The 144179-nt window shown below is 31.8% G+C and overlaps 8 protein-coding genes and 3 pseudogenes across 17 annotated transcripts; 5 read left to right on the top strand and 6 right to left on the bottom strand.

The window, feature by feature from the left end:
- Window positions 1-1758: 1758 nt before the first annotated feature.
- Window positions 1759-6264, bottom strand: LOC111996374 (pheophytinase, chloroplastic-like; annotated as a pseudogene).
- A 334-nt stretch (window positions 6265-6598) lies between these two features.
- Window positions 6599-10912, top strand: LOC136070830 (G-type lectin S-receptor-like serine/threonine-protein kinase LECRK1). Its single transcript, XM_065781303.1, has 2 exons — window positions 6599-6729; window positions 9953-10912. The coding sequence occupies exon 2, from the start codon at window positions 10247-10249 to the stop codon at window positions 10910-10912; it is 666 nt and encodes a 221-aa protein (XP_065637375.1). The 5' UTR covers window positions 6599-6729; window positions 9953-10246.
- Window positions 10913-18537: 7625 nt separating this feature from the next.
- Window positions 18538-20130, top strand: LOC112016774 (G-type lectin S-receptor-like serine/threonine-protein kinase SD2-5; annotated as a pseudogene).
- A 1547-nt stretch (window positions 20131-21677) lies between these two features.
- On the top strand, window positions 21678-24511 carry LOC112016772 (G-type lectin S-receptor-like serine/threonine-protein kinase SD2-5). Its single transcript, XM_024049262.2, has one exon. The coding sequence runs from the start codon at window positions 21770-21772 to the stop codon at window positions 24290-24292; it is 2523 nt and encodes an 840-aa protein (XP_023905030.2). The 5' UTR covers window positions 21678-21769; the 3' UTR covers window positions 24293-24511.
- Window positions 24512-27949: 3438 nt separating this feature from the next.
- LOC111995845 (G-type lectin S-receptor-like serine/threonine-protein kinase SD2-5) lies at window positions 27950-29422 on the top strand (annotated as a pseudogene).
- Window positions 29423-51071: 21649 nt separating this feature from the next.
- Window positions 51072-56230, bottom strand: LOC111995856 (uncharacterized). The gene is given in 9 exon segments (XM_024027803.2): window positions 51072-51362; window positions 51365-51385; window positions 51388-51507; window positions 51510-51603; window positions 51690-51759; window positions 51837-52014; window positions 52136-52229; window positions 52335-52446; window positions 55794-56230. Coding segments are annotated over 9 exon segments (1155 nt in total). The 5' UTR covers window positions 56192-56230; the 3' UTR covers window positions 51072-51294.
- A 3150-nt stretch (window positions 56231-59380) lies between these two features.
- On the top strand, window positions 59381-61563 carry LOC111995867 (uncharacterized). Its single transcript, XM_024027813.2, has 3 exons — window positions 59381-59632; window positions 59792-59868; window positions 60938-61563. Exons 1-3 carry the CDS (start codon window positions 59489-59491, stop codon window positions 61512-61514), a joined length of 798 nt encoding a protein of 265 aa, XP_023883581.1. The 5' UTR covers window positions 59381-59488; the 3' UTR covers window positions 61515-61563.
- A 19683-nt stretch (window positions 61564-81246) lies between these two features.
- On the bottom strand, window positions 81247-98287 carry LOC112008844 (acid phosphatase 1). The gene is made up of 4 exons (XM_065781291.1): window positions 98114-98287; window positions 83177-83373; window positions 82098-82307; window positions 81247-81764 (listed from the first exon to the last, which is right to left on the bottom strand). Exons 1-4 carry the CDS (start codon window positions 98285-98287, stop codon window positions 81587-81589), a joined length of 759 nt encoding a protein of 252 aa, XP_065637363.1. The 3' UTR covers window positions 81247-81586.
- A 5870-nt stretch (window positions 98288-104157) lies between these two features.
- On the bottom strand, window positions 104158-109025 carry LOC112036488 (uncharacterized). Of its 10 annotated transcripts, none has more exons than XR_010631877.1 (11): window positions 108895-109023; window positions 108583-108626; window positions 107388-107544; window positions 107204-107298; window positions 105987-106111; window positions 105802-105883; window positions 105564-105661; window positions 105328-105485; window positions 105101-105212; window positions 104680-105003; window positions 104158-104535 (listed from the first exon to the last, which is right to left on the bottom strand). XR_010631877.1 is itself a non-coding variant. In XM_065780831.1 (9 exons), exons 7-9 carry the CDS (start codon window positions 105609-105611, stop codon window positions 104452-104454), a joined length of 456 nt encoding a protein of 151 aa, XP_065636903.1. In that variant the 5' UTR covers window positions 105612-105661; window positions 105802-105883; window positions 105987-106111; window positions 107204-107298; window positions 107388-107544; window positions 108583-108626; window positions 108895-109020; the 3' UTR covers window positions 104158-104451. The 10 variants fall into 10 exon arrangements, 6 of the variants coding, with proteins under 6 accessions (XP_065636903.1, XP_065636896.1, XP_065636899.1 ...); XR_010631876.1 differs by having other exon boundaries at window positions 105564-105711; window positions 108895-109022; XR_010631878.1 differs by lacking the exon at window positions 105328-105485 and having other exon boundaries at window positions 105564-105711; window positions 108895-109025.
- Window positions 109026-118087: 9062 nt separating this feature from the next.
- Window positions 118088-123268, bottom strand: LOC112036509 (uncharacterized). Its single transcript, XM_065780818.1, has 7 exons — window positions 123135-123268; window positions 122823-122866; window positions 121660-121811; window positions 121474-121570; window positions 119533-119680; window positions 118649-118972; window positions 118088-118504 (listed from the first exon to the last, which is right to left on the bottom strand). The coding sequence occupies exons 2-7, from the start codon at window positions 122855-122857 to the stop codon at window positions 118463-118465; spliced, it is 798 nt and encodes a 265-aa protein (XP_065636890.1). The 5' UTR covers window positions 122858-122866; window positions 123135-123268; the 3' UTR covers window positions 118088-118462.
- Window positions 123269-139305: 16037 nt separating this feature from the next.
- LOC112036458 (anthocyanin 5-aromatic acyltransferase) lies at window positions 139306-140682 on the bottom strand. Its single transcript, XM_024069249.2, has one exon. It carries the CDS (start codon window positions 140680-140682, stop codon window positions 139306-139308), a length of 1377 nt encoding a protein of 458 aa, XP_023925017.2.
- Window positions 140683-144179: the final 3497 nt, after the last annotated feature.

The following is a 144179-nucleotide window of genomic DNA, read 5'->3' as shown; positions in this document are numbered from 1 at the left end:
TGAAATTTTTTATTAAAAAAAAAAAATTGAAAAAAAAAGAGGATAAAAGAAACAAATACATCGTGATGAAGTAAAAAAAAGTAAATAAATAAATGGGGTGAGTTTTGTAGATTGGAGGAGTTTTAAAACTAACAAAAAAGTAATTCTATTTTGTAGGAAGATAGTGAGTAGAAGTAAGAATTTAAATCAACATAAAAGTAGGAGTTTATTAGAAGCAGGAAGGCATTTCAATGTAAAAGTAAGAATTTATTATTTTTTTCAATTTACTATTTTTACCCCATTTTTAAGTTTTAGGTAGGGGTATTTTTGATAGTAAAAAAAGCAGTAACTAACTTTCTTTTTCCAATTTACTATTTTAACCTTATTTTTAAGTTGTTGGTTAATTAATTTAGGGGTATTTTTGACAGGAAAAAAAGTAATAACTAACTTTCTGAACCCTCTTAATATATTCAGATAATAATAATAATAATAATAATAAAGAAAAAAAAAATCTATTCATGAGTAAAAGGAGTCAAAATATATTATTGTGAATAAAGAAATGACATTTGCTTATAACTAATATTTCTCAAATAACAATATTTATTTTCTTTTCATCAGGATATGAATTATTAGCTGTCAACTATATACACATGAAAAATAACACGAACAAATAGATGGACGCAATAAAATGTAAATGACATGTACGAGCAAGACCCAATAAAACGACATGTTGTTCTTATATGAAACGACCAGCTGCATTTCTAAACCAAAAACAACAATTCACATGAAAAAGGAATAGCGTGCGGGAACAAAAATTAACCGTTTTGTAGTACTTGTAACTTAATTCGAAACCGCGGCGACATGTAGTTCTAAACTAGTAAGAGATATATTAGTCTAAGCTAAAAATAGCAGTTTGCTTGGAGCCGGAAACATCATGCAGGAACAAGTAACACAACGTATTTTTGAACTAAAAAAAACCGAATATTGCAAAACCCAAGTTGTTTTTCTTTTTTCTTTTTAACTATTTTGATGGGTGAGTTTGGCCCCAAGGAAGATTTGAAAAGTGATCTATGCTTTATCAGGGATGTTCTCCAGCCAAGTTGATTGAAGAAAATGTAAGGAGACCATCTAATTACATCAATTCTTTGACCTTTCAAGCAGCAAAAGTTATTCTTTTCTTTAGAAAATGGTCATTTGTGCATATTTGCCTATCACAAAGTTGTTAAGAAGCATTTTCCAGCTTTTGTCTCACATGATTACACATCCCAAATCTATGGCATTGCTTTTTAGAGCTACATGTTCAGGAATGTGGCCTAATAAGGAAATCAGGAGAAAAATACATTAGTAAGATAATGCTAAGGGCTGGATTTACTATAGCTTGCGAATAGTTAGGTAGAAGAGCTAGAAACTCTGCCCCTAATAAGAAATCCTACTATGCAGGACAGTTATTGTCTGTCTGGAAACTTGATTTTCTGCAATTGACTGGGATTGAAGATGTGGGGATAAGTCGCAGGCCCAAATGGAAGTGATTATAAAAAATTATGAACTGTATCAAGAATCTGTAATGAGGTTACCCACCAAGGACATCGAGGTTTATAGCTCCAAAGCACAAACTAATGTCAATTTTTCTTACAAGAAAACTGCCACCAAGACAAGTAATAGCCAAGAAGAATGTCAATTCAGTGCACATCACGGTAAAATTTCATTCTATATATAATATGGATAAATTTGTGCAAGCACTGGTGTCAAACATCTGAGAAAGATAAAACATCTCCAAGCTGAGGATAATCATTTTGAATTGCTTTTCTCCTTTTCAACCTTCCAGAAAGTTTCAAGTAATGAATCAGAAATAAAAATATGCAAAATTTGGTTACAATATGTAGCATATACATTATGAACATTATGATATTCTAAATCGATTGATTGACAAGAGATGACGTGCTTGTCAGAAATCCAGATAAAAATTATAACAAATAGAAGTGGCTCATCAGCAACAATTCTCTCATGAAGCAGGAAGTTGAGCCAACCAGGGAAGCAGCTTTTCATGGACTAAGTCAGGTCTGTCATCATGGGGACAATGTCCTACCCCTTCTAGTACAAAGAGGCTTACATTTGTTAGTTCAGAAGGTAGTGAAGAGAAGTATTTTCCAACAGGTCCATCAAGAGGAGTAAATGGGTCTTGATCTCCCCATAAAAGAAGCACAGGTAGGGAAATTCTAGGCATTAATTGCACCGGGTTTGGCCCTGGCGGGCCTGTCACAATAGAAACAAAAGCATCTAGTGCCCCGGCATCATTTGTTGGTTCCATAATGATCTGCATTTTTCAGATCACAACATGAAGTCTGAGCATTTACTAATTTTTAAGGAGCCAGAAATGCATGAAGAGGAGAATAGTAATACCTCTACTAGTTCTTCATCCACAGATTCCTTATTTCCATAAACAGACAACAAAATGTTCCTCAAGTTATCTCTGCATGAGGGACATAACATTTTTGGATTCGTTCCTCTTGGATTTCCAAATATTGTGACTGAAACTAAATATGGTACCTCTTTCTAACACGCTCAAAGATTGCTGAAGCAATTCCCCGTTGCCTCAACAAAAAATCAACCAACAAAAGCAAAGGTAATAATAGCTTGATTCTCCAATCATCAACAACTGCCTTATTGTTCATACCACCAGCACAATTTAGAAGTACAAGCCCTCGAACTAGGCTTCTACTAGATTCTGGTTGGAAAAGATAAAATATAAATACGGCAAACCACATATATATAAAGGCCAAACAGGAGTAATTATTCTCTTTGTTAAAAATGCGGGGTCTTTCTTCTGACACAAAAATATGGCTTACCTGAGGCAGCAATTACGCAGGCAAGACTTCCAACAGAGTTGCCTATCAGCACAGTTGGCTTCTGAACAATTTCATCCAAGAAGTCCAATATCAACTGTTTTCAGTGAGTTAAAGGTTAAGAGGGTAAAGTTGCAATGCTGAAGGATTGATGAAAAAAATATAGGATAGAATCCTAGTTCAAGCTTCAAAATAAGCATACCTGAGCCCATTTTTCCATGGTATATGAAAATCCTGATGGTTTATCAGAAGCACCAAAGCCGAGAAGGTCAATGGCATATAATGTGAAATTCTGTGCTAGTGTCCCAATATTCCTGAAGGAACCTCAAAGTAGTGAAAAATATTATCTCAAGTACTTATACAGTTTTACTGCATGGATCCACACAGTGAGTAAAGAACTTATTAATAAAAAAGCAATAACCCTCTGTGATCTAATGAGCATCAGATGACTAGGTTGTGCTTCAAAAGGATTGCAGGACAAGTTAAGCTTATCCGCTAAATGAATAAAAAAATTCTGATAATTTGACATGACAAATTGCATATGCATCTAAAAGAGTAGGGAAAATTTTTGTCTAAGAGCCACTAGAAATGAGTGTGTGTGTGTGTGTGTGTGTGTGTGTCAGTGTGTCAGTGTGTGATACGTTTTTGAGTGCAGGGTGGCAAAGAATATGGAAGAGGAGCATCACACACAACTTTCAGAAATGCCAGAACTTAGTAAAAGGGATTTCAGAATGGATGTAGTGCATTTTAGCCTGACAACATTATCTGCAGAGTTTGACCAATAAAAACCAGAATTTCACATCTATAAATTACATTTTATGAATAGGACATCAAAATTTGCAACTGAAGCAAAGATTTGCTCAGAAACTAGTGTTAATCAAGAGGTAAGTTAGATCATTACTTGCTTACTAGTAAAAGGGCAGGTCATTACTTAATAAGGAAAACAAATTTCATGAAATTGGTCTGAGAAGCATAAGAATAAAATTGAAAATATCTTATTTATCTAGTACTATCACAGTCCATATTACATGTAACTCAAGGATGCCTCAGTAACTAGTTTTGACTATATAAATGGCCATATAATTTGATTGTGATGGTCTCAAAAAATTCAACAAGATAACTTCATGTCACCAATGAAAGCAAATTGGTTCCAGCGTGATGCATCTTTACTTCAAGAATTAATACTTTTTAGGAGGATCATGTAAGAAGGATCAAACATCACTGCAGTGTACTATCACTTATTGCTGTTTTGAGTTCTTATCACAGCCTTGGCTTATCAAGAGTTAATCAACTAAATTCAGTTGGAGAGTTTGTTATCAGATTAGTTGTTGATTAGTGCATAGGCCATTGTCCATTGCTTGTATAAATATGAAGTGTAAACTATAAGATAGAAGAATGATAAATGCATATTTAGTTATTCCTATTTTTAATTGCACCTAGTTTCTTTGTATAATCTTCTTTCTTCCTCCTGATTACAAGAACTTTTACAAAGCCTGGACCACATAAGAACTTTTACAATTCGCAGTCTACCTGATAGAGGATCAGACTCCAAATCTTAAGCTAGAGTAAAGAGATTCAGACAGTACATGACAAAAGCAGAACCTGAACCAAGAAGAGACAAATAGGCCTGATTGTTCCTACCGAAATAGAGAAAGAGGGACCCGGCACTAATTAGATCCCAAAAACAAATAACCAGGCTTTGATTCCAAGATCTAAATGGTATAATAATGAAGAATGTTGTAATAAAAATTCTGACCAAATAAAATTAATAAAACTATTCTATTTTATATCATCATTAAATCATAGTTATTAGATAATGACCAACGAACCCCATAAACCAGCTATTTTTTTTTTAGTTATTAAACCAAATAAGCATTTGAAAATTTTGAACAGGAGAAAACTGATCAAAGCACTAGCTTTTCAAAAAATAAATAAAGAAAAGAATTCAAATGCCAATTGCTTGAACTGGTTTTCTGAAATTTTATGACTTGTCAAAAATGATTTGAACTTGTAGTTGTAAGCTCAAGTTCAAATCATCAAATGCACTGCTATTGAGCTATGGAGCATTTTAGTTAAAATATCATATTCTTTTAATACTTGTCCTGTTGTCCATTACCTTATAAATATGTTTGCAACTGGTTTCTAATTCATCTCTGTACTTTTAATTGTAAGAACATTATCTCAAACTTTAACATAATAGTCCCATGACATCATTCTATATAAAAAACCAAGTCTTCCCATCAATGTTTGGTACGAATCTGATAGTTATGCATTAAACTGTAATAGAAGTTGTCAAATTTGGACTCAACCCCAAATCAAGTCAAAACTCAAAAGGCAGAATGGTTTTTGAGTTATTGGTTTTTTTTTTTTTTTCCATATTGTTTAGTATTTGGGTCAGAATTATGCATATATTTGATACATGGATACTTTATGCTGTTCAACCCTTTTTAATTTGTTTAAATTTAATATATTAGACTATAATTATCACCCAAAAAAACGACTTGCATAAAAGAACGACATACAGAAAGTGGAAAGAGACAAGAGACATGCTGATGGGATTATAATCTGGTGGTTGATTGGCAATGTTAGTAGCACAACATTTAGCTACCATATCTAATTTTAATTATGTTGTATATTTATCTAATTTCCAATATAAAAAATAAAATAAAATAAAAACCTTGTTTTTCAATGTTTCAATTTTTGAATTAAACAATATCAAAACTTTTCATCTTGGGATTCACTATGATCTAAGGAGTATAACAGCAAGAAGGGAAAATTTATTCAATACTGCTGAGCAATCTTCCTTTATTTTTTTTGTGGTTGTTGTGTGCATGATAGCATGTGTGGCTAAAAGGTGGACACTTATAGATAGGGAAATGGATAAGAAGTTGAATGGCAAATAACAGTATTTTTAGTGAACACTGACCACAAAGAAAGATGACCCAAATCAATGATAATATCTAGGAGTTGAATGCTACGGTGGAAGTGGAGTTGAACGAAGTTAAAAAGACTAACCTGCGCCAGTGTGGAATGGAAGCACCAAAGCCATGAACAAGAAGAAGAGGGGCTTGTTGTCATTATTATTAGAATTTGAGGATTGAGAAACAAAGTAAGCGATGGAATACTGGCCCTTCCATTCCCACTTTTTGCACCTCTCTTTTAACTCTTTCACCTCCAAAACTCCACCACCAGAAGTAGCTGTGGCTGTTGTTGTTGTTGTTGTAGCACTTGTAGTATTGCTGCTACTAGTACAGTTGGAGATTATGCTAATACTATTACGATGATGATGATGATGATGATATTTGTGACCAAGGAAGACCCTTGCCAAGCTTCTCTTTTTTTGAGTTTTGTGCTGAAATTGCAAACGAACTAGCCCAACTGAATGGGAAAGGGGAGCCGTTACTCCAACTCCCATTCTTTCTTTCTCTAATTCGCTTTTCCCATTCCGAGCAGATGAGGGTTCAATCTATATCTATATATATCTAAAAACTAAAGCGTAGCATTTATTGTTGTTACGCTCCAGTTGAGCCACATCATCGCCATGTCACAAAGTTTTTATTTTCCTTTTTTTTTTTTTTTGGGTTTCCACTTCATATATTTTCTTTAATCAATCCCATTCTCTCTCTCAACTCATCATCTTCCCATCAAACAAACGGCTAATGTTTATACTATTAATGAATTTCTTATTGAATCCAAATTCCCTTAAATTCAGCAATCAATCATTCTCTCTCTTTGACTTATCATCTCCTTATCAAAAAAACGGCTTCTTTCCCCCATCGAAACATTCAATTGCCTCTCTTTGGATTTAAAACCCACTGATTTAATTTTTTTATATATAGGTTTTGAATTGCTTACTTTCCACCCATCAATCACCAAATTACAACTAGAATTAGAAGGTCCATTTGAGGTCAGTTTTTCTTTCTCTTCCCTTGAACTTCTTTCTCTTTTGCGGCAATTTTTTTGTGATTTGTATTGGATTTTCTTTTCTAGGGTTGTAAATACCATGTTTCTTTTTTTTTCCTAATTTTCAATTGATAGTCTATCTCTTTGGATTCATGTTTACAATTTTTCCTTACATTATTATGTTTTACCCATTAAAATTGTTAGTGTCTAAAGAATTGGAATGCTTTTTATTGATGTAGTACATGATTATTTGCCTCCCATTTTTTTATTTTATTTTCTGAATAGCTTTGTTATTTTTAAATTAAATACTACATAAATTCTTGCTACTTTTCTTTTAATCTCATCTAAATCTATGCTAATTTTTAACTTCTTAGGATAACTTGGACTAGGAAACAAAATATTATGATTAATAGGTATGGACCAAATGTTGTTCCTCTTTTTCTTTGTATTTGGGATTATAACTTAGTTTAATATGGTTATTTTCATTAATTTTTTGACATATTACAATGTAAAGGTTTGCATTGGATTTTCTTTTCCAGGGTTGTAAATACCATTTTTTTTTCAATTGATATTCTATTTCTTTGTATTCATATTTACAATTTTTTTACATAATTTTGTTTTACCCATTAAAATTGTTTGTGTTTAAAGAATTAGAATGCGTTTTATTGATTTAGTACATGATCATTTGCCTCTCATTTATTTATTTTATTTTCTGAAGAGCTTTGTAATTTTTTAAATTAAATACCACATAAATCCTTGCTAATTTTCTTTTAATCTCATCTAAATTGATGCTAATTTATAACTTCTTAGGACACCTTGGAAGAGGAAACAAATTTTATGATCGATAGGTATTGACCGTACAGTGTTCCTCTTTTTCTTTGTATTTGGGTACCATTTATCTTCTCAAAAAAAAAAATTCTTACAATTTATAACTATTGCATCCATTTTATAATTGTGGACATGCATGCAATATTGCTTTATGTTTCCATGGTAATACTAATGTCCATTACTTTAAAATTTAAAAAAAAAATCTCTCAATTGAAGCATATACCTCGACGTGATCTCATTCTTATGAAATCCTGCAACTTAATTCAAATCATGCTAACCAATATATATATATATATATAAATAGAATGATTTTGTATAGTCCAACATGAATTAAATCATATTACCTTAGTAATTAGCTTAATTAAGCTTATCTAATTCTCAAGAAAAAAAAAAAAAAAAAAAAACCTTAAACTTATATCTTATATCTTATTGTTCGATTTGGCTATGATATGTTGCACTTTAATTCATCATACTCCTTAAATATTCAAAAATATAATAGAAATAATATAAGAAATAAAATAGATAAATACAACAGGAAATCAACTAGGCATTTCTTTTGTACTACAAATTTCACTATTATAATTCTTAAATAATATGTACTTAAATATTCACTATTAGATCTTTTAGAAATACAATCAATTTTTTTTGCCTTCCTATATATTTCTTCGATCTAATTGAAAAAAAAAATCCATAAAATTCTCATTTATGAAGGAAATAGTTTTCTATGATAAAAATTTTTGGGAAAAAAATAATGAATATAGAAAGTTTTCAATTTTTCATAAACCTATATGGTTGCCCAAAAGTCCTCTATTCAGACTTACTATTATGTTACTACATTGGATTTGATGAGTTCTTTTAAAAAGAAAATATTATATATATATATATATATATAACATTAACTATGCAACTTACCAGTTATAAATACATTTTTCAATTACCAAAACATACAAAGTCTCTTCCTCTTTCCCAACCTTTCCCCTCCCTCAACACTTATGTATCGTATATACATTTTTCCCTTCCACTACACACATGCAGGCACACACACACACACCCACATTTTATATTTATATTTTTTCTCTTTTAATCTCTCTTAAAACCAATAAGTATAGTATTTGTGATGGAATTTTTTTTTAATTATCACTAGATATTTGTGATATCTTTTAATCTCTCTTTTATTATCACTAAAAATTAGAAATTGTGTTTGGCTTCATTTTGCTAGGTCCTTTTTCATGATCATTGGTTTATATGTTGTGAGTTGGGTTAAAGTGGCAGAACTAGGAGAGATCAAACAAGATACAGTTGCACCATGAATATTTTAGAAAGCAAGAGTATTATTATACAAAAACAAATATGGACATATGTAAACAATTATTCTGTGATTATGCTTGCTTTCCCCCCTACCCCTTTTATGCTATTTATTGATTGATTAAGATCAACTACACATTTTTATTTTTTGCAGAAACAATCAACTACACATTTAGCTTCCTTAGTTGTTCACATTTTTGAAATTGTATGGAAAGGAATAATAGAAATCAATATATGTTTTGGAGAGAAATTTTTTTGTAATAGTTGATTCTCATACATGAGTTTAATGATTATCAAAATAGAAACTATTATAATTTTGTTTAATAGTTCTTATGTGATAAAATGGAAACAAAGTTTGGATAAATTGCTCAGTAATTTCTCCAAAAATGCAAAATAATGTTAGCTTTCATATGAAACCAACAAGATTCATTTTCATGTTCTAATAAAAATTATACATTTTCCAGTTTTTAATTGTGTTGTGTTTTGATACATATCTCACACTATTCTAACGTATTACAAAATGTTTTGTTATATATAATAATTGAAAGTAAAATGCAACATGTTTCTTTGCTAAAAAAAACACACACACACACACACACAAAATCAAGATAAAGACTTCTTTACTTACATAAAATTTATTATATATATTACAATGTAATCACATTATTGTGAGATGAGTTTGGGACTATCACTTATAAATCTCAACTATTATTCTCATTCTTTACTTAACAAAAAATAATATGACATCAAAATTATCCCGCGCATTGCGCGGGTCTGCGACTAGTAATAATAATAATTTAGACAAATTGTGATTAGTGTAAAAACACTTCACATGGTACCATCACTGATATAATGTTTATTTAACAACCTCTTAGTTTGACAATTATGAAAAGTGTTGTGACATTTATGGTGTCACTGGACTTACTGTAAAACTTTGCAAAAATAAACCAAAAGTGCCAAGGAATTTTACATATAGCTCCTTATAAAATGATTTCATCTTATGTGGATTCTCACATCACTTAACAATGGCTCTAAGGATTTTTGTTCCTTGTGTTCTAATAGTATTTTCAAATTTCTATGGCTTACATGGCCAGATATCTCCTAACACAAGCATAAATTCTGGCATCACTGCTGGATCCAACGATTCTTTGCTGTCCCTCAATGGTGATTTTGCATTTGGATTTTATGCTCTCCAAAACGGCCTCTACCTTGTTGGGGTTTGGTTTGATGGAATTCCAGAGAAAACACTAGTTTGGTCAGCCAACCGTGACAGTCCAGCAGAACAAGGATCAAAAATCAAACTGACTATTGCCGGAGATTTTATTATCGCATACGCTAATGGCAGTATTCTACAAATATATAGTGGATATGATACAAGTTTAGGCACCATGCAAAATGATGGTAACTTTGTCTTAAGAGATGGCAGTTCAAGAATCGTTTGGCAGAGCTTTGATTCGCCAACAAACACACTCTTACCAGGGCAAGTTCTAGTCCAAAGCCAAAAGCTCTATTCCAATGCAAAAGGGAGTTCAAATTCAAATTACTCAACCGGGGATTTCATGCTGGAAATGCAATTTGATGGAAACTTGGTGCTCTCTGCCTATCATTTTGCTGACCCAGGTTATTGGACCACACAAACCTTTGCAGCCAATGTGAGACTAGTCTTTCATAAGAGTGCTTCCTTGTATCTTGTCAATGGTACTGAGGATGAAATTTACTCTATAACAAAGAACCTTTCAAGCCTAGTTGAAGACTACTATCATCGAGTAACAGTTGAAGATGGTGGCAATTTCCAACAATATATTTACCATAAAAGAAATGGCAGTGGATGGAAAAGGGTGTGGAGAGTCAATGATGACCCTTGCTTCGTGAATTCTGTATGCGGCATATATGCTATGTGCACTTCTCCAGATAATGAAACAGTGAGCTGTAGTTGCTTGCCAGGCTATCTGCAGGTAGATCCAAGAGATGTATCAAAAGGATGCTACCAGGAAAACATGGTGAATTATTGCGCAGACCCTTCAATGAGGAATTTTAGCACAATGGTAATATAAAGATTATTTCCATTATTTGGATTTATTTATTTATTTATTTATATAATAGTAATAGTGATAGATAAATACCCATCCTATTAAGAGTCTATTTTTAAACAGTTAATTGATATTTTAAAATGTCAATAAGAAAAAAATTTGAGGCATCCCTAGACTAGTCTTTTGAAGAAACCTTTGTTCCATCCAAGGCTTTCTAAGTTGTAGGCTATAGGCTAAAGGAAGTCCTAATACACTAATTTGCAATAAGTTTTTTCCCATAGGATTTGTTTGTATAATTCCTTAAGTGCAGTACAATAAATTTCTAAATTAAATTTAGGCACATAATTGTATTGAATTTAACTTTTTTTGGAAAAAAATATCACTGTTTGTGTTTAATTGTCAATATAACTAGCGTTTGAATTGTAATAGTTGATTCTCATACATGAGTTTAGTGATTATCAAAATAGAAACTATTATAATTTTTTTTTAATAGTTCTTATGTGATAAAATGGAAACAAAGTTTGGATAAATTGCTCAGTAATTTCTCCAAAAATGCAAAATAATGTTAGCTTTCATATGAAACCAACAAGATTCATTTTCATGTTCTAATAAAAATTATACATTTTCCAGTTTTTATTTGTGTTGTGTTTTGATACATTCTCACACTATTCTAACGTATTACAAAATATTTTGTTATATATAATAATTGAAAGTAAAGTGCAACATGTTTCTTTGCTAAAAAAAATACACACACACACACACACACACAAAATCAAGATAAAGACTTCTTTACTTACATAAAATTTATTATATATATTACAATGTAATCACATTATTGTGAGATGAGTTTGGGACCATTACTTATAAATCTCAACTATTATTCTCATTCTTTACTTAACAAAAAAAAAATATGACATCAAAATTATCCCGCGCATTGCGCGGGTCTGCTACTAGTATTACTAAAAGCTGAAGCGTAGCATTTATTGTTGCTACACTCCAGTTAAGCCACATCAGCGCCACATCATCATTTATTTTCTTATTTTATTTTTTTATTTTTAGATTTACCGGTTGACATTTATTAAGCATCTCCTTAAATTTGGATGTTATTCTTATCTTCAACTTTATCATGTGTCCCTCCATTAACCAAGACACTTCAAATGCCGCTATTATATGAAATTTTGACAATCACCAATATGTTACAACCTCCTCACATCCTTTATTTGTTGTAACTTCTTTTATTTATTGGGTATGATATGACAATTCTATACACACACACACACACAAATTTCAGTCATCATCATTTATTTTCTTATTTTATTTTTTATTTTTAGATTTACCGGTTGACATTTATTGAGCATTTCCTTAAATTCGAATGTTACTCTAATCTTCAACTTTATCATGTGTCCCTCCATTAACCAAGACTCTTCAAATGACACTACTATATGGAATTCTGATAGTCACCAATAGGTTACAACCTCCTCACATCCTTTATTTGTTGTAACTTCTTCCATTTATTGGATATGATATGACAATTCTACACACACACACACACACAAATTTCAGCCAAGTGGTTTCATAAATTTCAACCACGTCAACATTTAAAAACACTAAACATAGTGACTTTTCAGGATTTTACGTTTTTAACTAACCATTTAATTCAATACTTTTTAAATACACCTTTTAAGAATTAACTATAAACAGGTGCCTTTTCGTTTGGTTGTTGATGTGAAACATTTTGATTTCTAAATTCTACAAATAATATCACACAACTAAAAAAAAAAAATGCAAACTAACACAACATTTTGCCTGGCTCTGGATAGTTTCAATTTTTACAAGTTTCATAGCAGTTCTTCTTTCCAAAAAAACCACAAACACTTCTCTCCTCCCTATCTTTGTATGTACTTCTCCTTTTCTCTACCTCCCACTGTACTTTATTTCCTACAATAATAATTTTGAGACTTTAATTTCATCAAAGTTTTGCTCATTTTGCAGAAATCCTTAGAATCAAGCAAATTGTCAAAGCAATCCCAAAAACCAAAGGCAAGATCCCTTCTCTCATTTTATAATTTAGTAATCTAATTTTACATATCTTAAACCCAAACCAATAGATACAATGAATGGATAGAATTGCTTTTAGCCTTCTTACCCTTCTGATTCTTTGAATGACAAAAAAGGTTTTTCTAATTCATCTTACACGCATGTGAAGGATATGGGAGAGTAAGCAGTTGACGAGGAAAACAAAGAGTCAAAGTTGAAGTTTCTGCTCTTTCTGAACTTCGAAGTCCTCAGTCTCCACTCCACTCTCTTCCACAACAACGATATTGCTCAAAACATCAACTCCTTCAAGATGGTCACTCTCTTTCTCTCTCTTCGACTAATTCCATTTTAGTACGAATGGCATCAAATATCTGTGAATCGTTTTAACTTTTATTTAGTTTTACTAATTCATGAATGTGTGAATTGCTTTTAGTTTGAGTATTGTTGGTTTCAAAAGCAAATTTGGATTATAAGAGTCTATTATAAACCTAAGAATTTTTTAAATTGACTGGGTTTGTTAGTTCGTTTACTCATTAATTTTTTAATGTAATTCCTTACTATGATTTCATAGCCGATAAAGCACATCTCAGGGTCCCTAAAAATTGAAACTTCTATTGCAGTTCTTGTGAATTAAATCTGAGTTTTTGGAAAAAAAAGTTTGATTTCTTGACTGAATATTACTTAGTATTGGATTTGCATTTTAAATTTTTGTATGGTAGTTGTTTTTATAGGTTGGTAGAATGGCAAGCGAGTCTGTGAAACCGAAATAGAGTCATTATAGAGGGGACTACACCTTTGGATTTCACAAAGCATGGGTGTGTGCCATTTAATATGAGGATTCTCTTCGGTTCCTTTTATTTTTCTTTTTGTTCATTAGCCCACCATAAAGCTTAAATAAAATACAAATTATTGATATTGAACCATACTTTTATTTTGTTGTTTTGTTGTGATTGTTTAATACCTAGAACATGCTGCTTCTTTTTTGACTACTATCCCATTTGGTTATACAAGTTGAACATCTGATATCTATGTTTTGAATATATTATATAGATACAGATCAGTGGAGATAAAAGAAGATATCATATCTTTTTTATGTTTTGCTGATATAATGCATGCATATTCTTCAAAAAATTAGGTTCCATTCTTCTCTTTACAAGCCATGACCTACCAGTTTAAAGCCTTTGTTGTGTATTATTGTGATTAACTCAAGTGAGCAATGATGAAATAAAGACATTATGGTTGTTGATTGTAACATCTATTTATTTTCCTTTTCAAGTGTTATGGAAACTAAGAATTAGTTTTGCCAATGAAGCTTACAATTGTTTACCATAAACAATCCATCTTGGCAAAGCTAATAACTTCCAAGTAATAAGGTCTAGCTATGATTGCTATTGGACTCACATTGAATTCTCTTGATCAACCTGTTCTTTTTAATTATGCATGGAATAACAAAAACAATAGAACTTATACATTGATTGTTTAATCTATTGAGTTTTTGTATGCTTTTTGGTCAGAACTTAGTTTACTTTTACCTTTTCTAAATGCATCAATATATGCACGACTTCTGGAATGTTTATTGCTTTATCCTAGAATTTGTTCTAGGTTATTTAGCTTGGATATGACTTTTTATTTCTATATTGCATTTTGATTTACTAGATATGCCTGTTGTGGGGAAATAACTTTTGAAAAGATATAAATAGAGAGAAATTCCCGTGTCATCGATGATGGAACTTATATTGCAATTGATATTTTTTGAAGGTAAAGATTGCAACATCTATGTTATTTAACAAAAATAAAAAAAAATAAAAAAAAAAAGATTATAATATCTTCGATTTGAATTTATAAAAAACCTGTGGCTATTCATTCCATTATTGGTACTTTATTCTTAGTCTTTTTACTTTCATAGATGTGGTGTTTACAAATTATTTGATTCCAAAAAAATTTGTCACTGACAAACATTTAATAATTAGTAGTTAATGACCGTTAGCTTATTTGGTTATTTGCATATGTACAACTTTGAACAATTTTTAAGACTCTCACTTACAACTGTACTTCTATCAACTTTCAACAAATAAATTTTCTCAATTAAATTCATTAAAACCATTGTTCAAATTTTCCTTATATGTTTGTATGGTGTTTTCTATCAAAAGGCACTCGGATTTTGAAAAAGGTTTCAAATTGCTGGTTTTTAGTGAGTGAATAGTTTTGTATTACTAAAATAATTTAATTTTCTATTTAATTATAGATTTTTTTTGGAGGTTTGTTCAATGAATTGTATTTCTTCCTAATGTATTATATAATATTATATATTGTGGTACATGTTATATACTCAGGAGCTTTTCCGTGCATTGCACGGGTTAACGACTAGTTGTTTTAAATTTTGGGAGTGTACCCAAACTTTGATAACTCCACCAGGGTGAATTTTTCTTTGTATATAGGATCAGCAAAGTATTGTGACTAATGAGTATTGAGGCATATCAGTTGCACCTCATCCGGCCATACCCTCAGGGGGCGTTTGGTTTGATTGATGCTACATTACATTGTGATGTTAGATTATAGAAATATTGCATTACTATATTTGGTTCACTAGATTCATTACTAATATATCATTGCTTTGTTATTGCAATTTTTACAATGAATTTCCAAAAATTTCCATCTAAAACTTAAAGTAACTACATAAGATTTTATTTTTAAAACAAAATAATTGAACAGAATTTTATTTCACTTTCCTCTTCTTTCTCACCAACCAAACACCCCAATATCCATAAGAAATTAAATAAATTTCTCACTTTCTTGCAATTTCTCACAAACCAAACAATACAAAGCAACTAAACAACATTCTATTTTACTTGCCACTTCGGCTTCAGGGTTTTTAAGCTAGATGCCAAATTTACTTAAGAATAAGGTATTAAGTAAATGTCGAGAAGATGAATTTTCTAGTTTCCAAATTGTTGTAGCAGCATTGAACGCCAGTATGACAATCGCCAATTTCCTTTTCACTAGTAACATATATGTCACTTGATTTATTTGATGTTGCTAGATATCTGTATACGGCATACATTTGAAGGTAATACTCAAATTTGAAATATATGAGTTACTGAATAAATCTCTAATTTACTATAATTTTTTCTTTTTTCAATTAGAATCATTAGTTAAATATATTTAACTTTCACAATTTGAGTAAATATTCAAAATCATTGTCAAAAGCTGCCGTTTTTCGTTATCAGTTGTTTACTTCACTAGGCTCAAATTCATCTGGTATTGAGCTTAGGATGACAGTGATGTTCTTTTTGTGCCTTTGGTTTTGATGGGGCAGTAAAAATATAGATATATAGATTATTCTCATGAAATTCGTACAATGAGGACTAGAGCTCTCTCAGACTACTCATCCTCTTATTGGTACAATTACATTTCAAAATCAAACCTTTACATCAGGAGGTAGGAGGACAAACTCAAGACTACAGGTAGCCAATATGCTGTAGTCTTCACGTCAGAATTCGTATACAAGACTAATGAAACAGAGAGGTTCATGTATGTGCATGGAGCCGCTAGCAAGTCCGTGTGAAAGGGGCATAGCGTGTCTCCTAGGGCCTAGGCCATGAAGTAATTTCACAGAAGCTTCACTCTGGCACAAACGTGTCAAAGTCACCAAGTCCGTGTGCGGCGGACACAATCTTAAAGTGCCCCGACCATGAAGTAATTTGACTGCCTTTACCCCGAGTCTTCCTCTTGCACAAACGCGTGGAGCCAGCAGGTCCGTGTGAGAGGGGCACAATGTGTGCTAGAGAAAATTATTGGATGCTCCCAGAGAGCACGGAAATGTGGTGCTATTTCCCCTCACATTGTTGGTAGATCCTACTATGAATTTAGCAAAATTTATCATGAAAGTGAGAAGGGGGAAAACCAAATTACTGTGCTCTGAAAACATCTAATAATTCTAAATAATATGAAATAATTGCATCTCAATAAACTAGATTCACAATTAATTTCTTCTTTATTCTACATCAATTACAATCTCTCAAATTTGTAATTATAGAAGAAATTGATTTCAACCAACTAGTCTTTCTCCGTTAGATTGTATGTTCTTATTATATTATTTATGCTTATAAAATTTCAAGAAGTTCAAAAATCAATTGCTATGTCATCAAACAAATATTAAAATTTCAAATTTTTGTGATTTAAAATTGTGTATAAAATTAAAGTAAGTGCATTGATTGAATAGTAAATAATATTCGATTTGAACAAAATTTAATATGCATTTTAAGAACATAAGGAACATGAAATTCAACGGTTAGATTTTCAAAATTTACACCCAAAAAAGAGATATATGAGAAGTTTGAAGAGTTTTTCTCTAAATTAGTTTGGAGAGAAACTTTGTTCATCTGAGACTACTCATCAGCTGTACGATTAATTACAATTCAACTATTTCATCTAGATCAGAGGCAGGAGATACTCAAGACTAGCAAGTAGTCCTTTTCCTTTTCCATAGTGACTAGTAAGTAGTCCTCCTCTTTATTTATTAATATTTTTTTTAATAATAATAAGACAAGTAAGTAGTCTTGAGTAGTTAATATGCCTTAGTGTCACCGCCTGAGGTGATGGTTTACCATTGTTTTTTGCCAAATGTTTTCGTGGGTTCGTACTAGATCTTGGATTCTACTTCTACAATGAGAAACCCTAACGGAGTATTGGTGAAACATTGGCTTAGTGCTCATTGATGCCTTGGTAGTGCTTGGGTAACTATGGTTCACTAAATCCAACAGATAAAATGCTATTATTGTCATGTGTAGGTAGGAAAAATATAGTTTGAAATTTAAATTAAATGTTCTATTTTTCAGGTCAAATTGTTTGATTATTACATTTTTTTCAAAGTGATATTTCTCATTGTTGTCATAGTCCATCATCATCATTATTATTATTATTTTATTGTCAATGCTCTTCTCTTTTAACACACACACACACACACATATATATATATAGAACTTAGGATAACTAGTAACCTCTTACTTTAGGGTTATAGAAAATTGTTGTAAAATTTATTACACCTTGACAAAAGATTTTACTTGAAATGTATTAGAAACAATTATTGTTTATTTTCTTTATTTATTTATTTTTTGATGCATTGGAAGTTTTATTTGTAGATACTAATTAATTTAATCTTGATTCTTTGTATAATTCTTATTATTAATGGACAAAATGTTTATTGTTCTTACTTTGGCCATCCTAAAATAAAATCTGGGTTCCGTTCCATTCTCGACAGTACCCTAATTAAATTGGTTTTAGCCTTTCCAAAATTGCATGGTTTATTAATTGTTAGTGAAAGGTTGGGCGCTATGGATGGGAAGCTCGACATAGTCAAAAGATGAAGGAAGGATGACTAGTTATAAAAAGAAAAGGAAAATTTTTTAAAAAGAGAGAGAAAAAAAAAGTAATAAAAATGTAGAAAAACTGTGAAAATCCGATTGCAAGCGAAAAGTTGGCTAACAAAATAGAAAATATAAAATTTAACCAGAAAGTTTATGAATGGAAGCTTGTCTTTCTTCACAGTTGATGATAAATTATTTGGGCCTAATAAATTTCTCATTCCTTCAGCATTATCATCATGGTAGTACATGAGATTTGAGTCTGATAGACACTTGAGAGTGTATGAATGGAAACAAAAGAGTTTAGAGTGGAAGGAAGTGGCTGATCTTCTCACGGCAGATATTGGTAACTGTGGTTACCCTACGGTTTGCGACGGTTATAGTATTTGCTCGAACGGCAAGTGTAGTTGTCCTGAACCCAAAGATGATAGAAGATATTTTAAGCAAATCAATGACAGTCGGCCTGAACGTGGGTGCTCCTTAGTTACTCCCTTATCTTGTGAAGCTTCCATAAATCAGTACTTTTTAGAGCTCACGAACATCACCTCGGTAACTTTTAGACAAGACCTTGTAGTTGATTCAGAGAGTTGTAAACAAGAATGCATAAAAAATTGTTTGTGCAAAGCTGCTATTTTCTAGAAGTACACTTGGAGTTCCTAGGTTGGGGACTGCTACTTATCATTCCAGAATTTTTCACTGAAGCACGCGGAGGTGAAAGATAGTTATACGAGTACAGCATACATTAAGGTGCAGACTGTCCCACCAGAGCAGAAAAACCATGGAAAGAAAATAAAGATTCTAATGAGGCTGAGGAGTATTATTAGATCATGTACTGGGAATGCCCACAAGATACTCTTTTGCAGATTTGCAAGCAATGACAGAAAATTTCAAGAAAAACATCGGTGGAGGTGGATTTGGCACAGTTTTTGAAGGGACTCTAATTGATGGCACTATAGTTGCTGTGAAGCGTCTACATGGCTTCAATCAAATCAAGAAGTCATTTCTAGCTGAGGTTGAGACAATTGGCAGCATTCATCATTTCAACTTGGCAAGATTGATTGGATTTTGTGCTCAAAGCTCTCATCGACATCTTGTTTACCCGTACATGTCTAATGCGTCTTGGGATAAATGGATTTTCCACAAAATCGACGGGTTTACTCTGGATTGGCATAAGAGAAAGAAGATCATTCTAGACATAGCAAAGGGACTCACTTATCTCCATGAAGATTGCAGTAAAAAAATTGCTCACTTAGATGTCAAACCTAAGAATATCCTCTTAGATGAGAATTTTAATGCAAAAGTTGCCAATTTTGGTTTGTCTAAACTCATTGATTGAGACCAGAGCCAAGTTGTAACAACCATGAGAGGAACTTTTGGCTATTTGGCTCCAGAATGGTTGAGCTCAATAATAACGGAGAAAGTAGATGTCTATAGTTTTGGAGTTGTGCTATTGGAAATTAATATTGTGTGGACGGAAACATTTTGATCGTTCTCAGTTGGAGGAAGCAATGCATTTTCTAGGATTTTTCAAGGAAAAGTTACAAAAGAAGCAACTATTGGATTTGGTTGATAAATACAGTGAAGATATGCAAATTACATGGAGCAGAAGTTGTGGATATGATGAGGGTTGTTGCTTGGTGTTTGCAAAGTGATTTTACAAAGAGACCTTCCATGTCAGTGGTTGTTAAGGTTTTAGAGGGTGTTGTGGATGTTGAAGAAAACCTAGATTATAATTTCTGCAATCCACCTATTCCAAACCCAAGAGCAAGAGTCATGTATAATGAAGTAAATGTTGGTAGTGCCACTGCTTTATTGGATTCAGTTTTATCAGGACCACGGTGACTATTGGCAAAAACATTTATCTTTGTTGCATGATGAGTGAGCTAATCTGTTTTGGAATAAATTAATTTGTTCCAGTAGTGATTGAATTTCCTAGTTTCCAAATTGTGGGAGCAGGTTTGAACCCAAGTATGGCAATCGGCCCTGACTACTCTTATCTTTGATATATTTGTCACTTAATTTATATGATTTTGCAACAAATATGTGTACGACATACATTTGAAGGTGATAGATTAAATCTTTCATTTGCCATAATATATTTTTATTTTTATGAATCTTTAGTTAAGTATGTCTGACTTTCGCGAGTTCAGTTAATATTCACAACCTTTCTCAAACTCTGCAGTTGTTCGTTATCACTTACTTACTTATCACCATGCTCAAATTCTTCTGGTGTATGAGCCTAGAACGATAATGATGTTCTTTCAAGTCTTTGGTTTAGATGGGGCAAGAAAAGTAATTGGATTAGGTCGTTGGTCAGAGTCCTCGGACACGGTCAAACCCTCATTGTGTTCCTCTTGCGTAGCAGGACTGTGTATCGTGTGAGAGGGCCGCAACGTGTCCCCTAGGCCAGAAAGTTAAGTAGTTTCACACCCAAGTCTCCCTCTTGCACAAAGGTGTGGAAGTCAGCAAGTCCATGCGCAAAGGGCACAATTATGGTGCCCCTGACCGTGAAATAATTTCACCCAGCTCTTTCCCTCTATCTCCAAAATAAACTGGTCAAACTGCATACACAGGAATTCTAGATTACATGACTATGCAAGGTCAAGTATATACGTTACTTCCCGCGTCTTCCCCTATCAATACATCTCTTTAAAAATAATAAAAATGGTCGGCTAAATGGGTGTTTTTAAAAAAATTGTTAATTAGCTATTTTAAAAATGTTTTGATTTTATTTTTATAGAAAATATAGAAAGCTTTAATAAACATTGGTTACTTTTTTTTTCATAATAATTTCTAAAAATACTTTCTAAATTAATGCTTTTAGAAATCAATTCTTCTTTAAAAAAAAAAAGTAATAATAATAATAAAATCAATTAGTATCATTTTAAGCTTTTAAGGTTGACCTGATCTTTTGTAAGTTTCTTGACGCAAAACGTGGTTAAATCTTTCTTTACTTATATATATATATATATATTTTTTTTTTTTGTTACAGTAGTTGTGTTTTGTACATCTATATGTCAAACCTATTTTCTTTTTCCCCTCTCTAACATTGCATAGTGAAATAATGGAGATAAATGAAAGTATGAAAAAAATATTTAATCAGTAAAAAATGACATACTATCTAATGTTTTTTTAATTGAAATCATGATTTTAGTTAAAAAAATGTATGCATGGTGTACATTAGTATTTATCATTAAAGTAATGAGAAATATTATATCCACAATATTTTCACAATAAATTCTAAATAACAATTTGTTACAGGTTTTTATTAGTAAAATAAAAAATTAATTTTAATTGTAAGTTCAACATGATAGCGATTCCACCAAAAAACAAAAAACTTAATATCAACATGATATCGATGTGAAACTTAGCACATACATCAGCAACAACCCACACACGTCCAGATCTGGAGTACGAGAGTCATCCCCTCCCCATTTCTTTATCTACTTTACCTTCCTTCTAGCACCGTGTGTTACAGACAATGGGTATAAGCTGGGTTTGGTGTGGTGTTCTTCTTTACCTTGTTCTTTTTCTAATACCTTTTCCCAACTTAGTGACAGCTCTGCCTCAGGGTTATCTTAAAGCAAGCCCCTCTACTTCATGGACCAACAGTCTCTCTGCTCCCGATTCTGTCAAGTTCAGAGACGGGTCAACAGTAAGAATCATCCTTACCAGTGGATCCTCTGGCCTAGTATTTGCTTGTGGCTTCTTCTGTAATCAAACCTGCAAGGATTATCTCTTTGCCATTTTTTTTCTGTATATTGACAAAGTTGGCATGGGCAAAGTTCGCGAGGATGTTGGTCCGCGGGTTGTATGGTCTGCTAACCAAAAGAATCCAGTCAGCATTAACGCGACTTTGCAGCTCAGTTCAGAAAGAGGGTTGGTATTGCAGGATGCCAACGGAACTATAGCTTGGTCAACAAACAGCAGCAGCAAATCTGTGGCTGGCATAAACATGACTGAGGCAGGCAACCTCATACTCTTGGATGAAAATGACGCAGCAAGTTGGCAGTCTTTTGATCACCCAACCGACTCACTGGTTGCTAGGCAAACTTTGGACGCAGGGCAGAATCTCACTAGTGAAGGAGGATTATTTGCACTCTCTGTCACTGGTGAAGAGATGTTATTTTCCTTCAATTCTAATCCTCCAATAACCTATTACTCAGGTTCTTCTTCTATTGATCTCAGGGATGACTTCAACACGTCAGCTTCTTTAGAAGTTTATTATAATGGATTAAGTTTATATCCGTATATATATGATGGATCATATTTCTACCCTCAATTGCAGAGTTTGCAGTATGTCAGATTAGGGGCTGATGGACATTTGAGAAGGTATGCGTGGCAAAAACAGAGTTCAGAATGGAAGGAAGATGATATTCTCAAAGAATATCTTGATTACTGCGATTACCCAATGGCATGTGGCAATTATGGTATTTGTAGAAACGCCCAGTGTAGTTGCCCTGTTCCTAAATCAATAAATGGGACAACCTATTTCAAGCTAACCAATGGCACTCTGCCTGACCGTGGGTGCTCCCTAGTTACTCCTTTGTCTTGTGATGCTTCCCAAAATCAATTCCTTTTAGCTTGCCAGAACGTAACTTACTTTAGTTATATTAGAGAGCTCCAATTTACAGATTTAGAGGGTTGTAAGAAGGCATGCTTAAAAGTTTGTTCGTGCAAAGCTGCTATTTTACATTCCTATAGTCAGAATCACTTTTTAGGGGATTGTCATTTACTATCGGGAATTTTATCACTGAAGAGCGGTAACAGAAACAGTAGTGGTGATCTTATTCTTGCCGCTTCCATGTACATCAAAGTGCAGAATCTCCCAAGGGCAATTCCTTCCCGGCGGGGAAAGAAAAGAAATCGGTTTGTAATAATATTGGGATCCAGCCTTGCATCTTTTTTTGGTCTGTTTCTTTTAATTGGAATCTTAGTTCTTTTATTTAGGAAGAATAATGATTCTGACGAAGCTGAGGAGTATTATTTAGATTATGTACCAGGAATGCCCACAAGATATTCATTTGAGGATTTGCAAGCCATGACAAAGAATTTCAGTAAGAAGCTCGGTGGAGGTGGGTTTGGCACAGTTTTTGAAGGGTCTCTAATTGACTGCACTAAAATTGCTGTGAAGCATCTTAATGGTATTAATCAAATCAAGAAATCATTTTTAGCTGAGGTCGAGACAATTGGCAGTATTCATCATTTCAACTTGGTAAGATTGATAGGGTTTTGTGCTCAAAGATCTCATAGACTTCTTGTTTATGAGTACATGTCTAATGGGTCTTTGGATAAATGGATTTTCCACAAAAATCATGAGTTTAATTTGGATTGGCATAGGAGGAAGAAGATCATTCTTGACATAGCAAAGGGACTCACCTATCTCCATGAAGATTGCGATAAAAAGATTGCTCATTTAGATGTAAAACCTGAAAATATTCTCCTAGACGAGAATTTTAATGCAAAAGTTGCTGATTTTGGTTTGTCTAAATTGATTGATCGTGACCAGAGTCAAGTTGTAACAATCATGAGAGGAACTCCTGGCTATTTGGCTCCAGAATGGTTGAGCTTAGTAATTACAGAGAAAGTAGATGTTTATAGCTTTGGAGTAGTGTTGTTGGAAATATTGTGTGGACGGAGACATTTTGATCGTTCTCAGCCTGAGGAAGCAATGCATTTGCAAGGACTTTTCATGGAAAAGTTACAGAAGAAGCAGTTGTTGGACCTGGTTGATAAGTACTGTGAAGATATGCAATTACATGGAGCAGAAGTTGTGGATATGATGAGGGTTGCTGCTTGGTGTTTGCAAAGTGATTATTCAAAGAGGCCTTCCATGTCAATGGTTGTTAAGGTCTTGGAGGGTGTCATGGATGTTGAAGAGAACATTGATTATAACTTCTGCAATCCACCTATTCCAAACACAAGAGCAAGAGTCATGCCTCCAGAAGTAAATGTTGATGGTGCCACTACTTTATTGGATTCAGTACTATCAGGACCACGGTGACAATTGACAAGAACTTTTATTTTTTTTTCGCATGAAGAATGAGGTAATCTCAGTTCTATAATAAGTTCCTTCCCGTAATGATTGAATTTTTTAGTTTTCCAAATTGTTGTAGCAGCTTTGAACTCCTACCTGGCAGTCGCCAGTACTTCTCAATCTGTAACATGTTTGTCACTCAATTTATTTGATGTTGCTAGATACCATATATATATTTGATGGTGATATTTATGATTATTGAATAAATCTCTCATTTACTATAATTTGTTTATTTTTTAATTTAAATTTAAATTTAAATAATCATTAGTGAAGTATATCTAACGTTAGCAAGTTCTGTAGTTTTTCGTTATCAGTTTTTAACTTCACCTGGCTCAAATTCATCTGGTTTGGATGAGCATAGGATGATAGAGGTGTTCTTTTTGAGACTTTGGTTTGGATAGGGGCAAAAAAAATCTAGAATTTGTTTACATTCCACCGTTCATGTAAGATTTACAATGAAAACTAAACAAATGGGCACAATTATGTACAATTTACATAAACATTAGATGTTAACCAATAATTTTCCTTTCATAAAATTCATACAGTGAGGATAGAGGACCAGTCCTCTCTCAGACTACCCATACTCTGGGTAAAATTACATTTCAAAATCAAATTTTTTCATGAGGAGGCCGGAGGTCAAACTCAAGACTAGTAAGTAGGCAATATGGTGTAGTCCTCACGTCAGAATTTGTATACAAGACTAATGAAGCAGAGAGGATCACGTTTAATACCTCATTCCCTTGCAGTTTCCCTCCTGCACAAACGTGTGGACTGGTCTTAGAGCCAGGTAGACCGTGTGAGAGGGGCATAAAATCTCATTGGATCTTCCCCTTTATTTCTTAAATAAACTGGTCAAACTTTAGACACAACGGAATCCTATATTATATGACTATGCAAGGTCAAGTACATATACATTATACATTCTTTACTTTCCCTTAGTTATATAGCTTCTTCCACTATCAACACGTGCCATTGGAAATCATTGTACCTTTGAAGTTTAACTTACTCTCTATTACGTAAGTTTGAATTGACACAAAACCATGGTATGATGGCATCGTCTTCAAATCAATGGGATGAAATTAACTACTATATATGTAGATAGAAAAAAAAAATTAAATGAATAAATATTTCCTTGCGGGAAACTGAGGAAGTATATTCAAATTGAATCTATTAGGTATAATTGTGTAAGCCTTACTATTTGGATTGTTCTTACTTCTTATACGCAGATTTATCTGTCTATTTGGCATTTAAACTCTACTAATTTGTTCAATATACAACATCTCTTTTCCTCATTTTTTTTTCGTATTCTGTAGAATAGCTCTTTTTACAGTAACCTGCGGAAGGAGGTACTTGGTGACCTTTTAACGGTTTAACCTCATATTAGCAGAGGACAAAAGGCACTAATTAATCTTGCTAGAATATGAGCCTCTGTCACTGTGCTTGCATTAATACGAGACACCATGCTTAATCACCTATTAAATGTCAAATCAACATAGAGAGTAGCCGCACCTATTTAAAAAGCATTAGACACTTGCAAGGTGACATTAAATTTTTACATATTTCATCAACATATTAAACTGTGTCTAATGTCTATGTAATTGTTCTTATGTAGGTACAACATCACTTCAGTAAATTTCTAAGTTTTTGTTGTATATTTTAACAATTTACTTCTTTACACAGATTTCAGCTACTTGCTTTGTTACGCAATCTTGCATATAAGTTGAGATGTCCCACAGCTTTTGTGAAGGAAAACGCATTAGTATACATACTAGTCTCCGTTTGAGATGACTCGCACACATTATTTTGCTAATATAAAAATTGTCTACATAAAACCTTATCTTCAAAATTAGCCCCATCAAACTACCTTTAGCAAGACTGCTGATGAGCACTGACTTGTTCAAACTTCAAACTTGGGGGAGATGTTTGAGCATCAATCAAAGATACCTCTTTTATGGAACACTTCTGTAGAAGCCTAGAACCTCCAACCTCAACAAAAGTCTTTTAATCAATCATAACATTTATGTTTTATTATTACACTATTCTTAGGCGCACAATATATGACTTTTTCTACAACATAATGCATACTTTTTCTTTGGGACTTCCTAATAATGCATACAACCAGTCGCCTGTCTTCAAATTATTATGTCCAATATATATATATATATATATATATATATATATTTTAAGTATACATTAGGAGACCTTATTTTATCTTAATGAAGTTCAATATTTAACCTGAATAATGTTAGAGACAAAATTGTTCATATTTACATTTTTTCTACAACCATTGTCATGATCTGATGTGATTGGAACAAAATCACTTTATTGGGTTCTATTTTATGAAAAACAAGGTACAAAATGTTGTGCACCTGACTTATCTTTGTAGCATTATTTCATTCCAATTGACATTGGACAGTGGACTCTTGTGATATCTTTATCTTGAGCTCATTTGCTCTCCTTCAGCATCATCTCGCATCATAGATAGCAATGGTTGTCAGCTTAAATCTTCACATCCTTTGTCTTCTGCTTTCTTCTTCGCTTCTAATCAATGCCCAGATTGTTGAGATTCCAGTTGCCAATCTATCCACATGGATCAATAGCCCATTAGACAGCCCGAATACTTCAAATTGGGATGGTCTGAGGACCGTCCTTCTTAGGGGAAGCTTTGGACCTCGCTTTGTCTATGGCTTCCTCTGTCAATTCCGGAATGGTACTTGCTTTTTTACTGTCTCTATATTCCAAACCCGCACAGGTGTCAACCCTCCTTTCATAGAATCCTTAGAAGCAGTGTGGACTGCAAAAAGGAACACACCTGTCAAAATTAATGCAACACTGCAACTCTCTCAAGAAGGAGACTTGATCCTAAGAGATGCTGATGGCACTTATGTTTAGTCTACAAATACAACCAGTATGTCCGTTTTAGGTTTAAACTTAACTGAGGAGGGAAACCTCGTGCTCTTTAGCAGAAACAATGCTGTGGTCTGGCAGTCTTTTGATCATCCGACAGATTCTTTACTTCCAGGGCAGAGGATGGTGTCTGGCCAGAAACTAATAGCAACAGAATCAGCATGGAATTTGACTGAAGGTTTGTTATCTCTTGCTTATAAAAATGAAGGTTTGGTTGCCTATGTTGATTCCAATACCCCCCCCCTCCCCAAAAAAAATTTATTATCAATCCTTGAGTATTGTAAACAGTGCTATATATATGAATGGTAGTTTTTCAGAGTTTAATTTTGCTCCCGTATCTTCAGCTCAATTCATAAGGTTTGATTCTGATGGGCATTTGGGGGTTTATGAGTAGGGAGGGTCAAGTTGGAAACAGGTTTCTGAACTACTTCTTTATTTAGGAGCATGTGGCTATCCATTTGTTTGTGGAAATTATGGTATATGTTCAAATGGGCAGTGCAGTTGTCCTGGAGCAGATGATACAACAAATTTGTTCAGACAAGTCGGTGGTAGGCAACCCAATCTTGGGTGTACAGCAATAACACCCATTTCTTGCAATTCTTCTGAGTCTCAGAGCTTTCTCGAGGTCATGGACCTCTATTACTTTTCTTACAGATTCAGCATTGACATTAACAATACAGATATGGAGACTTGCAAACAGGCCTGTTTGAAGAACTGTTCAGGCAAACTCGCTCTATTTCAATATAAATCGAATGCATCAAGTGGTGATTGCGTTTTATTGTCTGATGTGTTTTCGACCATCAACAATGAACAAATGTATTATTACTATAACACTTCTGCATTATTTAAAGTGCAGAACACTACACAGGATTCCTCAACCATTTCTCCCAAAAATAGAACAAATCAACTTGCAATCATAATGGGATCAACTCTAGGAGCTGTCTTTGGTGTCTCACTGACAGTCGGCATCTTCTTCTTTCTTCGATTTACAAAGGATTACAAAGAAATTGAGGAAGATTATCTTGACCAACTACTGGGGATGCCTACTAGATACTCTTATGAGGACTTGAAAAGTGCAACCAATAATTTTAGCAGCAAGCTGGGGGAAGGAGGATTTGGTGCAGTCTTTCAAGGGACCCTACCAAGTGGCATAAAAGTAGCTGTGAAATGTCTTACTGGTTTTGGTCAAGAGAAGAAGTCATTTTTTTGCAGAAGTTGAGTCCATAGGCAGCATTCATCATGTCCATTTGGTAAGATTAATTGGATTCTGTGCTGAAACATCGCACAGGCTATTAGTTTATGAGTACATGTGCAATGGATCCCTAGATAAATGGATCTTCTACAGAGACCAAAAGCCTCCTCTTGATTGGCAAACCAGAAGGAACATTGTCCTCAACGTAGCCAAGGCACTATCTTCATGAAGAATGCAGGCAGAAGATAATTCACTTAGATATCAAGCCCCAAAACATCCTTTTAGATGAAAATTTCAATGCAAATGTTTCAGATTTTGGGCTGTCAAAGTTAATTGAGAGGGACCAGAGCCAAGTTGTAACAACCATGCAAGGAACACCAGGCTATATGGCTCCTGAGTGATGAATTCAGGAATCACTGAAAAGGTAGAAGTGTATAGCTTTGGTGTTGTGGTCATGGAAGTATGCTATGGGCAAAAAAACATGGACTTATCTCAGCCAGAGGAGGATATGCACTTATTACCTTTTCAAGATAAAAGCAGAGGAAGGACAACTTTTGGATATGGTTGATAAGTCTAGTGAGGATATGCAGTTATATGGAGCAGAGGTAGTGAATATGTTAAGGGTCACCGCCTGGTGTCTGCAAAGTCATTTTATTAGGAGGCCTTCTATGTCAGTAGTTGTTAAGGTATTGGAAGGTGTGATGCATGTGGAAGATAACTTGGATTATAACTTTTCAAGTCCACCAGCATTGAGAGAAAAAACAGCAACTGTTCATAATGAGGGGGCAGTTGAGGCTGCAACTCCATTACTACCAGAGGAATTATCAGGACCGAGATGCAAAGGGGTTCTATAAGTAATTCATGAATGACTTATGTAATTCTGGATGTAATTGTGATTGTGCCGGTATGCCTTTTTCTTTGTTTGGGCTGATTTATTTTTCTTTATTTTTTGTTTTCTTCTTTTTGTTTTTCAAACTACAAATTATCCTCTTATATGATCATTTCACCTTCATCATGTTCATCAATGGATGGGTTTTCTTTCTTCTTTCTAGTTAAATATCAGTTATCTATATTCCAGATGCTACTTGGTTCAATAGTCAAGGCACATGCTACAAACTATGCATAAGACATGACAAAATAAATAAGTTCAAATTCTATAAGGGAACTGAACATACAATTCAGGGTGGAAATTTTCATTGCATTTCAAAATTGCGCCATAAAGTCTGTTGAAGTAGAAAGTAGCAATATGTCAATAACTCAGAAAAGTTCAATAATCACGTGTGATTGCAGAAAAGTGAGAAGATCATACTTGAGGTCAACAAGGTGATATACTAAAGGCGGGAGTCTGCACTTGGTGTTAAAACCAAATGGTCACTTTGAATTGTAGCAGCCTAAAGACGCTATTTTTCCTTACTTTCTATGACATTGAGTCTCCTAGTAGTGGGCATGCGGATTCACATCAGGTGCAATACCTAATCAATGGCTGAGATTGAAAGTTAAAAAAATAACTTTCAATCTCAACAATTAAATAAAATATATTAAAAAAGAGTAAAAAAATTAAAAAAGTAAAAAAAAAAAAATTGTGAGGGAAGTGAAGGTATTGCACCTGATGTGAATCCTGGGCATGCAGTTTATTCCTTGACTTGTCACATTCTAACATAATTAATGCCATGTCATTGTTGCCATAATTCCATAAAATTATCAGGGATATTTTGTTTGAAATCAAGTGCGCGCCTATAACCAAGTTCTCTATGGGGTTAACAACTCCAGTATGGCTACGCTTGGTTCTTATGCCACACTAATTTCTTGATGTTAAAACTTAAAACCAATCAACTAATTCTAGTCGCCTAATAATCAGCTTCCAAAATCTTTATCAGCCCGACTGATTTTATTGATTTACTCAGCATCATTATTTTCATAACCAATAAATATTCATTTCTAAAAGGATAATAATTTCTAAAATTAATATATTTTCAAATAGGCAAATTTTCCATATGCACCTAAAAATTATATAAAAAAAATCATAAAAAAATAACTCATCTTTCTCTCAAATTTTAAAAATATAATTTTTTTAGAAAATAAAATTTTATGAATAAAATATCTCTTAAAATATCTTTTAGTTTCATTTTAATGTTACAATTCACAACTAAATTTATGAATATATAGGCTTTGTTATTCTTTCTTTTTCTTTGTTTCTGTTTTTTTTTTTTTTTACTAGATAGAAATTCTACTATATCCTAATCTAAGTGTATATGTATGTGAAAGTCCTTCTTAGAAACTTAAACCCTAACCCTTGACACCCCCACCTAACAAGAACTTTGTATTTATGGAGTATTAACTATCATGCCAAAGGTGTGCAGTGGTAGATTTAATTATTTCATTACAATCATTTTATTTTTAGTGATAAAGATTGATTATCATTCTTGTCATAATCATTATTTAGTATACTAAACGTGCCCTTAAACTCCCAAATAAGAAGATGACATTTCTATTCTTTTTATTAAAATTCTCAAACAAGAGAATTAAAAAAAAAAAATTCCAAAATGATCATTTTCATTCAATTCATTTCCGTTTGATTCCCTCTTTCCAAATGGAGTGTTATTGTCTTATATGATGTTGTTATTTATCCAAAAATAAAGTTGTATAGCCTTAATTAGTTGCAAGATATATATATATATATATACACGTGACTTGAGGCATGTGTACTTCATTGTTAGCACTTAATTGTTCTTATACTTACCTCCTCCATCCTAAAGAAAATGGCGGAGCTATCTTCTGTTGCTACTGCCTTCTTTCTTATCTTTGCTTTGGCCTTTTTCAGTGAAGTCTATGTGAGCCTCTCTCTCTCTCTCTCTCTCTCTCAATAATATCATCACTCGAAAATGTACAAATTTTAAAAAATCTTACCAGTTTCAATTAATATGTAAACTTCCTGTGCATTTGTTCTCTTGTTTGGCAGCCCCTAAAAGCGCTCTTCTGTAATTGTGATTCCCTTGTGAAAGTCGTTTTTAAACTCCACAACGCACATTTAAATAGAAGAAATTTCCTCACAAGTCACAAGTTATTTTATTGTTTCACTAATGTTGAATAATTTTCCATGAAAATTTCTTCTCTTAAAAAAGGGGGAAAAAAAATTCCTTTGTGATATACTCTTTTTATGTTTTTTGGAATCTTTGTAATGTACATTGTTTTCGTATTTAACATGATTGGGATTTTCCTCCCAAAAAAAAAAAAAAAAAAATGATTGGGATTCATATCTAGTTTTTTCATGAATAGTTTAAGAAAGGAGACCATCATCAATTTGTTTTAAAAATAATCTCTTTCCAATAAATTTTCAAATGCTAAACTTTCTCATTTTCCCTTTTGAAGGCCTGGAAACATCTAAGTTCCCCCCCCACCCCCCCAAAAAAAAAAAACCCCACACCCTCTTATTTTGAGGAATTTATTTTCGAATATATTTTAAAAAATTCTTAAAATGTTATTTTTTGAAAAATGTTATATCCACAACATTTTCATAACAAATTCTAACTAGTAGGTAGTTATTGTTGGGATAAAAAAGTAATCTTAGTGTTAAGTTCAAATTTGAATCAATAACAACTAACTAGGACAAAATTGCAAAATGCCCCTTTTGGGCAAACTAAACAGCGTTTTTCCCTCTTTCTCAAACTAATTAGGGAAATGCCCCTCTTTTGAAACTCGATTTTCTCAAAATCAAGTTATTAAAAATATATATATATATATATATATATATATATATATATATATACCCCCCCAAAAAAAAAAAAAAAAAACCCTACACCCTCTTATTTTGAGGAATTTATTTTCGAATATATTTTAAAAAATTCTTAAAAGGTTATTTTTTGAAAAATGTTATATCCACAACATTTTCATAACAAATTCTAACTAGTAGGTAGTTATTGTTGGGATAAAAAAGTAATCTTAGTGTTGAGTTCAAATTTGAACCAATAACAACTAACTAGGACAAAATTGCAAAATGCCCCTTTTGGGCAAACTAAACAGTGTTTTGCCCTCTTTCTCAAACTAATTAGGAAAATACCCCCTTTTGAAACTCGATTTTCTCAAAATCGAGTTATTAAAAAAAATATATATTCTGGAGTCCTATAATGGCGTTTTTAAAGACCTATAGTGACGTTTTTAAGACCTATAGTGATGTTTTGTAACTCAACTTCCAATAAATCAAGTTATAGGCAATTTTTTTAATTTTTTTTTTTACTTATAACTTGATTTTATATAAATCGAGTTACAAAACGCCACTATAAGTCCTGAAAACGTCACTATAGACTCCTTAAAAACGCCGCTATAGGGCCTAAATCAATTTTGAGAAACTCAATTTTCAAAAGAGGGGCATTTCCCTAATTAGTTTGAGAAAGAGGGCAAAACGCTGCTTAGTTTACCCAAAAGGAGCATTTTGCAATTTTGTCCCAACTAACTACCAATGATTTGTTATAAAAATGTTATGAACGTAACACCTTTCTATTTTTTTTTTCTTTCTTATTTTTAGTAAAACAAAAAAGATACCTGTAATTTGGTTCTTCATTTAATATATGTGTAATTAACATGAAACAATGTTAGTTCTTAACCTCATATATTGCACTGTTTGAATATGTACAGGCTGGTGGCGAGGGATCACTTACACCACAAGGTATATATAAGATCATTTTTTCGTAACCTATTACTAATTCTTCTTCTTCTTCTTCTTCTTCTTCTTCTTCTCATCCCAACTTGGAACTTAAACAATAAGTGTTTGGTATATACACTTAAAAACTGAAAATTGTTGTTTAAAAATGTGTGAAAATACATGTAGGTGAAAAAGTATATGAAAATACGTGTAATGTTGTTTAAAAACTGAAAATTGTTGTTTGAAAACATGTCCAAACACCCTTATATGTTGGAAAATGTGTGCATGGTTTTCAATTTTTTTTTTTTTTCTCAGGCCTGTGACGTTCGGTAAACATGGCAAAACGGGCGGGTCGGGTCAAGTTCGGGTCAGGTCAATCGGGTTGCGGGTCAAACGGGTCACTAGTCAAAAACGGGTCATTTTAAGCGGGTCAAAATCGGGTTCAGGTCAATCGGGTTCGGGTCGGGTCGGGTTGACCCGTATTTTTCACATGAATTTTTTTTTTTTTTTATAAAGAAAACAACATGTATCTGTTATTTGAAAAGTTATACAACAAATTACTTGATATAAAATGCATTATTTTGAATTCACCACTTATATCAAGAATGAACTCAGTTAAACTTATTAATACTTATTCAACAATTTTAAAATTATACAAATCCTAACATTACTATCTAAAACAAAATAACACAAAGATAAGTAAAACAAATACACAAGTTTTATTTCTACGCAATATCAACATTCCAAATATAAAACAAAATTACAAATGACTTATTGGATAACTCATTTGATAAAGAATAAAAATATATAAGAAATTTACAATCTTGAAAATTAATTTTATAATCTATTATCAGTTGTGGTTGACACTCTATTTCAATTTGAAATATATATATATATATATATATATATATATATATATATATTCTGAAGCCCAACGTTTTTAAAGACCTATAGTGATGTTTTCAGGACCTATAGTGATGTTTTGTAACTCGACTTCCAATAAATCGAGTTATAAGCAATTTTTTTAATTTTTTTTACCTATAACTTGATTTTATATAAATCGAGTTACAAAACGCCACTATAAGTCTTGAAAACGTCACTATAGACTCTTTAAAAACGCCGCTATAGGGCCGAAATCGATTTTGAGAAACTCAATTTTCAAAAGAGGGGCATTTCCCTAATTAGTTTGAGAAAGAAGACAAAACGCTGCTTAGTTTGCCCAAAAGGGGCATTTTGCAATTTTGTTCCAACTAACTACCAATGATTTGTTATAAAAATGTTGTGAACGTAACACCTTTCTATTTTTTTTTTTTTCTTTCTTATTTTTAGTAAAACAAAAAAGACACCTGTAATTTGGTTCTTCATTTAATATATGTGTAACTAACATGAAACAATGTTAGTTCTTAACCTCATATATTGCACTGTTTGAATATGTACAGGCTGGTGGCGAGGGATCACTTACACCACAAGGTATATATAAGATCATTTTTTTCGTAACCTATTACTAATTCTTCTTCTTCTTCTTCTTCTTCTTCTCATCCCAACTTGGAACTTAAACAATAGGTGTTTGGTATATACACTTAAAAACTGAAAATTGTTGTTTAAAAATATGTGTGAAAATACTCGTGGGTGAAAAAGTGTATGAAAATACATGTAATGTTGTTTAAAAAATGAAAATTGTTGTTTGAAAACATGTACCAAACACCCTTATATGTTAGAAAATGTGTGCATGGTTTTCAATTTTTTTTTTCTCAGGCCTGTGACATTCGGTGCTCTGCAACTTCTCATAAGAGACCTTGTTTATTCTACTGCAACTATTGTTGTGCGAAATGTTTATGCGTCCCCTCCGGCACGTACGGGCGCAAGGAGGAATGTGCATGCTACAACAATTGGAAAACTAAGGAAGGCGGACCCAAGTGCCCATGATGAGCCAAACAAACGATGATCAGGAACAGAAAAAAGTCATTGTTTTACAATTCAATTTTTATGCTAAATTGATATAAGAAAAGTGTAATTGAAGCGATTGATGGGTAGTTGGCAATCACAGTTTCTAGCCGTAACCTGCTCTTCCAAATTACCAACGCAGTGATTTATTTAAATAAGATTAAGATTTAGTAAATTATGGTTTTTTTTATACCTTTTTCTATTTTTAATTATATGGATTATTAGAGAGAGAGAGAGAGAGAGAGAGAGAGTTGTGTTAAAAAGTAGCAGGTTCTATTTAGCTCAACTTGTAAACTTTTTTCTTCTAAAAAATAATTTGGTAAAGTTTATTGTCATAGAAGAAAAGATTTAAGGTTTGACCACCGCCTATATCAAGACCAATTGGTGTCTTAGTCTAATTATAAAAATAAATATAATTTGACATTATAAGGATAAAATAGAAATTTTCATTTTTTTTTAAATAATAATAAATAAGATTTAATAAATTAATAATAATATTTCACAATTTTTTTAAAAAAAAAGTGGAACATCTTCCCCTTAAACGTAATTGTACTTCAAATGAACCATCTTGTTAGCCATATCTCCGCCAAAGGTAATACTTTTAAATGAGTCTTTTTATATTTAAATATCACTTACATAATATTTATATATTTTATATATGTCATAATTTTATTTAATTAAAATATATTATTCTTACTTTTTAATAAGGCTAATTCACTTAATGGTAATTGAGTTGGATTACCATTAATCCATAATTGTTTTTGGAAAATACTATAATTACTAAAATAATTTGCTGCAAAAAATTTACAAATGAATGTGAATCATGTGAAAATGAATGTTATTGGAGGCACTTCAACAATATTATAATTGGATTTTTTCAAAAAAAATTATAATTGGATTCTAAAAAAAAAAATTATAATTGAATATGTCTTACTTTTTTGTGATGGATGACACTTCAATTCATAAGAACCATGTAATAAAATTTGTAGTATCTTTGGTCAAGGCAGCTCCATGTGTAAGTCAATGTGGTCACAGGACCACCTTTACTCGGAAAAAAAAAATGTATATATATATATACACACACACATACTTGCAATAAAAAATTATTGTAAACTAACCTATTTTGACCACTCTGACTTGATAATCACAAGAATTTAGGTTCAACAAAAATAAGAGTAATGTTATATTCATAATATTTTAATAATGATTTCAAAATATATCCTACTTGATAAGCTGTTACTAATTCTAATTAGGGTCCAATATTGATATTAATTTTTTAACTAACCAATAATAGATTGTTGCATAAGATCTATTGGGAAAATATCATAAACATAGCATTACTCCAAAAATAATTCTAACCCCTCAAATATAATCCTTAACCCCTTAAACACAAAAAAAAAAAAAAAAAGGGCTTAAATAACAACAATAAAAATTAGCCCAAAAAACAACAAAAATAACCCGAACAAAAACATATATGACTAGACCAAATAACAACAAGTGAACAAATTATTCAACAAAAAGACTATTCAAAAGAAAAAATTAAAAAAAAAAAAAAATCTCTGATCATTCAAATTTGTAACTCATTTATAAAAATAATCTCTAATTGCATCTTTCCTAATAAAAGTACTACGAAAAATATTGTCATTATGAGTTCTCCCTAGCAGTTATGCTCTCTTTGGCTTTATAGTCGCAATAATTTTGCTCTTCTTAACAACTTGGCTCACAGTTGGAACAAATATCCTCTCTCTCTCTCTCTCTCTCTCTCTCTCTCTCTCTCTCTCTCTCTCTCTCTCTCTCTCTCTCTCTCTCATTTTTCTCTTCTCTATTATCATTTCAACTCTCTCACTTTATTACTCTCACTCAACATTTTCAATTCACACTTTATCTCTTATCAGTCCTTTTTTTCCCTCTTTTTCCTCTTTGTTAGCAAAAAAAAAAAATGAAATCTTTCATGTATTTGGTGTTTTTTTTGTGACATTGATATATTTATTTTATTTCTTTATTAAATTTTTAAATTTAATTTTCTTAGTAACCATCTTAAAAATATTCCTAGAGCTACCTCTATTTAGGTATCAATCAATTTTTTGGGCTTTCAACAAGTGGAGAAAAAAAGATACAACTTACATTTTTAGAAAAATAAAAAATACTACTGCCCCCACATTTAGGGGCCTCTCTCAAGTAGGGGTCCCTAGGCCATGGCCTAAGTGGCCTCGTTAGGGCTAACTCTAATTTGCACTTAGATTTGCAATTTGGATTTGTGTGTGTGTAAATCTAAAAAATCGAAATTGAAAGGTAGAAAAATTAAAAATTAAAACAAAAAAGGGAATATGACATAAGATTAGGGCCATTAAATGTAATGCATCGTCAAAAATGTTGTTACTATTCAAATGTCAAATAAGGAATTAGAAATATAAAAAATATGGAAACCCAAAAAAAAAAAAAATCTAAATAGAAAGTTTGATATGACATAAGCTTAGATAGAAAGTTTGATATGACATAAGCTTAGAAATAAATGCATTGCCTAATTATATGGTGTTGTGAATGGAATATAGTAGCAAATGTCAAATGTGATGTTGCTACTATCCATTATAACTATAAAAGGAATAAAAAACCAAAATGAAATAAAAACCAAAATACAATTGGAAATGACATAAGCTTATAGACAAATAAGATGTACTTACTGTCTTATATGATGTTTTGTATCACAAACAAATTAATCTACAACTTTTAACACAACTCTCCTATATCAGACTACTTGTTACCATGGGTGAAGGAAGGGAAGACTTAGTGTGGGAAGGGGGGGGGGGGGGGGGGCTTTTAAAAAAATGCCCCACTCCATCTATTTTAATAGTAAAAAATTTAAAACTTTGAATAAATGTTAAGTAATGACCCCCTTCATTTTTTTTTTAAGTATAAATACTCTTTAATTTATTGGTGTCTCATTTATTTTTCATTTAACATTGACTTTCTATCATATATATGTCATTAATTTTATGAGCATTTAAAGCACTGTTTTGTAAAAATATATAAGTAAATCTCTTTAGACTTTAGGTTTATAAAAATATATAAGTAAATGTCTTTGACAGAAGATTTTTTGATTTTTTTTTTTTTTTTTGAGAAGAGATTTTTTGAAATTAATATAGAGTCGAATGTGATGTTACTACCCACTATACATGGAATATAAACAAAAATGGAAACTAAAAAAGATATGTCCAAACAAAGTTGGATATGCCATAAGCTAAGATAAAAATACATACAATGTCTTACTGTCTTATGTGGTTTTTATTTTTCCCAAATATAAAGTTGCATAGCCTTCTTTGCGAGATATATATATATATATATATATACGCGTGACTTGAGGCATGAGTACTTCATTGTTTTTCAAATGTTAGCACTTAGTTGTTCTTAAACTTACCCCCTCGATTCCAAAGAAAATGACGAAGCTTTCATCTGTCGCTATTGCCTTCTTTCTCATCTTTGCCATGGCCTCTTTCATCGAAGTCTATGTGAGCCCTCTCTCTCTCTCTCTCTCTCTCTCTCTCTCTCATATATCATCACATGAAAATGTACTGATAAGAAAAATTATTAAATAAATCTTACCAGTTTCAATATGTTAACTATTTAATATTACTGTTTCAATTTTTTTTTAATATTACACTTTTACTTTTGTATTGAAAATAAAAATGCTATTAAATATTAAAATTCCTTACTCTTCCTGTGCATTTTTTTCACTTGTTTGGCAACCCCTAAAAGCGCTCCTCTGTAATTGTGAATTTGTGATTCACTTGCGAAAGTGGTTTCTAGACTGCACAGAGGACTTTTAAATATAGAAGCAACTTCCTCACAAGCTATTTTGTGGTTTGATTAATTTTGAATAATTGTCCATGAAAATGTTTTCTCAAAAAAATATATTGCTTTGTAAAGTATTTTATTTAAGTATTTAACATGTTTGGGATTCATATGTAGTTTTTCCATGAATTGTTTAATTAGAGACCATCATTAACGGCATTAATAATCTTTATTCTAAATAAAATTTCCAACAAATTAAGATCATGATGCTGAAAGTTCTCATTTTTTCTTTTCAAGGGCATGAAACATACATCTAAATTTTTTATTTCCTTATTTAGAGGATTTTATTTTCCATTAAATTTGAGATTTCCTTGTAATTAAGTTCTTTTTTTTTTTTTTTTTTTTTTTTTTTTTTTTTTTTCAAGTATAGAAACATAGATGTTTGGGAAGGCGTTTTGCGCTTCCCAACGTTCAGTCTGCTTTTCAACTTTTTTTTTCTCAAGCCTGATTGTTGACTTTAGAGTGTGAAAGTGCCACACAGTAACTCTTTCAAAAAATTTCAGCAACTTTTTTCATTAAAAATGGGTCCTACGATATTATTCACACATTTAAAAAAGTTTCAATTTTCAACTGTATCCAAACGGACCCATAGTCATAAGCTAAAATAAATTACTTGCGTTTGACTTTTTCTCAACAAAAAAAAAAAATTAAAAAAAAAAAAAACCCTTGCTTCCATTATCTGGTTTCCCTAATGGGAAGAGGATGAGTTCATATCATCCTCCTCCCACTTTTTGTAACAATAGATAAATAAATGGACTAAGTTAATGCTGCATATGCCCATAAACTTCTTTTAAAAAAAATTCTTTAAATATCATATATTTTATGGTATTGAATATAGAAGACACTCAAGATTTGCTTCCTCTTTTCGTATATGTATAATTACCATGAAACAATGTAAGATCTTAACTCCATATATTGCATTCTTTGAATATGTACAGGCTGGTGGGGAGGGATCACTTACTCCAGCAGGTATGTATAAGATCATTTTTTTCGTAACCAATTACTAATTCTTCTTCTTCTTCTTCTTCTCATCCCAACTTGGAACTTAAACAATATTAATGTTGTAAAATATGTGCATGGTTTTCAATTTTTTTTCTTCATAGGGTGTGCACCGGCCTGCGACTTTCGGTGCTCCAACACTCAATATAAGAAAGCATGCTTAACGTACTGCAACCTATGCTGTGCGAAGTGTTTATGCGTCCCCTCCGGCACGTTCGGGCACAAGGAGGAATGTCCATGCTACAACAACTGGAAAACTAAGGAAGGCGGACCCAAGTGCCCATGATGTGCCAAACAAACCATGAGGAGCAGAAAAAAATCACTGTTTTACAATTTTTTATGCTAAATTGAAGTGAGCAAAGTGTAATTGAAGAGAGATTGACGAGCAGTTGGCAATCGCATTTGCCAACTTCACCTGCTCTTTCAATTACTTTTCAATAAGATTTAATAAATTGTGGCTTTTGTTATTACCATTTTATATCTTTGATTGTTTGGATTACGAGAGATTTATGAACCATTTAAAAAAAATTATGGAAAAATGATAAAATAATTAATTTTATTAACAACTTTTTATATTTTCCTTAAAAATAATGTCAAAACTTTCCTAACACGGTTTATTAACAATAATTCTAAGAGCATCCGTTAACATAACCCTTATAAGAGAGAGTGAGTGAGAGAGAGAGAGATTTGAAATGAAAAATATCCATATATAATCAAAATTGGGAAATTTATTAGAAAGTCCGAGAGTATACTCATTTCCTCTCATATGAAAATGGGCCTCATAGTAGGTAGGACTCACCCCTATGTGAGAGAGAGGAAATATAGTACTCCCAAAGTACCCAATAATAACCCTTGAAATTAAGACAAAATGAAAAAGAAACTAATCCAATTCCCTTCCCGTTCAAAGTTTAGCTACAAATTTAATTGTAGTCAATAATCTTACAACTCCCATTAAAAAATTAACAAGGTTACATATTTTTAAAATTCAATAATTGATTGCATTTGCTTTATAGTCTTAACATTCATGTCAAAATTTTATGCCAATCAAATGCTATGTATTATTTGATCTATATATATATTTTTTATGCATAATTTTAAATTACAAAAACTTAAAATATAAACATTTGATTGACGAAATGGTTATTAATCTTTGATCTTTTGAAAAATTTGTAAATATGAAGAATATAAGAAAAAAATATAATGTAATTGTAAATTTGGCAAAATTTATATCTAATAAAAAAATATTGAGTAGAGTTGTAGCAATTGGCCAAACTTTGCCCTTCCCTTATCACACCATACAAAGTAACATAAAAGCTCATGCTGAGCGAGTAGAAGGCCATATAAACTATGTACTCTACTCCCTTCATTTCCATGGTCTCTCTTTCACAGACCACCCTACACTCCTCTCTCTCCCTCACTGGTTCTCAAGTAGGTGTTGAATCCAATGAATTGTAGAAGCCCAATTGTACCGTTTCACTTTTTGCTATTCTTACTAAACGCATCGAAACGATGTGAATATTAGGTCAACCGAAATGGAACACAACAAAACAAAAAAAAAATAAGAATAATAATAATATCCTTATATCCTCACACTTACACTTTTTATTATAGGTAATAGATTCTTTTCTGTGGTAACCATGTAAATATTTCTAGCAAACAGGAATGTTCTCCTTGATTAGATCCAAGTCAACAAATAAATAAGCATTAATTAGGGTCAAATTATAAAATGTCAGCTTATTTTCATGGACAACCTAGGGTGCGTTAATTTGGTAATTATCTTTTTTCCTTTGTTTTCAGTTTTTAAAAATAATTTTTTATTTTTAAGACTAAAAAACTTGTTTGATAACCCAAAATGAACATAAAATAAAAATTACAATTATACATTTACATCTTAACAAAAAAAAATTACAAAAAACCAATTAAATTAATAACATTCAAACATTCTTAGAGACATGATAGTATTTATTACTAAAATAATGTATATATTTCTCAATTGAAATCAGGGGAAATAACTAATTGTAATGAATGATCAAGATTGAGAGTTAAAAAAAAAAACAGCTTTCAATTTCAATTAAATAAAAAAATTATTAAAAAAAAAGTTAAAATTTAAAGTTAAAAAGTTAAGAATGTAAAAAATTTTGTAAAGGAAATGGGTTAATTGCACCGGATCTCAAACCTATATTTCTAGCCATCTAAAAGGAAAAATAATTATCTCAAAAAAAAAAATTAATACCATTCGACTTTCTATTTTTACGAGAAACCACAAAAGCCTTATAGATATATATAGTGTGTTAAGTTTTAGACCCTTGAAAAACACAATTCGCTAAACCTAAATAACTACTTGGCTAATATAGTAATATATTAGGCTAATTATTCAGATCTAGGTTAAACATTCATAACATGTATCATGTACAGTAGAAAAGTAATTAACACAAAATGTAATGACTTAAGAAAACCAATGAAACAACTCATTTTAAGGTAAAAAAAAAAAAAAACTTGTGAGGAACAATTCCAAGAGAACAATTCACTAAATCAAAAAGAGATTTACAGTCAAAAATACCAATTTGTAGTAAATCTAACATAGTCACCAAACTAAACTTTGAACTCCTTTGAGTTCTTTGATCTTGATCTATTCTCATATGAACCACCTGTTCATAACTTGATCTTCAGTACACTTAATTGCTGAAGGTTTGGCTGCAACTTTACTCCATTAGTACTACCAATATGGATTTGATCTCTAATATGTGCTTGATAGAGTTAGAAGGTAAAAAACCTCACAGATCTTATAGGAGTAACCTTCAAAACTTGAAAAATGTGTATTAGGGTTTTCCTTTTATACCTAACAGTGTTGGACTCAAGACCTAAACCTTTCGCAGGCTATTAGGCTTGATCTAAAAATCTATAGAATCATAGTTCGATCGGTCAAGCCTTCTCTTCGATTGATCGAGCTTGACAGATTTTGACTTCTCTTTTCTATAGGTTGTACATTCTTGAATCTTGACTTGTATCAACTTAAGCAATGGCTAGAACACTTCAAAAACCCTAAGATCTAATCCTAGACAAGTTTGTTCTCGGTTTGCCAACATACAACATATTTAGAACCTAAACATTTATGACTAAATATTTAAAACCTAAAATAGTGTGTTAGATTGAATTTAAAACCTCCAAATTTACGTCACACCCCAAACCAATAAACCCACCACCCAAATGCCCTAATTGTATTAAGCATTAATTACAGACACAATTGCATTTATTCAACCAATTAATTGTATCAAGCAATTCAATTAAAGTCATTAAAACAAGTTGTTAGACATTAAAAAATGCCAGCTTTATTCCTTATTTCCACAAGAGGGAAAAAAGATTTAAAAGAATTACCATATTGATGCCGAATGGGGCTCAATGATGTCCAATAGTGCATTAAGAAAACTTAGGGGAAATTACACTTTACCACCCTAAACTATACACTAAATTACACTTTACACCCTAAACTATTCGAATACACACTTTGCACCCTAAACTATCACATTTATCACACTTTACACCCCCACATTACTTTTACTGTTAAGTTAGACAGAAATAAATATCACATGACTTGCACATGATTTTCGCTTAAGTGTCACACTATTTAAAGACCAAAACACCTTTTTCACAAACAATTAAAAACAAAATGCTTTTTTTTTTTTTTGGGTCTTTCTCTCTCTGCGTACAGTCCTTCCCCTCTCTCTTGCCCAGCAGCTCTTCCCCTGTATGACTGACTGTATTTCTTTTCCAAGAACATCAGAGGTCAAACCTAGCGCCGTATGACTGAATGTATTGTATTTTATACAGCACTGAAGGACATTGCAATGACTTTTAATTTTCAAAGAACTACGTAATATTGCTAGTCCTTTTTTTTCTTTTCTTTTTTGATGGGAAATATTGCTAGTCCTTTAATTCCATTGAACAAGAGCCAATTCAACACCATCTTTGCGTTGCTTGTAATAACTAATGAGCTAATCTTAGAAATGAATAGTAAAACAAGACCGAAATGTTTTAATCTATTTCCCTCTAATTGGAAAACCGAACATAAAGTCAAATAATTCCCGGAAAACAAGGGTGGTATGTTTAGGCAAGCCCAAAAGTAGGGAAACACCATAGCTACCAATCACTTCATTTGACCTTTGGAGGACTTGTGCTTATCAGCAATTGATTTGGGGAGAAGAGAAACTGAATAATGGTAAAGAGGAGAAGAGCTGCCATGGGCAAGAAAGAGGGGAAGAGCTGTACCTGCACGCACGAGAGAGAGAGACCTGGGAAAAAAATGAGAAAGGAAATAAGCATTTAATTTTAATTATTAGTGAAAAGGGTGTTTTGGTCTTTAAATAATGTGACACCTAAGCGAAAATCATGTGCAAGTCATGTGATATTAATTTCTGTCTAACTTAACAGTAAAAGTAATGTGGGGGTGCAAAGTGTGATAAATGTGATAGTTTAGAGTGCAAAATGTGCATTTGAATAGTTTATAGTGCAAAATGTAATTAATGTATAGTTTAAGGTGGTAAAATTAATTACCTCCAGAAACTTATTGTATATATACATATAGGTACATGATCCTAGCAATTCAATAGCACCATCAGTGCTCACCTTGTACCTCCAGAACCTAGATCCTGAAGAAAATATGGCGAGGCTATCATGGCTGCACCTTGGCTTATTTCTCATTGTTATCATTTCCTTTTCCATTGGAGTTTTACACGTGAGTCTCTCTCTCTCTGTCTCATACATACACACTCTAATAATATTTCAAGTATACATATAGTTTACACTTATTATAGGGAGTGGATTTAAACCATGTACATCTTTACTAAAAATACAAAGAGGTGCTAGTTGAACTACTCTTGACCAAAAAAAAACTCATTTGTTTCTTCAGTTTAGTATATTTCATATCATTATCTTTTTAAGTTGCTCACCAAAATTTACACTCTTTGTATATCAACAGGCTGGTGGGGAAGGCTCACTTCTCCTAGAAGGTACGAGATCTTTACCTCAACCATTTACTTCTTTCCCTCTTATACATTTCCATATAAGTTATAAAATTCTGATTCTCATTCCATTGTAGAGTGTCCAGGCGCCTGTGACTATCGGTGTGCAGAAACACATCATCCGAAGCCTTATTTATTCTACTGCAACCAATGCTGTGACAAATGTCTGTGCGTTCCCTCGGGCACATATGGAAACAAGGAAGAATGTCCATGCTACAACAACTGGAAAACTAAGGAGGGTGGGCCCAAGTGCCCATGAAGTGGTAAACCTTGATAAAGCGAGAATGCAGCCGAAAAAATGTTTTTGTATGACAAATAAGTTTTTACCCATTAGAGATATGTTAAATACTCCATTGATGATGTTAAAGTAAATGGGTTGTTTCCTCTTTCTCTTTTCTTTTGTTTTGTTTTCTTTTGTTTTCCTCTTCTTCTTTTTTCTAAGAAAAAAAAAAGTGCTCGGGAGAGTGAGCAAAGCCCTACGCTCTTAGGGCAACCGAAAATGAGATGGGCACCAACGCACTCGTTAGTAAATGAACACTTGAACCCAAGACTGGATTTTTATTTACTCTAGTTCCTTACCACTAGGCCCCACCTACCGCAGTTGCAACATGTTTCTTATCTAACATAATAATATTGTGTTTGGTTGGCCCCATTGTTTCAAATTACAAAAAGGGCATAATATTATTTTACTTTTTACTTTTTTATCTTCTTATTAAATTACTAATTATTCTAAAAGTTTAATTAATATTAAAATATATGGTAGATTTAATCATTTAAAAAAATACTTCTAATAGTTCTCTACCAAACAAACATAATGGAAATTAAAAAAAAAAAAAAATTAATCTCTCACTTTTATATCCACCCAACATTTTTGTTTTTTTGTAACTTGATCAATAATGTTCGATAAAAGGTGACAACAAATCTAGTTCTTTAAGGGTTACACACAAAGACTAAAGGCCCAAGCCTAAGGCCCCTTCTGCCCCCAAAATAAATAAATAAATAAAAGGTATTAAGGGCCCCCACTATATAAATAAAATACCCAAAAATTGTATTAAAAAATCTTTAAAAATTGTAGATTAATAATTAAATTTTTTAGAAAGAAAAAAAATACATAGGTGGATTCTGCATTCTTTTCTCAATCTTCAAAAATGCACTCGAAATATTGAGTTAACAATTATCCAACCTAATTTAAATCTTAAATAATTTAACTTACAAAAAATGTTATTACTGCACCTAATAATAATCATTAACATTCATTTTTTCCAACAACTTGAGCCTTTATTTTTTGAAAATCAGTCTCCCACACTGTAACTTGTATTATTTTTAATTGAAGTTAAAATAATATCTATAATAAACTAGATTCTATTCTTCAAAATTATAATTTATTTTATTTTTATCATATATAATTTTATGTGGATTAGCTATTTGATGATGTCGAAAAAATCACCAGCGAATCACACGTTGCTCACATGCTCAAAGAGTCACCTACACAGCAAAAAAGTGAAAACCTATAGAGAGCACCGGTGTGCTGCCGACCAAATACCCTCTAAACGTTAAGTTAGAATCTTTTACCACTCCAGAGTACTAGAGATGGTCAATTATGCGTACCTCGATTTATGAGGGTATTGGGGCTTTTATAGTAGTCGAAGGTTGACCTCTTTTCCTTGGAATCGAAGTCCTTTCCTTATAGGAATCCTCTTAAGCAATCCAAAACGTGATAGACAAGTCTTTCCCTTATAGAGAAGATCTATAGAGAAGATTTCCATAAATGCGCGTAGCTTCTGGAATCCTCTTCATGCTAGGATTCTATTAGGCTTCTATGGTGTGCGCCGCAAGTATTTCCCATCTAGGGTCTTTGACTGCCATGTGGACAATTGGCCCATCTACGTTGAGCCCGCTCATGATGGATCCGTATACAAAAGGTCTAAAGGTCTTGAACGCAATGGACCCGTCCTTCATCAGCCCACTGGTGAGGAACCGTCAAGCCCACTAGATGGAGATCCGTCAACCTATATTTTTCCTCTTCACTATTATCAATGGTAAAAATGGCATTAATAAAATCTAAATACAGTAAAAATAATAATAATTAGTAATATCATAATATCTCAAGAAATAAGACAATTGGTTTTTAAAGATTTGGAAAACAAATACAGAGGTAAAAGGCTTGGCATCCCAAACAAAATGAAAAGACTTTTTTCGCCATCTAACCCTGGTTGCTCTGAGATACGATGGCCGGTTGTTCAATGGGGAAAGAGGTACGCCTTGCTTGCCCTTAGTCCTTCTAGAACCTTTCAGTTAAGGTTCGCCCCAATTTTTTTTTTTTTAGACTATTAAATTTGTCACCTTAGTGCTCAAAATGTATTAAACCGTTACTGATCTCACAAATGATTAGATGAGGATCAGATGTTGTAGTAAAATAAAATATAGGTTAACAACAACAAAACCTTAATCTTAAAACTTTGTAATAAATTTTTATTTTCAACAGAATTAATATCGAGATAAGCCACATGTATTGTTACACAAGCCTTTTTCCCCTTCTTTTTGAGCTTTTCATTATAATAGAGAGATGTTCCATAAAATAAAAAAAGCTTAAATCATAATAGAATGATTCGTGAAAAGCGGAACAATGTCAATAAACATTACTTTCAAAAGATAGAAAACTTTTTTTTTTTTTTTTTTTTTTTGCCAACATCTTTAAGATTTAGCAAATAATTGGTCCCTTAAATTCATTTCTTATTTTCGGAGAGGGAAACTTTGGAAGTACTACTGTACCAGTTCACTTAAATAATAATAATAATAATAACTAGCATCTGAGCCAAGGGAGTCAATACCGTACCAGAGGCTGTACCGGTTTGGCCAGCGATACGATATATTTCGGATACTGGTCAATACCGGTGTACCGTTTCGGGTTTACCGCTATTTTTTATATTTATAAATAAATAAATAAATATGTGTGTGTGTGTGTGTGTGTGTGTGTGTATTATAATAAATATAAAAGTTTACAATAAAGTATTTCCTCAATTCAGAACTAATTATTCATAGTTTTAAACTTTAGTATCAATTAAAAGAAAAAAAAAACACAATATAAAAAATAGAAAGCTTAAAAGTTACCATTGCATACTAAGAAAACAAATAATACTAATAAGTTAATGCAAATAAGTTACCATTCTGCCTTAACAAAAATTCAAAAATTACAAAACTTAAAAAATAAAAAATAAAAAACTTTTTTTAGTATAGGCTGGTACGCCCCGTACCGACCGGTATTGCCTGAAATTGGCCGGTACGGCCGGTATTTAAACCGGTACAAAACGTTGATACTTCGATACCAATATACATAGTGGTACGATGCATACCGGTCGGTATGGCCGGTACCGGTACGGTATTGACTACCTTGCTCTGAGCACACGCTTATGCGCGTACTTAGAGGCTTTTCTATTTTTTGGATAAAAATTAATAATTTGCATTTATTATAATTTGAAATTTCTACTTTTTCCAATAAAAAAAAAAAATCCCCTAAAGGTGTAATGAAATTTTTTGTAAAAAAATTGAAAAAAAAGGAGGACAAAAGAAACAAATACATCGTGATGAAGTAAAAAAAAAAAAATAAATGGGGTGAGTTTTGTAGATTGGAGGAGTTTTAAAACTAACAAAAAAGTAATTCTATTTTGTATGGAGATAGTGAGTAGAAGTAAGAATTTAAATCAACATAAAAGTAAGAGTTTATTAGAAACAGGAACACATTTCAATGTAAAAGAAAGAATTTATTATTTTTGTCGATTTACTATTTTAATCCCATTTTTAAGTTTTAGGTAGGGGTATTTTTGATAGTAAAAAAAGCAGTAACTAACTTTCTTTTTCCAATTTACTATTTTAACCTTATTTTTAAGTTGTTGGTTAATTAATTTAGGGGTATTTTTGACAGGAAAAAAAGTAATAACTAACTTTCTGAACCCTCTTAATATATTCAGATAATAATAATAATAATAATAATAAAGAAAAAAAAAATCTATTCATGAGTAAAAGGAGTCAAAATATATTATTGTGAATAAAGAAATGACATTTGCTTATAACTAATATTTCTCAAATAACAATATTTATTTTCTTTTCATCAGGATATGAATTATTAGCTGTCAACTATATACACATGAAAAATAACACGAACAAATAGATGGACGCAATAAAATGTAAATGACATGTACGAGCAAGACCCAATAAAACGACATGTTGTTCTTATATGAAACGACCAGCTGCATTTCTAAACCAAAAACAACAATTCACATGAAAAAGGAATAGCGTGCGGGAACAAAAATTAACCGTTTTGTAGTACTTGTAACTTAATTCGAAACCGCGGCGACATGTAGTTCTAAACTAGTAAGAGATATATTAGTCTAAAAAAAAAAAAACCTAAGGGTGTAATGAAATTTTTTATAAAAAAAAAAAAAAAAAATTGAAAAAAAAGGAGGACAAAAAAAACAAATACATCGTGATGAAGTAAAAAATATAATAATAAATGGGGTGAGTTTTGTAAATTGGAGAAGTTTTAAAACTAACAAAAAAGTAATTCTATTTTGTAGGGAGATAGTGAGTAGAAGTAAGAATTTAAATCAACGTAAAAGTAGGAGTTTATTAGAAACAGGAAGGCATTTCAATGTAAAAGTAAGAATTTATTATTTTTGTCAATTTACTATTTTAACCCCATTTTTAAGTTTTAGGTAAGAGTATTTTTTATAGTAAAAAAAAGCAGTAACTAACTTTATTTTTCCAATTTACTATTTTAACCCTATTTTTAAGTTGTTGGTTAATTAATTTAGGGGTATTTTTGACAAGAAAAAAATTAACGACTAACTTTCTGAATCCTCTTAATATATTCAAATAATAATAATAATAATAATAATAATAATAATAATAATAAAGGAAAAAAAAAAAGGTCTATTCATGAGTAAAAGGAGTCAAAATATATTATTGTGAATAAAGAAATGACATTTGCTTATAACTAATATTTCTCAAATAACAATATTTATTTTCTTTTCATCAGGATATGAATTATTAGCTGTCAACTATATACACATGAAAAATAACACGAACAACTAGATGGACGCAATAAAATGTAAATGACATGTACGAGTAAGACCCAATAAAACGACATGTTGTTCTTATATGAAACGACCAGCTGCATTTCTAAACCAAAAACAACAATTCACATGGAAGAAGGAATAGCGTGCGGGAACAAAAATTAACCGTTTTGTATTACTTGTAACTTAATTCGAAACCGCGGCGACATGTGGTTTTAAACTAGTAAGAGATATATTAGTCTAAGCTAAAAATAGCAGTTTGCTTGGAGCCGGAAACATCATGCAGGAACAAGTAACACAACGTATTTTTGAACCCAAAAAAACCGAATATTGCAAAACCCAAGTTGTTTTTCTTTTTTCTTTTTAACTATTTTGATGGGTGAGTTTGGCCCCAAGGAAGATTTGAAAAGTGATCTATGCTTTATCAGGGATGTTCTCCAGCCAAGTTGATTGAAGAAAATGTAAGGAGACCCATCTAATTACATCAATTCTTCGACCTTTCAAGCAGCAAAAGTTATTCTTTTCTTTAGAAAATGGTCATTTGCGCATATTTGCCTATCACAAAGTTGTTAAGAAGCATTTTCCAGCTTTTGTCTCACATGATTACACATCCCAAATCTATGGCATTGCTTTGTAGAGCTACATGTTCAGGAATGTGGCTTAATAAGGAAATCAGGAGAAAAATACATTAGTAAGATAATGCTAAGGGCTGGATTTACTATAGCTTGCGAATAGTTAGGTAGAAGAGCTAGAAACTCTGCCCCTAATAAGAAATCCTACTATGCAGGACAGTTATTGTCTGTCTGGAAACTTGATTTTCTGCAATTGACTGGGATTGAAGATGTGGGGATAAGTTGCAGGCCCAAATGGAAGTGATTATAAAAAATTATGAACTGTATCAAGAATCTGTAATGAGGTTACCCACCAAGGACATCGAGGTTTATAGCTCCAAAGCACAAACTAATGTCAATTTTTCTTACAAGAAAACTGCCACCAAGACAAGTAATAGCCAAGAAGAATGTCAATTCAGTGCACATCACGGTAAAATTTCATTCTATATATAATATGGATAAATTTGTGCAAGCACTGGTGTCAAACATCTGAGAAAGATAAAACATCTCCAAGCTGAGGATAATCATTTTGAATTGCTTTTCTCCTTTTCAACCTTCCAGAAAGTTTCAAGTAATGAATCAGAAATAAAAATATGCAAAATTTGGTTACAATATGTAGCATATACATTATGAACATTATGATATTCTAAATCGATTGATTGACAAGAGATGACGTGCTTGTCAGAAATCCAGATAAAAATTATAACAAATAGAAGTGGCTCATCAGCAACAATTCTCTCATGAAGCAGGAAGTTGAGCCAACCAGGGAAGCAGCTTTTCATGGACTAAGTCAGGTCTGTCATCATGGGACAATGTCCTACCCCTTCTATACAAAGAGGCTTACATTTGTTAGTTCAGAAGGTAGTGAAGAGAAGTATTTTCCAACAGGTCCATCAAGAGGAGTAAATGGGTCTTGATCTCCCCATAAAAGAAGCACAGGTAGGGAAATTTAGGCATTAATTGCACCGGGTTTGGCCCTGGCGGGCCTGTCACAATAGAAACAAAAGCATCTAGTGCCCCGGCATCATTTGTTGGTTCCATAATGATCTGCATTTTTCAGATCACAACATGAAGTCTGAGCATTTACTAATTTTTAAGGAGCCAGAAATGCATGAAGAGGAGAATAGTAATACCTCTACTAGTTCTTCATCCACAGATTCCTTATTTCCATAAACAGACAACAAAATGTTCCTCAAGTTATCTCTGCATGAGGGACATAACATTTTTGGATTCGTTCCTCTTGGATTTCCAAATATTGTGACTGAAACTAAATATGGTACCTCTTTCTAACACGCTCAAAGATTGCTGAAGCAATTCCCCGTTGCCTCAACAAAAAATCAACCAACAAAAGCAAAGGTAATAATAGCTTGATTCTCCAATCATCAACAACTGCCTTATTGTTCATACCACCAGCACAATTTAGAAGTACAAGCCCTCGAACTAGGCTTCTACTAGATTCTGGTTGGAAAAGATAAAATATAAATACGGCAAACCACATATATATAAAGGCCAAACAGGAGTAATTATTCTCTTTGTTAAAAATGCGGGGTCTTTCTTCTGACACAAAAATATGGCTTACCTGAGGCAGCAATTACGCAGGCAAGACTTCCAACAGAGTTTCCTATCAGCACAGTTGGCTTCTGAACAATTTCATCCAAGAAGTCCAATATCAACTGTTTTCAGTGAGTTAAAGGTTAAGAGGGTAAAGTTGCAATGCTGAAGGATTGATGAAAAAAATATAGGATAGAATCCTAGTTCAAGCTTCAAAATAAGCATACCTGAGCCCATTTTTCCATGGTATATGAAAATCCTGCTGGTTTATCAGAAGCACCAAAGCCGAGAAGGTCAATGGCATATACTGTGAAATTCTGTGCTAGTGTCCCAATATTCCTGAAGGAACCTCAAAGTAGTGAAAAATATTATCTCAAGTACTTATACAGTTTTACTGCATGGATCCACACAGTGAGTAAAGAACTTATTAATAAAAAGGCAATAACCCTCTGTGATCTAATGAGCATCAGATGACTAGTTTGTGCTTCAAAAGGATTGCAGGACAAGTTAAGCTTATCCGCTAAATGAATAAAGAAATTCTGATAATTTGACATGACAAATTGCATATGCATCTAAAAGAGTAGGGAAAATTTTTGTCTAAGAGCCACTAGAAATGAGTGTGTGTGTGTGTGTGTCAGTGTGTGATACGTTTTTGAGTGCAGGGTGGCAAAGAATATGGAAAAGGAGCATCACACACAACTTTCAGAAATGCCAGAACTTAGTAAAAGGGATTTCAGAATGAATGTAGTGCATTTTAGCCTGACAACATTATCTGCAGAGTTTGACCAATAAAAACCAGAATTTCACATCTATAAATTACATTTTATGAATAGGACATCAAAATTTGCAGCTAAAGCAAAGATTTGCTCAGAAACTAGTGTTAATCAAGAGGTAAGTTAGATCATTACTTGCTTACTGGTAAAAGGGCAGGTCATTACTTAATAAGGAAAACAAATTTCATGAAATTGGTCTGAGAAGCATAAGAATAAAATTGAAAATATCTTATTTATCTAGTACTATCACAGTCCATATTCCATGTAACTCAAGGATGCCTCAGTAACTAGTTTTGACTATATAAATGGCGAATTTTTTTTCTAAATAACAACAAATATTAAAAAATTTAGTTAAGTGTCATGTTTCAAAAGAATGTAGAAAACTAACATCTCGAGTGTCTAAAACTCGAGTTCCAAGATAAAAATCGAGTTTTTAAGTCTCGATTTGTAAGCGGATAAGTGTGATGTGGAAAAAAAATCCACGTGAAAATCGAGTTTTAAAGACTCGAATTCCATAAACGCCGCTATAGAGCATAAAAACGTCATTATAGGGCTTAAAAATGGAGTTATAAAAAATTTTTGCAGGAAAACGCCGCTATAGGGCTTAAAAATGTCACTATAGGGCTTAAAACACCACTATAGGGCTCCCTGAACCTGGTAAAAAATTTTGCAGGAAAACGCCGCTATAGGGCTTTAAAACGTCACTATAGGTCTCAAAAACGCCACTATAGGGGTGATCAAAATAAATTTTTTTTTGCATGGAACTCGATTTTCAAAAACTCGAGATCCATGTGGCATTTTCAGTCTGACTACACTCGCGAAGCGAGTCTTTAAGACTCGAGATGCTATTTTTCTTAATTCTTCAAAACTTTGCCTAACTTACTATATACTTGGCCTTTACGTTGTTAGTCTGCCCATTCCTCCTATAAATGGCCATATAATTTGATTGTGATGGTCTCAAAAAATTCAACAAGATAACTTCATGTCACCAATGAAAGCAAATTGGTTCCAGCGTGATGCATCTTTACTTCAAGAATTAATACTTTTTAGGAGGATCATGTAAGAAGGATCAAATATCACTGCAGTGTACTATCACTTATTGCTGTTTTGAGTTCTTATCACAGCCTTGGCTTATCAAGAGTTAATCAACTAAATTCAGTTGGAGAGTTTGTTATCAGATTAGTTGTTGATTAGTGCATAGGCCATTGTCCATTGCTTGTATAAATATGAAGTGTAAACTATAAGATAGAAGAATGATAAATGCATATTTAGTTATTCCTATTTTTAATTGCACCTAGTTTCTTTGTATAATCTTCTTTCTTCCTCCTGATTGCAAGAACTTTTACAAAGCCTGGACCACATAAGAACTTTTACAATTCACAGTCTACCTGATAGAGGATCAGACTCCAAATCTTAAGCTAGACTAAAGAGATTCAGACAGTACATGACAAAAGCAGAACCTGAACCAAGTAGAGACAAATAGGCCTGATTGTTCCTACCGAAATAGAGAAAGTGGGACCTGGCACTAATTAGATCCCAAAAACAAATAACCGGGCTTTGATACCAAGATCTAAATGGTATAATAATGAAGAATGTTGTAACAAAATTCTGACCTAATAAAATTAATAAAACTATTCTATTTTATATCATCATTAAATCATAGTAATTAGAAAATGACCAACGAACCCCATAAACCAGCTATTTTTTGTTTTGTTATTAAACCAAATAAGCATTTGAAAATTTTGAACAGGAGAAAACTGATCAAAGCACTAGCTTTTCAAAAATAAATAAAGAAAAGAATTAAAATACCAATTGCTTGAACTGGTTTTCTGAAATTTTATGACTTGTCAAAAATGATTTGAACTTGTAGTTGTAAGCTCAAGTTCAAATCATCAAATGCACTGCTATTGAGCTATGGAGCATTTTAGTTAAAATATCATATTCTTTTAATACTTGTCCTGTTTTCCATTACCTTATAAATATGTTTGCAATTCACTAAGGTTTCTAATTCGTCTCTGTACTTTTAATTGTAAGAACATTATCTCAAACTTTAACATTAATAGTCCCATGACATCATTCTATATAAAAAACCAAGTCTTCCCATCAATGTTTGGTACGAATCTGATAGTTATGCATTAAACTGTAATAGAAGTTGTCAAATTTGGACTCAACCCCAAATCAAGTCAAAACTCAAAAGGCAGAATGGTTTTTGAGTTATTGGTTTTTTTTTTTTTTTTTCCATATTGTTTAGTATTTGGGTCAGAATTATGCATATATTTGATACATGGATACTTTATGCTGTTCAACCCTTTTTAATTTGTTTAAATTTAATATATTAGACTATAATTCCTTCTCAAAAAAAAAAAAAAAAGACTATAATTATCACCCAAAAAAACGACTTGCATAAAAGAACGACATACAGAAAGTGGAAAGAGACAAGAGACATGCTGATGGGATTATAATCTGGTGGTTGATTGGCAATGGTAGTAGCACAACATTTAGCTACCATATCTAATTTTAATTATGTTGTATCTTTATCTAATTTCCAATATAAAAAATAAAATAAAATAAAAACCTTGTTTTTCAATGTTTCAATTTTTGAATTAAACAATATCAAAACTTTTCATCTTGGGATTCACTATGATCTAAGGAGTATAACAGCAAGAAGGGAAAATTTATTCAATACTGCTGAGCAATCTTCCTTTATTTTTTGTGTGGTTGTTGTGTGCATGATAGCATGTGTGGCTAAAAGGTGGACACTTATAGATAGGGAAATGGATAAGAAGTTGAATGGCAAATAACAGTAGTTTTAGTGAACACTGACCACAAAGAAAGAGGACCCAAATCAATGATAATATCTAGGAGTTGAATGCTACTGTGGAAGTGGAGTTGAACGAAGTTAAAAAGACTAACCTGCGCCAGTGTGGAATGGAAGCACCAAAGCCATGAACAAGAAGAAGAGGAGGCTTGTTGTCGTTATTATTAGAATTTGAGGATTGAGAAACAAAGTAAGCGATGGAATACTGGCCCTTCCATTCCCACTTTTTGCACCTCTCTTTTAACTCTTTCACCTCCAAAACTCCACCACCAGAAGTAGCTGTGGCTGTTGTTGTTGTTGTTGTAGCACTTGTAGTATTGCTGCTACTAGTACAGTTGGAGATTATGCTAATACTATTACGATGATGATGATGATGATATTTGTGACCAAGGAAGACCCTTGCCAAGCTTCTCTTTTTTTGAGTTGTGTGCTGAAATTGCAAACGAACTAGCCCAACTGAATGGGAAAGGGGAGCCGTTACTCCAACTCCCATTCCTTCTTTCTCTAATTCGCTTTTCCCATTCCGAGCAGATGAGAGGGTTCAATTTATATAAAGACGAGTTTCCACTTTTTCTTTTTCTTTTTATTTTTCCTTTTTTGGGCTCTCTTTGGACTGCTCAAATTGGTTTAGCAGATAATGATACTGAAAGCCCAAACCAAGATCGTATGGGCTGTGGATGGGTCGGCCTAGGCGTGTGGGTATAGCCATGGACGGGGCCGGCCTTTGACATTGCCCCCAAATTAAAAAAAAAAAAAAAAATAGTATATACATAGTTTAAAATTTTAATTATTTTGTTGTATAAAAGTCTGTTTAGGATTTGCTTATTTTACTGAAACTGAAAATTTTTTACTGAAAATATTGTAGATAAAAATAAAAGTTAACTGAAATAGTACAGTGGGACCCATGAATAATATCAAAAAGTGCAATGAGGCCCATGAATAGCAACAAAAATAAGTTAAATAGTAAAATAAGTTGACAAAATTAATCATGCCAAATGGACATTAAAATTACACTTTCGTCCCATCTTAACAATATCATTAATTCTTTTAAAAGTAATGTTATATCCACAAATTTTTTTATAACATTTTTACAAATTGTTGAGGTAGCAAAATTTTATTGATTTACATATTTCTTTCTTCTTCTTTTTAATGAGAATTGATTTGCATCTTAGTTCATCACTTACATTATTTTTTTACTTACCAATAATCACTCAACACATCAGTAATTTATAATAATAAAAAATTAACTCTAGCATTTTTCCTCTTTTTAAAGACTATAAAAAATATATAGATCTAAAATCTAAAACAAAATATACAAACCAAAAAAAAAAAAAAATTAGCCCAATAATAAAAATTATCAATAGTAAAGTTTAAAAAAAATTAATCAAAATCAACTAATTTTACCCAAAACAACAACCTAGCCTTTTAAAAAAATTTAAACAAAATAATTTTGTCTTTACCCAGTAATAGACTCACGCATTAAAAAAAAAAAATCTTAGTGGCTAAGCCACTACACACATCCAACATCATAGCCAACTCCTAACTCCAAGTTTTGACCCCATCCCTAAGTATAGTTGGATTTGTCTTTTTTTTCTTTTTTCTTTTTTTTCTTTTTTCTTTTTTTTGGTGAGATAAGTACATATTGGAGGAGGGGGAGATGGAATTCAACTATATATATATATATATATAGCTTGACCACTCAATTCTAAAGTTTCAAGACATGATAATTGAGAAATTATGTTGTACCGTTAGAGGTCACTAAGGAATGCATGTTGTTTCTATTTAAGGGCATTGTCAAATCAAAAGTTTTTTATGTGTTTTGAAAACTAAGTTTCAAACATTTTGTCTACAAATTTAAGTTGGTTTCATGTAACCGGCCTTGAGTTTGTAGGGAGCCGTTAAAGCATGGGGGGAATGAGCAGAATAATCGTGATTAAGAGAAGTATTTGGTTAGTTAGACAACGCGTGAAACTGTAAAGGAAATTAGGCATCTCGAGTTTTAAAAAATCGAGATCCATTTACATAAATCTCGAGTTTTAGAAACTCGAGTTCCATGCAAAAAAAATTATAGTTTTATCGCCCCTATAGTAGCGTTTTTAAGTCTTATAGTGACGTTTTAAAGCCCTATAGCGGCGTTTTTATGCCCTATACTGACGTTTTAAAGCCCTATAGTGGCGTTTTTCTGCTAAATTTTTTTAGAACTCCATTTTTAAGCCCTATAGTGACGTTTTTGAGTCCTATAGCAGCGTTTTCTGAACTCGAGTTTTTAAAACTCGATTTTCACTTGGATTTTTTTTACAAATCAAGCCTCAAAAACTTGATTTTTATCATGGAACTCGAGTTTTAAACACTCGAGATGCTAATTTTCAAAATTCTTTTGCAACATGACAACTAACTAAATTTTTTAATATTTATTGTTATTTAGAAAAAAAATTCTAAAGCATGCTTGGATTGAGCTTTGGTGCAATTGCAACTATGCAATTAACCTCCCTTGCCCTCACAATAATTTTTAACTTTTTTTTTTTTAATTCAATGGCTGAGATGTAAAGTTGTTTTTTGCATAACAATTGCATTAGGTGCAATACCCTAAATCTCAATCCAAGCATGCTCACCTTAGGTCCAAGCTTAGTTGGGCTTATCATACTTCATATTGTATGCATCGAACTATTGTACATGTTGTACTACTAACCCTAGACTATGCCTAAATAAAGTCTTCTCTACAACCTAAAGCAATGTCGTTGGCACAACAAATTTCACAACAAAATTTACAACTGTTAACTGAGCAAGTTAATAAACTGTCAACTCAATCGTTGTGAAATTTGTAGTGAATTATATTGTATCTCTAGACTTATTGACAATTTTATTATGATTTAATAATATGCTTTTACTTTCAACCTCACTAATTACATTTAAATCTATTTAGTATACCCTTCTCAAAAAAAAAATAAATAAAATCTATATAGTATATAATATCAATTCTTGAATTGTCGGGGGGAAATAAACTAAAAACAAAAGCAAAATAAAGGCTCCTAATTCCTAATGGAGATAAAAAGTAACTTGATGCCATAATTATTCTTTAGAACATGAAACTTAACCACCTCAAACTTGAACTAATGCATTCACCTCTCTAATTAAGGAATAATGTGAGATGCCTTTATGAAAGTTTATGCCTCCAAAAATGTGAAATTTCAAAGCTACCCTGAATAGAGATTATGATCGAACAAATGCAAATAGATCAGTTTAAGTAAATATAAAGGAACTGAAATTTTAGGATAGAAAAATTAACTGAATCTCTACCCAGGGTGCAACTACAGTTCATATAACTTCTACCCACCAGGAAAGTGTCATGTATACTAAAGTGAAAGTTCAATGATCACTGTTGCAGATCCAAGTGAAAAAGTCTATGCCAAGAATTAATAATAAAAAAATAAAAAGTGGGAAAAAGAGTTAAAAATTACGGATCAGAAATTTAAAGTAACTCAAACTTTTAGAGTAGCATCCCATGGAGTTGATGTGATGTTCATTGACAAAAATAAGTGACATATGCAAGTAGATTGAAAGAACTAGATTCCTTTCTTGATTTACGGTACATGTTTTGTATTCCCGAGTGCACCAACCACAGCATCTCTAAATGGGCAAAGAATCCTGCTTTGCATTAGAAAAGAAATATAGAATAATAAAGAGCAGCAAAGCAACAGCTGAAAACGAAGTATATATTCACTACGTAGGTGAATGACCAAAACTGCTATGCTAAGGAACTAAATCAGGCGATCAGGAGGACAAAGAAAACATGAGCAGTAGCAGCAACAATTTCAGAGCCACTTCAGGGAATTGGGAGACTGGAAGGGACTATGGTGCCTATACTTCTAACCATGATGAACTGAACCGAGTCAACCCCATGTTTTCTAGGTCCCGTTCCAGACGAGTTACTCCTGTAAGTATAATATGAATTCATCCCAAATAAAACAAACCTTTTACTCGCGTAGTGTTACAAGTACAATTACCATAACATCATTGATGATCATAAAAGCTGAAATTATAATATTTTGTTGTGCATGCTAATAACATCAGTTACTTTGATGTATGTGACCAGGAAGTAGGAGCAGGCATGCAAGATCGAAGACCATCATTTGTGGAAAGAAGTATCACAGGTCCCCATGGCTTAGCGAGGTAATCATAATTCTAGTTCCATCTTTTAAAAGAGCATCTTTAACCCAGATTGAAATTTTTGGAAGAATAAGTTTCATTAAAAGTTGTTTCCTACATGGATTGAGTGCATATTACTATATTAATTTAAACATGAATTTTGTTTGATCTATGTTGCTGTGGAAAACAAAATTAGCTGGTTTCAAATGCAGAGAGATGTAGTATTGGCTATTTGGAACTGCCTTTTAAATCCAAAGGAAAATGAGAATAATAATTCCGTCTTGGTTCCTATAGCAGTTGAATATGATTCGTGGGTTTTTTTTTTTTTTTTTTGGGGGGGGAATCTTTGTTCCATATTTTTAGTATGATGAAAGAAAAGTTGTTATTAACAATTTGAACATCGCTTCTGGTTAATTGCTTCAGTTTGCTCAACTTGAAGCAGGAAATAAAACCATTTTTACTTGTCAGGAAAAGGTATCATCAATTGTACCTGCAATAAGTAATCTAATCTTTACACTATTACCAGACAATGTGTCACTAGAATGATCAGACAATTTACTTATTAAACTTTACTCTCCAAGAATGGGCATAAAAGAAAGTAACTTGCATATGATTTTCATTCTACTTTTCTGAATAATGAACTTCCTGCAAAAATTTTCTTCATAACCAGTCAGAAAACAATCTTACTTTACTTTTCCTGATGACAGTGAATCTGTGTTACAAGTACAGTAGCATTCACTCATAACCTTCTGAAAGAATTTTTTGTTTTTTAAATTACATTCTGGATTTCTTGTGGGAAAAGTCCATTGGTTATGTTGGACAAAAAATTAGAAGTGTTCTTCTCTGTTTTCTACAGAATCTGCAATTACAATTAGGCGATCTAGTTTTCCATTAATGTTTTTCCAATTTTTTGGGGCTATTCATGGTCAATGTTCTAACTCTTTGTGATGGCTTAACACTTGGAAAAACTAATAGTCAAAAAATGTTCCTATAACTATCTCCAACTTAATTTCAAAAACCATATACGTTACGGCTTATATCACATTTTCCATCTTTTCTGGTTCTAGTATCCCTAACCATGGAAATTTTGCAGTGTTCCAGGAACAAATCTCTCTTCATTGCACATTTTAGTCCTAGACAATAACACAGCAAGGGAAGCGTACCCCAGGCCCAGACAAGTCATGATAGAATCCCCTCCAGCATTCACAAGCCAGCGGAATATGCAGGTCCCTAGAGTGCAAGAGGACTCTGGAGTAACCCAAGATGAAAACAAGCTCAAGAGAGAAATCTATAATCCTGGTCCAAAGAGATTATCTAGGAGAGTGAGCTTGTATTACAGAGACAGACTGGCCAAAGATTCTTTGGATAAGCTGGAAAAAGAGGTAGATGAAGAAGGTAAAAGGTGTGCTATTTGCTTGGATGATTTTGAGGCAGGACAAGAGGTAATGCTAACCCCATGCAACCACATGTTCCATGAGGACTGCATCACACCATGGATGAAGAGCCATAGACAGTGCCCCGTTTGTCGCTATGAATTTGGCGAGCAAACGAGAAAGCATGCATCAAACTTTAACAACAATAACATTGCAAGTGATCTCATTACAAGAGAGCTTCTTTCAATAGCCAGGGCAATGGAGGAAGCTTTTCTATGGGGCAATGGTCCCCGCTAAGATGCCAACTCTGAAACCTTAGCAACAAATATATTTCTTTTTTTTTTTTTCTTTTTTTCTATCACTGTCTAATTAGGCTCATGACAATTTTAATTTTGGAAAGTGAGAAATTTTTTTTTTTTTTTTTTTTTTGAGCCAAGGAAAGTTTGGAAGAGAGCCTATAAACCAAGTTCCAAGTTTGCGTACAATTTTAAATTGAAAGCGAATTCCCTGAACCAAATTTAAGCAAAATACTGAAGATTAAAATTACCCACAAAGTCTCCAATTCAACCAACTTTGGAGGAAAATCTCATTAATTTGATTTCTTCATTAGTGAAAGGTTTCCATGAGTGCTCATAACAAATTGTTCATGTATGCCACGGAGTTGTAGTTGTAACTTGTAAGTTATAGCCTGCCGCTATCCTTCTTGTGTTTTAGCATATTGTTGTAGCTTGCAAGTTATATACAAATTGTTTGTATATGACACGGACCTTTTTTTTTTTTTTTTTTCTTTTCTTTAATTTTTTATTTTATTTTATTTTTTCTTTTTTTTGAGGAGAGAGCACATTGTTGTTTCAATCTGTGCGGGGAGTTTACTTACAGATTCAATTCTTGCCCGACACAAAAAATAATAAATAAAAGGAAAAAGAATAATTAAAAAAATAAAAATAAAGAGGAATTTTGCAATAAGAGGATTCCTCACCAAATACGTTCCCGATAGACTCTACGGAAGTTCCCCATCCCCATCTCATATGTATTTCGTGAATTTTGGACCCATTCAAACGAATATAGGGTACCGTACCATACGCTGAGGATAAATAGGGAACTCACACACTGACTAGTAGTACAAAACTAGGGGGTGGGGCAGGGGCATAAGAGGAATTTTGCACCCGTCCTTATAGGGGTATCCACAGACCCGCTCAACCCGACCCACCAGGGTTGGAGCACTATGATGAAATCCAGTTGGTCACAAGACTTCAATACAGACAAGAGAATAATGAGATTTATGTATCTTTGCCACTTGAACCTCAAGGACCTAACTAGCCAATGGCACAGCATTGAAAGCCAATGAATGTTGTACCCAATTTTGTAATGTCATAATAACCAATAGGAATTTAACATCTATGCAAGGACTAGTAAAAGATGGGCTAGTCTCTATTAAAGAGAGAGCCAGAAAAGGGTGATTCCACTAAGGATAGTAAAGGAGGGACAAGCAAACATTTTGTATTTTTTTGTTCTTTCAACAAATGCGTTCTACCTAGAGCAAAGCATTCTCTTTGCTCCAACCGCGGTTTTTTGCCCCAGGCCTCATGGTGTTTTCCATGTAAAATATTGTGCTCGTGTGTTTGTTAGGTTTTGATATTGTGCTCATGTGTGTTTGTTAGGTTTTGAGATTTTAGGTTGGCAAACACATAAATAAAACTATCTTAGTACTTTTAGAGATCATATTCAATCTGAACAGTTGGTTATTGAAGTTGTTGCATATCAATCATCTCATGTACTGGATCTAATCCTTCAAGTGGAGTCTTAAAGTCGTGGACTGGAGATTCGCGTTGGAACAACTTAATATCAAAGAAGTATGTGGATCTTGAAGTTGAGTTTGGTAACTTTAGCTAAGTTTACGAAGAAAATGCTTATTCAATTTGTAAACTTCTAATTGATAATGGATTTGTTCCTTGGGATTGATTAAGTAAAGTCCCTCCAAAGTTTTTACATTTCTATTTCACTAGTTTTTCCTAGATCATCATATATGTGTGTTGTATTTAAATTTTGTTGTATTTCATATTTATGTTTATTGCATTAGCAAAATGATGCATTAAATATATATAAGAACTTGGCCTTAAAACTGATGAATAATTGTTTAACAAAGGTCTAAAAACCAATAATGTTTTATCCTTACTTTCTCACCTTAGTCTTTTCTTAAATACACTAATTTAGTAATTGACCCAATTATAATGGCGCCCAAATGTACAAATGGTAAAGCTAAGCAACAATCATCCTTAGTACCTCACCTTAAATCTATTTACCACATACACAAACCAAGAAGGAAACTCATTTTCAAAGACTTCCTTCAAGGCACTGACATGAGACAACTTTAACCGCATTATTTGAATCTTAATACTTATCTCAACTTTAAGCATGTGCATTATTTGGCAACAGCTTGGTGCAAGTCGTGGGTTTTTTTTTTTTTTTTTTAAACTAAGTTGTGGTCAACTATATGCAGTTGTGCCACTTCTTAAGTCATGAATCAAATTTAAGGTGATTTGAGAAATTTTATCCCTTTGAACAATTTTTTTTTTCACATTTGTTCTAATTTTGGCTTATAGGGGAAAAAAGTGAAGAAACAAACTCTGTGTTTGATGAAAATTCTAAATAAAATCAAATTAAAAAAAAAAAAAAAAAAAAGAGAGAGAAAAAATGTTACAACTAACATCTTTATTGAATTTTGATAGACTGAATCAAATTGAGAGAGAATTAGATATAAAGATTTCATATATGGCATTATACATTTATACCTTTTAATTTGGGGAGAGGTAGCAAATCTTTTGTGTGTGTGTGTGTGTGTGTGCGCTTTTTTTTTTACAAATAAGGGTATCCAAACCTCTTCGAGTATCTGACTATTCTCTCGGGTGTATGCAATCCCTTCATCCCCTACACACTAGGTATTACAAGGAAGAATCCCATCAGGTGACTCCTAGATTCTAGCAAGAGCTTTCGAATCCAAAATCTGATAGATATCATGAGACTTTACGAACCACTTAGCCAACCCCTTGGGGTTTTTGTGTTTAAACTTGAGTTCCTCTGCTATTTGCTTCACAATATGAGTATGGCATGATTTTTTTATTAGCTGGGTTACTTACAGAATCTTACATCTAGATGGTTCATGACCTCAATTGAATATTGCTTAAAGAAAATAAAAAATTACCTAGTGCTAGAGATAACATGGTTTTTTTTTTTATAATGTTGTGATGCCCATATATTAGGTAATTGAAAAATTACATTATAATGCAAATATAAGTTGTGTGAATTTTTAAAAGCACAGTCTTCATTCATAACCAACCCAAAAAAATATGGGAGTAAGTCTTTATTGTTATTGTTATTGTTATTGTTATTGTTATTGTTATGATCCTCATCCATAACCATTGTGTTAGAACTTTGAATTTTGGATCGGTTATTATTCTACAAATAAAGAGACTTTAATGAAACAGAATAAAACAGTCCTTTGGTGATTTTTTGAAATCATAATTTGATTTCAAACAAGTACTTAACTTGTTATCACTTTTCACATATTAATTTTTTTGATTCTTTGTCTAATGTGCTATATCAGTTGGGAAGATTTGATTTCACAAACATAGAGAAGTCTTTTTTGAAGAGGCGAACAATTTTGCAAATCTTTAGAAGCTTTGATAGGCTTTGGATATTTTTGTTTTTGGTTCTATGAGTACTCTTCCCCACCCTCCCTTTATTGTTGAACTATTTTCCAAGATTTCAATTACTATTAACTTTGGTTTCTTGTGTAAATTTGATATGTCATATTAAAGTGAATGGTTATTGTTTATTGGAAATAAATTTCAATGAAGGATGCTTTTAGAGATCTATTGTATGATTTTTCTAGTATATTTGTTATAGGCTTGTTTCTTTGGTTGACTTTTGGTAGAAGATCAATTGGTATAAACTACAATAAATTGTTGATTAAATGTAATTCCTTTTTACATTTTAATACTCTACACCAAATTATATCTTTGCAACAAGTGCAATTTTAATTGAAAATAAAAAAATTATGATGGTTTTTTTTTCATTGCAACAGTTACTTAAAAAGTTCTATTTTATTACATCAATAATTTATCAATGCAATAAACTATTTATATAATATGTTGCAACAAAATTGGATGATGTGGAATTAATTATCAATATCATATCAAAATATATCATTGCAATGTGCAAAACCCCTTTATTGTTAGCAAACCTGTTGCAATAGGTAAAAACCTATTTCTCACACATCATCTATAAATATTATATAACCGAAGCCTTTGACTTTTTTTTTTTTTTTTTTAACTTCATGAGAGCTTGCCACATCAACTCTAAATCTCTCACAATTTTCCACGTCAGCTAATTATTTTATTAATTTTTTAATACTTATTTTCAATACTCGTTCTCCCCCAATACTTTTTCTCAATCTATGTCTCTCTAATGGTCTTATGGTCAAAGGAGCAAAGCCATCTTCATCTGTCACTCCTCTCATCTTCTTTGCAGTGTAATACAACACCTTCCTCTCAAACCTGGTCTGAAGTCACTCACTCCAATTGCTCATGCAAATACAGTCCTTGTCCATGGTCCATTAATCACAAGAAAGTGAAACCACTGCCACGAAATTCTAATCTAAGATGGCATTAGAGTGGGTGAGCCTCTCGGTGGGCATGAAGAGTTAGAGGAGGAGGTTTAGGCTGAGTTGGGCAATTTTTCCTTCACTCGATGATGCAACTGTGACTCAAATTAAGACTCAAGCAAGTTCTTCTTGTATTGAAGTTTCTGAGATAATTCAAAGGTGTTGTGGTAAATAGTTTAATTTTTTATACCCATGTAAAGAATCTTGGTTTAATTGTTCTAGTGAACTATCTTATAATAATCCATATAAATGACATAAGGGCTCAGGTTGCAATAAGGTTATTCTGATGCCTAATTCTTTTGTTGTGAGTATGGAATATGCAAAAAGGTTTCTAATTTCTAAATTACATTATTCTTAAATTTTTTAGGCACTCGAAATTTATGCTTCTCTCTATATCAGCACCTGTAGATCAACTAAGTTCTATTTCAATATATCTTGGCAATATTTGCAATTGCTAGATAGGTGTTTGACAAAAGTCCTCCAGCACCAAGAGCAACTCGTGTATATGTACTGGGATAATAGAATAGATGAACTGGCATAAATTTATGATGGCCCATGGGTAGCTAAAATGCATCATTAACTTGTGTATTTATGTTTTATAACTTTTATCTATGAAAATTGTTACTTGAAATATGGGTTTTTGCTCAGTGCAGAATGGGGTTCACTGACTATGGATTTATGTTGCCTAAAATATGATTGTTTGGCTTACCTAATGTGTGGAGTTCTAATGTGTGGTTTTGAGTTTAGTAGTCTCTTGCAAATTCAAACTATGTGGGAATTGCGTTATATGTATAGAAGTGTTTCCCATACCTATCAAAAAAAATTGTACAGAAGTGTTTCCTAGTGTTTCCCAACTGGGGAAAAAAAGTATTTTTCAGTCTTAACAAAGAATAAGTATTTCCTTTTTTAATGACTTATTTTAATGCTATGAACCTTAAAAAAAATTGTTTTATACTGTAAGCCTTTTGAATTAGATCATTGGAATTCATAATTTGATACTAATCATTTTATTTTTCACATGGTAATATGTCTATGCATCTCCCAAATATAAGTTTCAGATCATTTTGTTCTTTTCCTATGTGTAAGTAAGTGTAATTGTCATAAGCTATCCTTAATCATTCTTTTTGATAACCAGATATCCTTAATCATTCAAAAGAGGATGCATAAGGCAAATGTATATGTATTGAATACTTCTATATGTAACTTTATATGCTATTATGGTGATTTTTTTCTTAAGTTTTAAGACTTTTTAGACATTTTGCAACAAGTGTTTTGGGTCAATATCCTATTATAGGTTCAAGTATGGAGAAGGAAATAGGTAGATTTTAATGTTGTTGGTTAGGGTATTGAGTGAAGGATAAGGTTTTACTGGAGTTATAGGCTAAGATTGTTGCAATTGTAATCTAAAATTTGTTGCAGAAATTTCAGGTTAAAGGGAAATCACTTTTATATATATAAATATATATATATATATATATAATCGGTATGGAATCAGGTATGCCTAGCTTGGAACATGAAGAACCAAATTACTTTATAAATCATCATTAAATATCAACGTTAGTGTATTAATGACTTCTGCTGTATTAGTTGATTGTGGCATTGAGACTGAACAAGGTATGTTATTTTATTTTTCGTATGTCCGTTCTAAGTGGCAAATCTCCCATTCAAGTGTTGAAACCTGACTCACCCCTGTCTTTTCTATTTCTCTTCGTGTTTTTGGTTGTGTTTGCTTTGTTCTTCCAGCTCTAAATCAAATAGAAAAATTTTGACTGGAATGATTAAAGAACTGCATCTCAATATGAGAGAGCCATTCCAAGTCAAATAAAACCAGAATTACTAGTCAGGGCCGGAATGGAATATCATATGTAGTGTAGAAGTGGGTTTTGTCTCATTTTTCAGAAAGCCAGTCATACTATTCCACTTTAACTCAAATTGGTCTCAAAGAAACTCAAGGAAATCCAACCCCTTCCTCTCTCCTCCTTCTATCCAAAGAAACTTTCCCAGCTGTAGTAGCTGTTCTCTTCCTCCCTTCCATCGATTGAGCTTTCTCCCGCTTAATTCAATAGGGCCTGCTAGTACATTGATAATTTTTAGTCTGTTTCAGTTGTATGGTAGGGGTGGAGGATGAACCAACTTAATTTAACTTATCATTAGATATTGAAGTTGGTGTATCAGGGGCGTATTCAATAGAAAAATATACAATACTTTTATAATAATAATAATAATAATAATAAATAAATAAAACTCACATTCAATAGCTTTCTCATGCATCACACGGGTTAGAAAGACATGTTATTGTCAAGAAACCTTTTGGAGTAATAACTTATTGCAATGAAAAACATTGAAGCAATAATTTTTTTGTTGCAATATGCTTTTTTCGGTGAAGCCATGAAATCCTTTAGAGCAATAACTTAATACAACAAAAATTTTCATTGTGATATCCTTCAATTAATTGTGTTCCGTACTAATTACAATGAAAGTATTGGAGCAATACCTTATTGCAACCATCATTCTGAAATTCGGACCATTCAAAGAATCAACAAAGGGAAAAGTTTAAGGTTTTTAAGGTCAAACCAAGGTTGAACCATGATGATACCATAATTAATTAATAATTAATTAAAATGTAAATAAATAAAATTAATGTATGAAAAAGTAACAATTCTTGGTAAAAATTACAAAATATCTAAACAAATTCAATTATAAGAAGGTTGAAAAGAAAATGATATTTATTTAGAGTAGATATTTTTCTTCATTTAAAATATTTTAGGTATATTTGTACTACATTACAATACTTTTATCAATGCAATAAAACGCTTTAACCATATAAATATTTTAGGCATGTTACAATTAAGGGGAAAAATAAAGTTCAGATATCCCATGTGGAATATACATTCATTATGTTGTCTTACTCTTAAAGTTTTGACCATGGCTTATGTAAAAATTAAACGCAAAATCATACGAATATTTTAGGCTTGTTACAATTAAGGAAAAATAAAAAGTCCAAATATCCCCAGTTAGCATATATATTCATGAGTAATGCTACAAACATAAATTATTTTTTATAACATTTTTACAAAGGCATAACTACAATGTTGGTCCCTCAAATTTACCCTGTGTGTGCAATTGGTCCCTCAAATTTGAAGCAAGCATAATTGCCGTTAATGGTGTTATTTACATAGCTAACAGAACAATGACTTGGAATTTTTTTTAATGATGTGGTATTTTTTAATTAAAAAAATTACAAAATAAATTTACACATAAGAAACAATCTCCCCATCAAAAAAACATAAGACCCAATCTAATTAACAACCCAATACCAAACAAGAGAGAGAAAGGGAGAGAGTGAAGAAACCCAAGTCTTAACTATCGCTGGTGAAGACCCAAGCCCTAACCACTGCCGACGACAGCCACTGACCTGCCGCCCTGCTTCTCTCGCACAACCCATGTGCATGTACTGTGTATAAAATTCATTTAAGATGTTTTATTATCATAGTCAATTCATTTTTCCAAATATCTTTACGAGGTGACTAAAGAAACAAGGAGCTTTTATTGCATAACGATGATGATGGTCATGTCCCCTCCATCATGGACATTCTTTCGACCATATCAAAATGGGAAAGGTAACAAGGTGAACATCTGTATATGCAAGTTAGATTTGTGAACTTTTATGAAAAGTGGATGAGCTATCTAACAGTAAATTTTGATGAAAAAGCTCAAAAGTGATAAAAATGAAAGCTTTAACATCATAAAGTCAAGAGAAAAAGAAAGCATTGCAAGGAAAGTAAAGAAAACAAAGAATATAGGTGGAAAACCCTTAAGAAGGGGTGAAAAACCACGGGTGAGCAAAGGGGAATGTCCTTTACTCCTTCAAGCTCTCTATTATGCAAAAAAATGGAATTTTTCCTTGTAAATGATGGTATTCTTCCTAAAAGAGAGGCCTTTTCTCTAACTTACTTCCTTACAAACCTTCTACTCTTTTCTCTAATGTTCTCTCCTGGTTCTTGCTCTAATTGTCCAGCAACATGTTCCTCTTATAGTCCAAGAAATGTTGCCAAGTACAAAAGACAGGTGTCAAACCATGATTCCTCTATTTGAATCCTAATACAGCTACTATACTATGTAGTGGCTGAAAGGACAGAGAATGAGCACGCCAAAGTCAGGGTAGCGGCATGGAGGGTGACCATGCCACTACGTGGGGAGCAATCCTTGGACAAAGAAAGGGACATCAGGGACATTAAGAGTGAGGCATGTGTCCTTAACAATGGTCCAACATAAGCACAACCAATAAAAATGGGGGATTTCATATCCTCTAACCNTTAGCTTGTTCTTTGAAGAGAGGCCGTGCGAGGTGAGCTAGCTGGAAGTCTTCAAGGATGGAGCGAGCTTTGTGGATAATCTCGTGGCTGGTCTGTCTGGTGGAGCCAAGCCGTGTCTTGTTACGGTTGTACCACATGCACCACGCCACTGTGATGATAAGCTCTATCAAGTCTTTTCCTAATTAATATCAAGCCATAAACTTGGCATGGTACAAAGCATAGAGCTGAAGTTATAACTTACCAGGTGCTTCCAATAATATTAGCTCTAGACCTTTTTAATCATAAGATCATAAAATGCAAATTTTAACTTACGTAGTACATTGGATCAGGCACTTTAAATGTCCGATTGCCAAAATTTGTACCCAACAAATCGGTCCAATGATCACCCATGTTGCCAAGGATCCTATACCCCTCAGCTTCAAGTTCAGCTCTTTTGGTTGTTTTGTACGCTAGTGATGATACTCGACCCGTTTCAGAGGAGTTCCTGCCACCAAATTGATATAATCATGAATGGTGTATAATAATATGTATATAATGGTGTTCTTAATTAATTAATCTTGTTAGAAATACTGAATAATTTGTATTGTATTTCACGATTAAAGAATATACATGGATGCCTTTATATATGAGGCATATGTGTGTAGTACAAGATGTGTGCTATACAAGTAATTTAATTGGACCTAAAACCCACTATATTATACACGTCAATAGGCCCCCTCAAACTCAAGGTGGATGTGAGACCAACTTGAGGTTGTCAACCAAAGTACGAAAGCGTCCCTTAGGATGTGACTTGGTGAAGATATCTGCAAGTTGATCTTTAGAGGAGACTGAGATCAGCTTGAGAGCACTATGGACAAGATGAAAACGGATAAAATGACAATCGATCTCGATGTGTTTAGTCTGTTCATGGAAGACATCATTGTGAGCAATATGAATAGCACTCTGGTTGTCATAATAAAAAGGAGTAGCAGAGGATGTAGACACACCTAAGTCTTTGAGAAGCCATCATAGTCAAAGGAGCTCAGATGTGGTATCAGCAAGGGCACGATATTCTGCTTCAGTACTGGAGCGGGCCACATGAGTTTATTTCTTACTTCGCCAAGAAATCAGAGAAGAACCAAGAAGAAAGCAATAACTAGTGGTGGACCCGCGATCAGTGGGATCTCTTGCCTAATCAGCATTAGAAAATGTACAGAGAATAAGAGGAGACTGAGCAGAGTAAAAAAGACCATGGAAGATAGTGCCCTTTAGGTATCGAAGAATGTGCAGAACAGCAGTATAGTGAGTAGATCGTAGTGCAAACAGATATTGACTTACCTGGTGAACAGCATAGGAAATGTCTGGACGAGTGACAGCGAGATAAACTAAGCTGCCAACCAAGCGTCTATAAAGAGAGGGATTAGACAATGGTTTCCCCTCTGAGAGAGTCAGATGTGCATTAAGCTCAATTAGAGTGTCAACAGTCTTGCTATCAATGAGTTTAGCTCAAGACAAGAGTTAAAAGGCATACTTGGCTTGAGTAATATAAAGTCCATCTGTAGTATGAGTGATTTCAAGACCCAAGAAGTAGCTGAGATGTCCAAGATCTTTCATCTCAAACTGCTGACTGAGAAAAGCCTTGAGTTCTTAAATGCCACTGAGGTCATCACCAGTTATGATCATATCATCCACATATAGAGAAGTAAATAATGCCTTTGTCAAAGCGACGAAGAAATAAGGCAGAATCATAATGACTGGCTATGTAACCCAAGCGAGAGATGGTAGAGCTGAATTTAGCAAACCAAACTCGTGGAGCTTGTTTAAGGCCATAAAGTGCATATCGAAGGTGAAAAACCTTGTTTGAGTCAACAAAGAGACCAAAAGGAGGTTGCATATACACTTCTTCACTTAAATCCCCATTAAGGAATGCATTTTTGACATCCATTTGAAAAAGGTTCCATTTACTGGCAGCAACAACAGCTAAGAGGGCACGAATAGATGAGATACAAGCAACCAGAGCAAAGGTCTCTTCATAATTAATCTCATACTCTTGTGTAAAACCTTTTGCAACAAGACGAGTTTTGTAGCGCTCAATGTACCTATCAGAGCAAGTCTTAATCTTGTAGATCCACTTATAACCAACCACAGATTTCTTAGGAGGAAGTGTCACCAAATCCCAAGTGTGGTTTTTAGATAATGCATCAACTTTCTCTTTCATTGCAATTTGCCATAAAGGGTCAGTGGAAGCCTCACAATAGGTGTGAGGCTCGTGTAGTGTAGTAAGGGCAGTGTAACAATGATAGTCAAGTAAATATGCAGGAATAGATCTTACCCGAGTTGAGTGACGAGGTGGAATGTCTTGTGCAAGATCTTCAGGCGGAGCAGGAGCAGGAGACCCAAGCTCAGGATTGGGGTTGGGTAGCTCGTCTTCAACCTGTTCATCTCCCACCTGTTCATTAAAGGGTGAACTAGGAAAGGGATCAGTGATATTTGGTGATTGGACAGAGAAGTCTACAGCAACAGAATCAGGAGCAACTACAAGAAGATCAGGAGCAGCTACAGAAGGAATATGTGCCTCATCTGGAAAAAGATCTAAGACAGAGGAGGAAGACAAGGAAGCACTAAAATGAGAGAGCTCGACAAAAAGGCGATGTTCCCAAAAGACAACATTGCTGGAGATACGAAGACAATAAGAGACAGGATCATAACACTTATACCCCTTTTGAGTTTCACCATAGCCAAGAAAATAACAAAGCCTTGACCGAGGCTCAAGTTTGTTATGTTCATGTGACTGAAGAAGAACAAAACAAGCAGAATCGAAAGAGCGAAGGTAGTAATAGTCTGGAGGTGACCCAAAAAGGCGCTCATATGGAGTTTGATTTTGGATAACAAGACTCGGAATGCGATTAATAGTATGGTGCTATGCCTTTCAATACCCAATCTCCAAAGGCTGTTGAGTTATATGCAATTGCCCCGAGAGAGAGAGAGAGAGAGAGAGAGAGAGAGAGAGAGAGAGAGAGAGAGAGAGAGAGAGAGAGAGAGAGAGAGAGAGAGAGAGAGAGAGAGAGAGAGAGAGAGAGAGAGAGAGAGAGAGATAAACAAAAAAAACAAAAATAGGGTATGAAAACGGTGCCATCTCTTGAACCTTTTTCATCGTTTGACTTCCATCTTATTTGGTCCTTAGTTCCTTATTTTTGTTGCCATAACAGCAGATATACAACAACTAAAATTGCTCCAATTACCCTAAAAATAGTTATTATATAATGTTTATTATTTCAATTTTTCTTACAATTTCCATAAAAAATAAATCAAAATCATATACAAAAATCAAAATCATATGGGCAATAAAATTTTAAAGAAAGAAACAAAATTAAGAGAATTACCTTGTAGGAAGGGCTACTCCTTCCTTTGAGAGAGAAAAAGATAGGGTTTTTTTTTTTTTTTTTTTTTTTAAATTTTTTTATAAAAAAAAATTTTTTTAAAGATTAAATAGAAAGAAAAGAGACATTTATTTATGTTTGATTTTGGCAAACTGACTTGTCGTTCATAAGTAATAAGGAGAAGTGGAAGTGTCTAATTTTAATGAGAAGTGATTAAGGGTTATCTTTGAGAGTGAGAGAGAGGGACTAACGTGAGAGAAAGGGGAAAAAAAGTTTAAAACTATCTAAAAAAAAAATCTGAATATAGATAATTGTTAATATTTTTCTTTATTATTGTTTTTTTTTAATAAAAAGAACTTTAACTGGAAGTAAAATGTTTTAGATGCTGGTAAGAGTAAACTACTCTCATCACACTTGCTTTGCGAATGTGATGAAGCTTTTTTTTTTTTTTTTTTNGAGAGCAGTAATGCATAGGAAAAGATAACATATATTAGAAAGAAAAATATAGATCCCATAATGTAGGCAATAACTACAACTCCACTCAATATCATTTTATTGGACTTGAATTTCGATAAATCCATCATTAGATTATATTTTTTTCTTATATCTTCTATGATTACAAAATTTTTAGAGAATCAAAGATCAATAACTATGCTATCAATTAAATGTTTAAATTTTAAGTTTTTGTAATCTAAAAGTATGCATAAAAAATAAGTTTATGAATTCAATAGTAAATAACATTTGATTGACACCAAATTTGACATTCGTGTTAAAACTTAAAAAACATACAATCTAATAATTAGACTTTCAAAATATGTAACTATGTTAGTTACATAGGCAGCATTGGCCACAACTTGACAATCCTCATGGTATTGTTTGCCAAGCATGTAGTTTCCAACATAGTTTTCAGTCTTTTGGAACTACTGACTAGTCACGGAGGTTGTCAGTTTCCACGGCTAGAAGCCAACTTAGGCAATCAAGGCCTTCAAAAGTGTGACCAGCAAGGCCAGAATGTGGTCGGAGAAGGTGAAGGTCATTGGGAATGACTTGAGTGGTTTCTAAAATGGTGGCAAGGTTTAAAAATGGTAGAGCTCTCATGGTGTTGCTAGGGTGAAAGAAAGAACTATCACTTTTTGTGGAAAATGTTGAATGTTGATAATAATTTGAGCACAGATTATTACACAATAGGGTGTATGGAATGTGTGAGTCATGTTAGTTGAAATCATGTTTTCAAAACTTAATTTTAGTTAAAATTATAAAATTTTTTGATTTTAAAATTATGACTAAAATTGGGTTTTTAGAATAAGATTTTCAAGGTTGTGTATACGAGTGTGTGCAATTAGCTGAGTACAACAAACATTAAGTGTGTGTTTGGTTTCAAATTTAAAAGTTAGCTTATTTTATTATTCAGCCTATTTTTACCACTGTGGGTTCTAGTTAGCTCAACGAGTAAAGTTTTTGATAGTTGAATAAGAGATATGGGGTTCAATCTCTGCCTACTCCAAAAACCACTTGATGTCTTGGTCTGATGATAACTCTTTATTATAAAGAGTTATCATCAGGAGCAGATGCCATAGGTTGAAACTCTCTAAAGAAAAAAAACTTATTTTTGTTACTATTCATAGGCCCCATTGCACTTTTGGTGTTGTTCATGAGTCACACTGTACTATTTCAGCTAATTTTTACCTTTATCTATGTACTTTCAGCAAAAAAAATTTTAGTTTCAGCAAAATAAGTGGATCCTAAACAAGCCCTAATATAATAACTTTTCATATCTGCTAATATAATATGTAGTTATTAGAGTAATATCATTTTATTTAGGTCTTTATTGCAAGGGAGTCAATCTCATACTGGAAGTTATACCGGTTTAACTAGTGGAATGATATATTTCGGTACGGTCAATACTGGTTTACCGTTTAGGTTTACTGCTATTATAATAATAAATATAAAAGTTTACCATAAGACATTACCTTAATTCAGAATAAATTATTCATGGTTTTAGACTTTAGCATCAACAAAAAGGAAAAAAAAAAAAAAAACACAATATAAAAGACAGAAAGTTTAATTGTTCATTCTATACTAAGAAAACAAATAATACTAATAAGTTAATGCAAATAAGTTATCATTATGCCCTTACAAAAATTCAAAAATTATAAAACTAAAAAAAAAGCTTTTTTTTTTTTTTTTTTTTTGGTACTGGCTGGTATGCTTGGTATTTAAATTGATACGAAATATTGGTGTTTCGATATTGGTACATGTACCGATACGGCTGATACCAATACGGTATCGACCACTTTGCTTTATTGACATTACTTCAATCACAACAAATAATATATATCGGTTATTATAAAAAATATTGTGTTAGCACTTGTCAAGCCTTTTATTTTTTATTTTTTATTTTTTTTATTGTCTCACTCTATTTATACACTATTACTCATCATTTATGTATAGGGAATGTACCTTAGGGAATGTGAAACAATAATTTTCTATTTTAATGATGACCTAGGGTTTTAAGTACAATTATACTAAACAAGGATGGAGCCATAATTTTAGCCTTAGGGGGCAAAGTATGAACTATTTTTTTACCAAAAAATTAAGAATAAAAAATACACTAAGATTCAATACAAAATCTAGTACTATAAACTATTACATAATTTCTTTACCACAATTGTATGTAGTAGAGTGAGTGGTGAGGAAAAAATGATAGGTTCATGTGCAAGTGATAAGCAACCATTCACAATCTGTCACGTTATAGTTATGAAATAGTGCTTTATTTTATTTATTTATTTATTATTATTAAAGAATCTTGTTTTGCATTAACTTAGCTATGTATTGCATCAACTGATTAAATCTTTGATAGTTGAATAAGAGATCTAGAGTTCAATTCCTGTCTATACCAAAAACTGATTGGAGTCTAAATCAACTTTTTTTAATTGTTAGGAAAGTGACCTCTACAACAGGTCCATGAATTGGTCTTTAGCTCTGACAATTTAAAAATTGGTGGTTTTAATAAAAGTGGACGAGTACACAGGCTGGAAAATATCATTTTCCTTTTTATTTTAGTAGAAAGCAGTAAATTTTTATTGGAAAAAAATGAATATACAACTGCAGGGGTGCATCAAACCTTATAATCCAACGAAACCAGCCCAACCTAACGCTGTGGGTTGATTTTTGTGGGTTGGAATGAAATTTATTTTAAGCTTTGAGTTGGGTTAGGTTTGGGTTGATAATTTTTTTAACTCATTTGACTCAACCCAACCCACCATGTATATAAGTTTATTTTATTACTTTTATTTTAATTTTTTAGTTTGATTTTGAAAATTTGAAAAATAGTTTTGATGAATTTAGAAAATTGGAATATAATTTGAGTATATTATATGAAATGTTAAAATTTATTGAAAAAAGTGTATAAATAATTGATGAAAATGCAGTTTTTATATAAAGAAAAAACATTTATGTACAACCCATGACTTGACCCAACATAACTCATGTGATGGGTTGGTTTTTGCACATGTGATGGATTGAGAATTTCTATTGGTTAGGTTGAAAAGGATTTTCCAACTCAACTGATGTAAATTTGATGAGAACTTGATGGGAGTAACAATTAAAACCCATTCTTACTCGGTCACACGTGTAAAAACTACAATCAGATGTTGTTCTAACTTGTAGGCTTTGATATGCCATGACTTGGACTTGATCTGGATAGGTTATTTGTATCTTGCAGATTGTCCTGCCTTTGTAAAGAATAATTTGGGCCCACTTTGTGATAGTGTTCTAAAAAATCTGTGAGACCTTTTATTCCTACACAGATTTCATTGATTGAAAATAAGCAAATTATCTATTGCCTTTTGGAAGTGATAAGTTCACAACATTTATGTACAACCCACGACCCAACTTAACCTAGCCCATGTGATGGGTTGATTTTTACACATGTGATGAGTTGAGAATTTTTGTTGGGTTAGGTTATTGAAAAAGATCTTCCAACTCAACCCAACTCAATCGATGCTGAGATGCACACCCCTAAATTATGAGGGATATAAATTTGATGAGAACTTGATGGGAGTAACAATTAACTAGCCTTATCACTCACGTTTAGCGCATGCGATGATGTTTTTTTTTTTTTTTCCTCCTTTTTTGGGTACACATTTTCCTACAAAAACTAAGTATTGACTCATGGCCTTATTTTCACAGGAATTTCATCCTTTTTTTTTTTTTTTTTTATCTCCACTATTTCCATGTGTTTTCCATTCTAGGACCTATCATCATGGACAAATCAATTACAATAAAATAAAGTAAATAATAAAAAAAATTTACCCGAAATTCAATAGTTCACTGTTACAAAATTACAAAAAGAACGCAAAAAAAAAGAAGAAAAAAAAGAAGAAAAAGAAAAAAAGAATCTATTCACACATGTAACTCACTCATATACAACAAATAATAACTTTTAAGGAAAATTAAAAGGAAGAAAAGGGGAAAAAAAAAGAAAAAACAAAAAAAAAAACAAAACAAATAGGGTATGAAAACGGTGCCATCTCTTGAACCTTTTTCATCGTTTGACTTCCATCTTATTTGGTCCTTAGTTCCTTATTTTTGTTGCCATAACAGCAGATATACAACAACTAAAATTGCTCCAATTACCCTAAAAATAGTTATTATATAATGTTTATTATTTCAATTTTTCTTACAATTTCCATAAAAAATAAATCAAAATCATATACAAAAATCAAAATCATATGGGCAATAAAATTTTAAAGAAAGAAACAAAATTAAGAGAATTACCTTGTAGGAAGGGCTACTCCTTCCTTTGAGAGAGAAAAAGATAGGGTTTTTTTTTTTTTTTTTTTTTTTAAATTTTTTTAAAAAAAATATTTTTTAAAGATTAAATAGAAAGAAAAGAGACATTTATTTATGTTTGATTTTGGCAAACTGACTTGTCGTTCATAAGTAATAAGGAGAAGTGGAAGTGTCTAATTTTAATGAGAAGTGATTAAGGGTTATCTTTGAGAGTGAGAGAGAGGGACTAACGTGAGAGAAAGGGGAAAAAAAGTTTAAAACTATCTAAAAAAAAAATCTGAATATAGATAATTGTTAATATTTTTCTTTATTATTGTTTTTTTTTAATAAAAAGAACTTTAACTGGAAGTAAAATGTTTTAGATGCTGGTAAGAGTAAACTACTCTCATCACACTTGCTTTGCGAATGTGATGAAGCTTTTTTTTTTTTTTTTTTGGGTTTACATGTTTTACTCATGTAATTTTTTCACATAAATTCCATCCTACTATTTAAAGGTGTATAGACCGAGCTCTTGAAAATGAAGCTTTTTTTTTTTTTTTTTTTGGGTTTACATGTTTTACTCATGTAATTTTTTCACATAAATTCCATCCTACTATTTAAAGGTGTATAGACCGAGCTCTTGAAAATGAAAGAAATGAACACACCAAACCAAATCAATATGGACTTAAATATAAACACAATAACATTAGTGGTAATGATTCCTCTTCAACATTTGACTTTAAAACTATCAATGTAAAAGAGACATGTACACTTTCAACCATATGAACAAGTAAAATGAACAACAACAACAACAATAATAATGAAAAAGAAAAAGAAAAAGAAAATAACAACTTGCTTAGACATATCCCAAATCCTCACAATCTCATCTTTACTCCTTGTATAGGAAACATACCTCTTTGAAAAGAAAGAAAGACAGTGATGAAGTGAGAAAAACAAATTGTGGGGATGAAAGGAATTGTGGAAATAGATTTTATTTTTTAATTGATGTGGAAATAGACTTGAAAAAGAGATAAAAAAGAAGAAATTAAAAAAAAAAAAGCGAGATTTGTAAAGAATTACAAAAACAAAAACACACAAACTAACAAATTAATAATTTCAACAATGTCAAAGGAAACATACCTTTCTAAAATTTGAATTGGTGATCAAGTGAGTAAAAAGTTGAGGCAATCCAAAAGTCTACGGAAAGAAACTAAAAAGATATGTAAAACATTTATGAGATATATCTAAAATGAGATAGTGTATGCTAAATTTTTAGGAAAAAAGATGTGTCAAAATTTTAAAATTTATTAAACTGTTTAATGATAAAAACTTGTGGCCAAGTCATTTTGGCAATTAGAAAAAAGAAGAGTATCGTTTGTGAGGAAAAAAAAATAGTTTTACTTTTATTTTTATTTTTTTAAAAAGAAGAAGTTATATTAGTACTTGACTTACAAACCTGAGAGAGAAATGTGGGGAAATGTAGTGATCACAACTTGCGGCCATTTCATTGGCAATTAGGAAAAAAATTAAAATAAAAAAAGCAAATTTACGTTTGTGGAGAAAAAAAAAAGTTTTATTTATTTATTTATTTTTAAAAAGAAAAAGTTGTATTAGTGCTTAACTAATAACGTGAGAGAAAAATGTAGAAATGGAAGAAAAAACTGTTTCTTAATCTATTTTTAAATTTAGTTAAAATTTAGGAGTTTTTAAATTAGTAATTTTACATATCTAATCCTATTATATAAGTTTTACAAATAGATGAATTTGATGATATTTTGGATATCTAAATTGAGGATACCAAATAGGAGAAACCCTTTAAATAGTACTATAGATTATAGATGAGAAGTTGGAATTCGAATGAAAAAAAAAAAAATGCCGTGCATGAATATATCTTTTTATTAAATTTTTGAGAGATCAAAAAATGGTGCTTGAATTTAGGAGAAGTTTGTCGTGGTTGGTAACAACTGTTATTGTGCTATTAGGAAAGTATTCATTTAGTGGGAAGTTATTGAGAGGAAATTGCTTTTTTTTTTTTTTTTGACAAAATTGAAATTATACTCTAACCTAATCTAAGTGCATTCATTTTTATGAGAGAGTTTTTAAAAAATAAAAATGCAATTCTTTTTATTTTAATATATAAAAAATTGCAATTTTGATATAGTTTTTTGTTTTTAAATTTTGTTGAACTACGGTTCTATCCTCATTTTTTTAGTTTTTAAGAGTAAGACTATTTAATTAAATTGTGGTATTTTGATAATTCAAAAAAGTGATAATTAACTTTCTAATCCTCAAATAACCCATTCTTACTCGGTCACACATGTAAAAACTACAATTAGATGTTGTTCTAGTTAATGAGCTTGGACTTGTAGGCTTTGATGTGCCATGACTTGGACTTGATCTGGATAGGTTATTTGTATCTTGCAAATTGTCCTGTGCCTTTGTAAAGAATAATTTGGGCCTACTTCGTGAAAGTGTTCTGAAAAATCTGTGTGACCTTTTATTCCTACATAGATTTCATTGATTGAAAATAAGCAAATTATCTATTGCCTTTTGAAAGTGATAAGTTCACACTATTTTTGCAATACTTTTATAGCAAATTCTAAATGGTTAGTTACTAGCTGTTATTGATTTTAATTTGAATTTATTACTTAAATTACTTTTTTGCCCATTTATAATAGTCATTAACAATCTATCACCTTAAATTTATTGTAAAAATGTTGTGAACATAACATTTTTATTTCCATACATAGTCTTCTACTCTTCCAATCTAAGTTATCATAATTTTATTCAGATAAAATAATAATAATAATAATAATCTAGTGAACACATTTTTTGTGTATAAGTTTTGCTTTATAGCAATTAGCAAGAGGCAAAATCTAAAAGCATGGCATTGAAAATTTAAAGGCAGAAGAAAAAACTGATCAACCAATTGAATCCTTGGATTTTTATTTCTAAACATATTAATATCGGGAATGTGAGTTCTCAATAGGCAAGTACAAGAGCCAGCTCAAGCACCCTTACAACTCATCTTGGGGTGGCTCAAGCAGGCAAAGAACCCAGAAAAACAGAGAAAATAGAGCCTTACTTAACTTATTTTAAGGCATAGCGCACACCTAAAACAGACCCCTCAAAGTAACACCTAATTAAGATCCAAAGCCAAAAACTTGGCATGGTACAAAGCATAGAGCTGAAGTTATAACTTATCAAGTGCTTCCAATTAGCTCTAGAGCTTTTTAATCATAAGATCATAATGAAATTTCAACTAATGTAGTACATTGGATCAGGCACTTTAAATGTTCGATTGCCAACATTTGTACCAAACAAATCGCTCCATTGATCTCCCATGTTGCCAAGGATCCTGTACCCTTCAGCTTCAAGCTCAACTCTTTTGGTTGATTTGTACACTAATGCTGTGGTACTCGACTCAGAGGGTTGCCTGCCACCAAATCAAGAATAGCTCAACAGTCAAAATCACGATATTCTTTTTGGATGCATGTTACCAGATCTCTATGTTAAGAAAAAGATACCAATTAACTTGTAAATATTTACCATGTAATAAGATCTTCTTCATTTCACAGTTGAAATTTTAGTTTATGGAGTCAACAATATATAAAATGTTTTACTGAACGGATCCTGTATACAATGATGGTGTAAAATTTTAGGTGGTGATGATTTTCACATGAGAATTGCATGACAAATTCTTTATATAAAAGAGAATTATCAAGACAATGTCCAAAATACAAATGAGATATATATCCTTGATGCTTACTTAAGTATGAGCTTCTCCCAAGTGGTGTAACCAACATTCTTCAGGTTTTCTATCGTAATATTTCTATAGGTTTCAGACCTTCCTGTAAGAAAGACAATCTTAAACCCAAGATTTACTAATTTTTTGTAGAGATCAAGATTCGCAGGCACAGCTGGTGCTATGCCTTTTGCTTCCCATTCGTTAAAGGTTGTTGAGTTATATGCAACTGCCCTGAAATAGGGAGAGAGAGAGAGACAAGTCACGCATAAGAAAAGATAACATATATTAGATCAGATATATATTTACTACAAAACTATTAAGCAAGAAACAAATTAAAGATGTATAAAATTTTCATGCCTTAATCAAGGGAATTTTTTGTTGTCCTTTGGAAAGAGCATACTTCAATAACCATATATATGAACTCTTCTAATTAACTATGAAAATGTCTCAGCTCTCAAGACTAATTAATTATATGCATGAGCTGCACCAAAAAAATTGTAGCGGTGAAATTCCCAGGGCAATATGTCATAGCCTATGTTTTGTTCCTAGCAGAACACATTGAATAGTCCTAGATTCCAGGTATACTTAGAAGCACAAACCACTTCATTTTTTAAGTAGTTCTTATGCATATCAATAATCATCCTTCGTCTATCAACATTATCTCACTCGTACTTGTTTTTCCTCCACTAGTATACTAAGTTCTTCTTATTGGTAAATTTTATATGTACTTGATGGATCTTAAAATCATGATCTTCCTCTCCACCTTGATTTGAGAGGTCCTATTGAGCTAAAGCTTCTTGGCACAAATGTAACTTTTTATTATAATAATGCAATATGCCCATTACGATTTTTTTTGTTTTTCTAGTTAGAGACATTTAGAGCCCATAACGAATTTCAAAAGTCACAATCATGGACACTATGACCTGTGGTCCTGTACTGAATAATATATTCATAATGATTAACACAATGTGATATTAATTTATATCGGTGACAGCTACTCTCTCTTTTGTTTGTCTCATGGTAAATATAAATATATCAAAGTTTAAACAGGCTAATCATCACTTATCAATTATCATAAAATGTAGTATTATTTTACTTACCCAAATGCAACGTCAGGTTGAGCATAGTAAGGCAAATTAGAGAGTGTAGTTTCATCAATGTCAAACACCCAAATATCCAGGCCATCATCACCGAGTGTGAGGTTCTTAGCATAGGCATAAGCAGTATCGGCCACAACTTGACAATCCTCACGGTATTGTTTGCCAAGCATGTAGTTTCCAACATAGGTTTCNCTGCGCTACATATGAGGGGACCATGGTCTTGCGTTTGAGTAAAGCCATAAGCTCAATGGTTTTATTAGCAGCAACAGCAGCTTGGTTAATTGAAATCTTGGTAAGGCCAATAACGTGGGCTAAGGGTGTAATAGGATAGGATTGGAGGGCTTTCAAGCAAACAGGAGAATGTTTGTGTTTAGAGCAAATATCATGAAGCACTTTTTCTGATAAAGTGTAATGTGAATCTGCTGGGCTAATGAATAGGATCGTTAGCATAAGAGAGAGCAACAAGGAGAGATAAAAAGACGGGGCCATTTCTTTCTTGAGGATGTATTCATGGGGTTCGGGGAAGATTATATAGCAGTAATTTGTTTGTTTGTTTGTTTGCATTCTTAATAGAATGTATGGTGCATTTGTATAATCTGTTGCAAAACGGTGTTTTTTGTTTAAAATGAGTGTTTGTAAAAAAAGGTAGGGGAAGTTGTTATTGTGAAACAGAGTTTTAAGTTTTAAAAATGTAATTTTAGACTCCCAAAATGCTTAACCAAACCAGTAGCAGTTTGTTATTTTTTCAAAAATGGGCTGAATATGAGCAAAAATCTAGAGATATACTTATTAAGTGGGTGGTATTGACTTGGCAAGATTTTTTTGGAAGAGAAACCATTTATTCTAGGCACCAAATTGTTAATTAGTGCCTTATATGCCATAAAAACGAAGCGCAAGTAAGAGAGGAAATAACAAGAAAGATAATTCGTTTCAGAAGGTGTTATTAGTAACAAAATACTCATAAAGACACCCTAAATATTATTGAAAATGAAAATTTGTCACATGCATTTGAACATATTTTTCCAATCTGAAGGGTCATATACTTTTTAGAAATTGATCACCATTTTTTTTTTTTGGGTTAATTTATGAGAATGAGAGAATAGAGGATGTATTCCGTAAGTGTTATTTTTTAATCAAATAAGTGTAGTTCAAAAATACTAAAAATTTCTAGAGATAGTTTAGGGTATAATTAAAAAAATGGTATTAAATTCTGACCATTAATTAAGCAAACTCCCCCCCCCCCCAAAAATATATACTTTTTTTTTTCGAGAAAAAAAAAAAAACTTGATAGAAGCATATATGATTTAAGCGCACGTGTGTGTGTATATATATACATGATTTTCCATTTAAATTGTATATAAAGAAGAGCTGTATTCTCGCCCAAAAAATAAATAAATAAATAAAAAGAAAGAAGAGCGGTATTATGACAAAACAACAACAACAACAACAACAAAAGTGATGGTATATATGGTGAATAGAAAATACTTCTCTTCTGTCAACATCACCACACCCTTATAACAAAAAAGGGCAGTACATAATTTGTTGATGAGCAAGGTGATGACAGAGCATATGTGAACTCGGTTTCATAAGTCAGCTCGGCTGGATGATCATGAGTTGAGCAAACATCAAAATCGACCCCCTTGTTCAAGCTACCCTCTCAAGTCTCAACTAGTTAGAGCAACTAATCTATGAAAAGAAATGATCACTATGATTCCTCCCAAAATTTAGGTTGAGAAAGGTTTAACATTCAATTGACAATCGACATAACTCTTAGGTTGGAAAATAAAATGTAAATCAAGACACATTATAAAAGGAAAAAGAAAAACTGAACAACACAATATATTTAACTTTTATTTTATATATATATATATATATGTGTGTGTGTGTGTGTGTGTATAGACTATGGAAACAAGCATATCAATGCCTCACAACTCGGGTGAATAAACTTATTGTATAAATAATATTCTTGGTTCACACCAAATAAGATTGGACTTTTTTTCTTTTTTTTTGAGAAACAAATACACAGGATGGGGATATACAAGGCTTTTCTCTCTATAAAAGAAGCGCAAAACTAACCCATCTACAGTTTGGAGATGACATTTTGCTTTTTATAGGGCTACTTCTAATGAATTTGCAAAAAAGTTTGAATATTCTGGACACCTATGAGAAAACTTCGGGCCAAAAAGTGAATAGAAATAAGATGACAATTTTCTTTACCAAATCCACTACAGAGAGCACCAGATAGCATATTAAGAATGCTATGGGTTTGTAGGAGATTACATAGTATGAAAATATTTGGGACTTCTGTTTTTTGTTGGGAGGGGAAAAAAGGAAAGCTTCAGTTACATCAAAGAAAAGGTATGGAGAAAACTGCAAGCCGGGAAGGTAAACTTTTATTTCAAGCAGGGTGAGAAATTCTTCTCAAATTAGTAATATAGGCCACACTAACCTTTGCCATGCGGTGCTTTAAATTAACTTGGCTTGTGTCATGATATAGAAGCTCTGATCAAAAAGTTTTGGTGTGGATATCGGAGTAATCGAAAGAAAATCCATTCGCTTAAGTGGAGAAGATGACTAAATCAAAAATGGATGGAGGAATGGGATTCAGAGACTTGACTCATTTTAATGATTCTTTGCTGGCTAAACAAGCATGGAGGTTATTGCATAGCAAATCCACCCTTTTTCTACAAGGTGTTTAAAGCTCTTTTTTTTGAACTAAACATATTTTTATTTTTACCTACAATATTTTTTCCCTTTTCCCGTAGACCCATCCCCTTTCTCTCTCTCCTCTCATAATTTTAGATTTCTTGTTCTTCTTCTACATCTTTTCCAGATTGGTATTCGTCTTCTTCACACCAAGACCATTGCCTTCCTCTTTCTCTCCCTTCCTAATTTTAGATTTCTATTTTTCTAGAAGTAAATCTACAAGTCCTTCACAGATTTTGGAAGCCCATCAGTCAGATCTGCAAATATTTCACATTTGTTCAAACTTCATAATTTCTTTTTTCAATTATACAAGGATATTGGGGAAAATGGGCATTTGCCCCTAATTTTAAAACTATACAATAAAATGCCTTTGTTTTGAAATTATTTAGAAAAATGTCACTGTTTTTTAAATTCAATTTAAAAAAAAATCAAATTTTGTGTAAAACTCGATATCTTCAAAATCGAGAACTGTGTATATTTTTAAGTGTAACATGACATTTGTAATATCGAGTTTCACTTAAATTTTCAAAAAAAAATTAAATGGAAAAATATGCATAAAACTCGACATTGCTAATGTCGAGTTTCACCTGTAAATCGATTAAATATGAGCATTTTGCTAAATAATTTCAAAATATAGGCATTTTGCTCATAATTTATAAATTAGGAGCAAATGCCCACTCCCCCTCCTCCCCCACCCCCTCCCCCCACCTCCCCCAAAAGAATATTACATAATACCTTAATGTGGCGTTTGGTACAAGGTAATGTTTTAGGATTCCTAGGAATTGTTAAAGATTCCCATGTTTGATTGCAAATCATGCTAGGGAATCAGATGCCAGGGGAATCTGGATTCCCCCCTTAAACCCCTCTCGATGGGAATATGGATTCCCTTTAAAACAGGTGGGAATTCAGATTCCAAAACTTAAAGGAAATTGTATTTTTTATAAATTGACAACTTTAACCCTTTTTTTAAATGACTTGGTAGTTCACATTTAAATCTAAAGATAGACTGGAAAAAATAAATAATTCATTTAAGATTCCTTAGAATAAACCAAACATAGGAATAACTACATTCTTAGAAATTGCATTCCTAGGAATCTGGATGCCAGGAGTAATGTAGATTCTCCCATACCAAACGCCAACACCTCAAGAGTATCAATTGAAACCAAGGAAGTGGATCTCGTACCGTACCGGCCGGTACGGCCGGTATATACCGTACCGGCCAGTGATTCGGTACGCTCAACCCCCCTATTTCGTACTGGAAAAAATACCGGGCGTATCGGCCTTGTACCGGCCGTACCGGTGAAATCCGGGTGTTCCGGCCGGTAAATACATACCGGACCGAAACAAGAAAATGAAGAAGAAGAAGAAAAAAAAAAAAAAACATTCTCACTCTCTCATCTCTCCACTCACCAGCGTCACTTGCAGTTTCTCAAACTCGTAGTGCATAGTTTTTCCTCCCTCAAATTCCAGACTTTCCTCTTTCTTGGTTGCCCGGCATCCTCTTTCTCTTTCAGATTTTCTTTCTTTTTCCTCTTTCTTGGTTGCCTGGCGTCCTCTTTCTCTTTTTCAGATTTTCTTTCTTTTTCCTCTTTCTTGGTTGCGTCCAACTTACGCCCAAACCTGAATTTCAACTTTTTTAAACACCCAATAAAGTTGACAGCTTGCAAAAGGGATATACAAAGTTAAAAACAACTTTTATATGTCAGATTTTTTTCCTTTTTTTAATTAATTCCTAGCTCCTAGAAACGGACAAAGGCTCAAAACTCAAAAGCCCTTTCACATGTCATATGTTTTTTTTAATTTTTTTTTAATTTTTTTTAAGCCCTTAATTAGTTCACGTGTGAAAGCTTAGTATTTTAAATTTGACATGATTTTTAATTCTTTTTATAGATATAGAGGAATAGGCTTGGGCTTGGGCTTGTATGGGGTTTAAGATTACAAATTAGTCTAATCTATGAATTTATATATATATATATATGGGCTTTAAACACTATATATATATATATGTAGCGGTAAATTCGAAACGGTACACCGGTATTGACCGGTATCCGAAATATATCGTACCGCTGGCCAAACCGGTACAGCCTCCGGTACGGTATTGACTCCCTTGATTGAAACCCATGTAAGAAACAAAACAAAATCTATTTCTAATTAATTGCAGAGCTAGTGTTTGGGATTGGTTCTATTATTAATTTTATTGTGAAACAGTAATTTTATAATATGTGGAATGGAAGTAGCTATAGTGGTGGGCATATTGATCTATTTCCATGGGTTTACAATAACACGTAATATGATTTTACTATGGGGAATCTCTCTTCAAGCTTCTTGGCTCAATCTCATTTTAACGAGTTACACCGCAACTACCAGAATAAATTTCATTTGAATTCTATTATTTCTTTTTTCCTTTTTTGGGGTTGTGTTGTTTTGATCCCTATATTTTTGTCTTGTAAATTGTAATGAAGTTCTTAACAAGGTGCTTCCACAATAATGTTGACAAAAGAATGTAATGGGAGCATGTAATTCAAAAAAAAATTAATTAATTATTTTTTCTTTCAACTAACCAAACTTGTTTTCCAATTTGAAAAAATATCATTTTTTTTTCTTTTTTTCTTAAAAACAAGAAATTGAAAATAGAAAATAAAAACATTTACTAAATATAGATTTTATTTTTTATTTTTTTGAGAATCACTAAATATAGACTTAGAATCTAGTTTGAGTAGTCTTTGGACATAAATTAATAGCCTCGCACGACCACATAAGCACAGGTGTGGGAAGGGATGTGTCCATAGGTGGTAGACATAACGCTAATGGGTGGTTCCTCCTCAGCCACGTTAACCCAAGCCTGTCACAATTTTTTTTTTTTTTTTGTGTGAATGTATTCTCACAGTAAAATTGTTACTCACATATGGTTGTCATTGCTACATTGCCTAACCAGAAGCAACCAGAAAGCATTAAAAGTTTTAATTTAAAAAGTATGAAATCTGCCATGAATTGTATGTAAATATTATTGACCAGACAGAAGATGCAAAGAAAGCATTGAAAGCTGGTAACTACGAAAAAGTATTTGTTGCTGCTGCACGTATCCTCACTTACAATGCTGATTGTAGCGATGAATTAGGATCCCCCGACTCAGTCCCTCTCCAACAAATGAATAAAAAAGTGTATAACTACTACTTCACGACACTGTTGCGTGTTTCAAATAGCCTAACAAAATATGTCTAAAAAATCCTCATGTGCATGTGGCCATGCAATATAGAATATTTGATATTAATATCCCTTTGTTTCAAAACTCCTGTCAGGAGAGAGCTAAATCCTCATGTGCATGTGGCCATGAAGTATAGAATATTTGATATTATCCATCACGTTCTATTGAATTAATATAATATATAAGTTTAAAATGTTGTTTTGTTTTTGTTTTTGTGTGTTTTATACAAGTCTGGTTTTCTTTCTTGATTCACATTTTGTAATTTCTTTTAATAAATACTATTGGATGTGAAATGTGTTCACTTTATAATAATTTTTTTTTTTTTTTTAATTTTATCATTTAACCAACATAGCATATGGTTCCTTTTAGGCATAGGTGGTATTTATACCCAAATTGGCCATATTCTTTATCTAATAACAAAAAACTCACCAATTGAGTTAATTCGAATCCAATCTACTAGGCAACCATCTGACATGAATTAATAGAATCGCGAGATCACACTTATAATATTGTTTAATTACTCCATATCATAGGAGGAACAAATAAATTACTACTATATATAAAACCTTTATTCAATACCCAAAAAAAAAAAAAAAAGATTTTTTATTACTACCATGAAGCCTTTATTTGATTAAAAAAAAAAATACATATGTTTGTATCCATGGATTAGTCAATCTAACTAGTTAATTGGGAGGGTAACTCAAACAGAGGCTGCTCGTTAAGAGATCAGCCAGACTCATCATTATGCCATGTCATCATGCACGCAAATAATACAATTTTTTTTTTAGTTGCTATAATTTCTTTTGTTAATAAAAATAAAATCATACAGTAAGGTTGTATTATTGACATAGGATAAGTATTTTTTCTTTATCATTATAATAGCCAAGAGTCTTGTAGTGGGCACTTCTTAGTATTTCTAAAACATACAGGGTTCAACTTCCTCCTCTCCTGCTGATACTAATGAATTATAAAGGGGAAAAAAATCTTCGCCATTATTATATTGTCATAAAAGTGTTGAATTTTTGTTCACCGTCTAAAATAATATTTTTCCATTTTTGAAGATTAAAAAAAAAATCATTTGTTTGTTATGAAAACCAAACTTTAAAACCTTCAATTCTTTTTTTTTTTTCATGATACATACGATCACTCTTTAAATCCAATAAAAATGAAAAGACATTGATAAAAATTGCAGGACTAATGATTTTTTTGTATTTATTTTTCAAGATCAAAGACTCAAAGACACTTTTTTTTTTTTTTTATTACAACAAAGACACATTTTTCCCCAAACCAAAGTAATTTATTGGAATTCTCTTTCACGTACGCTGGACAGAAACAAGAGCCACAACGTTGGTGTCCTCCGGCACAAGGTTGGTATAAAGTGAACGTTGATGCAGAGGTTTTTGCAGATTAAGAGAAAGCTTACTAGCCCCTTCTACAATCAGTATTATCATCAGCAGTGTTCTTGCTCAACTGCAATGCTTCTGAAGAGTATAAGAATTTCTCATACTAGGCGATCGAGGAAGCAACACACTTGCTCAATAGCACAAGTCTCCATATTTTGTTGTTTCGGATTTATCCCGTGACGTAGAACATTTATTTTCCCATGAAAGAAAATTACAATCTTACTTTCCATTGAAAAAAAAAAAAAAAAAACATTTTCCCCATATTTTTATTTGAGTTTTCTTTCCCCTAATTAATAATTTTGTACAAGTATTCACAATAGTTGCTACTAATATATTTTTGGCTAAAATCATAAGGGTAAGGTTGTAATTTTCACAAAAGAATTTTTTTTTTTTGCCATCACAAAAGAATTTATATAAAACAGTCTATAATATTTTGTCCTAACTTAGTCATTAGCGTGGAAAACACTAGATGTCAAAATGAGCTATGAAGCTATTAGCATTGTCCTCCGTTTAAAGGAAAAAAATATGTGCCTGATATCAAAGCCAAAGTTTAAATCCTTTTCTAACTTTTTTTTTTTTTTTCACAATATCTTTCCTCTCTAAACACAATTTAAATAAAAAAAATATTATATAAATTGCAAGGGTGTGCATGGGTTAAGTTTGGTTGGGTTTGTGGTTTTTTTTTTAACCCAATCAGACCTTGTTTGGTTGAGAAATTCTCAACCCATCATGTGTAGAAACCAACCTAATCCACATGGGTCAAGTTGTGTTAAATTGATTAATCACTTTTTTTCAATAAATTATTATAATTCACATAATATTCATAAATTATATTCCAAATTTTCATATTCTTCACAACTAAATCTTAAAATACCAAAATAAATCAAATATAAATATTAAAATAAGGATAATAGTATAAATTAATATATATGGTTGGTCAAATTGGTTGAAAAAACTATCAACACAACATTATACCATGCCTATTTACACACAATTTCTATCTAAATAAGCAAAATAATAAACCCAATTTCTCAAAATGTGTGTTTCTTTCACCTTTTACACAAAAATAAATAAATAAATAAATAAAGTGAGACACTTCTTAAAAAAAAGGATAACATTTTCGTATTAATTTCACAACAAAACTTATGTGGAAAACTATTAACAGTACTATATCAAAATCAATTACAAATTATGATTGAAACTTTATTGTGAGAATGTTGTATATATAGAAACTGCTAAAATAAAGATATTGCTAATGAGTGCCTTAACTGCACAATATTTTTTCACAAATTAAGAATTAATCAATGCTCAATTATAAGTTGTATGTGCACTTAAGGCACTTGTAGTAATTTGACTAAATTCTATTGTGATTGTCACAATTTGAAAATTTTAATCAAAATTTTTTTTTTCTTCTTTCCCTTTCAGTTGCTCCTCCTTTTACTGAAAAATTAATTGACATCTAAGGTTATGTTTGATAACAGTTTTTATTTTCTATTTTTAAAAAGTTGTTTTTGGGAGTATTAAAAAAAAAAAATTTCTTGTATTTTTTAAATCAAAAACATGTTTGTATGATGAGGATAACTTTGCAGTGTTAACAACATATTATATGTAAAGTTATGATTTCCAATTATGTTGTGTTGGCTTTAATTTTGTGCCAAATTTTATTATAATTTCTTCAATCATTTTTCCCTGTATGTATGTGGGTTTATTTGTAAGAGATGAGAGTGAGAGATCAGTGAAGAATCAAGCTTCAAGAGTTGAATCAATGGATTTCGCGACTAGATCCCGAGTAGCTCGTGAGAAGCAACCCGCAAAAAGGTCATGTTTGGAGCACATGACTAGAAGACGAAGAGTTATATCAGACTATCATTTTCGCGATTGTTTCACAAAAAGTGCCAACCCGCCAGGGGCGACTCCAGGATTTTTGTTTAGGGGGGTCAGTAAGAATCTTGTGGCCTATGAGATTTTCTTATTACAAATTTGTCCATGGTACTAGCAAAAGAATAAAAAATAAACTATAAGTTCATTTGACATATTTTTTTTAATACAATAAACATATTAATTATTGTTAAGTGATTTTTTTGCAATTCTTTAATTTATAAGTTTACAATTCTTTAAATGTTTTATATTTTTATTATGTTTTAGTGTTAAAGTATTCACCAAGTCACATAGCCAACAACCATTCATAAGTCACATTCAGCAAAATTAAAAAACCACTCACAAGTCACAAATTTAGTCAAATAGTAAGTCACAAATTTAGTCAAATACTCAAGCACACAAGACAACTCATAACTCAACTTTATATCAAATCAATATAACCACTTATTGACTTACAACAACACTGCAATAGTAAAGAAAATCAAAACACTATAACCCATTAACCCCCACAAGCCCACACACACATGGTCATACTCAAAGAGACTCAAAACTCATAACAAAAATCAAAACACTATAATCCCACAACCCCCACAAACACACACGGTGATTCACTCACACAGATTCAGTGAAAGAATATATCAAAACACTATAAACACACTCTCACAGTGAAAGAAAGAGAGAAAGTGAGAGCTGAAAAACCAGATCAAGTGGCGGCAGAAGGTAGACCAAGTAGAAACGACAGCATCAGATTAGGGATAGTCCAGTAGCGGCAGATCGTGGAGGCTATGCCTATGCAGCGGCAGATTTTGTGTGTGAAGCAGAGGCAACCTTTTTCCTTTGGGTTTGGAGAGTAAAGAAAGATAGTGAGAGATTTTGGGGGTTAGGCAGCTGCAAAATTCTAAGGTTTTATTTGGCCCTTTTTTTTTTTTTTTTTTTTTTTTTTTTTAATTTATGAATTTTCAAAATTTGATTTATGGGATTTTTATTTCTGAGATTAAAGACCAAAATTTTCTGTTAGACTTCTCTTTTCTTTTTTTTTTTCTTTTTTTCCCCTCGGAGTTTAAGTTGGGCTTTAAAAAAAAAGGGTTAGGTTCATGGTGAGGGGGTGCAAATTTGTATTGCAGGGGCTCAAAACAATTTTTTTTAAAAATTATATATATATATATATATTAAAAAAAATTTGGGTCAAGGGGTTCATTTGAACCCCTTGACTATAACGTACCGCCGCCCCTGAACCCGCTAAGGACTCACAAAAGTCTTTGTTTGTCAAAAAGTTGTATTTGCTTTACCAAATTTTTACCCACACTATATATATCTTCATTACCCACAAATTGTAAGGAGTGCTTTTCAAAGAGAAAGCCCAAGAAAATACACTTGAGAGTTAGAAATTGTTATACCCACAATCATCTATACATTTCCTTATGGTTTTCCTCAACTCCTACCTCTCCATCTCTAAATCTTGGAGAGGTTGTTAGCCCAAACACTTACCACACTCATTCTGAGTGTAAAGTGAGATTTTGGTGCTACTGGAAAGCATTGGAATAAGCCATTCATTGGCGGATGCAATCAGGCTGAATTGCAGGATCCAGAAAGCTAGAAAAGACAAGGCTCCAAGAAATCAGTTGGTAATAAGAGCTTAAAGGCCTCAAGTACATGGGGTAGACTAAGTTTAGAAGGTCTTTTATTATTCGTGTACTCCAGCTTTATTCTCTAGTGGATCGATTTCGACTTGGAGGGTCGCAGAGAGGTTTTTCGCCGAGTTCTTCAATTTCCTCTTCGATAACACATCTCGGTGTTATCTTGTGTTTGCATCTCTCTTTCTTACCCTTTAAGCTTTTACTTTATTGTTAATGATGGATGAATATGGCTTAAAGTAGTGTTATCGGTTCATTGCGCCTATTTACTCTTGTTCCGCACTTAGTCTAAGTTAGAGTAAAAGCAATCTAGCCGTTTTTTTTTTTTTTTTTTTTTTTTTTTTTTTTTTTTTTTTTTGGGAGTCTAAACAAACTCTTGTATTTTAACACAAATCTGAGCTTTCACTATAACTATCTCAAAAAATAAAAATAAAAAATTTTCCTTTTAAAAATTGCTAGAAGCTACCAAAACGTCAGAATAGTCCCATTTTGATAGTAGAGCAAATTGATTTATAAGTATAGATTTCTTGTCATAAATTTTGACAGAAACACAATACATCCTCAAGAAATCAAACTCAACAAAATGGCCCCCTCCTTTTGTACTTCCTTTTTACTCTCTCTTATGCTAGCAATCCTTTTGATTTGCCTAGCAAATGCACAGCTAAGCATGAAAGTATCAGAAAATGTGCTTAAATCTATTTGCTCTGTGCACGAAGGTCCTCCTTTTTGCTTGAAAGCCCTCAAATCCGATCCTCGTACACCCTTAGTCGACCTTGTTGGCCTTACCAATATTTCAATGCACTTCACAGATGTTGCGGCTAATAAAACCTTTGCCCGTATTATTAGCTCACTTGTAAACAAGACCACCAACCCCAATTTGAAAGCATCATATGAAGTTTGCCTCAAATTCTATGATAGTATTTTTAGCAATCAAGAAGAAGCAAAAACTGCGTTTAAAGATCGTGACTATTTCTCGGTAAAATCTTATTGTGGCGCGTGCTACTGAATATTGTGGCGATGAATTAACAACTAATGCATCCCCTGTCTTACAACAAGAGAATAAGTTGATGGGTTATATTTGTGAGACAGTTTCTTGTTTCTTGTCATCTAACTTGAGATTTTATGGTTAAATCCTTATGTACATGTGGCCATGCAAAATAGTACATATTATGTTATTAGTCCCCTTTTATTGAATAAATATATGATTGTGAGCAAGTGTTCAGAGGCTCTTTTGAAATGTACGAAATGACAATTTGAAATGTATACAAATTTTAGATTAGAAGAGTGTTTCAAGTTTGAACACCTAAAGAGAATTGACGAAAATCTTTTAAGGACTATATGTAAAATAAAAACAAATATACAAACATATGACCAAGAAAACATAAAAAAATGTTGAGTATTAAGCCGATTACTTCTTATTTATGTTTTATTTTGGCAACTGGCCTATTCAGAAAAAATAAGCATGATGAGAAGTTTTAGTAGGAGTGTTTTTTTTTTTTTTTTTTAAAATTCAAAATAAAGAAGAAGAGATTTGAAAAAAGAAAAAGAAAAAAGAAAAAACATGAGATTAGAATTTAGAAGAAAGGAAACAGGGGGGGAAAAAAAAGGAAGAAGAAGAAGAAGAAAGAAAGTTAATTATAGAAAATTGGGGATAATGTGGTATTTAAAAATTGATAACATTATTATTATTTTGATAATGATATGAGAGAGAGGATTTACGTCTTATAATACTAAGAAATATCGATAAATTGAACAACAAAACTCTTAACATTTTATGAGTTAAATTTTGAGAATGATAGAATAGAGGATGGGGTCAATCAATAAACTCTTTTTTTGGGATCAAATAGATGAACTTCTAAAATCTAGGTGAACATTACACTGTCATTTCCTGAGGTTTACACTATCTACATTGAACTCCCTTTTAGTTTGAATTGCATATAAACTTCCCTATTGTCTAGAATATACTACACTTATCTCTCATGTAGCTTAACTCCCTTTTTTTTTTTTGAGAGAGAGAATTTCAACCTATGGTTTCCACTCTTGATGATAGCTCTTTATCATCATACAAAGACACTAATCAGTTTTAGGTGTAGGCAGGGATTGAACTCCAGATCTCTTATTCAACTATCAGAGACTTTACCTATTGAGCTAACTAGAACCCACAGCTTAACTCCCATTTTAGATTCACTTAAAAATTATAAAACTCCCACTTGACCCTGTATTCAAATGTTCTTTCTCTGTTCTGGATTTTTGTTGCTATTCTATTTAAAGTTTCAAGACTCTTTTGTTATTTTTAGGGTTTTTTTTTTCTTGTATATTTATTTTGGTTGCTTTCATGTGTTGGATTTTTTTTTTCCCTTCTCTCTCTCTGCTGTTTCTTCTATTCTTTGCAACTTTTTTTATTTGGCTCCTACTTTCTTTTTTCTATTGCATTCTGTTGTCAGCACTAGCTGAATACAATATGCAAATAGTGGCAGAGCTAGAAATTTTTTTTAAGGAGGGCCAAGCTAAATATATCTTTATATTTCGGTATCCTTAATTCTTGCAATATAAGTTTGTATGACTTTATTTTTGGAAAAAAAAAATTGCTAAAGAGATTTACTTATATATTTTTATAAATCTATGCTTGAAATACTCCTAAAATTAATGATTTATTTATGATCAAAAGTCAATATTAAAATGAAAATAAATGAGATAATAATATATTGAAGAGTATTTATATATTTTTTAAATGAAGAGGACCATTGCCTAAATTTATTCATATTTTTAAAATTTTGACATGATAATAGAGGGGAGGGGCATTTAAAAAGAAAAAAGAAAAAGGAAGCTATAGTGGTGGCCATGGGGCCATGGTCCTCCACCCCTGTTTGAAAACCCATACTAAAAATAAATAAATTAATTTAAAAAAAAAAAAAAAAAAAAACTCAAAAAAGAGCTTCATGTTGACTGGTATCTATAATTTTAAAATCCCTCTCCGTTTACTTTGAATGATTAGAGCCACACGGTCAATATTTTCTTGTTGATATTGTTGAAAGCCACCCTTGTGAGATAAATATTTGTTGTGAACTAGGCATGCTGTGTTATTGACGTTTGGTAGCCTCTAGCATTTTTTATAATGAGATAGTATAACTCAAACTCTTTCTCCTTTAAACTCCCAAGTTTAGTTACAATGCTATTAAAGGGAAAACTTGAAATTAAAGAGGCCAAAATTTTGAACTTAAGTGGACAAAAAAATAATAACTCAAAATTTAAAAGGGTCCAATTTGCAAATTAGTACCTTGAATGATTTGGGTAATGAGTAATGACCCAAGTCACAAATCATTCAGGTTACTACTTTTGGGTAATGACCCGTTACTGTGATCGATATATTACATGCAGATCTCAGGCCCATTATAGCGGATTTCTCCCCAGGTTCGATGGGCTTCAAAATTTTGTCAACCCTAAAGGTAAAAAAGCAAGTAAAAATAGCCTGGCTAATAAAAGGATTTTTTTTTTTTTCTTTTTTCAGGATTTTTCTCCAGTGGACAGTTGAGCATCTACAAGTATAATATTTATCAGGATTTTTTCTAACAATTATTGAAATAGTTTATTGTAGTCAGTACATAATTAAAAATTATATTTTAGTAGGACTTGAATGAAAGTGATGTTGCTTGAATCATAAAAAGCCATTTTGGTAATTGCCACAAAAAAAAAAAAAAAAAAACTATGGAAAACATGGCAATGTATCCCATTATTAATTTATTATTATTGCTCTCATTGTTCATTAACTCAGGGGGAAAAAATATAAAATAAAGAGAGAGAGAGAGAGAGAGAGAGAGAGAGTGAGGTTATATATGACAATAAACGGTGTACCATCCAATTTCTTTTTAAAAAAAAACAATCTTGTATATAACATATGTATCATATATCATAAATCATGAAAAAATAAAAACAAGTATACAATAACCATATATATGAATCTCCTTTATTCTCTCTCTAACCTAAATAAATAATATATAAGTAACAAATGAAATACCCTCACAGCCCATCTCTCTAAACATCAAAAGAATAATCAATCAAATCCATAACAGATCCAATCTTAATGCTTCAACATAGTCAGCATAGACAAAACCAGAGACCCAAAAATCATAGCTCCAGAGACAGCATTAGAGTAAGCTGCACCTTTCTCTATTGCTGGTGGTGGTGCTGATGCTGGTGCAAAATCTTGAGCCATCACACTTGAAGAGAAGATTGCTACCACAGCAAATACAATAGCCAAAGCCTTGAATGTGATTTCTTGTGCCATTGCTAACAAAAATCAAAGTTATAATACCAAAAAGATTATCTTCCTCTTAATAAAAGCACTATTTGTATGAGATTGAACTGTGATGAATGTGAATTATGATTTATGAATGAGAATGTAATGGTTAGGAGGGTCATATATATAGTGGTTTATGAAGGCGTGTGGGTCCAAAAGAAAACGAGGACTTTTAGGTAGGAGAACTAGCCACGTTAATAGAAGAGAGAAAAGATCAAAAGAGAGACTTCTTGGAAAGTCTATAGAAGGAAACAGCAACTTGGTCTCTATGGGTGGTGAGCGAGGTGGTGAAATATTGTCAACACGTTCTTCTCTAAAATTCATGGCATGTGAATTCGAAGGAAGGTGCATATTCTGTCTCTTAAACATACAAAATTGTTGACATGTCATGCAAAGAATTTAAAATATAAAATTTGTTAACAGAAGATCACATTGCCTCTTTAATTTCAAGTTTTTCCTTCAATAACCTTGTAACTGAATTGGCACCAATTATTGAGGTTAGAGGAGAAAGAGTTCATATAGCATATTATATTTCATTTAAAAAAAATTGCTAGAGGCTACCAAAAATTGCATCTAATAGTTGCATGATTGATACAGAAAACTGAAGGAATGAATTAACAAGTAGTGCACCCCCTTTCCTATACAAGAGAAAATTATTGAGATGCGTTATATTTGTGAGACACAGGTTATTGTTTCTAGTCATCTACCTTGAGATTGTCTGGTTAGATTCATAATGTTATAAGTCACTTTCAATTGAATAAATATAATAGAAGTAAAATTTTTGCCTATGTTTTCTATGATTCATGTTTTTGTAAATCTTGTTTTTCTTGCTTTTATATTTAACTAACTGATGTATTTACTATAACTTCCATATTAAAATAATAATTAATAAAAATTTATTTTTACAACTGAAGTAAAATACAAATTACATACTATAATATCTAGAAATTAATTCTAATTATATTAGACTTCATTGTTGGAAATGTAAATTGTTATGATTATTATAATTAAGAACATGAACTTATATCTTAAGTGAATTGAAAAATATTAATTATTTCGACCATGTTGAGTACACAGTAATTATTTTATACTCTTGATCACTTGTTTTCTTAAATGTGTTTTTCTCTTTTTGCTTGATTATGTTTCAATTGTTGTCAAAATTTCTGAACTTAAGTAAGATATCATATTTCATTTTGATAAAATGATAAGACTTTTTGTTAGAGTTCTGTGTGCGAACGTGTTGACGTTAGAGCTCTCTGTGTGCGAACATGTTGATGTTAGAGCCATGCGTGTGAACGTGTTGTGTTGTAGCCGAATTGTAGGACAGCTGCGCCTCCAGAAGTTAGAGAGAGAGAAGAGAGGAAGATTCAAGATAGGATAATAGGACAAATTGTTATTAAAGTTCTGATTGATTCCTTGTGTTTTCAATTACACCCTTTATACTATCTGTAACTAATTCTTTAACTAACCCTTCCATTCTAACTTTGCTAACTGACCCTCCCAACCCGTGTTTACTGTTTACACAATTGGCCAATTACCAACTCACTCTAATACAACAATAGCTATAACAGCCCTCACATCAGCCCTCACATGATTGAACTAATGAACCAAACAATTCAATGAATTAACTAATACTCACAATCCTAACACTTTTATCCTATGATGTGCTCTATACGACTGTTTTTTATAAATAAAATATTAATTATTTTTTATATAGATGACATTTAAATTCAAGATATTTTATTTGATGACAACAGACTCTACTAGTACTTAAGCTAATTAGTGTCTAGAAAATATTATATTCCTAATCAATAATTTCTCATATAAATTACAGAAAAATAAATATGATAAATTATTTTATATAAATAATTAGTTCACCACGTATAGTAAAAATGTGAAATAAATGCATGTAATTCCTTTAAAAAATTTAAACTCTTCTTAATGACATTAATAAATTTATTTTTTTAAAAAAATGTTTCTAATTAATATATGCACTTACTCCATTAGTACAATGAACTACATAAATTCAATATTTGGTAAGGTGGAAACCTAAATAAGAAAATTTTAAGGAATGTGTCACATGACAAAAACTTAGATTAATACAACATGTAAGATTTATATATAAACATACAAAATTGTTGACATGTCGTGCAAGGAATTTAAAATGTGTAATTTGTTAATAGAAGATCACATTGCGTCTTTAATTTCAAGTTTTTCCTTTAATAGCTTTGTAACTAAATTGGCACCAGTACTTGAGGTTAGAGGAGAAAGGTTTCGTACAGTAATTATATCTCATTAAAAAATAATTTAAAAAAAATTGCTAGAGGCCACCAAAACGTCAAGAACACTTTAGCTTTTTTTTTTTTTTTTTTTTTTTTGCTTTTGCTTTCCAAAAATAAAGTCATACAAACTTTCTTTTTTATTTAAAGAGTTTCAGCTTATGGCATCCGCTCCTAATGATACCTCTTTAACATCAGACTAAGACACTAATTAATTTTTGGTATAGGCGGAGATTAAACCTTAGATCTCTTATACAACCATCATAGACTTTACTAGTTAAGCTAATTGGAACCCACAAAGTCATACACACTTATATTGAAAGATTTAAGCATATAGAGATATAATGATATATTTAGCTGGATCATCTTTAAAAAAATTTCTGGACCTGCCACTATTTGTATATTGTGTTCAACTAGTGCTGATAGCAGAATGCAACAAAAAAGAGAGAAATTTGGTAGATTTTGTTATGACTGTTTCCCATGGAAAATTTCATTCCTTTTGAATTGTTCGTCCATTTATTGAGCACGGCATGGACATTCTTTTTTTTTTTTTCCTGAAATTAATACATGGCTTTTAAGTTTTATCATCTACCATAAATACTCTTTTTTTTTTTCTTTTGTAAAGAGAAATTTCATATTATTGTCATCTGTTTTACAAGATATCTTTTAGCAACTGTTCTTATGCAAATATAAAATGTAAAATAAAATAAGCCAAAATTTTAAACTTAAGTGGACAAAATAAAAATAACCCAAAATATAAAAGGGTTCAATTTGCAAATTAGTACTGTGAAATAGGGGAGAATGATTTGGGTAACGAGTAATAACCCAAGTCATTCAGGTTATTATTTGTTGGTGATCAATACATTGCATGCAGATCTCAGGCCCATTATAGTGGATATCTCCCCAGGTTTGATGGGCTTCAAACTTTTGTCGGCCATCAAGGTAAGAGCAAGTAAAAATAGGCTGGCTAATAAAAGGATTTTGTTTTTCAGGATTTTTCTCCAGTGGACAGTTGAGCATCTACAAATATAATATTTTTCAGGATTTTTTTCTAAAAATTATTAAAATAGTTTATTGTAGTTAGTACATAATAAAAATGATATTTTGGTAGAATTTGAATGAAAGTGATATTATTTGAATTACAATAAACTGTATTAGTAATTATGAAAAAAAAAAATGGAAAACATGGTAATTTATCCCATCAATATTGTGTTCTTATTGTTCATTAGCTCAGAAAAACAGATCAAAAAAAAGAAAAAAATGTTATATAAGACAATAAACAGTGTACCATCAAATTTTTTTTGTAAAAATCTGGATAAAACAGTCTTGTATATAACATATGTATCACATAACATTAATCATAAATTATGAAAAATAAAAACAAGTATACAATAACCACATATATGAATCTCTTTATTCTCTCTCTAACCCAAAACAAATAATAATAATAATAATAATGGTATATAAGAAACAAACGAAATACCCTCACAGCCCATCCCTCTAAACACCAAAAGAATAAACAATCAATGATCAATCAATCCATCATCATAGATCCAATCTTAGTGCTTCAACATAGCAAGCATAGACAGAACCAGAGACCCAAAAATCATAGCCCCAGAGACTGCATTAGAGTAAGCTGCACCTTTCTCTGTTGCTGGTGTTGGTGCTGCTGCTGGTGCAAAATCTTGAGCCATCACACTTGAAGAGAAGATTGCTACCACAGCAAATACAATAGCCAAAGCCTTGAATGTGATTTCTTGTGCCATTGCTAACAAAAAATCAAAGTAAAAATACCAGAAAGATTATCTTCCTCTTAAAAGCACTGTTTGTATGAGATTGAAATGTGATAAATGTGAACAATGAATGAGAATGTAATGGTTAGGAGGGTCATATATATAGTGGTTTATGAAGGCGTGTGGGTCCAAAAGAAAAGGAGGACTGTTGGGTTGGAGAGCTGGCCCCGTTGAGAGAAGAGAAAAGTTCAAAAGATAGACTTCTTGAAAAGTCTATAGAAGGAAACAGCAACTCGGTCTCTATAGTTGGTGAGCGAGGTGGTAAAATATTCTGAACACGTTCTTCTCTAAAATTCATGGCATGTGAATTCGAAGGAATGTGTATATTCTGTCTCTTAAACTTTTCATATAGGATATAGGAAAAATTTGCCTAATTTTCATTCTTCTTCACTGTGAGTATTGCATCAATCTTGTTAAATTGCATTTAATATGTTAAACTCAGCATCTTTCGTATGGGAGCAAATAAAATGTTATAATCGCCTTGGTGTTACAGTCTTACTTATGTGAAGTAAATGATACCCAAAAGTTAATAGCATAAAAAGAAAGTTAATAATTAAACTACTTAATCTCTAAAATTAGCCTTGTGAGTTGTTTAAGAATTTTGTTGGATTTAGGAGTATTTAAGAGATATTGCTGGACCCAATGGTGTGACCCATATCAACTTAATTAGAATTTTACCAATCTGAACAAAATTCAAATCATTTTTGGGGTTTCTTTCATTTTGACAAACTAAAAATTAAGTTGTGTTGACTTGAATTGACATGAGCCATTGATATTGTACTTTTGTGTTTTGTGTTTCATAACAATTACAGAATTTGTATTGGAGATATTACACAAAGTAATAATTGAAGCACAAGGTTAATACAAAAGACAAACAAAAAATAGATAACTTGGAGGCACTATATCATTTTTCTTAGACAATATTTGTCCTCCACACTATTGTGCTAAAGGATTATTGCAAATTTGTCCCCATGATACAACCAAAATGTTGGGTTCTACAAATAGCAATTCTGAAAAATGACCACATCAATTCAAGTGAACATAAACCTCTATTTATACCCATAGGGTTATATTTCATCAAAAGGCACGTATGGAGAGTTAAAATGTTTTATAAAACCGTTAACAATGCTTGAAACCTCTTCAACCTTTCTGAACAGTCACTAGAAAATTCTATTTCACAATTTTCAATTGTTTGAAAATTACTTTCGATCGATTGAGTGCTCTTTTTGATCAGTAGAACAGGAATCGAACAGCAATCGAGACATCCAAAAACTCCAGGATTTTTTCTTTACCATTTTTGATCAACCGAGCCAAAGCTTCGACCAATCGAAAATAATGATTTTCGAATTTTCACTTAGAAAATTCCAGAACTTGAATTTTTAATTAATGAAACCATATTCTCCAAACTCAAACATCATTATTACAACCTATCCTTACATACCCCTATATATACAACAATTTGGCACCGACAATCTGAAGTTTGATCTCCAGAATTAGTTGAGCAGTGCCATGATGAGTCTTGCCACATGCAATGAGGAACTCACAATTTGAAAAATTACACAATTTTTTACAACATAGATTTCTAAAAAATCAAATGATTAAAATGCTTTGTCATTATTGAATACTAGCATGTAAACCGTGTTACCGCACGGGAATAGATATATTATTAATCATAAGTTTATTCATGTTTAAAAGGCTTAGTTAAGTCTAAATTCATATTATTAAGCAGAAAATTTCATTAACAAAACTTAGCAGTATGTTTTTATGATACTCCCAAAGTATTCAATAATACATCATGAAATGGTACAGCTGAAATTTTGTGAAGTTCAAGCAACTTATAAGAAGCTGTCCAATACATAGAAAACACAAACACATTCAGTGCTAAACAACCAGTGCACCATTCCAAGTCTACCAGTGCACCATTCTAAGTCTCTCCAAATCATAATCAAAACAAAATCCACCACCATTTGTTAAGTTATAGTAACTCAGTCTATACAAATGCACAACTTAATGCACAAGTTTAATTTTTCCATATGTATTACATAATAGAAGTAAAATTATTAGGACATATGATATGCAATCACTTCTTCTTCTTATTCTGGGAGCTGCCTGTGTTGTTGTTAGAAGTTTGCTTGGAGGTTCTTTTTTTTTTTGTAAGATCTTTCTGCACAGTAAGGGGAGAATACATTTTTCAGATTCATTTTTCATTGTGCATAAATGTTTAAATTTCTAATAAGGATAACAAAAAAACATTATTAGTAAGAAAGGTTATGATCAAGCAATTAATAATGAGTTTTTGTATTCTTACCAATTGTGTATTTCCAAAGACGTCATCTATTAGGTTGTCATCAGTTACATCCTTCAAGCTTGTAAGTAATTTAATATCTGAAGTAGCAATAGGATTGTTTGCAATAGTTTGGTGATGGCTGAACAGTGTTTCTAATGGTTTAATCTGAATGTTGTTAGCAACAATATTTTCTGAGTGTTTGTTAGACTCAGATTTAAAGACACTTGTGACAGTGTAAACTTCCCATCCCTCTTTGACATTGTAATCATCAACTTCTATTTGGAATGTATAAGATTTTCCAAGCAAATTTTGAATTTCTTGAGGCACTTTATTTGGCTCTTGATTCTGCACAATATGATGTAAAGCCCATAAATTGTTAGCATAATAAAAACATTAGGGTTAAGCATAAAATTGAAAGTGGTTAAGAATTTAGATAAGATACTTTTAAAGAAAGTTCCATAGCAGTTTTTTGAATTATTTTTTCTGCATCTTTATCAAAAAGAACAAAAGAAGCTGTCCCAGTATGATCCTTCACTTGGATTTGTAGTTTGTAACTGTATATAATAATAAGAGAAGTTAGAAAGTGTAATAAGGTCATTTGTACATTTATAATTAAAGCAACTGTCATTTGAACAATTATATGGTATAAACAATGAAGAATTTGGTCACCTAGGAATAGGGAACTAAGATTCAGAATTGCAATTGTTACACCAAAACATATTATTTTGTTGTTTTACTTTTCGCTTGCAAAGTTGACATGAGATATGATTCCACCCAAATTCTGTTTCTATGTTTACAATATCAGCATAACAGGTAAAAAATCTTTCCTGCAAAATCAGTCATTCTAGTTAGTTTTAATTGAATAATAAAGATTTAGATTTCAAATAGTTCAAGATAAAGAAAACCTTGACTCCTTCCACCCATTCCAATGCTTTAATTTCTGCCAATGACATCGTAGTTTGCAATATCAATTCTGATTCAGATTTGGGTTTTTTGTCACATGCTGGAATAGATCGAACAACATTATCATATTCATCCTCAACAACTTTATATCTGGAGAAAGCAAGAGATCAATTTTTCTTTTATAAAAAAAATCCATTCATAATCCATCATAGAGAATTAGTAAAGTAAATGTTTATGAACCTGTCAATGAGCTCAGAAACCTATGTAATGTCCAAATTGACGTAAACTTTACTTGCACTTGTGGTGTTAAGATTCAGTTTGCCTTTTAAAAAAAACCATAAAACACATTGAAGAATTTGTTATACACTTTTTTTTTTATTATATAAAAAGTATTATATATACATATACTACCTATCTTTCAATACCTTGGAATGCTTTTACAATTGTTGAAGTAACAATAATTATGTAAGGACCTTCATCTTCTTTGAAGTCATTTTCAGTAATTGTTTCAGCACTTTCATCCCACAATGATATTTTTAGCTCTTTGTCCCTAATGGTACATTACAGCATTCAAAAGACATTAAAAACTGAGATTTGCTACCATTCATAATTAAATACAGTAGTTAAAACAGAAAAAGGCTACAGCCCGTCTGACTTATGCCCAGAGTTCAAAGAAGTCATCAAACAGATCAACTACTAGTAGGCCTCAACAATCCTAGTGTTAATAATTCAAAGGGTGGAAAACTTGAAAAAAGGAATAAGCAATTCACCTCTATATTTACACAACCATGTAAAGTAAAAGGGAACACATAGGAAGCCTAAAAGGAGAAAGAAGTTAATTCAAACAAACAAATTTAACTGAATAATAGAACCATAGTAAACTCATACTTAACAGATAAACGTTTTGAATAAGTGATCACATAAAACAATTGGGAACATTGTTAAATAATTTTCACATTTTTAATACTTAATAGCATGGTTTCATGGCAGGCCTGCCAAAATCACATGCCATAACCAATACCTATTGTAGCATTGAGTCCAATATTAATTAAACCATCTCTATTAACTATTCTGAAAGATTTCAAAATATGCAATTTGAAATTCAAGTATAACTTTTATGATGTGTGCAATGTGCATCTCATGTTCAATTTTTTAAATAGAATTATATTCAGTGCAACCCTTTCTAAACTCCATTTAGAAATGATACCTAGTCAACTTAACAGTGTGTGCAAGATAGCAAGGTCCAAACCCAACCCGCCTTCCCATCCATACTATAAAATTAATAATAATTATTGAATGTTACTGAAATAAAACTTAACATTTATATTTGATTAATTATAATAGAGTTGAACTTTATAACCATAAATGTGCAACACAACCAGGTTCAAAAGTCCAATCTGGTCATTGGTGTTCAAACTCAACTAGAAGTACTTTGCAAATAGATTTTTATAGTTCAAATATTAAAAAGGATATTTTTTCATATAAATAGGGTGGTGGGCTGAAACCATGTTGGAAGAAAGATGAATAGAAACAAAAGTGCATGGGTTCAGAGACATTGATATAATAGGTTGAGATGACAATTACTTCTTATTGATTTTATCAAACTCAGCCATAAATGGGAGCAAAATGAAATGTTCCTTACTCAGGTAGTAGAATTTGAAGATTTCTTATATTTGTAGAGCCGCTGTCAAATGAACTTGTTCAATGGGTCAACAGCAGTAAGTTTGCCAATCATATCTGCAAGTATGTACACGTAAAAAACAATGTTTGAAGGATGAATTTTGATTAATTAAAATGGGGAAGAGGTGAAGTAAAACATAATTTACCTGTTAGGTAAGAATTGTCATTCAAACATTGTTGATACAATTATATGTTGCAAATCAAAGGCATGCATAGGTATGAGTTCACTTTCTTCATTGCACTCCTTAACCGAAGTTGTTAAGAGGAAAATGATGTTCAAGTCATTTGAAACTGGCCTATAACCTTTATTTGTCACGATGAGCACAACTAAAGTAATTAGCAACTTAGAGCACAATAATATGTTTTGGCCTAAATTTTATTCTAAATCTGTTGAAACTTGTTCTTAGAGAATTTTAGTTATAGTATCATTTTAAATTTATCTGAAATTAGGCAATACAATCTAACTTAAAATATAAATAAATAAAAATAATAAAGGTAATAGCAGAGTAACTTAGAGAAACTGTTTTCAGGTATCCAATTTTATAATCTAGGATATATGATATCATCAGAGAGAGAGAGAGAGAGAGAGAGAGAGAGAGAGAGAGAGAGAGAGAGGTAACAATTATGCATTGCTTACAGAGAAGATGCCTGCCGCTTATCATCCACAAGCGGTGGAATGGGTCCAATGAATGATTCTAACCAAAGTAGACTTAACCTCGGAATTAGTGGCTAAATGCTCACACTCATCCAAATTATATACCTAATCGAATCATATGTAATATCACTTTCATCCAAACTATTACATATTTACCTCTACACATTAGAGTCAGGGATTGATTTGTTGGGCATGACAATATCCTAGTTGGATTCCACCTGATATATATGGTTGAACAAATGTTTGGCTAAGATCCACATTTACTTTTCAATGGTCTTATAAAATTTAATTGATAAGGATTTAAAAATACCCTATTATTATCTCATAAATAAACCATCTGTAATACGCCATTTCTAATATCAAGATTTTGATCATGACAATCTTCAAATAGTACAGTTTGAGGCATATGATAGATAACCACCAGTTTATTTCTAAGAGAACATTTCTCAAGCAATTGTCATGCCTTACTATAAAGTATAGACTAAATCCACATATATCAACCTACCCACGTGAAGAGAGAGTACGCATTCCCATTTCAAACATCACACAACCAACACAAACATACACAGAAACCAAGCCAAAATCATCAATTAATTGATAATATACAAAAATCGGAACTCTTATCTCTGAAGATTTATTATATTCACTATAGCTAACCTTTGTTGAAGATAAGCCATTCAAAATACCTGATTTTGTTGCTGATAGACTTTTGCAATTTCATGACAATCCCCTAGTACCCAAAATAAATAAATAAATAAACCACACGCAAATGTTATTAATAACATTTCAACATCAAAACGTTAAATATTTTTAAAAATCTTATGAAACATAAAATTTTGAATTCAAAGGAAGGAAAGCATAGGCAGATGAAAGAAATGAGTAATCAAACATTAGGAAGAATTCATTTTGCAGAGCATAAACCAGCACCATTTAAATTGTGATGAAAAGTACAATTGGAATAGATGCAGAACCTCTTGCTATATAAGATAGAGAAATACCCAAATGCACGCATCATTAATACCGAGATATTCTTCTGAAATTCCATAGCATTCATTGAAAAAGAGGGGAGCTGTATATTGAAGGAGATGAAGGATTTTGGGTTTTGAGAAGGGGAGGTGAACCTGAAAATAAGAGCAGAATGTTAATTGACTGAAATTGGCGTGTACACGTGGCACGCAATTGGAATTCTAATTGGTGTGTATACGTGGCACATAATTAGAGTTCTAATTTGGAATTCAATTTCACACTCTCTCTGTTTCACCTATTATTATATACTAGTATGTGACCCCGTGCTACCGCACGGGACTGGTTAATTGTAATGATGCTATTGGCCAATTTTTTTGTTATCACACGGATAATAGAATTAAATCAAACAATGAAAAATATATATTGCATTTTATTATTTAAGTAATGCTATTGGTTTTTTTTTTGGTTTATCATACATAGGATAGCATTAGATAAAACAATGAATAAAAAAAAAAAGAATATTGCATTTTATTATTTAAGTGATGCTATAGTAAAGAAAAAAAGAAAATATTGCATTTTATTATTTAAAATATATAAAGGGACATTAAAAAATAAAAACTTATCATTGAGCTTGGAATCTTCTTGGAGGCACCAATGAAACGCTAATGTATGAGAGTGTGAAGTAAGGAAGAATGGGATTGAACATTGTGTTTGAATCCGGACTTGCTCTGAGAAATCCGTAAGGAGGAGGAGAGGGTAGTGTGTGGATCTAGTTGGTAGAGGTTGAGAGAGGAGGAGACATGGGATGATAATATGGAATTAGGAGGAGATGATGTTTTACTTTTATAGTCTTTCTCGTTGGACTCCTTGGTTCTGGTTGTGGAATTAGAAGAGCTTCAGACTTTATTGAGATCACCCATAAAAGTGTGCAGGTGAGATGTTCTTGCTTAGGCCAATGAGTATTATCATTGTGGTTTTCTTGGCTTCCGTATTAAATGTTAATGCATCATTTATTTGGGTACAAAAATTAGAAAATTTAGATAATATACATGACACAAAATTAGAGTCTAATTTATAATCTCCATAAAAGTGTGCAGGTAAGATGTTCTTGCTTAGGTTAATGAGCACTATTATTGTGGTTTTCTTGACTTCCGTGTTAAATGTTAATGCATCATTTATTTAGGCATAAAAAATAGAAAATTTAGATAAGATACATGACACAAAATTTGAGTCAAATTTATAATCTAATTAGATTTTTTTTTGAGTTTTGGTTAGGACAAGTGGCACAAAATTGAGAATCCAATTGAAATCTAATTGGATTTTCTCTCTGCTTCACCTATTATTATATATATAAATATATATATATATATATATATAGATTACTTATTGCTTTCCACCTAAGCTTGCCTCGTGGATGCCTCGTGGTTTTTTTTTTTTTTTTTTTTCTTAATATCTTTTTTTGAGTTGGAACTAAGTTTAATTTTTAACACCCTACTAGAGGAGAAAAGCAAATTATTCTGCCATTGAACTAAACTATCCGAATACTCTGCTGGAAAAGAAATGTGGAAGTCCAAAAACACCAAGCCATGTACTTACTACCCCCAAGAAATGATCTTAACATTTTTGAGACAACACAAGATATCTAGAGTTTCTTTTACAATAGTACATCCATCTTCTTCCATAGCATACAGCACAACAGGAGGAAATTGAACAAAATAAATAACAATATTAGTCACTAGAAATTGTGAACCTTGTGCTTAACTCAATAAATTCTTTTTAAAATTTATTTATTTATTTAATGAAAAGACTAGTAACTTTATTAAAATGAAGATAAATTTCATACATTGTGAGCTAAAGCCGACTCAATGATAACCGAATTTTTCTTTATCCAAGCTACATAACTATCTAATCCCTTAGCATATTGAGCTAAAATATGCGCTGGTTTATTCCCTGCTAGCTTAACGTGTGAAATCTGCGCAGAGTGAAAATCAAACAAATGAGAGTTTTTAAAATATATCATCCAACTGAAGTGGACACTTTTTTTTTGGAGAAACAATTGAAGTGGAAAGTTAAACAAAAATCGTTAATAATACAATTCTGTATTGATAAGTGTTGGGAAAGTGAGGGTTAAATTACAAATGATTAAATGTACCAATTTTTGTTAGTGGATTCAATGGTGTTTAGTTGCGTGGGGTGGGTTTAGTGATTTTTTTTTTAAAGGAAGATGTATGTACAATTCAAAATTAGTAGGGAAATTAGTGTAGTTAGTGTAAAGCTTAACAAATGTCAGTGCAATTTCCCCATAGATTTTAGAAGTTCACCTATTTGATAAATAAAAAATAAATAAATCACTTATGTACTCCATCCTCTATTCTCTCATTCTTAAAATTCTATAACTTAAAAACTCGTAATCATTTACCCAATACTACATTACCCTTAAATTTGAACAAACAGTTAAAATGTGGGGGACGGTTTTTTTTTTTCTTTTTTTTTCCTTTTTTTAAGTGTGACTTTATGATAGATTTTTTTTATGAATGTCACCTATTGAAAATTTAAAATGGATATATTTTTTTTTCTGTCTCTTTAAATTGCTCTTCCTTTTACTAAATAACTAAAATAAGGAATACCACCACGTACCCTTGGCGCGATGGCCACTTTATAAGTATAAGTGTTTGTGGGGTGTGGAGGGTAAGGGCCAAAGTTCAAGTCTCCAAGAGAGAGCTTTACACACATATATACTAAAATTAAGTTAAAATAGAATTTCTATCTTATATTTATAAAATAAAAATAATAAATAATAAATAAATAAAACTAAAGTAAGGCATTAATTGACATTTAAGTATCATAAATAAATAAATAAATAAATTTCCTTCCAAAAAAAAAAATTATCTCAAATAAATGGTCTCTCTTCCTTAAAAAGATCAAACTAATCAAAATAATCCCATTTTGACTGAAGAGCCAACCAATATATACATATAAGAAAATCCTCAAATTTCTTGTCATAATTGTCCCATTTTGACAGAAACACTAAACATCCTCAAGAAATTAAAATCAACATAATGGCCCCCTCATTTTGTGCCTCCTTGTTCCTCTCTCTTATGCTAGCAATCCTATTGATTTGCCCAACAAATGCATGGCTAAGTGTGAAGGTATCAGAAAATATGCTTATTTCTGTTTGCTCTTGGCATGAAGATCCTCCTTTTTGCTTGCAAACTCTCCAATCCGATCATCGTGCACCCTTAGTTGACCTTGTTGGCCTCAGTGCCGGCTCAATGGTATAAGCCATTGATGCGGTCGCCTAAGGCCCCAAGTGAAAAAAAAGGCCCCTAAATTTTAACCAATGGTATTAATTAAGCCGAAATATTAACAAATAAATAAAATAATATTTTCTTATCTAATGAAAAACAAATAAAAAATATAAAGAAATGCTATGTCCATAACATTTTTCACAACATTTTTACAAAAAAAAAAAATCATAAATAGCAGATTGTTAAGGGTTGTTATTGACAGCAAAAAAATAATTTTAGTGGTAGGTTCAAATAAAAAATAAGAAGTAACTTAATACCTAAGATTTGTTATGAAAAACATTGTGAATGTACGTAGCACTTTTAAAAGAAAAAAAAAAAAAAAAAGCAATCCACAAAAAAATTCACAACATTTTTCACAATAGTCGAGTTGGCAAACTTTTACTAGATTTCAACTAAATTCACCACTAACATAATCCTTTTACTTACTACCATTGCTACATCAACAAATATAAAAAGTTTTGTCAAATTTTTGTGTATATAAACTTTTTTAAAAAAAATCTACGTGGTTTATGTTAATTAATAGTAATTTTCCATACGAAATAAGATAATTAATGTAAGGTTGAAATTTATCAACCATCTTGTTGGCTTTATTCTGTGCCAATTTGCTTGTAATTTAAGCACTTAGTAACCCTGTATTCAGGTGGGATTATTGTAAGGGTAATGTGTGAGAAGATGTAAAGAAAAGCTCAAGTATGTGCAAAAAAGCAGAGTTTCGCGGCTAGGACTCATGGCTAACTCGCGATTGGCAAGTCGCCAACTACAGGCACGTGAGATGCACACATAGGAAGCTAAAGGGTCACGCCAGCTATCGCACTACAGGACTAAAGTCCCAGGCTAGTCAGACTGTTACTTCACGACTTGAACTCGCGACTTGGACAAGCCGCGAGGTCAAGCCGCCGATTAGCCCTGTTTGGCAAAAACTGACTCTTCGTATTCCAAACACACACCACTATATATAGACCCTTATACCCACTAAATTGAGAGAGCTTCCAGAAAGAATTTTGTGAGAGAAACCCTAGAGAAAAACAAGATTGCCTCATCCCCAATCTTTACCTTAGAGACTCTACAAATTCCTCTACTTCCTCTCCATTATCATACCCTTGAAAGGCTATTGACCAAATCATTTTTTCACCACACCCACGTCTGTGAGAATGTTCATTTGGTGCTAAGGGAAGTAGTTTGGAAGAAACCAATATACATTAGTTGATGCTATGATCTAGTAGCGGAATTCGGTAAGTTAGAAAAGAAAAAAGTTCGGCACAACCTCGTTGGAGCAGGAAGCTTGGAGGGCTTAGGTACGTGGGTAGATTAGGCTTGGAGGGTCTATTGCTGTTCATGTATCCCAACTACATTTTCCAGTGGATTATTGACCGCTTTGAGGGCGACAGGGAGGTTTTACGTCAAGGACTTCGGTTTCCTCTTCGATAATACATCGTGTGTTGTCCGTGTGTTTGCATCTTCTTTCCCTTTATCTTTGCCTTATATTTACTGCTATAGATGTGTTTATATTTGGCATAGATTAGTTATCAATTCTGTGATTGGCTTATGTTCATGTTCTGCACATTAATTGTTTGATTATAAGCTTGAATTGATTTTTTATAATTTTGGGTCTAAACGTTCTAGGGTGTTTTAGACACATATTGAACTTTCAATTAATTTTCGCCTTAGACCCTCAAATGCATCAAGCTGCCCCTGGTTGGCCTTACCAACATTTCAGTTCACTTAACAGATGTTGCTGCTAAGAAAACCATGGCCCTTATTCGCTCACTCGTCAATAAAACCACAGACCCCATATTAAAAGTGCCATTTGAAGTTTGCCTGGAACTCTATAACAGAATTCTTAGTGATCTAGAATATGCAAAAACTTGGACAAAATGGGCTTTTGCCATTTTCAGGCAAATTATATAGGGAAATGCCCCATTTCCCAAACTAAATAGGAAAATGCTCCTCTTTTAAAACTCGATTTTTGATAAATCGAGTTAGAAAAAAAAATATGAAGCCCTATAGTGGCGTTTTAATGAGCTTATAGTGACGTTTTAAAGACCTATAGTGACATTTTTTAACTCAACTTCAAAGAAATCGAGTTATAGGTAAAAAAAAAAATGCCACTAGAGGTTGATTTCATTGCCTATAACTCGATTTCATTGAAGTCGAATTAAAAAACGTTACTATAGGTCCTTAAAACGTCACTATAGGCTCCTTAAAAACATCACTATAAGGCCTAATTTGATTTATCAAAAATCGAGTTTTAAAAAAGGGGCATTTCCCTATTTAGTTTGGAAAGGGGGGCATTTCCCTATATAATTTGCCCGAAAAGGGCAGAAGCCCATTTTGTCCGCAAAAACTGTATTGACAACTAATAGTTGCATGATTGATACAGAAAACTGTAGGAATGAATTAACAAGTAGTGCACCCCCTTTCCTACAAGAGAAAATTATTGAGATGCGTTATATTTATGAGCAGGGGCGGAGCCAGAGGGGGGCGAGAGGGGGCACCTGCCCCCCCTGACTCCACCTAAAATGTCCATTATACATGTTTATGTAAAGTTGATTTAGCTCCTGACATTGAATAGAACAACAAAGCAACAGTTTTCCTAAACAAACTGTACGTGATATGAAATAAATAATAAAATAACAAATCTTCCAATTGAAAAAGTTTAGAGACACAACAAAATCTCATAATATTTTCACAATACTCTTATTTTTAGTTGAAATGAATTTCAGAATATTTTATTTTATTTTATTTTGACCAATAATGTACTAACACCTTAATTTATTGTAAAAATATTGTGAGATTTTGTGGTGTTACTAAAACAATTCCTCCCACTTTAAACAATCTGACACAAAATAAATGCCACCAAAAAAACTTGTTAAAGCTGTTTACACTTTTGACCAATTATAACTCTTTTTATCTTTTTCTCTTTTCAGTTATCTAATAATAATAATAATAATAATAATAATGTCTAGACTAAAGCATTAAAATGTTCATTTTCATAGTTTCAAAATTTGAGTCTCTACCATAAATCCAAAATTTTAAATAATTAAAAGAATAGAGAAAAGTTGAAATTTATTTTTTCAATTTATTTTGAGGAATCAAATTAGATCTCTAAACTTTATGTATATAGATTAATCCCTTACTTTGATAATTGATTGTCAATTAATAACTATGAATTAGATATTTTACAATTGTTTATTTATTTTACAATTGTTTAATTTTTATAGGCTTTGTATGACAATTATTTTTTGTTTATAATTTTATTATTAATATCAATTAATAATTTTAGGTTATTTTTTTATTATTGTCTTTTGATCTTGCCCCTCCTAAACTAAAATCCTAGCTCCGTCACTGTTTGTGAGACACAGGTTACTGTTTCTAGTCGTCTACCTTGAGATTGTTTGGTTAAATTCATAATGTTTTCGGTCCCTTTCAATTGAATAAATGTAATAGAAGTAAACCTTTTGTCTAGGTTTTTCATGATTCATGTTTTTCGTAAATCTTATTTTTCTTGCTTTTATATTTAGCTAACTGATGCATTTACTATAAGTTCAATTTTAAAATCTTAATAAAAAATTATTTTTAATACTTATGTAAAATACTCATTACATAGTATATATATTATTTAGAAATTATTCTAATTATGTTAGACTTCATTGTTGGAAATTTAAAATGTTATGATTATTATAATTAAGAATATGAAATTATGTCTTAAGTGAATTGAAAAATATTAATTGTTTCCCCTATGTTAAGTACATAGTAATTTTACTCTTGATCACATGTTTTCTTAAATGTATTTTGCTCTTTTTGCTTGATTATGTTTCAATTCTTGTCAAAATTATTAGACTTAAGTAAGAATATCATATTTTATTTTGATAAAATGATAGACTTTCATCCTATAGTGTCTGCTCTATGATAACTGCTCTTTACCAAACCAAAATATCAATGAGTTTTTTTATGTAGATGACACTTGAATCCAAGATCTCTTATTTGACGAGAACAAACTCTACTTTTTTCTTTTCTTTTTTCTTTTTTTGAGAAAGACAACAGACTACTAGTTAAGCTAACTAGTATCTAGAAAATATTATATTCCTAATCAATAGTTTCTCATATAAATTATATAAAAATAAATATGATAAATTATTTTATACAAATAATTAGTTCACCATATATAGTAAAAATGTGAAATAAATGCATGTATATCCTTAAAAAAAATTTAACTCTTCTTAATGACATTAATAAATTTTATTTTAAAAAATGTTTCTAATGAATATATGATTTACTCCATTGGTACAATGAACTACATAAATTCAACATTTAATGAGATGGACGCCTAAATGAGAAGAATTTTAAGGAATATGTCACATGACAAAAACTTAAGTTAATACAACCATGTAAGATTTATATATAAATGTACAAAATTGTTGACATGTCGTGCAAAGAATTTAAAATATAAAATTTGTTAATAGAAGATCACATTGCCTCTTTTTTTTTTTTTAGAAGGATCACATTGCCTCTTTAATTTCAAGTTTTTCCTTTAATAGCCTAATAACTGAATTGGCACTTAGGTTAGAGGAAAAAGAGTTCATACAGTATATTATATTTCATTAAAAAAAAAATTTAAAAATTGCTAGAGGCTACCAAAACGTCAAGAACACAGCATGCTTGGCTGACAACAAATATTTATCTCACATGGGTGGCTTTCAACAGTATCAAAAAGAAAATATTGACCATGTGGCTCTAATCATTCAAGCAAACGGAGAGAGATTTTAAAATTATAGATTTTTTTCGTCCTTGTCTGCTATAGTATGGGTTTTCAAACAGGGCTGGAGGGAGGGGGTGGGGGACGAGGCCCCCACTAGCTAATGTGCCTCCGAATAATATGAAGAGTACTAAAAAGTTGTTGGGGGCTAAGACTAGGAGTTTCTTTGTCCAATTCTACGTCTTCACGCTTAGCGGATATAATCATGTTGTTCTCTAATTCACGTAGCGTATTTATTTTTATTATCCACATCATATTTGAATAAACTATCTAAATATTTTGTGACTCTAATGCATTAAAATAATAATAATCAAAGTCTTTTCTAAAATGGTTCATTGGATATAGAAGTCATCAAATATTTTAAGAATGACTCTTTGTTTGCCTGGGTAATAATACAAATGTATGATTATATGAGCATATTCTTTATTGTTTTAATTAAATTAAATGACAATAAATTGTCTTCTCCATTATATCAGAGGAAAAAATGTTTTAGGTTTTAATTTTTTTATTAATATTATCAATAAATCACAATAATCATTCTTATAATAGTTACATTCTTATATATTTATATATATAGTCCACAAGTATGACAGTAATATTCAATAGCACAAAAATTTACACCATGATTCTTCTTTTCATTTTTCAACTTCTTTTTTATTATTATTATTTTTATCATCTCAATTTGAATTCATTATTTTATTTTTGTAAAATCTATGTTTACTCTACACTATATTTAATTATGAAGTTTCTAGGGTATACCATTTGATGGCTGATTCGAATGATTTCTTGACAAAATTTTGTTTGAATAATTTGATAAGTTGTGTTATATTTCTTTGATTTTTTTTTTAGTAATGGTAGTTGATTAACTTATGCCGTGAGAAATTTCTTTTGGCAATTCACAAAATGTTCCTTAAAGAACTTTTATTACAAAATTTTTACTTTTAAATAAGTTTAATTACAAATGATCATTAATAATATTCCCACGCATAGCGTGGGTCTGCGGCTAGTTTTTATAAAAGCTGAATACCTGAAGAAATACAATAAGACATTGAATGATGTACTTGCAATTACATATATGTACTTACATATTTGTATTGTAAGAATTCCAATTAAAACAAAGTAGAGATTAATTATAGTAAAAAGTTTCTTCTATATGTGATATAAAATCAACTGAAATGTAAACAATCATAATACATCATGAAATGGTACAGCTGAAATTTTGTGAAGTTCAAGCAACTTATAAGAAGCTGTCCAATACATAGAAAACACAAACACATTCAGTGCTAAACAACCAGTGCAAAACAACCAGTGCACCATTCCAAGTCTACCAGTGCACCATTCTAAGTCTCTCCAAATCATAATCAAAACAAAATCCACCACCATTTGTTAAGTTATAGTAACTCAGTCTATACAAATGCACAACTTAATGCACAAGTTTAATTTTTCCATATGTATTACATAATAGAAGTAAAATTATTAGGACATATGATATGCAATCACTTCTTCTTCTTATTCTGGGAGCTGCCTGTGTTGTTGTTAGAAGTTTGCTTGGAGGTTCTTTGTTTTTGTAAGATCTTTCTGCACAGTAAGGGGAGAATACATTTTTCAGATTCATTGTTCATTGTGCATAAATGTTTAAATTTCTAATAAGGATAACAAAAAAACATTATTAGTAAGAAAGGTTATGATCAAGCAATTAATAATGAGTTTTTGTCTTCTTACCAATTGTGTATTTCTAAAGACGTCATCTATTAGGTTGTCATCAGTTACATCCTTCAAGCTTGTAAGTAATTTAATATCTGAAGTAGCAATAGGATTGTTTGCAATAGTTTGGTGATGGCTGAACAGTGTTTTTGATGGTTTAATCTGAATGTTGTTAGCAACAATATTTTCTGAGTGTTTGTTAGATTCAGATTTAAAGACACTTGTGACAGTGTAAACTTCCCATCCCTCTTTGACATTGTAATCATCAACTTCTATTTGGAATGTATAAGATTTTCCAAGCAAGTTTTGAATTTCTTGAGGCACTTTATTTGGCTCTTGATTCTGCACAATATGATGTAAAGCCCATAAATTGTTAGCATAATAAAAACATTAGGGTTAAGCATAAAATTGAAAATGGTTAAGAATTTAGATAAGATACTTTTAAAGAAAGTTCCATAGCAGTTTTTTGAATTATTTTTTCTGCATCTTTATCAAAAAGAACAAAAGAAGCTGTCCCAGTATGATCCTTCACTTGGATTTTTAGTTTGTAACTGTATATAAAAATAAGAGAAGTTATAAAATGTAATAAGGTGATTTGTACATTTATAATTAAAGCAACTGTCATTTGAACAATTATATGGTATAAACAATGAAGAATTTGGTCACCTAGGTATAGGGAACTAAGATTCAGAATTGCAACTGTTACACCAAAACATATTATTTTGTTGTTTTACTTTTCGCTTGCAAAGTTGACATGTGATATGATTCCACCCAAATTCTATTTCTATGTTTACAATATCAGCATAACAGGTAAAAAATATTTCCTGCAAAATCAGTCATTCTAGTTAGTTTTAATTGAATAATAAAGATTTAGATTTCAAATAGTTCAAGATAAAGAAAACCTTGACTCCTTCCACCCATTCCAATGCTTTAATTTCTGCCAATGACATCGTAGTTTGCAATATCAATTTTGATTCAGATTTGGGTTTTTTGTCACGTGCTGGAATAGATCGAACAACATTATCATATTCATCCTCAACAACTTTATATCTGAAGAAAGCAAGAGATCAATTTTTCTTTTATAAAAAAAAATCCATTCATAATCCATCATAGAGAATTAGTAAAGTAAATGTTTATGAACCTGTCAATGAGCTCAGAAACCTATGTAATGTCCAAATTGACGTAAACTTTACTTGCACTTGTGGTGTTAAGATTCAGTTTGCCTTTTAAAAAAAAACCATAAAACACATTGAAGAATTTGTTATACACTTTTTTTTTTATTATATAAAAAGTATTATATATACATATACTACCTATCTTTCAGTACCTTGGAATGCTTTTACAATTGTTGAAGTAACAATAATTATGTAAGGACCTTCATCTTCTTTGAAGTCATTTTTAGTAATTGTTTCAGCACTTTCATCCCACAATGATATTTTTAGCTCTTTGTCCCTAATGGTACATTACAGCATTCAAAAGACATTAAAAACTGAGATTTGCTACCATTCATAATTAAATACAGTAGTTAAAACAGAAAAAGGCTACAGCCCGTCTGACTTATGCCCAGAGTTCAAAGAAGTCATCAACCAGATCAACTACTAGTAGGCCTCAACAATCCTAGTGTTAATAATTCAAAGGGTGGAAAACTTGAAAAAAGGAATAAGCAATTCACCTCTATATTTACACAACCATGTAAAGTAAAAGGGAACACATAGGAAGCCTAAAAGGAGAAAGAAGTTAATTCAAACAAACAAATTTAACTGAGTAATAGAACCATAGTAAACTCATACTTAACAGATAAACGTTTTGAATAAGTGATCACATAAAGCAATTGGGAACATTGTTAAATAATTTTCACATTTTTAATACTTAATAGCATGGTTTCATGGCAGGCCTGCCAAAATCACATGCCATAACCAATACCTATTGTAGCATCGAGTCCAATATTAATTAAACCATCTCTATTAACTATTCTGAAAGATTTCAAAATATGCAATTTGAAATTCAAGTATAACTTTTATGATGTGTGCAATGTGCATCTCATGTTCAATTTTTAAATAGAATTATATTTAGTGCAACCCTTTCTAAACTCCATTTAGAAATGATACCTAGTCAACTTAACAGTGTGTGCAAGATAGCAAGGTCCAAACCCAACCCGCCTTCCCATCCATACTATAAAATTAATAATAATTATTGAATGTTACTGAAATAAAACTTAACATTTATATTTGATTAATTATAATAGAGTTGAACTTTATAACCATAAATGTGCAACACAACCAGGTTCAAAAGTCCAATCTGGTCATTGGTGTTCAAACTCAACTAGAAGTACTTTGCAAATAGATTTTTATAGTTCAAATATTAAAAAAAAGTGCAACCCTTTCTAAACTCCATTTAGAAATGATACCTAGTCAACTTAACAGTGTGTGCAAGATAGCAAGGTCCAAACCCAACCCGCCTTCCCATCCATACTATAAAATTAATAATAATTATTGAATGTTACTGAAATAAAACTTAACATTTATATTTGATTAATTATAATAGAGTTGAACTTTATAACCATAAATGTGCAACACAACCAGGTTCAAAAGTCCAATCTGGTCATTGGTGTTCAAACTCAACTAGAAGTACTTTGCAAATAGATTTTTATAGTTCAAATATTAAAAAATGATATTTTTTCATATAAATAGGGTGGTGGGCTGAAACCATGTTGGAAGAAAGATGAATAGAAACAAAAGTGCATGGGTTCAGAGACATTGATATAATAGGTTGAGATGACAATTACTTCTTATTGATTTTATCAAACTCAGCCATAAATGGGAGCAAAATGAAATGTTCCTTACTCAGGTAGTAGAATTTGAAGATTTCTTATATTTGTAGAGCCGCTGTCAAAGTGAACTTGTTCAATGGGTCCAACAGTAGTAAGTTTGCCAATCATATCTGCAAGTATGTACACATAAAAAACAATGTTTGAAGGATGAATTTTGATTAATTAAAATGGGGAAATGGTGAAGTAAAACATAATTTACCTGTTAGGTAAGAATTGTCATTCAAACGATTGTTGATACAATTATATGTTGCAAATGCAAAGGCATGCATAGGTATGAGTTCACTTTCTTCATTGCACTCCTTAACCGAAGTTGTTAAGAGGAAAATGATGTTCAAGTCATTTGAAACCGGCCTATAACCTTTATTTGTCACGATGAGCACAACTAAAGTAATTAGCAACTTAGAGCACAATAATATGTTTTGGCCTAAATTTTATTCTAAATCTATTGAAACTTGTTCTTAGAGAATTTTAGTTATAGTATCATTTTAAATTTATCTGAAATTAGGCAATACAATCTAACTTAATAAATAAATAAATAAAGGTAATAGCAGAGTAACTTAGAGAAACTGTTTTCAGGTATCCAATTTTATAATCTAGGATACATGATATCATCAGAGAGAGAGAGAGAGAGAGAGAGGTAACAATTATGCATTGCTTACAGAGAAGATGCCTGCCGCTTATCATCCACAAGCGGTGGAATGGGTCCAATGAACGATTCTAACCAAAGTAGACTTAACCTCAGAATTAGTGGCTAAATGCTCACACTCATCCAAATTATATACCCAATCGAATCATATGTAATATCACTTTCATCCAAACTATTACATATTTACCTCTACACATTAGAGTCAGGGATTGATTTGTTGGGCATGACAATATCCTAGTTGGGTTCCACCTGATATATATGGTTGAACAAATGTTTGGCTAAGATCCACATTTACTTTTCAATGGTCTTATAAAATTTAATTGATAAGGATTTAAAAATACCCTATTATTATCTCATAAATAAACCATCTGTAATATGCCATTTCTAATATCAAGATTTTGATCATGACAATCTTCAAATAGTACAGTTTGAGGCATATGATAGATAACCACCAGTTTATTTCTAAGAGAACATTTCTCAAGCAATTGTCATGCCTTACTATAGAGTATAGACTAAATCCACATATATCAACCTACCCACGTGAAGAGAGAGTACGCATTCCCATTTCAAACATCACACAACCAACACAAACATACACAGAAACCAAGCCAAAATCATCAACTATTGATAATATACAAAAATCGGAACTCTTATCTCTGAAGATTTATTATATTCACTATAGCTAACCTTTGTTGAAGATAAGCCATTCAAAATACCTGATTTTGTTGCTGATAGACTTTTGCAATTTCATGACAATCCCCTAGTACCCAAAATAAATAAATAAATAAACCACACGCAAATGTTATTAATAACATTTCAACATCAAAACGTTAAATATTTTTAAAAATCTTATGAAACATAAAATTTTCAATTCAAAGGAAGGAAAGCATAGGCAAATGAAAGAAATGAGTAATCAAACATTAGGAAGAATTCGTTTTGCAGAGCATAAACCAGGACCATTAAAATTGTGATGAAAAGTACAATTGGAATAGATGCAGAACCTCTTGCTATATAAGATAGAGAAATACCCAAATGCACGCATCATTGATACCGAGATATTCTTCTGAAATTCCATAGCATTCATTGAAAAAGAGGGGAGCTGTATATTGAAGGAGATGAAGGATTTTGGGTTTTGAGAAGGGGAGGTGAACCTGAAAATAAGAGCAGAATGTTAATTGAATGAAATTGGCGTGTACACGTGGCACGCAATTGGAGTTCTAATTGGTATGTATACGTGGCACATAATTAGAGTTCTAGAATATGCAAAAATTGGGACAAAATGGGCTTCTGCCCTTTTCGGGCAAATTATATAGGGAAATGTCCTCCTTCCCAAACTAAATAGGAAAATGCTCCTCTTTTAAAACTCGATTTTTGATAAATCGAGTTAGAAAAAAAAATATATGAACCCCTATAGTGGCATTTTAATGAGCTTATAGTGACGTTTTAAGGACCTATAGTGACATTTTTTAACTTGACTTCAAAGAAATCGAGTTATAGGTAAAAAAAACGCCACTATAGGGCGATTTCATTGCCTATAACTCGATTTCATTGAAGTCGAATTAAAAAACGTCACTATAGGTCCTTAAAATGTCACTATAGGCTCCTTAAAAACACCACTATAAGGCCTAAGTTGATTTATCAAAAATCGAGTTTTAAAAGAGGGGTATTTCCCTATTTAGTTTGGGAATGAGGGCATTTCCCTATATAATTTGCCCGAAAAGGGCAGAAGCCCATTTTGTCCGCAAAAATTGTATTGACAACTAATAGTTGCATGATTGATACAGAAAACTGTAGGAATGAATTAACAAGTAGTGCACCCCCTTTCCTACAAGAGAAAATTATTGAGATGCGTTATATTTGTGAGACACAGGTTATTGTTTCTAGTCGTCTACCTTGAGATTGTTTGGTTAAATTCATAATGTTTTCGGTCCCTTTCAATTGAATAAATGTAATAGAAGTAAACCTTTTGTCTAGGTTTTTCATGATTCATGTTTTTCGTAAATCTTGTTTTTCTTGCTTTTATATTTAGCTAACTGATGCATTTACTATAAGTTCAATTTTAAAATCTTAATAAAAAATTATTTTTAATACTTATGTAAAATACTCATTACATAGTATATATATTATTTAGAAATTATTCTAATTATGTTAGACTTCATTGTTGGAAATTTAAAATGTTATGATTATTATAATTAAGAATATGAAATTATGTCTTAAGTGAATTGAAAAATATTAATTGTTTCCCCTATGTTAAGTACATAGTAATTTTACTCTTGATCACATGTTTTCTTAAATGTATTTTGCTCTTTTTGCTTGATTATGTTTCAATTGTTGTCAAAATTATTAGACTTAAGTAAGAATATCATATTTTATTTTGATAAAATGATAGACTTTCATCCTATAGTGTCTGCTCTATGATAACTGCTCTTTATTAAACCAAAATATCAATGAGTTTTTTTATGTAGATGACACTTGAATTCAAGATCTCTTATTTGACGAGAACAAACTCTACTTTTTTCTTTTCTTTTTTCTTTTTTTGAGAAAGACAACAGATTACTAGTTAAGCTAACTAGTATCTAGAAAATATTATATTCCTAATCAATAGTTTCTCATATAAATTATATAAAAATAAATATGATAAATTATTTTATACAAATAATTAGTTCACCATATATAGTAAAAATGTGAAATAAATGCATGTATATCCTTAAAAAAAATTTAACTCTTCTTAATGACATTAATAAATTTTATTTTTAAAAATGTTTCTAATTAATATATGATTTACTCCATTGGTACAATGAACTACATAAATTCAACATTTAATGAGGTGGACGCCTAAATGAGAAGAATTTTAAGGAATGTGTCACATGACAAAAACTTAGGTTAATACAACCATGTAAGATTTATATATAAATGTACAAAATTGTTGACATGTCGTGCAAAGAATTTAAAATATAAAATTTGTTAATAGAAGATCACATTGCCTCTTTTTTTTTTTGTTTTTTCTTTAATAGCCTTGTAACTGAATTAGCACCAATACTTGAGGTTAGAGAAGAAAGAGTTCGTACAGTGTATTATATTTCATTAAAAAAAATTTAAAAAAAAAAAATTCTAGAGGCTACCAAAACGTCAAGAACACAGCATGCTTGGTTGACAACAAATATTTATCTCACATGGGTGGCTTTCAACAGTATCAAAAAGAAAATATTGACCATGTGGCTCTAATCATTCAAGCAAACGGAGAGAGATTTTAAAATTATAGATTTTTTCGTCCTTGTCTGCTATAGATTGGGTTTTCAAACAGGGCTGGAGAGGGAGGGGGTGGGGGCCGATGCCCCCACTAGCTTTTTTGAAAAATGCCCCTCCCTTTTGTTTTATAATGTCAAAATTTTAAAAATATGAAAAAATTTTAGGTAATGGTCTACTTTTTTTTTTTTTTTATAGTTTAAATACTTTTTAATTTATTATTTTCTCCTTTATTTCATTTTAATATTGACCTTTGGTCATATTATATAAATTATTAATTTTAGGAGCATTTAAAGCATAGATTTATAAAAATATATAGGTAATTCTTTAGCCTTTTTTTTCTTTTTTGGCTTTCCAAAAATAAAATCATATACTCTTTTTTTATAAAGAATTTCAATTTATGGTGTCTGTATTTAATGATACCTCTTTATTATTAGATCAAGACACCAATCAATTTTTAATGTAAGCGATGATTGAACCTCAAATCTCATATACAATCATCAAAGATTTTACTAGTTAAGATAACTAGAACCCACAAAATCATACACTGAAAGAATTAAGAATACAGAGATATAATGATATATTTAGCTTGGCCCTCTTTAAAAAAATTTCTGTCTCTGCCACTATTTGTATATTAATTGTGTTCAGCTAGTGCTGATTGCAAAATGCACCCAAAAAAAAAGGGTAGATTTTGACATTTTTGTTGTGACTGTTTCCCATCAAAAATTTCATTCCTTTTGAATTGTTCCTCCTTTTACTGAACCTGGCATGGACATTCTTTTTTTTTTTTCTGAAATTACTACATACCTTTTAAGTTTTATCATCTACCATAAACACTCTTTTAGCAACTGTTTTACAAGATATCTTTTAGCAACTGTTCTTATGCAAAAATAAATTGTAAAATAAAATAAGCCAAAATTTTGAACTTAAGTGGACAAAATAAAAATAACCCAAAATACAAAAGTGTTCAATTTGCAAATTAATACTGTGAAATAGGGGTGAATGATTTGGGTAATGAGTAATGACCCAAGTCATTCAGGTTACTATTTTTTGGGTAGTGACCCGTCCTTGTGATCAGTACATCACATGCAGATCTCAGGCCCATTATAGTGGATATCTCCCCAGGTTTGACGGGCTTCAAACTTTTGCCAGGCCTAAAGGGAAAAGCAAGTAAAAATAGCCTGGCTAATAAAGGATTTTTTTTTTTTTTTTTTTTTTTTTTTTTTTTTTTTTTTTTTTTTATTTTTTTTTTTTTTCGGGGGGAATGTTTCTCCAAATGGACAGTTGAGCATCTACAAATATAATACTTTTCAGAATTTTTTATAAAAATTATTAAAATAGTTTATTGTAGTTAGTACATAATAAAAATGATATTTTAGTAGAATTTAAATAAAAGTGATGTTATTTGAATCACAATAAGCCGTATTAGTAAGTATGAAAAAAAAATGAAAAATATAGTAATGTATCTCATCAATATTATTGTTCTTATTGTTCATCAGCTCAGAAAAAGAGATCAGAAGAAAAGAAGAAAAAAAGTTATATATGACAATAAACAGTGCACCATCAAAAAATAAATAAATAAAAAATAAAAAAATCTGGACAAAACAATCTTGTATATAACATATGTAACACATATTATTAATCATAAAACATGAAAAAATATAAACAAGTATACAACAACCATATATATGAATCTCTTTTATTCTCTCTCTAAGCTAAAACAAAATAAATAAATAACAGTATATAAGAAACAAATGAAATGCCCTCACAGCTCATCCCTCTAAACACCAAAAGAATAATCAATCAATGATCAATCAATCCATCATCACAGATCCAATCTTAGTGCTTCAACATAGCCAGCATGGACAGAACCAGAGACCCAAAAATCATAGACCCAGAGACAGCATTAGAGTAAGCTGCACCTTTCTCTATTGCTGGTGTTGGTGCTGCTGCTGGTGCAAAATCTTGAGCCATCACACTTGAAGAGAAGATTGCTACAACAGCAAATACAATAGCCAAAGCCTTGAATGTGATTTCTTGTGCCATTGCTAATCAAAGTTAAAATACCAAAAAGATTATCTTCCTCTAAAAAGCACTGTTTGTATGAGATTGAACTGTGATGAATGTGAATTATGAATGAGAATGTAATGGTTAGGAGGATCATATATATAGTGGTTTATGAAGGCGTGTGGGTCCAAAAGAAAGCGAGGACTGTTGGGTTGGAGAGCTGGCCACGTTGAGGGAAGAGAGAAAAGATCAAAAGAGAGACTTCTTGAAAAGTCTATAGAAGGAAACAGCAACTTGGTCTCTATGGTTGGTGAGCCAGGTGGTGAAATATTCTGAACACGTTTCTTAGCTATTTGGTTGAGACTGTTAACCAACTAGCTATTTGGTCTTCTTTGCGTCGGAGTAAAACTATAAACTAGGCTAAGCTTGGTTCTATTTGGGCTAGACATACGTCAGGTTGTGGTATGTGACACCAAGATGATATGTACATGATGAAATTGATGTCACACCTTTATTTTTATTTTTTTAAAGAGATGTAATAGGATTTGAAATATATCACATCAATTTCATTACCTAGATGAAGTTGATAAACATGATGAATTTGAATCATCATGTGAATATATTTGTTTTACGATGACGGCTAATGTCTAACACGTGAATTTGTTATTAAGAATTAAGGCACTAAGAAGCAGGGACGTAGCTGTTTATTGACTAAATATTTGTTTTACGATGACGGCTAATGTCTAACACGTGAATTTGTTATTAAGAATTAAGGCACTAAGAAGCGGGGACGTAGCTGTTCATTAACTAAGGGGGGCAATGGCCCCCCCTAGATTTTTTTTTTTAAAAAAAAAAAAATCATAATAGTATATATATATTCTGAATTTTTTTAACATTTAGGTCCAAGATAATTACTCTTGGCCACCCCTCTCCCCCAACAATTTACAAATTGGCCCTTACAACCCATCCAAAATAGATTTTTTTTTTTTTTTTTAAAATGAAAAATAAAATCCATCACTTTAGTTGATGGCCTCTCAAAATTGAAAATTAAATTAAAATTAAAATTAAAATTAAAAAAAAAAAAAAAAAAAACTCAACGTTTATTCTTAAAATTAGTACATGTTTAAAAAGGATAAAAGATTAAATTCCACTAATATTTCATCAAATCCATAAAGTCAAAGTAATATTTCGATTATAGTGATAGGCTAGTAGTAATGACATATTTTTTTAGTATCTCATGTATGTAATCCAAATCCTACCCTCACCTCGATCCCTACTAACTACTTATAATCCAAAAAAAAGGGGCAATGTTTTACAACATTATGGTTATATTTTGCATGAAGAGTATTAACATGCCAATAACATGGCAAATGTTTCATGACTTTGGAATGATGATCGTGGGATTAGCGCAAAGGAACAAATTCAATTGACACATAAAGTTATTAAAATACACAAATACCAAATTAATGTTTAATTTGTACAAAGAAGTGGCCCACTATTGGGGTATTGGAAGAAATTAAAAATTTATTATCCAAGATCGTTGGTGTATTCCTCTTTGATCACTTTCGAGATATGTAATTCAACTTAAAGTTTAAAGGAATTTTGGGATATGGATATTCTTCTTCTCAAGTGAAGAGACTAGTTACTAGCAACCCTTAAAAAACTCTCTATAAACAATTGTCCAAAATTAGAGCCAATAGCAGATAAGTTATAAAATAATGTGTCTCTTGAACATTTTGACATTGAGCATTGTGAAATGATCAAATTCTTCTTCAAGGGGCAAACATACTCTGCCGACTTAATGAAATCGACATATATAGTTGTTTCAATTTGGTTTCCTTCCCTGATGGAGGTTTGCTCCTAGCTAGCTTGAAAGAGCTTTCGATTTATGATTTCAATAAATTCAAGATCTTGCTTAACCACATGCACAACCTCACATCTCTTCAACAATCGATTATCGGTGAATGTTGACCAAGAATCATCTTTTATTTTTTTTCAAAAGAGAGTTATCATATCTTTCTATCATAAGTAACTATCTGAGTAGAAATTGCATAGACTCACATCTCTTAGACATCCCCATATTACAGGGGCGGAGGCATGTATAAGGGTGGGGGGGCCATGGCCCCCCCAAAATTTTAAAATTTTATAAAATATATATACAATTATTTTTATGTTTTCAAAATTAAAAAAATAAAAAAAAATAAAAAAAAAAAAAAACTCAACGTTTATTCTTAAAATTATTACATGCTTAAAAAGGATAAAAGATTAAATTCCACTAATATTTCATTCAATCCATAAAGTCAAAGTAATATTTGGATTATAGTGATAGGCTAGTAGTAATGACGTATTTTTTTAGTATCTCATGCATGTAATCCAAATCCTACCCTCACCTCCCTACTAACTACTTATAATCCAAAAAAAAGGGCAATGTTTTACAACATTATGGTTATATTTTGCATGAAGAGTATTAACATGCCAATAACATGGCAAATGTTTCATGACTTTGGAATGATGATCGTGGGATTAGCGCAAAGGAACAAATTCAATTGACACATAAAGTTATTAAAATACACAAATACCAAATTAATGTTTGTACAAAGAAGTGGCCCACTATTGGGGTATTGGAAGAAATTAAAAATTTATTATCCAAGATCGTTGGTGTATTCCTCTTTGATCACTTTCGAGATATGTAATTCAACTTAAAGTTTAAAGGAATTTTGGGATATGGATATTCTTCTTCTCAAGTGAAGAGACTAGTTACTAGCAACCCTTAAAAAACTCTCTATAGACAATTGTCCAAAATTAGAGCCAATAGCAGATAAGTTATAAAATAATGTGTCTCTTGAACATTTTGACATTGAGCATTGTGAAATGATCAAATTCTTCTTCGAGGGGCAAACATACTCTGCCGACTTAATGAAATCGACATATATAGTTGTTTCAATTTGGTTTCCTTCCCTGATGGAGGTTTGCTCCTAGCTAGCTTGAAAGAGCTTTCGATTTGTGATTTCAATAAATTCAAGATCTTGCTTAACCACATGCACAACCTCACATCTCTTCAACAATCGATTATAGGTGAATGTTGACCAAGAATCATCTTTTATTTTTTTTCAAAAGAGAGTTACCATATCTTTCTATCATAAGTAACTATCTGAGTAGAAATTGCATAGACTCACATCTCTTAGACATCCCCATATTTCTTATGTACTTCCACATTTGTTGTCTCCTGAAGAGAAAGATGGGAAATTGATGATGCTGCCAAGCTGAATGTTGTAAATTTTCCAAATTTAGTATTCCTATCTTCGAAGGGCTTACAAAACCTCTATTATGCACTTGAAATAATGTATATTAGATTTTATCCTAAACTTGCATCCCTTCCAAAGATTGATCTGCCTCACTCGCTTCTAAAACTTACTTTTTATTTATGATTGTTCTCTGTTGAAACAACACTGCATTGCAAAGGGACGAGAATAATTCCAAAGAGCAGATATTCCTTACATACATATTTATTGGTAGTAACAAGAGGAGCAATAATTTTGCAAAACAAAAAAGGAGATGTTTGTACAATAATTACATTCACAAGATGTCAATTTAAGAATTTGTACAATAATGAAAGAATATAATGTTGACAGTTGAATACAATAATATGCCTAAATGAAAGAATATGATTTTAAATTTTGAATCTTAATCGATCGGTACATCAAAATTCAAAATTAATGGAACTGATTTTGAATTCTAAGAGATGACAATTGGGTCAAGTGGGAAAAAAATGATGGTTTAAATAAAATTTGGAAGTTTTAAATATTTAAAATTATAAAATAAAATAAAAACTACATGGCAAAAAAGGGGTATGCATGGGTCGGGTTGGGGGGAATTTTCGACCCAACCTACCATGGTGAGTTAAAAAAAATTCAACTCAAGCCAACCCAACCCATCACATAAGTCCAACCTAACCCATATGGATTAGGTAGGGTTGGGTTGAACCCATGGGTTGGACAATTTTTTTTATTACTATTATTATTAAATTGAGCAGAAAAAAATATATCACATTTGCTATCTGAGTTGATAAACAAAATATACATTAATATATAAACTAATATTTCAATTCAGTTGTAAACAAAATATGTATAAGGATCCAACTGAGTTGATAAACAAAATATAAATGAACCAGTATCCTAATTCACTTATAAACAAAATATACATAAGTTCCTAACTCAGTTATAAACAAAATATATCTAAAATTTTTAAAATTTTTTTTATTAATTATATAATATATTTAAATATATATTAAAAGAACTAATAGGATTTAATATTATATATGATAGTAGGAACCGAGGAAGTGCTCTACAGCTGGTTTTTTTTTTTTTTTTTAATTAAATATATAATATATTTTAAATATATATATTAAAATATGGGTGTGTCGGGTCGGGTTTGGCGGGTTTGTGATTTTATGACCCAAACCCAACCCAACTCGCTATAAAAAAAAAAAAAAATTGTATCCCAACTCAACCCACCAAGCCCTAAAAACCAACCCAACCCAGCGGGTTGGGTCGGGTTTGGCGGGTTTTCTGCACACTCCTAGCACAAATCTATATATATATATATATATATAGGTGAAACTAAGAGAAACTCAAATTAGAATTCCAAATTAGAGTTTTAATTTTGTACCATGTGTCCTAAATTATTTATTCTTAAATAATTTTATTTCTTAATTTTAGAATCAAATGTTGGACCACATCATAAATATTCATCCAAGTGAGTTATTAAATACAAAAACTAAAGAGTCTAGAATAAATGAACCTTAAAAAAAAAGTGCTTCACAATAAATTTTTTTTTTTAAAACATGGACAATTTACATTTTATACCTAATAATATCCTTACAAAATTTTTTAAAGAGTTAACAAAATATAAAAATGACTATTAATATATATATATATATATAATTATATTATGCATCTTATTATATATATTTAAGAGTTTTCATGCATATACCACCGCACACCATTGGTGCGATGGTCACTCCACAAGTATAAGCGCTTGTGGGGTGTGGGGGGCAAGGCCGGGTTCAAGTTTTCAGAAGGAAACTTCACATACATATACACTTAGATTAGGCTAGAGTAGAAATTATATCTTGCATAAAAAAATTTAAAAAAATTAATTAAAAAAAAAAAGTTTTCATGCATATGCATAGGGTTACAAGCTAGTAGTAAAATTAAAAGCTAGACTTCATTTCTATATTATATATATATATATACATAATTTTGAAACATATGATATCAACTCATAATGATTGCTCACATCTATCAAGATAGAATTTGTTAAGACATTAATAAATTTCTTTTTAGTATAGGTGAAATTTAAATCTAATTTGTTTTCATTTGATGGTAACTAGCTGAGAGACTTCAGTAGTTGAGTTAATTAAAACTCAAGTGTCACACATTATTATTATTATTATTTCATTAATAATAAAATAGTTGTAATAATATTTGATAACAATACTGTGTAACAAGAGTGTGTATGAAGAGAAAAAAAATTTATGGGTAATGTCTATTACACACATAACACGTTACTTCATTAAAATTTAACCATTACTTGAAGTCAATTTTAGTTAAAATAATGTATAATAGAAGTGTAGGAAAAGGAAAGTAGATTGCAAGTGCTTTTCATTTACACAGTTTATGATTGACATTCGTTGGGCTGTATGTATCAAAGTGTAGACGGTGGATTAGCATTCAAACATTACATGCAATGGCTGCTTTTGCTGGCGTATTTCTTGGTTATTGGTTGGCCGCGTTATATACATCCGAGTAATAAGAATTCTTAATGTGAAAGAGAAAGAGACTTCTGGCCCTGTGGTTTGTCATTTGTGCTATAGTTGTCGGCCAATTCAGCCGAAGATCAGAAGAAAGAGATAAAACAAACAAAACAGAACAAAAAGCGTTTAGCCATGCTCTCTCTCTCTCTCTCTCTCTCTCTCTCTCTCTCTTATTTTAGGCTCTTCTTTTTTCTTTTTTTTTCTTTTTTACATTTTTGTTTAGTGCACATATTAAGAGTGTCAATATATATTTGATTGGACCCGTGAACAAGATAAGATTTTTCGCAAGTTTGTGTCCAATGTCAAATGTTCATGTTAAGGCTGGTTCGCCCACTTTGACACGATTAATAAATTGGCGAATTTTGTGTTGACCTGTTTTACCTATAAGATAACTCAAAATGACTCCGTTCGAAGACTATAGCTCGACAGGATTAAGCGTAATGCGGTGGCACTAGGACAAAATGCAAAATACAAAGTGCTTTCTAATACTACATTTGATCTGCTGTGGCTGCGATGGCTTCTTCAAGATATAGGAGTTTCTTCGTTTTCTGCCACTCCTATCTAATGCAATAAGCCAATAATTGAAGCACAATACAGATCAGACACAATAATGCCTTTCCTGAGCGAACCAAGGACAGTTTGAGCTGTTGTCACTTAATTTATTCAATTTCATCGTCACCAACTTTATAGTACTTAACAGTTGCAAATATTCCCTTTCATGATCAACTACCCGAAATGTTCACCAAATTTCATCCATTTGGTCAATTCTATGATCCTATTCTTGTATCTAAACTCAAGTTGGTTTTCGACAACACATCTTAAATTTGAATGGGGCTGTTAAATTACAAGTTTTAGGTTCATCTAGAGGCTCAGTCCAACCCATCTTAAATTGTATTAAATGTTAGAATTATGGTTAAATAATTAAGTTCACTATTTTCTAATTGTTTAAGCTTTGGACAAATTGGTAATTTAGCACGGAACTTGTGTTTCACTTTTCTTTTTTTAATCTAAGATAGAATTTTTCTCTAACATAATCTAAATATATGTGTGTGAAGCTCTCTTGTGAAGCCTCCACCCTCACAAACACTTGTATTTATGAAGTAACCATCACACCAAGAATTCATGGTAATGTTTCTTTTGTGGTGATATTTCTTCTAATCTACTCATAGAGTGTGCGCTTCTATATAGACTTCTTTTTTCTTTTTCTTTTTTTTTTTGTACAGTTTATACATAGTTGAATAAAATATAATTATTCTAACCCAAAGCAATGGTGAAAGATGAAGCATCTCCGTCAAAAGGCAATGCCTATTTGCAACATGTTAGCATAATATGATGCTTTACCTATTGAGACACTGAAGTTTGGCAAAAGGATTCGTTATCTTTGAATGAAATTAAAATTGAAATGGAATATATAAAAATATGAAAAAGATTTATAATCGGATTTCTGTTTATTGGAAGAGAAAGTATGAAAAGACTTTTCAAGAGGAGCTTTTGGGTGGAAAATATTATATTAATCTATACATTTTATATGAATTAATTCAACTTCAAATCTACGTAAAGGTAGTGGATTCCAATTAGCTTAACTAATAAAGTCTCTTATAGTTGAATAAGAGATCTAGAATTCAATCCCTATCTACACCAAAAACCAATTGGTGTCTTAATTTGATAATAAAGAGCATCATCAAGAGCGAACGTCATAAGTTGAAACTCTCTAAAAAAAACTATGCTATGTAAACTTTAAATATATATATATATATATAAACAAAAACAAAAAATCAAAACGAAAAAGAAAAAGAGTCACTAAAAACGAAAATATCATTGTTGAATCGTTGATTACTATGAATGGTTAGAAACAAACTAAAAAGCTTACGGATTCCTGACTGCTGAGTCCTCGTGGTCCTTCTCTTCCCTCTTTAATGAAAGGAATGATCCCTCCCATTTGGCACTGGCTAAAGTATTCATATGAGATGCTATATTACATCTCATGTACTAACAACTTTATCGTTGGACAGTAAGTTGTGTCATTCTACTTAAAAACCAATTAGTGATGATGAAAACACACTCAAATTTTTTATCGCATTTGATATCACGCTCTGTGGGCCTATTTTTAAAGTAGCTGTAGGGAGTTGAATTGTGGACTCCTCAACAATTCATCCCTCACAATGACACTCCCATGACTCAATCCCATAACCTTGGCTTTAATATCATTTGTCAAACTATGAGCTATGTTATTTCACCTTAAAATCAATAAATGATATAAAAAAGACACTCATATCTTTTATGGCATTCAACATAATGTCCCACAAGCCTATTTTTAAAATGGTTGTAGAGAGCTAAATTGTGATCTCCTCAACACTTATCTTATGTACAAATCTTAGCTAGAGACTTTTTTTTAAGGATAATAGAAAAATAGTAAGAAAGAAGTGGCAAACGTGGCTTTCCTACCTAAACATGACCATAATAACATCCTAACCAATACAAAGAGTCGCAACATGCTCTTAGTAGAGAACTCGAAACAATGTCCTGAGATATGTTGTCCCAAGTCCAACCAGCATGTCGGTAGTTTATATTAGTTGGAGACTTAACTAATATAAAGCAGTAACTTACATATTTACCACACCAAAAATAGAACTAGTAGCTTACATAATACTTTCTATTAAGAAGTTGGGAATTAATCAAAGAGAGATGCATGGCTTCGAAAGTCACTGCATTACAAACTAGATTTCTTTCTTTTAATCATTAGACTAGGAGTTTTTTTTTTTTTTTTTTATAAGGAGTAGGAGTTTTTTTATGCTAAATAAAATATGTGCACCATATCATATGTATTACACTAAAGACAAAACTTACGTACAATATTTTAAATGCTGTTTCTTAGGTTCTTCTCTTAAAATTCTGTCATGTGGCTACTTAACTTAAAAAATATACTTCCATCCATAGGAAAAAAAAAAACCACATGACAGAATTTTAAAAAATGAACCTAATGAACAGTACTTAAGTATTGTATCTAAGTCTTACTCTTACACCAATGTAATGAATGGAATGGATGTTACATATGCATGCTTGCAGGATATATATATATATATATATATAGGAACAACATTGTTTTAATTATTTACTCAGAATTACAGATATGTTAGTAGGAATTCAAATAGTACTTTCTATTGAGGGAATCATTCAAGGACAAATGCCTTGGAGCATTATTAAACAACTAGTAAGTTTCCCGTGTGATGCACAGATAATTTTGTAATATTTTATGTAAGATGTTTTTGGAAAATGTTATACATATATTTAAATGAAAAAATAATCTAAATTTGAGTAAAGAAACATATACATTTTAAAATATTAAAAATTAGATTAGTAACTTCACTGCACATTTGTAGTCTTCTCAATGTAAGTTTAATTTTTCTTTTTAAATCATGAAACCAAAAATAAATACAAAAGAGTAATAAGACCATGAAAATCAACTAATCTGTATTGTATTCACATATTGCATACCATGAAATGAAAATACGTCCAACTCTCTCGCTGCCTTCCACTCATCGATAATGCGACATTAATAGATAGTGTAAGCAAGTGTATATGCATGTGTCATATAAATGATTTAAAACTATGGTAAAAAAAATTACCCATAGAGATTTTGACGGCTTGAGGGTGGGGAGAGGCCAATATGAAAGAGGTGGCGGCCCCTCAGATTCCTCTTACAAATGCTTTGTCAAACTCAAGTATTTTATTTTGGTAATAATGAAAAAATGCATTTCATTTAACTGTCAACAATATTTTTATGTTTCTCTATCTCTACCTAGTGCCTTACATTGTTAGTTTTTTTTTTTGAGAGAGAACATGGTTAGTTATTAGTATTAGTCCCTAATTATTATTTTTTTCTTTTGTTTTTAATTCTAAAATGGTGGGTATGCCAAAAGAATTGAAGAAGAGAGAAAATGCGTGGAATAAGCTAAGGCAATCAATGAGAGATTAATGAGATAACAGTAAAATATAAGTTAATGTAAACTTTTGGGTAACAATAAAAAAATACTTAATAAAAAGAGGTAAAAAAATGTTAAATGTAAAATTAGAGCACCATATGGCAAGACCTCATGCACTCTTGCATGAGGTCTCTTTTTTTTTTTTTTTTTTTTTCCATTAACATAATTTTTATCTTTAACACTGCAAATTATGAATGACTGCAATAAAACAAAAAAGAAGCACGAACTCACTTGAAGTTAAATAGGGGAATCACTTATTTTGATTGGGCAAAAATAGAAGAAAGAATGTGTTGGACTTAGGAAAGCACTAATTGCATATGCTGCTTGTGATTATCTTTCAATGTTTTATGGTCATTTGGATTGAGGGGGAGTAGAGCGGATTTGACCAAAAATTAGCTTATTTTTAGCCAACTCTACTCTACTCTCCTCCACTCTCCCTCCTTCCCCTCTCAATCCAAACGGGCCCTTAAAGCATTACGCTCCGCCACTGGCAATTTATCTGTACAAAAACGAAAGAACTTAACCCTGGACTTTTGTCTCTAAGAGTATGATCTCAATAAAAAGAGTTCATTTTTAACCATTTAAATAAGGTTAGCATAGTTTAGGTAATGCACTTTTGCTACAGTTCTTATAAACATCATATCCTACTGATGGTTTTGAGAATGTTATACATATATTATAGCATAATTGTTATAGAATTTTGGTAGTAATGAGTTCATGGTTAGAGTTAACCCAAAAAAAAAAAAAAACATGTAGAGGTTTCGCTAGCTTAATGGTGGTGGGAGGCCAACCAGGATGACGATAGTGGTGGCCCCTTAGATTCCTTTCTTTTCTCTCTTACAAATGTTTTGTTAATCTCAATTTTTTTTTTTTAATTTTGGTAATTGTGAAACAATGCGTTCTATTTAACAATCAAAAATATTTTTGTGTCTCTCTATCTCTCTCTAGTACCTTATCGGGTTAGTTATATTAGTCCTTAAATTTTTTTTTTTTGGTACTTTTTTTTAAAATACTAAAATGGCGGGTATGCTAAACCCTAAAAGACATGAAGAAAAGAGGAAGGTGCAGTGTAAGCTTAGTCAATTAATGAGATAACAGTAAAAATAAGTTAATGTGATATTTTTGGTAACAGTAAAAAAAAACACTTAATGAAAAAAGGTAACAAATGCTAAATGCAAAATTAGAGCGCCACATGACATGACCTCATGCACTCCAGTATAAGGTCTCTACTTTATGGTCCGTTTGGATTGAAGGAGAGGGAGGGTGAATAAAGTAGATTTGGCCCAAAATTAACTTATTTTCAACCAACTCTACTCTACTCTCCTCCACTTTCCCTGTTTTCCCTCTCAATCCAAACAGGCTCTTAGAGCATTACGCTCCACTACTGGCAATTTATCACAAAAACAAAAGAACTTAACCTTGGACTTTTGTCTCTAGGACTATGGTCTCAATAAAAAGAGTTAATTTTTAACCATTTAAATAAGATTAGCATAGTTCAGGTAATGCACTTTTGCTACAATTCTTATAAACATCACATTCTACTGATGGTTTTGAGAATATTATACATATATTATAGCATAATTGTTATAGAATTTTGGTAGTAATGAGTTCATGTTAANGAAAAAATAAAAAAAAAAAAAAAAAAAAAAAAAAAAAAGTTGTGGTGTAAACTTAATCAATTAATGAGGTTACAGTAAAAATAAGTTAATGTGATATTTTGAGTAACAGTAAAAAATACTTAATAAAAAGAGGTAAAAAAAAACTAAAAGCAAAATTAGAGCGCCACATGGCATGATCTCATGCACTCCCGCATGAGGTCTCTGCTTTTATATATATATTTACTTGAAGTTGTTTAATAAAATAAAAATAAAAATAAAACAACAACAACAACAACAACTTGAAGAGTAGCATTCAAAAGACACATTATTAATTACTAAAACTAAAATGATAATAGCAGTTGTCTTGCCCTATGTACAAGCCTTTTTAAATAATGAACTCGTTTTTTTCTTTTCTTTTTTTTCTTTTTTCTTTTTTTCTTTTTTTTCTTTTTTTTTTTCCAGAGGGAGTTCTTACTTAAACATTAATTATGAATCCAACAAGTGAATTCTTTAACTAGAATAAATCATGGGTTGCTTAAAAATAGATAAATCATGGAAAAGCCCTGAGGCCTTGGGTGAAGAAAGTGGTGAAAGCATCCATTTTAGTTTTGGGTAGAGATAGGCCTACCTCAATGCCACCCTCCACATCCCTACTCTCAGTGAGTGAAATAGCTCTCATGCAATCAATTGAAATCTGCTCTATCTTCTTGGCTCTTCCCCACCCAAAATCCGTTTCATAAAGATCCAATTTTGGTGACCCGGCAACCATAACATTGAGAGCCGACCCGAATAACACCTTCCAATCCGAGATCCACTTCTTTGCATCTCCAAAAATTGCCTTATCCAATGTCTTCACAGTACTTCCAATAGCTCTTGCCGCAACAACAACCCCATCTTCTCCCATTAGCTCCTTCCTAATCGCCATCGATCGACCAAAACCAACACAATTACCAAAATATGAAGCGGGTACCGGAAAGTCCAAACGGGCAATACCACCTGCAATGAACCCGAAGTAATTTGGATCCTCCCCACAACATTTCTCATTGACATCCTCTTGGGCCTTAACCAAACAAATCCATATAAATGCACATGTTAGGACATAGGCTGATAAATGAACCGGGAGTGACTTTTTTTCCTCATTGCATTTAGCAATAGTCCATGATTTGATCCTATTCATGTCACTCAAGCCCACCACAAATGTTGCTCTCACCATGTTGGACAAATCTACATTGGCTTCACTTCCAATAACAATATCTTTTAAAGATTTTCTTCTCCACCACTCCTTCAAGAAAATATCCTCTAGCCCAAGTGCATCCACAATGACCTTCCTATCATAACTAGGTAATGATTTCATAGAGAAAGAGTCACCAAAGCTACAAAATGAGGCCCAAGTCTTCATGAAATTGTTGAAAGTCCTTCCATCAGCTACAACATGTTGGTAAGCAAGTCCTATACAAATGCCTGCCTTTGGAAAAACTGTAACTTGAATAGCTAGCAAAGGAATAAGCACTTGCTTATCATCTAGTTGGGGCACAAGTGAGTGAAACTCATTCACATCTCTTGGATAATTGCTAGAGAGATGGTTAAAATGCCCATTTGACTCAGCAATAGTTAAGGAAACCGAGTCACCTTGGCTATATATAATCTCTGGCTTGCATGGCTCAAAGTGTGACATTGTGAGGTTCCCAGCTAAGGGATAGAAGTGTTGAAGAGTGAGGGAAAGGGAGTTCTTGAGGTTTGGGAGGGTTCTGGATGTGAAATGAGAAGTGGTGTAGGGATAATCATAGAAAAACAATGGTTGGCTTGGAGAGAAAAATAGCCATGGTATGTCTAAGAATGTTAGAGGGAGTGAGATTGGTGAAGCTGAATTGAGTGGGGGAGATACATTGCAGTGCTCAAGAACTTTGATTGTGGAGGATTTTGCCATGGGTGAGAGAGAGAGAGAGAGAGAGAGAGAGAGAGAGAGAGAAGAATGACTGATTATTGCCTAATACGCACAACAGGACTGACTCAGTAAGTCATACTATACAGGACTCGGTGGTACCCATGGTTTGCCTATACCAAAAAGGGAATTGGATAACTTGTTTTTACACGTATAAAAATGGAAAATGCAGAACATGATGCATATAAAATTGATGCCAACCAGGTAGAAGGAAACTTAGATATAAAAATAAAATTGATGCCAAATAGTTAGATGGTAACTTGGACTTGGGAAATAATTAAATTAATGTCACATGTTTCATGTAGGAAGCGTGATGAAGTTGGGAAATAATTAAACTATGCTTTTTGTACAAAGTAATTTATTCTATTCTTTTCAATAACAAAAAAAAGTACTTTATTCTATTAAAATAATTATATTTTAATCCCTAGCGCGCCCCTATAAGTCAAGCTTTTATAGCCATATTTGTCAGTCATTAGAGGCTGGTCTTGTTAGATTTGAGATCGTTTTTAGAGTCAAGTTCGGAATTCAATACCAACAAAGAAGACCAAGTTTATCACTTATCATTGCATTTTTAAGCCCAAAAAGGAATTAAAGCCTAAACTTCAAGGGCATGCAGACAAAGGTACTTTGATTATATCTAATGGTAAAGCAGATAACAAACATAGTGTAGAATCTGTAGATCCATCAGTAAAACAACATTTTATTTTTTTTGCTAATATCAGTAAAACAACATTTAAGTAACTTTTTACTCCCAAAAAAAAAAAATAAATAAAGTAACTTGTGTTCAACAATATAGTAACTAATATAAAAATAAAATGAAATAGAATAACAATAACACGATATATAAGTCCAGCAGTAATAAAACATATGAATCCAACAGCTGTTAGCATAAATTTTTATAATAATGAGAGTAAATTTGAGTGTGATAAAGCGAAAGGCATGATTACCAGTGATGCACAAGAGTAAACTGGTTAGTTTCTATTGTCAATCACTAGCCAAGTGGAGTGGGCTTTTCCCACATAAACACTTTTCTTTGCTTGACGGGTTTCGAGGGAAGTGAAGTGAAAGAAGGAAATAAGTGGTTTTTTTTTTTTTTTTAATTAATTTTTTTAAAATATTTTTATTTTAAGTGTATTTGAGCTTGGACAACAAGGTAGTTTTATGTGATAGATGAAGATATGATAAAAAAAGGGGGGGGGGGGACATGAGGGGACGAGAGAAATAATATGGACTGTGAGCTTTAATTCATTGAGGAAACAAATAGACCATAAGTAACAATAAAAAAATGAGTCAATGAACCCAATTTGTTAAGCGAGAAAATAATATAAACTATAAGCCCATCTTGTGATGTAAAAAAATATGGGCAGTAAGCCTGATTCATGAAGTTAATGGAATTTTTGGCCATAACCTGACTCATTTAAATGAAGAATTTCAGGAAAAAAAGCCCAATGATGTAGTTTGATGAATGTTGGGCTTCAATAATGAGCTTGGCCCAAAACCTATCATTTTAAAAAAAAAAATCATGCTTGAGATGGCATGAGTTGACTAATGAGATTATGCCACGTGACCTAAGAGTGAAAAAAAAAAGGACCTCAAACATACTTATTAATTAGAATGTCATCATATTAAAAAAAAAAAAAAACTAGAATGTCATACATGTATGGGAATGTTAGATGAATGAAATGCCTAACTAATTATGTAGAGGAATAAAATAATATAGATTTGTAAGCTAATGATTGAATATGATTAAAAAAAATCATTGGAGGATTCTATGAAGCAATGAATTCAATTTACTACGAGTCTTGGGAATTTTTTTTAGAGAACTCCATAGTCCATACTCCACAGGCTGTCCCTCAAAAGTAAAAATCTGTACGAAATTTTTGTTGTTATCCTTTCGAGATATCCTCAGTTTTTTAATATAGCTAGACCAGGCAATTGGCAAGATAAGTCCAAGGAGGTGGCCCAACAAGTACTCTAATCTCATGTGAGCCATATGAATTTATTTCATTTGTAAACTCTTTCAAAATTTTAAGGCATATATCTCACTATCGAACAAATTTTATGGGTCCTCATGCACTCACTTATCAAAACGTGATACTTGCTAGTTGCTATTCACAATGTAGTGCCAAAGACCTTATCAGCTTTTACTAATATGTGAATTATTGCCTTGGCTTATTTTTGCTTTACACTTTATAAGCACTGCCGCATTTTAATATAAAAGATTTACTGTCTTAAAAAAAAAATGAATAAGAAGAAAGAAACTAATAACATGGTCATGTAGTTTTCTAAATTCAAAAAGCACCCAAAACCTTTTTTTTTGGGGGGGGGTGTTGCTTAGTTAGTGGTAATGGGCGGAAGAGTTACTTTGTTACTTATTCCATTAGGATAAAGATTTTTTTTTTAGTACGTTACATTCATGTATTTACGATTTATGCAACAGTATTTGATATTTCTAAAAGGTGCTCTATTTGCTTGTAACTAGCATTTGATATTAGATAAAATAAATCTTGATTTTTGATTCCCGGGATGGACCTGGAGAGAGAGAAGGGAGGGAGGGGGAGGGACATGCGAAGAATCCATATTTTAGTATCAAGAGAAAGAAAGCAAAAATGATTTATGTAGTAGTGGCGAGCCAAATGGGAGTAACTAAAATTATGAACATTTTGTGAGAGGGCAATACAAGCGTCATGCTATTACGTGAAATAGTGGAATATTGTACCATATATGGTGAGAGTCCAATGGTCGAAAGCATTTTGCTAGCTTATGCTCTAACTCGAGTAGCATGGGATACATATAGAGCTTGAATGGCCTTATAGTACAATCATGATCACTCTGTACATTTTAGCAAAAATAAAATATAATATACAAAATTAAATTTTAAGCATTATAATTTTAAAAGAAACGAATAAACATTGAGGTTTAAAAAGTACAAATTAAGCCTATTGTTTTAGAAGCAACAAATTAAACCCGATATTTTAAAAATGGGTCTGATTAATGTATGCCCTTAGAGCATATATTAACAATACATTTTAAGAAAATTTTTATCGAGAATTGAAAAAGTTGTCAAACTTTTTTGATAATTTTTTCAATTTCCAATAAATTTTTATTTAAAAAAATGATTTACTAACATATAATCTTTAGTAAACCTTTTTAAAAATTTCAAATTAAATGTCCGCTTATTTAAGTGTAATGACATTGTATTAGAGATTCAACATAGGCTAGGGGTTTAATTTGTAATAATAGGGGTTAATTTGTAATATTTGAGTTTAGTTTATAACATTTTTTTTTTAAATATAAAATTTAATTGTTATTTTTAAAAACTGTATAGTTTAATTTATTATTTTTAAAACTATAGGGTTTAAATTATTATAGACTTCTATGTACCACTAGTGCCGCAAAGGTTTTTGGTGGTCTTATTGGTGTACACGGTGGGGTCTTCGACTAGGGTGAAGTCGTAACAAGGTTGCCATAGGGGAACTTGT

The sequence above is a fragment of the Quercus suber genome, unplaced genomic scaffold (assembly GCF_002906115.3).
Source record: "Quercus suber isolate HL8 unplaced genomic scaffold, Cork oak 2.0 scaffold_14, whole genome shotgun sequence".
Classification (NCBI taxonomy): Eukaryota; Viridiplantae; Streptophyta; class Magnoliopsida; order Fagales; family Fagaceae; genus Quercus; species Quercus suber.
Note: the sequence above shows the minus strand (reverse complement) of the source record. Positions and strands in the feature narration are given on the sequence as shown.

Bases quoted from the DNA above. Each gene is read 5' to 3' on its own strand.
- LOC136070830 (XM_065781303.1), top strand. From the start codon at position 10,247: ATGCAAAATGATGGTAACTTTGTCTTAAGAGATGGCAGTTCAAGAATC.
- LOC112036488 (XM_065780831.1), bottom strand. From the start codon at position 105,611: ATGTCATTGGCAGAAATTAAAGCATTGGAATGGGTGGAAGGAGTCAAG. The intron at 105,004-105,563 runs GTTTTCTTTATC...CATATTGTGCAG, and splicing joins AATGGGTGGAAGGAGTCAAG to AATCAAGAGCCAAATAAAGT. The intron at 104,536-104,679 runs GTAAGAATACAA...CTTACTGTGCAG, and splicing joins TCTTTGGAAATACACAATTG to AAAGATCTTACAAAAAAAAA.
- LOC112036458 (XM_024069249.2), bottom strand. From the start codon at position 140,682: ATGGCAAAATCCTCCACAATCAAAGTTCTTGAGCACTGCAATGTATCT.
- LOC111995867 (XM_024027813.2), top strand. From the start codon at position 59,489: ATGAGCAGTAGCAGCAACAATTTCAGAGCCACTTCAGGGAATTGGGAG. The intron at 59,633-59,791 runs GTAAGTATAATA...GTATGTGACCAG, and splicing joins GTTCCAGACGAGTTACTCCT to GAAGTAGGAGCAGGCATGCA. The intron at 59,869-60,937 runs GTAATCATAATT...GAAATTTTGCAG, and splicing joins GGTCCCCATGGCTTAGCGAG to TGTTCCAGGAACAAATCTCT.
- LOC112036509 (XM_065780818.1), bottom strand. From the start codon at position 122,857: ATGAAATTGCAAAAGTCTATCAGCAACAAAATCAG. The intron at 121,812-122,822 runs GTATTTTGAATG...TAAAGGTTATAG, and splicing joins TCTATCAGCAACAAAATCAG to GCCGGTTTCAAATGACTTGA. The intron at 118,505-118,648 runs GTAAGAAGACAA...CTTACTGTGCAG, and splicing joins TCTTTAGAAATACACAATTG to AAAGATCTTACAAAAACAAA.
- LOC112016772 (XM_024049262.2), top strand. From the start codon at position 21,770: ATGGGTATAAGCTGGGTTTGGTGTGGTGTTCTTCTTTACCTTGTTCTT.